Here is a 105,634-nt window from a genome sequence, read left to right on the forward strand (position 1 = left end):
TTCACTTTTAATTGTTATGTGGACATTGGACCTGTTTATGTGGAGGCCCAGACGCCTGCTAGAACATTTAAACTATAATTACATCCTCTTTTTTTTTTTTTTTTTTTCTGTGTCCAGTTGCCCTTCTTTCTAGGTCACCTATGCAGGTGGGAACCATAGGAGTGACCATTTAATTGTACATAATTAAATTGTAGTCAATAGATTAAGGTAATTTGCATATAGGTAAGCCATTTTAAGAATGTTCCTCTTGCCCTAGCCAGTATGGCTCAGTTGTTGGAGCATCTGCCCGTGGACTAAAGGGTTCTGGGTTTGATTCCAGTCAAGGGCATGTACCTTGGTTGCAGGCTCCATCCCTGATCCCCTGGCCTTGTCTGGGGGGCGTGTGCGGGAGGCAACCAGTCTGTGTGTCTCTCACATGTTTCTCTCTGTCTCTCTCCCTTCCCTTTCACTTTCTCTAAAAATCAATTGAAAAATAACCTTGGGTGAGGATTAACAAAAAAAAAGAACATTCCTCTTAAAAAGTTTCCTAATCTTACATTTAGATAACCCAAATCCTGTCTATATAAACCATAACTTAAATTTTACATACAAAGGCATATTCCTTGTTTAAAATGTTTTTCAATCACATGGGAAAAATGAAACAGTTGTTTATTGTCTCTTTAATATTAAATGATTTCTGTTTTGGTGGTGCCTGGTGAACCTGAAATTCTCCCCACTGCTGTCCCAGTATTTTGCAACCCCCCAAAATGTAAAATTAGATTTGACAACTGGCATTCTCAAAGTAGGCCTTCACGGCGTGGAGGGCTGTCCCTCTGCCTCGGCCCCAGCACTGAGCCCTGTTTATTTCCAAACAGCAAGGACTGCTTGTCTCCAAGTCCTTTTCAGGGCTGGAAGAGAGGGATGAGGTTTAGAATCTACCTGACCTGGGTTTCCCCCACCAGCCCTAACTAGACTGATGAGTCCAGGCAAATTACTAAAATCATTAGGAGCCTCATCTGCAAAATCAGGATAACTAAGCCTTATTCTACTAGTATAGGTTTTCATGGAGATTCAGTCAATAATGTATGTAAGTATATAGGAGGCAGTAGGCTCTCAGAAAATGTCATTCTTTAAAAAGCCTGCAATATCCATACTCTATGGGTAAATGAATTCAGTTTTGTTTGGTGATCTTTCAAAGTCAGATTTGTGTTTCTTTGGGGTTTTGGCTGACTTAGGAGAATAGCTTTCTGAAATCCATTAATATTTCATTAGACTATGGAGCAACAGCTGTAAAACTTGCTTGGTGGGTCCTAATTGCAATGAATAATGGACTCTTTTGATATGTAATTCTTCAAAATGGGCATTATAATTAAATTCCAACCAATCCAAAGGCACTTTAAAATATGTTTAGAAATTTCCCTAGCCAATTAGAAAACTGGTTGGTCCAACTGTCAAGTGTAGAGAAATATGATAATTTATGCAAAGACTACTGTTCCAGGAAGGCCTTGGCTGGCTGTGAAACACGTGAGAAAACACCTCAGTGATACTATGTGATACAAAATCACTGAATGTATTTGTAAGGAAAGTTTAAATACAGCACATACATTGTAAAGGACAGAATGGCAGTTACTAGAACAAGATATGGCTTGGTTTTGTTTTAAGATGTTCTGACTTGCATATGACAACATTGTATGCTAACCTTGACATTTAATTTGTACAAAATAGTATAGTTACAGTATCCTTATATAAGCAAGCAAGATGTGCTACCATTGCCTTTTTTAATGCTAAGGGAATAGAGAAACCAAACAATAATTTCATGTAAATAATTTAAATCTAGGGATAATTTTCTTTAGAACTCACTAAATATTTGGGGAACATGGCTTTGAACAGTCTGTTTATTGCAGGACCTCATTGCTGTATGTACAAAGTAATTTAAAATAATTTTGAAACATTTCTGGGGCTTATGTATTTTTAAAAATCTTAATCACATGCTTATGCAACTCATCCTTTATCCTTGATGTTTATTTAAACTAAAAGACAACAACAAACCCCCGACTGTATTTTCGTGGGAATTTACAGGAAAAATAAATGCAGTTAATCTAGACCACAAAGGCATCCTCCCCCAATCCACACTATCATAGTTAACACTAACTTAAATGCTCTCAGTGTGCTAGATGGTTTATGGGGACTCTCAACAACGAGATGCGAGATTTAAAATGGGCGTTAATTACACTCAAAAGGTTGGGGGATTATGTAATGAAAGTTCCACAAATGTGGTGATAAAGGATATCTACATATAAAGAGAAGGGAGTTGGATGTTTTGAGAGCGACTTAGTTCTACACCTTCATCTTGGCCACTCAAGTTTTGTTTTTTCTGTTTACTGTTGACACACAGGTTTCATAGACAAGGTTTTACAGCATTTCGGAATGGAAAGAGGATGTTGCAAAAGAAAGCTTAGTACATTTAAAAGTTAGGATGAATGGGTTATTTGCCAAATAACATAAAAGTGACGTTTTAGTTTTGTAAAAAAGCATATGCAAAAAAGTATTTATTGGGCTTGTTCTAATTGGAGTTCTAAACAAATATTTTTTTTTTGTTTTTACCCCACCCCCCCCCCCGCCAAGCTAAAACGAGTGAACGTGTGTGTGTGTGTGTGTGTGTGTGTGTGTGTGTGTGTGCAGGGCGCCTGCAGAGAATAGCACGTTATGTTGTAGATTTTAATTTTTTTAAAGGGCCAAATAAACCAGTACATTTCTGAAGTTAGCAAAAAAATCCCAAAGGAAACAGGAATTAACATCTTTGGAGCTCGATTAAAAATTTTTTTTAATTAAAAAAATCCTAATCTTCACATTTTTTTTTTTTTTTTTGCTAGGCGAGAACCGAAGTTTGGAGGTAGACGAGCAGGCGAGCGTTTGCCCGGGCGCAGAGCATGAAGGCCGGGCGGGCGCGGGGAGCGGGCGCCCGCCGCCCGGCGCGGGGGTGAGCGAGAGAGAGAGAGCGGAGCGCGTGTGGCCGGCGCCGCTCGGCCGGGAGCTCCCGCGCCCGCGCCCCGCGCCCCGCGCCCGCCGCCGCCGCCGCCGCCGCCGCCCCTGGTGCGATGGCGCAGAAACCCCGTTGACAAGGCACTGCTTTTTCATGACGGTGAGTTTCCCTTTGAGTGTATTATAATTTTGTGATAAAAATTTCAAGGAGAGAAAAAAAAAACCACACAACCTCCTTCCTCTGCCTCTTCCCTTCGGGGAGGGGACCGGCGCGGGAGGGGGGCCTGGGGATCGCTCTCCAGCAGACAGAAAAGAAAGAGGAGCAAATTAAACACCGAGTTGCCAAAACCAGGATATTAGGTTTCAGCCCAGAGAGCTATTGGCTAAGGCTGTGTTTTTTTTTTGGGGGGGGGTGGGTTTGTGGGTGGGTGATGGTGGTGGTGGGTGGATGTTTAATGGACACGGAGGACAGGGGAGCCGAGTGTTGATGCCTTTCCCAGCGCCGCCCGGGCCCGGGAAGACCAAGTTCAGTGTCTCGGGCGGGGGCGCGGGCCGGCGGCGGGGCCGGGCCGGGGGCGCCGCGGCGGAGTGGGGGGGCCCGGCGCCTTTTTTTTTTTTTTTTCCCCGCGGATGCAAATTTCTGGAGCGGGGAGAGGGAGAGCCCGGGAAGGGGGTGGCGTGGCGGTTGGCGGCGGGGCGCAGAGGGGAGGGAAGCCTTTAATGACTCATTGATTGAGCCGGTTTAAAATTAGTCGTGTGCGCGAGTGTGAGTGCTTTCCGCCCCCCGAGCCGCCGGGCGCGGGAAGGCGGGCGCGGCGGGCGCGGGAGGACGGCGCGGGGCCGGGCAGGGAGGGCTGGTGACGGCGGCGGGAAGGAAAATCGGCTCCCAATCTCCTCCCCTCGGCTCCCCCCGCGGCTCCCTTCTCTCTCGGAAGCGCTTGGGTGTGAACCGCATTTTCTTTCTTCTCCGCAAAATGGACCCCGCGCCTCGGCAGGGGGAGGGAGAGGGCGGCGGCGGGGAAGGGTCGTTTTCCACCGCGGCTTCCTCTCGCCGCCGGTGCGGGCGGCCGCGGCGCGGAGCCGGCCGGCGGCGCTGGGAGAGCTCGGGCCGCCCGCCCGGCCCCCGGCCCCCGGCCCGCTTCTCGGCCCGCGCCTGCCGCCGGCCCTTCCCCGCCGGCCCCGAGCACCGCCAGCACCGCGCCGGCCCCACCAGCCCGCGGCGGCTTGGACCCGCGGCCCGGCCGGGCGCCTCCTGCGGGGACCGCGGCGGCCGGAGCGGGGAGGCTGGCGGCGCTCTGCGGGCCGATGCGGTTCGGCCCCCCGAGTCGCCCCGAGCGCGGGGTCTGGCGCGGGGCGGCGGCGGCGGTTGGAGGTGCTAAGATGGCGCTGGGCCTGGCCGGTCGCCAGGGCTGGTGGCGCAGTTGCTCCGCGGGCGCCATCTTCCCCGGCGGCGCGGGCGGCGCCCTCGGTGGGCACCTCGCCGGCCCGGGGCCGAGGGTTCGGGGCGAGGGGCAGCCGCGCTCCGGGGGCTGGAAGCTGCCGCTGGGCCGGGCCTGCGTGGCTGCCCCTCCCCGGGCCCCCGGGTCCCCGGGCCCCAAGGCCGCCGGCTTCACCCCACCGTGTGCGAAGGGCTGCGCGCGGCCCGGCGGCCGCCGGGGTCCCTCCCCGAGCCCGCTCCCCGGGCCGACAGCGGGCGAGGGGCCCCGGCCTCCGTGCGGCCTGGACCGGACGCTCGGTCTCCGCGGCCTGGCTCGCCGGGCGGTGAGCCTGTCCCTCCGCGGCCGGTGAAGGCGGAGAGCGAGGCAGGCCCGGTTACGGCCGCAGAAAGCTGCCCAGGCCGTGGCCGCGGCCTCCCAGCGACCGGGTTCTCCGTAGCGACTCTGCGTTGGTTTCATTTTTTTAGTTGGTGGTATTTTACAATAAACCCGGAGAGACATTTATCTGCGTATCAGATTGTGGGTAGGCACTGGGTTCCAGGGATTTGAACTTCTTGTTGGCTTTTAAATGAGCTATTCACATCGGCAGCAAATTGAGCGTCTTAGAACAACCTTCCTCTCTCTCTCTCTCTCTAAAATCAATAGAAATATTAAAAACAAGAACAAGCAAACAAGACTCCCTGTGTTGTAGGGAGTCTCTTTCTCGCCAGTATGAGGCTTCTCAGGCCCCTGACTCGCTCCCTGAGCTGTTTGCTTCAAAGCATCCATTGCGAGTCCGTCCCGCGGTAGCCCCACGCCGAGAGGGACAGGACTGAGCTTCGTGTACATCGTTATGGAAAGGTGATTGGGGGGAGGAAGAAAGTCTGCCAAGCTGTGCTCTCTTTAGGAGTCCACAGAGATGGGACGTAGATAGTTAATTTCCAGTGGATAAAAGTAACATAGTGGCAGCCAGTGTGTCCCTATGTTTAAAAAAACATTCACTATACGGTATAGCATCCCGAGAGCTGGGCTTGGTGCTTTATTTAATTCCTGTTTATCCTATCAGCCCAGCAATAATGGTCTTATTCTCTATTTACCAGGTAAAAATGACATTGGGTTCAAAAAAGCCAATATTCTTGGCTCTGCACCTATGGTGTCCAAATCTGAGCAATAGAATCCACTGGTGTGTGTGTATGGGGGGGGGGAGGGAATAGAATCCACTGGGGAGATGTTTTTAAAGAGATTTGCAACATCACCTCTTCATTTGTTAGGGCCATTGGTTTCTTTCCCAAAGGTCCAAATGGGTTAAATAATCTGAGTTTTAAGCTGACTCTTCAATTTCCAACTTCTTGATACCCCTAACTCTCTCCAATTTTGGAATTCTGGCCCACCCAGGACCTCCTGCATCTGAATAGGTCAGGGTCAGTGTTAGGACAAAGCTCTCCAGTGACCAGTGTGTACCGCACTGCCCTGGCTGCTGGCTCTTTAGTTGGACCACGAGGCTTGGTCCATATCATTCTGAGTTTCAGCAGTTTATTGCATCATTCTCATTTTAATTTTTCTCCTGTAGCTGCCATTTATCAAAGTGTCAAAACTTTCCTTACAGAAAGGTGGCTTAGGTATCCTGTGATTTTAAAATCTCAGTACATTTTTAAAAGCCTGTCATTCTAGTGAGAAGTTAACAAACAGACTTCTAGGTCTAGATGGGGCAGCTAGCTTACTCAAGACAATTATGCAACAAAAATAGAGTTGAATGTGGGATTGATAAATTAGGAATAGGTTAGAAAAGATCCTAAAGTACTAGTAAAAGCCTAAAGATAAATCCTTGGAAGAAAGGGTGTGTTTTTTTCTGAATTTTGAATTTTGTCTTTTGGGTTTTGGTTGGGGAAGTAGGATGGGGAAGTTATTCTAAACAGGAGCCTGATAAGAAGAGTCCGCATCAGGTCACAGCAGGTCAGGAAGAACCACCAGCAATGACTGGCCAGCCTGACCAAAATGAGAACCAAGTCAGTGATGAAATCATGAACTTCTCTGGATTGAGGACCTCATACTTACTTTGTGCTTTCCTTTCTTTATTCTCAAATCACTGTTGTGTTTAGTAATTGCTAGGGGAAATGGTTGAGGACTTTGACTTCTTGATGTAAAAATTATATGCCCACATTTTAAAATGTGTGTAAGGAGCCGCTATTGAATACCTGTGTGCAGTCTAGACCAGTGGGTGGTGGAGCTCTGGTCTTTGCCTCTGTGGCTTTTCTCCCCTTGTTTTTCATGGTAAATGCCAAAGTAATTATATTCTTTGACTAAAATCCAAGTAAGCTTGAAAGGAAGGGAAATCTAAAATAAACCTGCTGAGAGGGACACAGTAGCTTCTTTATTCTAAAGTAGCCTTTAGTGGAATTCAAGACAGACAGGATCTCTGCCCTCAGGGAATTTACAGTACAGTGGGGAAAACAGGAAATAAGTAAACAAACAAGATAATCACAGATTAAGAAAAATTATTGGAAGTTAATAAGCTGGTGAATCTAAAGGAGTGCGTTATGGGAAATGACTGGCCAGTAGGAGTCAAGGAGCGTCCCTTTGAAGAGGTGACACTGAGTTGGGACTTGAAGTATGAGCTTGTGCTGGCCGCGTGGAAGCTGGGAAGACATTCCTGCCCGGGAACCAGTGCCAAGACTGGAAAGGCCCAATGGTCATGGGTGTTAGAGAGGAGCAGGAGGAGTAAGATGGTGGTGGAGAGATCCTACAGGGCCTTGTGTGAGGCAGAACAGGGGGTTGGGGATTTTATTTTAATGAGAATGAGCAGCTTTTGAAGGGCTTTCATTGGGGCAGTGATGTGTTTTCATTTTTAAACATCACTGGCTTCTGTGTGAAGCAAGAGAGGAAGCAGGGAGGCTACTGGAATAGCTCTTGGTTGATGGTATCTTAGTACTGGAGATGGAGCAGAGTAGATGTTGGGTTCAGATATTTTGGGGGTGGAATCAGAAGTATTTACTGGATGGGTTGGCTGTGGAGGGAGAGAGGAATCAAGGATGCCTTCATGATTCTGGCCTAAGCCTTGGGGGCTGATGGTGACATTTGCTGGTTGAAGACTGGAAGAGGAACAGGTTGGGTGGGAGTGGGGGAGACAAGAATTCTGTGCAGAACTTGTAATGTTTTTAAATATTTGTGAGACATCCAAGTGAAAAGTCAAGTAGGCAGTGCATACTCAAGTTGAGCTGAGAGGAGCAGACATAAATTTTGGGACTCACTAGCATACACATGGTACAGTATGTCATGGAACTGGTTGAGATTATTTGTGATCATAAAGGCCTTAAGGTCAAGCTATAAAACACTTGCAGTGGCTAAAGGAGACTGAAAAGGTTCGGCCATTAAAGTGGGAGAGTGAGTTACCCTTTTCAAGAAAGGGGCTGATCCCTCTGCCGAATGCTGCCGAGAAGTTAAACCATGAGGATAGAGAAATATCCGTTTGGATTTGGCCACGTGGAGGTGGCTGTTTTGACAAGTAGCTTCAGTGTCATATGGGGTTGGAAGCCGGATTGGATCACATCGAGAGTGGGAAGTGAATGAGGACCGCTTGTTGAGGAAGTTTTGTTGTAAAAGTGAAGCACAGCAGTGATTGGGGAGAGAAGTGAGGTCAAAGATCTTTAAAAACATTGATGGGAAATAGGAGAGTATATTCAAATAGGCTAATGAGAATAGCCAGGAGGGAGAGACTAAGACAGAAGAGAGATAAGACTACCAAAAGAGCAGACTTCTTTTTTCTTTTAATATATATTTTTATTGATTTCAGAGAGGAAGGGAGAGGGAGAGAGAAACATCAATGATGAGAGAACCACTGATTCGGCTGCCTCCTGCACGCCCCACACGGGATTGAGTCCGCAACCAGTGCATGGGCCCCGGGGGAATCAAACCTTGACCTCCTGGTTCATAGGTCGACATTCAACCACTGAGCAGAATTCTTGGGAAGGTGAGAAAGAATTCAAAACACAAGAGGAGGGTCTGCCTTTGGTGGGAGCAAGAAGACTTGCAGTATAGCAAGAGAGAAGGCAGAGAATGTGGACACAAATGCAGGGTTTATGAATTGCAAGTAGAATATATGGTTTCTGTTTTCTTAGTGAAGTCTGGGGCAAGGCTAGCAACTTAAAGGAAGAAGGGGTGGGATGGCTTGATGTGAGAAGGACACCTCACCTGGGACAGCAGGACACTGGAAACCGAGGTAGGATTGCTGGGCATTTTTGAATGCCTGGCTGTGGCTTGGGTCTGAATTTAAGGTGAAATCAGTCAACATGTTAGTGCATGGTTTTCTGCCAGCACCATTCAGCTGTAGGAAGGAAACAGAGGTGGCAGGACATCACTTCAACCAAGAGTGGAGTTTTGCCTCCCAGGTGTGACAGGAAGAGAGGAGACGGGAAGTGGAGGTTGGTTGCAATGGTGAACCCTGGAATGCTAGCCAGGAAGCAAAGCAAGAGGAGCTAATGGGGGTGGAGCCATGTATCTTCACCATGAAAATCATTCTTGGTTAAAAATGAGTTAATGGGCACAGAATTTCAGTTTGGGATGATGAAAAAGTTCTGGAGCTGGATAGTGGTAAGAGTCGCCCAGCCATGTGAATTTAATGCCACTGAACTGTACACTTAAAAATGGTAACTCTTGTCTGTATAGTTTACCACAGTAAAAAAATTAACATGTAAACATTGTGGCAGGTACATGTTCTTTCCATACTGCCTTAGGCTATTGCAAAGTACTGTATTTTCTATGGAAGAAAGTAGCCTTACAAATCAAATCTCAACATACTAAGACTAAAGAGGCACTAGTCCCTCATATCATGGTCCCACACTTGAGTGTGGGGTGGGGCCCAGGAATCTTACGTTATTTGTTTCTCTGTTCACTGATTTATTTTAGGCCTTTAGCATAGCATTTAAAACAAGCTGGGCACTCCGTAAACATTTGCTGACTAAATACTAGAGCACGCGGGCAGAGTAGAATGATGGGAACCAAAGGGAATCAGGTTCCAGAGACAGGTGGAGGTCAACCATGTCTTATCCCATTAGAGGGCTGTGTGAGAAAAAGAATAAGCAAGACCATTGATGTGATTGTTTTCAGCATTTGACATTCTGATCTCTGCAGGTGATGAGAAAAATCAAATTATTTGGGGAGTGGAGAGAGAAATAACTTTTTCCTTTTTTTAAATTGAATTTATTGGGGTGATAGTGGTTAATAAAATTATATAGGTTTCAGGGGTACAATGGGAATAAGTATTGGGAAATCATTTTTTAAAGATTCAAACAATACCAAGTGGAAGTGTGTAGCACTCTTAACCTCCCTTTCTCCATTCTTTCCTCTGCATCTGCTGTCATTTGTGAGGGTCCTCTGTTCGCCAATTGTCTACAGAATAAGTAATAGTAATGTGAAATTAGAGGACAGGAGAGTAGGGTAGATGAAAGGACTCAGAACAGATGTCTACAATCTTCACTGAGAAGATAGCAAGGACATATGGCAGGGCAAAGGCAAAAGTTTTGAGTTTAAGGAAAGAGGAGTAAATTTGCAGAATGTATCAGATGTGGGGGAAATGGATAAAAGAAATGGTACTTAGCTGGGATGAGGTAGTGTGAATTGGTAACACCAAATCCATCTATCTGCATGAAACTGTTCTCACGTGATGAATAACGTTCTGTATTAGAAGTGGTGAGTACAGTGGGTGAGGGGCTGGCAGAAAGTGGTTAAACAAGTGTGGTGAGTGGGAGGGCTCGCAGAAAAGGAATGCCTGTGGACTCTAAAGGCAGGCCCTACATTGGAACCTTGTAAGTAGTATCTCGATGAATGGGGATGGAGCCCAGGATGTGGCTCTGCTGGGGCGCCTTGCCCATTTGGAGCGCAGTTCAAGAGGTGGGAGGTTGTTGACATATGTTGTAAGGGAAGGTGGAAGAAAGAGTCTTGGGGAGAAGCAGTTGGGGGCTTTGCTCTATTTTTCCTTACCTCCTATGTACCTCAGTTCAGGAAAAGATCCTGAGACCTCCTGAGCCAGGTCCCCTTAATCCTAACCAACTTTAATTTATATAGTTGTGATGTTTAAATTACAAATTTCTTTTAAATAAAGTTGTAAAGTTGAACATTTTCTGTTTTTGTGGGTTCTTTGGCTATCTTGAAAACACAAACACGTATATTACCTGCATAAAAACCCTAAGTGTGTGGGAATGAGGTAAGAAAGGTATTGCCTTTCTAGAAAAGGCTTATTTCAGCTCAACAAAATCCAGGATGCTTCACTGTGTCATCAGCAATTAAACTTTGTGTCCTAACCTGTGGTTGAAACAATTTCACAGGGAAAACAAAATGGGGGAAAGAGAAATATTTGTCAGACCTTAATATTATTTCAAGCACTAATGGGTTCAATATTATTAAATTCTCACAACAACCTTGTAGATCGGTTTTGTCTTCGTTTTCTAGATAATAAAACAGGTTTAGAAAGGATAACTTGCTCAAAATTACATTATTGTGGGTCAGAGCTGGAATTTGAATATATACCTCAGACCCATGCATCATACATTTTGCCATTGGTGTTAATCCCATGTATAAATTTAATCTACAAATAACTGCCTACCAGGTAAACAAACACTTTGAGGTCTTAAAATTGGATAACCTTTGTTTCAATAGGAGGAACAGGGAAAAGTAGTCATTTAATGGCTAAATAAAAATTGTGACAAAAAAAAAATCTCTTAAGTGGATAGTCAAATTTTATGTCAAAGCAGTTGTTCTGCCCCTTCTAAAGATAATTCAGTTTTTATTTGCATAATATGGTGAGTCAAACTTGGGGACCATTGTAGCTCCATATTTGATAGCAATCATGGATTATGAATCATATCTTTCACTTAAAAATGTTAATTGGAAGATACTCTAAAATAAGACCTTTTAGATTGATACTGCATAGCTCATATTATCCTTTTGTTTGAAATATTGTCAATATAAGCACAGTAATTATAGTATAGATTTGGGAGGAAAGTATTTGAAATATACTGTGATTTGCTTTAAAGAAACGTTATTTTAAAGAGGCCATATTGTAGGTTGAATATAAGGCATATTTACTCAGTTGTAGCCAGTAAGAAGACAACATGTCAAAATGAATAATTTTTTTTCTTTTTACTCTACAAGAAAGCTTAGCCTTGATAGGCAACAGTAGTAAAAGGTCTAGAAACATTCTCACTGAGGATCCTTGAGTTCACTAGGGCTGACTTAGATCTTGAATATTATGGCACTCACTGTACAGTCTGAGCTAGTTCTTCATGCCAGGCTGCAAGAACGAACTTGAATTTTTCTCGCCCAGTGAAAACCAACCCTTTCACCACTTACTAGTTGTAAGCCTAATTTAGGGAGATAAAGAATTCCAAAATCTTGTGGGAAGTGTATTATGGGAGAAAATTTCAAAATTTGTTATGAAGACAAATATTTTGAATGTCAGTAAGGAGTTTTGGATCTGCTATTGTATGTATTGAAATAAACCATCTTTAGAAGTTGCAGTATATTTTATTTTTTAATCTTATGCCAATATTTATTATACAAAAGCAGAGGTAAATATTTTGATACAGAGAAGAAATCCACAATATGACCACTAGAGGAAAACAAAGGACATTCAGACCTTCAAGATTTAGACACAGACATGGTGGAATATAGATGCTGTTCCGGCAGGAACCAACATTCTTAAGTTCCCATGCTTGCAGTATATTTTAGATAGGACTTATTTTATTGTAATTTTTTTTAAAAAGACAAATTAATTTATCTGATTTCTTGGTTAAGTTTTTTTTTTTTATTCTAGAATTGATAGTACTCTTTAGAAAATATTTTATAGTGTTTGGGCCACCCTATCAGTGGATTTTTAGCAATAATGTTTTTTCCTTTTTATTGAATTTATTGGGGTGACACTGGTTCACAAAATTATACAGATTTCAGGTGCACAATTCCACAACACATCATCTGTACACTGTATTGTGTGTTCACCACCCCAAGTCAAGTCTCCTATCACCATTTATCCCCCCTATAAGCTCCTCCACCTCTCCCCAACCCCCTCCCTCCACAATCCTCACACTGTTGTCCATGAGTTTTTTCTCTCTTTTTTCTTTTTTTCTCAATCCCCTAGCCCCGTGGTCGGCAAACTGCGGCTCGCGAGCCACATGCAGCTCTTTGGCCCCTTGAGTGTGGCTCTTCTACAAATTACCACGGCCTGGGCGAGTCTATTTTGAAGAAGTGGCGTTAGAAGAAGTTTAAGTTTAAAAAATTTGGCTCTCAAAAGAAATTTCAATCGTTATACTGTTGATACTTGGCTCTGTTGACTAATGAGTTTGCTGACCACTGCCCTAGCCCTTAGCAATAATTTTTAAAGCCTTAAGTATTTCCCCTGAATTAAAAAGAAAAGCTATATTTGTTGAGTTTTAGTGCAATGTACATGAAAGTTTTATAAAATAACAGAGTAGTTTATAATTTACTCTTCAGAAATCATTTCTTTTTTAAAAATGTTTTTATTCATTTCAGAGAGAGGAAGGGAGAGGGAGAGAGAGGAACATCGATGTGAGAGAGACACATTGATTGGTTGCCTTCTGCACATGCCCCAACAAGGGCAGGGTATTGAGCCTGCAACTGAGGTACCTGCCCTTAACCAGAATCGAACCTGAGACCCTTCAGTCTGTGACTCTCTATCCACTGAGTCAAACCGCCTAGTGCCAGAAATCATTTCTTAATAAATAATAGAAATAGAGAAAGCTGGATGCCATTTTGAGAGATTAAATTTAAAATCTTTACATTTGTGTTTGGCAAACAAAGGTATTAATACAAAGTTAGACAACTAACAAGCATTTCAAGGGGCAATGCCCAGTCTTGGAAGGAAATACTTGGGAATGTAAAATGGACATTGTGCTGCACAAAATACCTACTGCACACCAGAGAAAATGCGTTTCCTTTTTTTATATTTTGTGAGTAGTAATATATCACTGTACATTCTTTTTGCATTTGCACTGTAATGTTAAAGTTTTAAGGTTAAATTAGACATATAATCAATTAAATTAGTGGAAGTCATGTAGGGGTCTTTTTACAGGTCTTCCCCTCCCGTCCTTACAGAGAATTGTGCGTGTGCTACAGCTGGATGCCTGAAAAGACCTTCATCTAATGTCAGCAAGTTGTCCGAACTGTTTTTCAAAAATACATTAGTTCTGTGAATACATGTGTAGTATGAATTTAGATAAATTGTTTCATAGCATACGTATTCTTCATTAGTTAGATGCTCCCAGCTAGAACTTTCTGCTATCATTAGATCAAAAAATGTGACATGAAACCTATTTGACATTAACTTTTTTTGTCACATACCACATAAATTCCCAACTGATAATTATTATTTAAAATACATTCTGTTTCAAATTACCTTACGATCAGAATGTTACCTTGGGCTTGACTCTTAAGAATGTCTTCATGCCCTAGTGGATAGAACCAAAGGGTCCTGGGTTCGATTTTGATCAAGGGCACGTACCTTGGTTGCAGGCTTCTCCCCAGCCCGGCCCTGGTCGGGGCTCATGTGGGAGGCAACCAATTGATGTGCTTCTCTCACATCCATATTTCTCTGTCTTTCCCTCTCTTTTCCACTCTCTCTAAAAATCAATGGAAAAATATCATTGGGTGAGGATTAAAAAAAAAAAAAAAGAATGTCTTCAGAAAGAAAAAGGAAAATGTCTTCAGGATATAAGATTCTATAAAAATCACAAAGCAAATATTTTCGTTTCAGAGCATGACATGGATTTGGTATAATGTGTATGCATTATATATACACACACCTTTAAAATATTTCCAACGTTTTAAGGTTAATTTAAAATTAAATATTTGAATTTTTTCTTATATCATACTGCTTTCCAGAATGTCTCTTTTCTAAATGGAATTTGAAAAATTATTACTGTAATTATCTACTATGAAAGAAAAAGCCACTGATATTTCATCATCAAATATTTTTTACTTAAAACCCTGATGTTTCATCATCAAATTTTTTTCCCCCAAAATATATTTTTATTGATTTCAGAGAGGAAAGGAGAGGGAGAGAGAGAGATAGAAACATCAATGATGAGAGAGAATCATTGATTGGCTGCTTCCTGCATGCTCCACACTGGGGATTGAGCCCGAAACCCGGGCATGTGCCCTGACCGGGAGTTGAACTGTGACCTCCTGGTTCATAGGTCGACGCTCAACCACTGAACCATGCCGGCAGGGCATCAAATATTTATTAAGTGCTAATTTTGTACAGGGCACTTGGAGAGTATAGGAACACATAATCTCACTAGGTGGATAATAGGTAACAGAACAATACAGGACAGTACATGGTAAGTGCCAAACGTGGTACAAGTGAAAGCAAAGGAGACACAGTCTTTGTATGAATGATGGATGGATGCTTGAGACCATGCATCCATCACTCATACAGCAAGTACTGTTGAGCACTGAATGTGTGCCAGGTGCCACTCTAGGCTCTAGGATGCCTCAGTGAACGAAAGACCAAGGCCCTATTTTCACGGGAAGACAGACAGTAAACCTAGGTAACTTTGTAGTAAGTTATAGGGGGAAATAAAGCAGGATAAGGAAGATGTGGGGTGCTGGGGGTGGGAAGGTGGTCATGGTAGGTCATGATCATCTGAGCAGAGACGTGAAGAAAGTAGGGGTGAGCTTGAGGATATCCAAAAGAACAGCATTCCAGGCAGAGAGCAGCCAGTGCAAAGGGCCTGAGACACGAGCATGCCTGGTGAGTTCAGGGCATGGCAAGTCAGCAAGGACTAGAGTTGAAGGACTAGAACCAGAGAGGTCAGAAAGGTGGGGGTAGGGCTTCACATAGAAAAGAGTTTTTAAAAATATTTTTATTGGTTTTTAAAAAGAGGAAAGGAGAGGGAGAAAGAAACATCGACGCAAGTGCAAAACATCGATCGCTGCCTCCTGCACGCTGCCTATCACTGCCCGCCAGGGATTGAGCCTGAAACCCAGGCATGTGCTCTGACCGGGAATCGAACCAGCAACCTTTCAGTGCATGGGATGGTGCTCAACCAATTGAGCCACACCGGCCAGAGCTAGAAAAGGATTTGGGTTTTTACCATGAGGGAAATGGGGATACACTGGAGGGTTTCGACGTGTTTTAAAGAGATTACTCTGGAAGCTGGGTTGAGAATAGATTGTAGAGAGTAAAAGAATGAGAGCAGAGGGACAAGATGGGAAATGATAGCTTGGAGTAGGAAGATGGTGGTGGTTGTATGTGGTTGAAATCTATCTATTTTGAAAGTATAGTCAATGGCATTTAAAAAAAAATGTAATCCTTACCCAAGGATATGCTTTATTGATTTTATAGAGGAAGGGGGACAGGGAGAGAGAGAGAAAGAAACATTGATGTGAGAGAGAAACATCAGTCAGTTGCCTCCTGTACATGCCCTGACCAGGAACCAAATCTAAAACCTTTTTGGTGTACGGGATGATGCTCCAACTAACCAAGCCTCAATGGCATTTCTTGATGGATGGGATATGGGGCATAAGAGAATGAGCAGTCAAGGGATACATCTAGGGAATGGAATTTGAATTGAAGCCCAAAAAAGTGTGTTGAAAAGGAGATGGCATAAGCGGAGGAATTTAGGTCGGAAAGAACTAAATTAGGTGAGGAGTGTATGAGAGGGCAAGAAAGACAGTGAGGAAACGTCTTTGGATGGAGTGAGAGGAAGGCTGGGAAGGGACATTGGGATCAGTTTGTGAAATGCTCTAAATGCAAAGGCAAAGTATTTGAAAATTTCCCTCACTTATTAACAAATAAAGGTTTTCAAGCAAGGCAGTGATTTGACTTAAGAAGAAAGAAGCATTGTAGTTAATAGCTTTGAAACCAGACTGATCTGAATTCCCATTCGTGTTCTTGCTGTGCCGCCTTGAGTAAGTTACAAAATCTCTCTGAGTCAGTGTGCCTCAGTTTCTTCGTCTGGATTGAGATTTACCTTTCAAAGGGAGTTTGTAAGAATTAAGTGAGATCATGCATATAAAATATAAACATAGCGCTTTACCTATTTGGGTCTTGACTAGCACTTAAAAATTATTACTGTTATAAAAAAGTAATATTAAAGCAGTGTTTAATTACACTTAGTCTGCTAACAGTGAATGAATGAATGGCCCCTTAGAAAACAAAATAAACTGCCCTAGCCAGTTTGTCTCAGTGGATAGAGCGTTGGCCTGCCGACTGAAGGGTCGCAGGTTCGATTCCTGTCAAAGGCACATGCCCAGGTTTTGAGTTTGATCCCAGTAGGGGGTGTGCAGGAGACAGCTGATCAATGATTCTCTCTCATCATTAATGCTTCTATCTCTCGCTCCCTCTCCCTTCCTGTCTGAAATCAATAAAAATATATTTTAAAAATAAAACAAACTATTTATTCTAAAGTGAACTATTCCTGCCCGGCCAGTCTGTCTCAGTGGTTGAACATCTGACCATGCACCAAGAGGTCACCAGTTCAATTCCTGGTCAGGGCACATACCTGGGTTGAGGGCTCAATCCTGCTGGGGACATGTAGGAGGCAGCCAGTTGATGTTTCTCATTGATGTTTCTCTCCCTCTCCCTTCCTCTCTCCCTAAAAAATCAACAGAAACATATAAAAAAAATTAAAGTGAACTCTTCTTATCAGCCAGTATTTCCTTTCAGGATTGGTCATTGCCCCTTGAAATTCCTGATAGTTGTCTAGTAGTAGTTTTATCAGAACAGCAGGAATGTAACACAGAGTTTTCCCCCAATAACATTTTAGAGATCAAATCTAACAGATTCCCCTCTTATATTCCCAGTTTAGTGCAGAAAAGGCTCTGAGAAATTTAGCAGTAGAAACCTGATGTCACTTTAAAACCCAGTTTCCAAAAATTAACCCAGTGTTTTTCCTGATAAACACTGTTCAGTAGAACACAGGTTTAGAAATTGCTGGGAAAGTGAAGAAAAATAGAGTGTGGGCTTTGGTTTCATTTAAATATAAAACAGACCTTAACAAATAAAAATATACTAAAGAAAAAGACTCAGAATGTTCCAAGGTATTAGTCTCTTCAAGCTGCTGTAACAAAATACCATAGACTCAGTGGCTTAAACAACAGAAATTTATTTTCTCACAGTTCTAGAGTCTGGGCAGTTCGGTTGCTGGGGAGGGCCCTCTTCCTGCTTTGCAGATAGCAGCCTTCGCACCCACCCCACATGGGCTCTGGTGTCCCTTCCTCTTCTTTATTTTAAAACTAGAGGCCTGGTGCATGAATTCGTGCACGGGTGGGGTCTGGCCAGCCCAGTCGGCGGGGGAGGGGGAGAGGGGAGAGGAGCCGTGGGTGGTTGGCTGGCTGCCCCCAGATGGGGTGAGGAGGCTGATCAGGGGCTGGGCCAGCCAGGGGAGAGGCTGAGGGTGGTTGGCCAGCCCCACCCCCATCGGGGTGTTGGGGGCCCGATAGGGGCCCGGATCAGGCTGGTTGGTTGTTGCAGTGTGCGCCATAGCCACCCCTCATTCCACCATTCTGGTCACTGGGCTTTTATATATGTAGATTTTTATTGATTTCAGAGAGAGGAAGGGAGAGGGAAAGAGAGACAGAAATATCAATGATGAGAGAGAATCATTGATTGGATGTCTCCTGCACGCCTCCACCTGGGATCAAGCCCATAACCCGGGCATGTAGCCCAACCAGGAATTGAACTGTGACCTCCTGGTTCATGGGTCAATGCTCAACCACCGAGCCACACCAGCTGGGCTCTCTTTCTCTTATAAGAGGACCAGCCCTATTGGATGAGGGCCCTGCCCTTGTGACTACATTTAACTTTAATAACCTCCTAAAGACCTGTCTCCAAATACAGCCACATTGAGAGTCAGCGTTTCAACATGAGTTTTGGAGGGGCACAATTTAGTCCATAGCAGTCACCTCTAGGCAGTGGAATCATAAGTAATCATTTTCTGCACATTTCTGTACTTTCCAAACTTTATGCAATTGAGGGTGTTGGGTGAAAAACACTTCTAGATTCCACTTATGTGAAGTACCAAAAGTAGTCAAATTCATAGTGACAGAAAAGGTAGAATGGTGGTTTTTAGGGGCTGGGGAGAGGGAAGGGAGGAGTTAGTGTTTAATAGGTATAAAGTTTCAGGTTTGCAAGATGAAAGGACTTATGGAGATGGATGGTGGTGATGGTCGCACAATAATGTGAATTACTTAATGCCACTGAAATGTGCACTTAAAAATGATTACGATGGTGAATTTTATCACACACACATAAAAATTCCCAGCCCCTCTTAAAAAAAAAAACACTCAAAAATACACAGCTTTTGGAGTTAAACCGGGTTTTAGTACCAGTTCTGTGTTGATCTAGTGGTTCTCAAACTCGAGTGTGCACCAGAATTACCAGAGGGCTTGTTTAACACTGAGCTCCTGATCCAGGAAGTCTGGGATGGGCCTGGGACTTGCATTTTCAACAAGCTCCCCGGTGGCTGGGGATCCCTGGCTTCCCTATTTAGTGAAATGGCCTGTGAGCTGCTGGGAGGCTCTGCGAGTGCCTGATCCAGAAGCTCGTAGCATCAGCTTCCTGTCCGTTAGCAAAGAGTTGCCTTGCTTTTACTTTCAAATACTTCACTTTTGGATTTTCCCCCCATGTAATTATGGTCATTTTATACAAACATGAAGAAATAACTTATTTTTGAAACATATATTAAAATCTTTAAATATATAAGAGGCATGTAACATTGACTTACTTTCTTAGAAAATTATGATTATTTTAGTCTAATGGCTAGACTAGGGATATCTTTGGAACTGATTTTTAATTTTTTTTCCTTTTCTAAATTAAATCTGTGGGGGTGAGGGGCTATATTCTGGTGAAAATAAGAGTTATGGCAACTCCCTTCCTTCCAACCCTCTCCCATAAAAAATCCCACACACAGAATCTCTGGGAAATCTTATATAAAAATTAGGGTAAATATTATTCATAACTCGTTAACTGTTCTTAAATCTTCTTTAAGGTTTCTACCTTGTGGCTCTCCATAAGGGCTAGCAAGGGGAAAACGAACCTCTAGTTGTGTTTTTCCTGAATTAAGTTCTATAAATCTGTCAAGTTGTACATATTATTTTCTTAGCATTAAAAAATCTCCTGCAGGCCTGACCCATGGGGCTCAGTTGGTTGGAGTTTCATCCCATACACCAAAAGGTGGCAGGTTCAATTCTCGGTCAAGGCACATACCCAGGTTTTGGGTCCAATCCTGGGGCCTGGCTCGTGCAGGAGGCAGCCGATATTTCTCTCCTCTCTCTCTCCTTCCCTCCCTCCCTCCCTCCCTCCCTTCCTCCCTCCCTCTCTTTAACATCAATTTAAAAACATCTCCTTCAGGTCCAGCTGGCATGGCTCAGTGGTTGAGTTCACAGTTCAATTCCTAGTCAGGGCACATGCCTGGTTGCGGGCTCAATCCCCAGTGTGGAGGCAGCCAATTAATGATTCTCTCTCATCATTGATTTCTCTCTCTCTCGCCCTGTCTTTCCTCTCTTAAATCAATAAAAACTATATTTAAAAAAAATTCTCCCACAAAATTCAGGGGGAAAAAAGTTCTCTAAGTCTGTAGACCTGAACTGTCCAATATGGTTGGACACGTGCGACTATTAGCACTTGAAATGTAGATTTAAAGGGCTTCGCCCTGGCGGTGTGCTAAGTGGTTAGAACCTTGGCCTCAGTACCAAAGGGTCACAGGTTCATTCCCAGTCTCGGGCACATACCTGGGTTCCAGGTTTGATCCCTGGCCCAGTCGGGGTGCGTGGGGGAGGCAACCAATCCATGTGTGTCTCTCACATTGATCTCTCTCTCTTTCTCCCACTCTCCCTCCCTCCCTTCCACTGTCTCTAAAAATCAATGGAAAAAATATCCTCAGGTGAGGACTAACAAAACATTAATTAATTAAATAATATGCTTCACTTTTCTCAGCAAACACGTCTTGTGATAAGTTGATCAGACTTTTAGAATTTTAACTGATGGAGGATTGAGGTTTTTTGCTCTGGGAGGAAGTGTTGTAAGATTCTCAGTTGCCATCTTTCGGCGTGGGAAACATTCACAGAATTACATTTACATGTTTTCACCCACAGAGATGAGAAGCAGCAGGGCTTGGGAATCAGAGACTTGAGATCAAACCTCTGTCTCACTACTCACAAACTCCGCAGTGTTGGGCAAGTGTCTTCCATTCTTTATAAAAACAGCGGTAATGATATACCCCTGGCAGGAAGGAGTGTGTTAGAAGGATTAGAACCATGTGAAGGGCCTGGCAGAGGGAAGACATTTAGGAAATGTTAGCTGCTGTTGCAGTTTTCATTGCCTCCTGTGCCTGGTATATCAGTTAATTGTAAAAGGTGGTTAATATGATTGTAAATATCCCTACTAGCATATGTTTATTTTTATGCACATTAATAATGCTTTCTTGCACATTGGAAATTATTTCAGATGTAGGTGTCTTGCCTTTTCAATAAGATAATCAGCTACTTGAGAGCTGGGACACGTTATTTACTTGTGTGGGTCTTTTGTGTTTCTTTAATCCTTTACACTTCCCCTCCAGCACAGGCTTATCTTACCTAATAATAGACAAACATGTAAATTGACCATACCTCCGCTATGCCCACCAGCCAATCAGGAGTGATATGCAAATTAACCCACCAAAGATGACGGTTGATTTGCATACACAGGTGCCGAGCAACTGGGGGCAGGTGGGATGCTTGCGTTGTCACCATGGTGACAACGCAGGCACCCCCCCCCCCCCCCCGGTCTCTCAGGGCCTCTGGGCAGCGTGGGAAAGTGGGTCCAGAGCAGAAAGAGGCAGCTCAGGGGCTGGAGTATAAAGGCAGTGCTGGCAGCCAGGGAAAGGAAGCACATTCTAGCACGAATCTTCGTGCATCGGGCTTCTAGTTTCAATAAATAATCATTGAATCGAGTCTTTGTTATCATTATGATAAATTATAACAATACTTCAGTGTGCTTTCTTAAAGAAAAATTATGATACTGTTAAGAGCAGCATCAACAGAAGTTACAAGCTATCATTAGAAATTTAAGAAAAAGTTAAATAATGACAAACCTCCATAGAAGATAATTTTACTGAGGCAAAATCTAAGAACTTAAGTCTTTAGAGAGGGAAATAGGTGTTCTTAAGGAAAGATTAAGACACTGTGAAGCAAGAAAATATTCTAAACACCAACAACAAACAAACAAACAAAGAAAATATTATTCTTATTTGTCCAAAAGGATGATACTGAATAATGGTGATAATGGAACTATGGATCTGTCCTAATTTATTTTATTTTTAAATATATTTTTATTGGTTCAGAGGGAGGAAGGGAGAGAGAAAGAGAAATATCAGTGATGAGAGAGAATCATTGATTGGCTGCCTCTTACACAACCCCTACTAAGGATGGAGCCCACAACTCGGGCATGTGCCCTGAGCAGGAATTGAAACGTGACCTAGTTCATGGATTGATGCTCAACCACTGAACCACACTGGCCGAGCTGGGTCTGTCCTATTTTAAATGACCCAGAAATGATATAAGATAGGGTCAACCATTAACTAAATGAAAAGTCTTTATCTCTTTCCCAAGGAAAAGGGCTGTGTTGTAGGCATGAATTTCTCAGAGATAGGACAGTTTTCTAAATCAGTTATACAGTTTACCCTAACACCATTCAATTCTGGCACATGGAACTACCACCTTCAAAATGACGTGGTTTTAAGTTAAAAAAAAATTTTTTTTTAAATCATACTGAGTTGGCCTTGAAAAGGAAATCTAGTATTTTTAGGCCACTGGAGGCTGTTTTAAGTTACTTGATTCTTATGAGGGTTCAGTAATCTATATATAGCAGGATAACACAGGAGTATAGAAAAAGGTGTTCATTTAGTTGTCTATTAAATTCCTAGCATTAATGTAAAGAGTGGAAAAGTACATGATTTGTGACTGTTTTCCACATGGGATATTTGGGAGAAGGAAGATATGAATTTTGACTAAGTTTTCCAGAAAATACTATTGCATGTTTATCAGATGAAATTTTCCTTTGTAGCTCAGCGAGAGTGGCTCAGTTGGTTGAGAGTCATCCTGTGCACTGAAAGGTTGCCTGTTCGATTTCTGGTCAGGGCACATACCTGGGTTTCAGGTTCCATCCCTGGTTGGGTGTGTGCGGAAGGCAACCAATCGATATTTCTCTCTCTCCCTCTCCCTTTCCTTTTTTCTTCCTCTCTCTAAGCATGTCCTTAGTGAGGATTAAAAAAAAAATGTGCCTACTCTGATCCAAGGTTGTATTTTTGTTGCTCTCTACTAAGCTTACAGAAAATTAGCATACTTGACCTTCCTCACTCAGGGAATTCTTTGATACCTGGTGATACTGAAGAGTGTCCTCTCTGCACTGTTAAAATCGGCAGATGTTGCCACCTACCTGTGCATGGCAGCACTTCAGTTCCTATGCATTGCAAAAAAGTGCATCAAAACAGTGCAGAGAAATGACCATTGTGTGCTTAGCTAGTATAAAAATATCTTGTGGATTATATTCAGATGTTTAGAATTCTGTTGTTTGTTACTGGATTGAGTTTATTCATTTCATGTGTTGAACAGCTGCCCTGGATCCCAACGGTGTAAGGGCTCCATGACAGACCCCTAAAGGATCTGCAGGTAGAATTGAGAGAGGAGTACCCATGAACTTGGGTATGAAAAAAATTGCATGTTACTTACACTAGACTCCAATTAAAATATTTCCTAAACATATGAATGAAGGCCACAAACCATAGTAGTATTAACAGTGCCTGGGGATTTGTTACCAGTGGAAATAATTTTTCTCACATTACATTTGCAGGTATCTTGAAAGATTACTATCTTCCAAATGATAGCAGTTACTAGACTCACCACTAAATCTTGTATATAATGCATTGATGAAGAACCACATATATAACTTTAAAAAAACGTTAAGTCCTACATGTATTATCCATCTTGAAGTATTCCTCCAAGACAGGTTCCATTGGCCTCACCAGAGAGCCAGAAGGCATCCAAAGGGTTAAGACCCTCCTCCTTCTTTGGGAATTTCTTTCTATAGCCTCATCTGATGCCTGTCAATGATTGTGGGGTATTCTGCCCCAACTTCTTTCACCCCCCTTTTTTTTCTATCCAATGTTGGGAGTCCGCAAGTACAAAGTGCCAACTGTACACATTGCTCTATGCTAGTTTATGTAAAGGATTTGAGCATCCATGAATTTCGGTATCCACGGTGGAGTCCTGGAACCAACCCCCTGTAAATATGGAGGAACAGCTTAAGTTTTGGGGGAGTCAGAAGGTATGTGTGGATTTTTGACTGCATGGAGAGTCAGAGCTCCAGCCCCTGCATTGTTCAATGTCAACTATAGTTATATTCAAACAAGCCCTTATGGTCTTATCTTTTTAGTAAGAATATTCATGGATGGTTTATTCTTTTTTATTGTGCTAAAATACATATAACATAATATTTACCATTCTAACCATTTTAAGTACAGTTTGTGGCATGAAGTACATTCACATTGTTGTGCAACCATCACCACCATTCTTTTCCAGAACTTTTTCATCTTCTCTCACTGAAACTCAGCATCTTAATGGTCTTTGATAGAAATAACTATAAATGTAAATTTCAGCCCACATGGTATTTCTTAGGGTTTGTAAAAGATTTCACACTAGATAGAAGTCTGTCTCTTAAATAGAGTTTAGAAAGGTGATATTAATTAATCTTTAAAGTTTTTGTAGAAACTGTGAAATCTTGCTTGGAGTAATATGCTACATATCTATTTGTCCATATTCTTTCTGTAATCATTTTTAAGCTTACAAAAAGTTCCTCTCATTTTCTCCTTCTTAAATAATTGATTTTGTCCACATATCTTTCTGTGCATATGCTTTTATAAAAGGGAATTCTCGGCTTTCTTCCTCGGAAACATTAACTTTGTAAAATGGAATTTTCTTTGTTAATATTGTTAGTTGTTTTTATACGGCTTGTTTTTCTTGGAACATGCTGTAAAACCAACATATTTTGAATGTTACTCATTGACAGAGAGCAATGAGAGTCAAGAGTTTGCATAATAACTCTAACCAGATTGCTATTACTGATGCTTAGTAAAAGAAAAAAAATTGTTTAGAATTACTGCCATTTCAAAATGTTTTTAAAATTGGTTTTAGAAAAGGAAAGAGGGAAGTAGAGAGGGGGAGGGAGAGAGAGAGAGAGAATTGCCTTCCGTACATGCCTGAACCAAACCTACAACCTAGGCATGTGCTCTGGCTGGTGCACGCAGCGATGCTCCAACCAACTGAGCCACACGGGCCAGGGCTCAAAGTATTTGTAAAAGCAGTTCCATATATAAGGATAATGACATACAAACTACACTAACGGAGAGCAATGGTGTCCTATCCTATTTGAGGAAATATAAAAAATTTCAGGCGGTTTTTATTTTATTAGCTTAATTATTACCATACTATATTTTAGTGAAATTTGGGAATGGTGATGCAAACAGCAGTTCTGTTTACTACTTATGACTGATGTTGTGCAACAATATCCATCATTTTTAAAAGTAAAGAAAAGTTACATTGGTAGGATTTTTGCTTTTACTTCATTTAAAATGTTTTCTAAAAGTAATCTCCTTTCTATTAGGAAAAACACAAGCAACAGATAAATCTCCATTTCATTTAATAAAAGATGTATTTTTCTGAATGAAACTAGAAATCAAAATAGTGTTAGAGCAGCTTCTATTTAATATTCAGATAGTCTGTCTGCTTTTATGGAGAGGATGCAAGTAAGACTTACTTTGGGCTCTTCTAGTTTTTGATTCTTACTCCTAAAATTTTTGCTTATGTGTTTGGTTGATACACAACCAGGTTTGTCTTTGGGTGGTTAGCTTTAATGTTGGCATTTCCTCCTTTTGCTGAGTCTGCTTGTCATGGACGATGATTCTCTAACTGACTGATTATTTTTAGTAAAAATAATAAATGTGTCAATCATGATTAAAGCAGAAATTCACCTTTTATTTTGAAATATAATACAAGAATTCTTTCATCAAAATTCAGTAGTGTAGCCCTAGCCTGGTAGCTCAGTTGGTTAAAGTATCATCCTGATACGGCAAGGTTGTGGGTTTGATCCCCGGTCAGGGCATATATAAGAAACAACCAATGAATGCATAAATAAGTGGAACAGCAAATTGATGTCTCTCTCAAAACAATAAAATAGATAGATAGATAGATAGATAGATAAATTTAGTAGTGTAACTGCAGAGAACTGACATTTTTTAATACATATTATCCTATGTACCGAAATAGTATGAATTATCACAAAGATAGTTTTAATTTTATTTTACTTAATATTTAATAGCAATCATAATAGCAGCACTTCATATCATTTCTCAATCATATCTTGTGTATTGTTTACCATAGTCATTAAAATTTTCAGTCTTTTATAAAACGATAAAAAATTATAAAGACATTTTGGCAGGGCATCTGTTTTTTTCTATCTTATAGAGTTGATTTTTCTTTTCTGTAAGGTCTAGTGTTGGTCCCCTCAAAACGCCATACATGGCTATGCCAGAGACTCTTTAACTTAGAGTCTTGCTTCTGAGTCTTTTAATGAACACAACTATTATTAATGTAATAAATGACTATGCTAAATATTTGGGGGCTCCAAGGAATTATATTTACATTCAGTTTGTAAAACCCCTGTTTTAAGGAAGTTTATTAAATATTAAATGGATTGTCATGGAAGAATACACAATCTTTGTCCAAAGGATCTTAAACCATGACATTTCCTTAGGCCTCAGAGAGTTGAGCCGTCTGATCTGGAGCAGAGACGGAGAATCAGTGGACTTTTCATAGCTTTTCTGCACAGCAGGAATGCGTGGCTAGATACATAAGGGCCCAACGTAAGCCAGCGGATCCTGGACGATGGACTACCAGCCCTGCATCCCAAGTCCTGTGCTTTATGGTTGAGAAAAAGTGCTCAAGTGTAGCCTAGCTGCATGTTCTTGGAAACTAAATGGTAAGGAGTTAACATCACTACTGGAAAAAGTTACTCTTATAAAACAAAATCTTATGAAAGTAATTCAATGGAGTAAAACTCAGTGATTAGGCATGTTTGTATCAGGCATTGTACTAAATGCTGGTAACACAAAGCTGGAAAGAAATTGATTCTGCTTTCATGGAATTTATAAGCTAACTAGGGAGTCAGAAAAAAACAATTTTGTCATACATGTGTCATGCTAATAACATGTCAAACATGCTCTATGAATACAAGTAAGTGAAAAAATAATTCTGCTTGGGAATTTAAAAAATAAAAAAGAGACCAGTTTGTGTTGCTCAGTGGTTGAGCATTAACCTATGAACCAGGAGGTCACAGTTCAATTCCTGGTCAGGGCACATGCCTGGGTTTCGGGCTCGATCCCCAGTAGGGGTGTGCAGGAGGCAGCTAATCAATGATTCTCTCTCATTGATATAAATATTTATTTAATATTTAATAAACTTACTTAAAACAGGAGTTTTACAAACTGAATGTAAATATAAATCCTTGGAGCCCCCAAATATTTAGCATAGTCATTTATTACATCTCTCTCTCTCTCCCTCTCCCTTCCTCTCTGAAATCAATAAAAATATATTTAAAAATATTTTTTAATAAAAAAGAAAGAAAGAAAGGCAATATCGCTTTACTCAAAGCCTGGAAAGATAAGTTAGGCACTGTCAGTTGAGTACTTGGAGGTGGGTAGAAAGTCTTCTGTGTCCTAAGTAGAAGGGCAAGTGCAGAGCCAAAGGATTGAATAAGTGGTCTGGTAAGGTTTGGGGACATCTAATGGTCAAGATAGCAAAGAGCCAAGGGTTCCTTACGAGGAGGGTGGGGTAGACAGAGGTACAAAAGGAGGCTGGAGCCTATTATAATGGGCCAGTATTTTCAGTTCGCTGGTGCCAAAAAACCATACAGTCTAAAAGCTGCTGCGATGGGAGGATTAATTGCTCTCTCATCAGTACTCATGGCACTCTATGCTGCTCTTACTTAAATTTGAGCTCTGCTTTAGTTGGGAACAGAAGATATAAGGTAACGAGATAATCGACAGAGCAGTGTCTGACTACTGTGAAAAGACACATTTTGTTGCTTTGAGAATTCTGGGTAAGAGAATCTTAAAGACCACGCAAGGCTGTCAGGGGAGGATTCACAGAGGTGGAGTCAAGCTAAGTTTTGAATAATAGATGGGATTTCAGTAGATACAGAAGAGGAAGAAAAGCGTTTTAGTTAAGAAAATTGTCACCTGGACAAGGACAGAGGCTGGGAAAGTGTGCATTGGTTTGGGGGCCAGGAGAGTGGCGGTTTGGCTAGAAGAGAGTATAGGGGAATAGTGGGGAATAACTGTAGTCCATTGTACATTCGAGTTTTAAATAGGATTCTTTATTTTTCACTTTAAATTGTTCTCCCGCAGGAATAACCTGGTCTCCAAAATGAGCATGCTTCCTTGGAAAACTGAAGTAGGTTTCAAGGAAAAGGGAATAAGCACGCTTTCCCGGGTGTGCCTGATCCTGTCATAGGTCTTGCCATCTTGTGGCCAACATATTGGAAAGGGCGATAGTTTCATTTCTTATTCTTATTTTTTAAAATATATTTTTTTATTGATTTTAGAAAGGAGAGGAAGGGAGATGGAGGGGCAGAGAGAGAAACATCATTTGGCTGCCTCCTGCACACCCCCTACTGGGGATCGAGCCCCAAACCAGGCATGTGCCCTGATCTGGAATCGTAGTTTGGCTTTTTTAAAGATTCATTGACCACAATGAGATATTTCCTCATACCTGAGATAGCAAGTGAAGATGAGGACAAAATGGAACTCTAGTGCACTGTTGGAGGGGATGCAAATTGGTACAGCCACTAAGGAAAATAGTCTGGAGATTCCTCAAAAAGTTAAGAATAAAGCTACCATATGATCCAGCAATCCCACTTCTAGATATCTATCAAAGGAAATGAAGTCATTATCTCATAGAGATATCTGCACCCCCATGGTCACTGCAGCATTATTCACAATAGCAAGATAGGGAAACAACTGAGTGTCTGTCGGGGATGAGGGATAAAGTAATTGTGACAGCCGGCTGGTGTGGCTCAATGGTTGAGCATCAGCCTATGAACCAGCATTTCTCTTCAGTTAGATTACTGAGAATCTGAACCCTTCCTCTGAGTTTGGAGAGTTGACAGCCTCAATTTGTATTTCTGAGCTTACCAGAGGCCATGTTTGCAGGTCCCACCTCACCGCAATTGGGACAGGTTCCCAGTTGGCCTGAAATTTGCCTGAGTGTGTACTATAGCATGGGAGAAAAGAGTGACCAACCTCAGGGGGTCAGAGAGAAAACCCTATAGGAGCCCCAGATTTTTAGTGAATCAGAATCTCTGGAGGGTGTGGGGGAGACGGGCTTCCATGTTTTTAATAACCAACTCCATGCCCAGCCAGTGTGGCTCAGTGGTTGAGCATCGACCCATGAACTAGGAGGTCACAGGTCAGGCTAGATCCCTGGTGGGGCATGCAGGAAGCAGCCGATCAATGATTCTCTCTTATCATTGATGTTTCTAACTCTTCCTCTCCCTTCCTCTCTCTAAAATCAATAAAAAAACATTTTTTTAAAGTAAAATTCTTCAGTTATTAAAAAATGTATAACCAACTCCAGTCTATATTATTTTGAAGCAAATCCCAGATATTATGTTAGTTCATTTATACCTGTTTCAGTATGGATCTCTAAAAGATAGAGTCCTTTTAAAAAATAAATCCCAATTTCATTATTACATCTAAAAAAGTTTTAACAGAATTTTTAGACATAAAAAAATTTAATATACTTATAAGTCATCAGAAATTGTAAAATTTCAATGGTGATGCTTGCCCAGCATGGCTCAGGGGTTGAGCATTGACCTATGAACCAGGAGGTCATGGTTCCATTCCAGGTCAGGGCACATGCCAATGTTGTGCGTTGCAGGCTCGATCCCCAGTGTGGGGCATACAGGAGCCAGCCGATCAATGATTTCCTCTCATCATTGATGTTTCTCTCTCTCTCTCTCTCTCTCTCTCTCTCTCTCTCTCTCTCCCTCCCCCTCTCCCTCTCCCTTCCTCTCTGAAATAAATATATATATGTACATATATATGTATACATATATATATTTTAAATCTTAATGATCATGGAGTTTAGGAAATTATAACCTTCTTTATCAGGATTAATCTAGAATTATGTGCATTTTTAATTATGCAAGGGCTTTAGGAACACAATCTTTGCATACAGTACAGTTGATATATATATTTATTTTTTATCCTCACCCAAGGATATTTTTTCCATTGATTTCTAAAGAGAGTGGAAGGGAGGGAGGAGTAGGGGAGAGAGAGAGAAGCATCAATATGAGAGAGATACATCGATTGGTTCCCTCCTACATGCGCCCCTACCAGGGCTGGGGAACCTTTGACGGGAATTGAACCTGAGACCCTTTGGTCTATAGGCCGACGCTGTAATTACTGTGCCAAATCTGCCAGGGAAGCTGCCCTATATTTAAATCCTGGAAAGTCATTCAGTATTTCTTACAACTGTTTATGTGCTATTTGCTGGAGATATGAAGATGAATGTGATAAGATTCCTGTTTTGAGGGTAGCACTATAATATTGTCTTATACTCTTAATTTCTAGATGATGGTCTATTTATATTTGAAGTCAGTCTTTTAGTCCACAATAACAGAGTTGAAATTAATACCCATAGCTCTTTCCCAGTACTGGCTGGGCGGTGTGAGTGAATGGGCACAGTTCAGTGCATCTGCCAATGCCCACAGGCCTTTGCTAATTTCAGAGTTTGGTATTTCATTGAACCACGGGTCTGAATCTAGATTCAGCAAAGACTTTTGGAACTCAGCAACAGTCTCTTTTGATGCCCTCCTGGTTTAGACCTGGGACCCACCCCTCCACCTAGCCTGGCGCACAACATTGGCAGTTGGATTAGAGGAGGAGGAAGCAGAGTGGCCTGGAAGTGTTTCCCCAGGGCCATCTTTGCCTTCGTCAGACACATGCACACACAGGTCTGTCCATAGATTCTTATGGGGTCTCGAGATTGTGAGAGGCCTTCAGCAATCAAGTTTAGCAGATTTTAATGAGCCCTGAAATTTTTCAGGATGATTTTAGAATCTTATTGTTTTCCAAACTTGAGAACTCAAACCACCCAAGCCTATTTCCTCAGACCCCAGTTGGAGAAACATTCAAACTGTATGGTTAATGGTTCTATAGTCAACAAACTTAAGATCATTAACACTGCTCTGGAATTTATCTTTTTTTAAATTTATCTTTATTGTTGAAAGTATTACAGATGTCCCCCCTTTATTCCCCATTGACTCCCTCCATCCTACAACCCCTGCACCCAGGCCTTCACTGCACTATTGTCTGTGTCCATGGGTTATGTATATCTATAATATAAAAGGCTAAGTGACTGACCGTACGTACGTCCCACCGACCGACTGACCGGCCGGTACATATGACACCCACTGGCAATTTAAAAATAAATGTTGACTCGCACATGCACGATACATATAAAGCTCTCACTAGTGCCAATCGCATGTGTGTGTTTTGATCTGTCATTGTCGATCGTGAATTTGGTTGACACTTCTATTATAGAGAAAGGGCGAATAGTGATATTAAAATATTTCTTCTAATTAATTTCCTTTCATTGTGCAAAAATCTGTGCACCAGGCCACTAGTATGCATATAAGCTTTTTTGTTAATCTCTTCCTACCCACCCCACACCCTGGAATTTATCTTAAAGTTTGATATATTCATCAGACAATATTTATCATTACAGTATCCCCCTCTTATCCAAGGGGGATATGTTCCAAGACCCTGAGTGGATGCCTAAAACCATGGATCATTCTGAACCCTAAATATACTTTTTTTTCCTATACACATACACATTATGGCTTTTCTTTGGCATATCTGAATTTGCAGCATCACTACTCTTGTGCTTTGGGGCCATTATTAAGTGAAGTAAGGGTTACTTGCATATAAGCACTGTAATACTACAAGTCAATCTGATAACCAAAAGGCTACTAAGTGACTGATGGGTAGATAGTGAATATAGTGTGGATACTTTAGACAAAGGGATGATTCATGTCATGGGCCAGAGGGAGCAGGACAGCACTAGACTTCATCATGATACTCAGAACTGTACATGGTTTAAAACTTGTGAATTGTTTATTTCTGGAATTTTCCATTTAATATTTTTGGGCTGAGGTTGACCATGGGTAACTGAAACCTTGGGAAGCAAAACCATGGGTAAGTGGGAATACTGTATTCTCTAGCTTGCTAAAATCATGAATGTCTTGACTTCTATGGATCCTTGTATTTCCATTTTCAGATTGACCACCATTGATAGTCATTCCTTCATAGCACACAACAAACCATTGAGTTCTGGGAGTTGGATAAATTAAATGGTTTTCAAACTTTTTCCTCCTAGTTGAATAAGAGTTGAGTCACTCAGTTAAAGGGGAGTAGTGGGAATGTCAGAGTGCCTCTACCAATAACTTTTAGGCCTTCAAGACATCTCTTGTACACCTTGGAGAATCTTGGGTCCCCAGGCAACAAAGCTTAAATAATCACTGCTGTGGCCCAGCCCATGTGGCTCAGTGGTTGAGCATTGACCCATGAACTAGGAAGTCACAGTTGGTCCTGAGATCAGGGCACATGCCCGGGTTGTGAGCTCCATCCCTACTAGGGGGCTTGCAGGAGGCTGCCAGTCAATGAGTCTCTCTCATCATTGATGTTTCTATTTCTCTCTCTCTCTCTTCAATCAATAAAAACATATTTTTTTAAAAATCACTAAAGTGGCAACTAACTTCATTTAGGAATAGGAGAATGAGCCCTGAGAGATTGGAGCTTGTCAAGAATCACAATGTCAGTATCCAAAACAAGCCCTTTGACTTTCAAATTGAGTGCTCTCCCCCACGTGTCCCTAGCCTCTGGAAAGCCTTGCCAGACTTCTCCCCACCCCTGAGGTTGGTCACTTTTCCAGTGTTTATCCAGCTGGATTGCTTAATGTATTAGGTTTATTTCTACTCCATCTCATTCTAAGTAGGATATAAAGCAGTGTAAAGGCCTTCAAATTCTGCATTTCATGAGTTGAACTAATGTCTGATATTGCCGACATTAATGCTCGTCTTTTCTGACTATGAGGAATTTTTTAATTCCTGAATTTTTCTCCTAATAATGTTTCTTAGTGTTTTCCACCTTCGCTTTCTTTCTGCTAGAAGGCTCTAGTTGGTAACAAAATGGATGAAGTTCTTGGTTGAATAATAACTAAAAAACGCAGAGCCCATCATGTTGAGTTTGACAACGTCTTTTATTGTAAATGGGTACAACTGTGAAAATATAGTTATGTTTCTTCTAGTAAAATGTCATTATTTCACAAAAATGCCCAGTTACTTCACCTGACGAATCTTGGGAACCCCTGCCAGAAACTAGCACTTCTCACATTGCATTGTAACCAATTTTACATGTCTCTCTTCCAAAGAAAGTGAGTTCCTTAAGATCAGGAACCATGCCAGAAGGCTTCACACAGTCTTAAAATTACAAAATTTACCAGCCCATAACAATTAGAATATGGTAAAAGGATTTAAAAAGAAAAGAATATAGTAAAAGGAGTAAATGAGAGATTTTATGTCCTAATTGACATAACAGTTACTTGCCCTGGGTAAGGAGCTATTTTACAGCATAATTTTTTGATCATGATAACTCATTGGAAAATTATTTGCTTAAACCAGTAATTCACTTTTCAGTCTTGCTTTTACAATTCTACAAAAATGTTAAGGGTATTACATTTATTATTACGTTTTAGGTCATACTCATTTGATATTCCCAGCCCTTATCACAGTACCTGGCACATTATAGGTGCTAAATGTTTGTTAAATGAATAATGAATATTCTTTCCACCCACTAAACAACTTTATTAAAGACTAGAGGCCCAGTGCACGGAATCGTGCACTGGTGGGGTGCCTCAGCCTGGCCTGCACCCTCTCGCAATCTGGGACTCCTTGGGGGATGTAGCAGTGCGCGAAGTGGCAGGTGGCTGGGGAGGAGCCTGAGCCGGGGCCCCTGTGCTGCGCCACTCCCGCTCATCCTGGCCCCACTGTGCCTGCCGCCACCATAGCGTGGTAGCTCTGCCGGGGAGGCGGGAGAGGCTCCCACTGCTGCCGCAGCTGCGTTCACCAGCCGTGAGTCTGGCTTTAGCTGAGTGGCACTCCCTCTGTGGGAGTGCACTGACCACCAGAGAGCAGCTCCTGCATTGAAGATCTGCCCCCTGGTGGTCAGTGCACATCATAGCAACCGGTCGACCGGTCATTCAGTCGATTGGCCATAATAGTTGCTTAGGTTTTTATACACTGAGTGGCCAGATTATTATGATCTCTGAACGCATAATAATCTGGCCACTCAGTGTATATCCTATATAATAAAAGGCTAATATGCAAATTGTCCCCTCTACCAGGAGTTCAACCAGCAGGCAGGCCAGCCAACCGCCCATGTCCCCTCCCCCTGGCCAGGCTGGCCGGACCCCACCCATGCACGATTCATGCACTGGGCCTCTAACATACACACACACACACACACACACACACACACACACACACACACTGAGTGGCCAGATTATTATGCGTTCAGAGAGCATAATAATCTGGCCACTCAGTCACTCAGTGTATATATAGATAGAAATTAAAGGAGCAGCTTTTGCATGGTTGTAGGCTCAATCCCTGGGGAGCATTGCAGGAGGCAACCAATCAATGTGTCTATCTCCCAGCCTCCTCTCTCCCCTCTACTCTTTCTTAAAAAATCAATGGGAAAAATATCCTCAGGTAAGGATAAAAAAAATTTAAAAAGCAGCTTTCCCCATTCCCTAAGCTATTCTTCAGGGTAGAAAACAAGAGGCATAGGACAGAACTGTCTTTCTTTTCTCCTTTCCTTCCTCTTTCAGGATACTTGATCCTTTAATCCATGCTAAAGAACTCATATAAACTCTTCTTACCTCCTAGAGTGATTTATTTTTAACCTTAAAAATGGAGTAAGATGGTCCAGCCGGGCGTGGCTCAGTGGTTGAGCATTGACCTATGAACCAGAAGGTCCCGGTTTGATTCCTGGTCAGGGCACATGCCCAGGTTGTGGGTTCGGTCCCCAGTGGGGGATGTGCAGGAGACAGCCGATCAATGATTCTCTCCCACCATTTATGTTTCTAACTCTCTCTCCCTTCCTTTCTGAAATCAATAAAAAATATTTTTTTAAAAATGGAGTAAGATATGGAGTAAGAGACACTGAATTTTACAAAATATATAAAACAATGGTGTTTAGACATTGGATATTAGGCAGCACTGGACTGTGACTCCTGAGAAATGGAAAACAAATGAGGTAATCCCTATAATTGCCCCAGTTTACTGTCTGGAGAGAGTTTCCAGCCACAGCAATGGGAAGGGGAATCCAGATGGAGTCTAGTAATCTTCCTGTGTTGAGCTGATGTAGCTGGGAGGTGAAAGAGGCTAAAACTCCCAGGACATTGTACTCATTTGATATTAGCCCTTAACATAGTACCTGGCACACAGTGGGTGCTAAATGTGTGCTAAATGAATAACGAATATTCTTTTTACCCACTAAAGATCAGAGAGAGCTATACAGAGAGAAGAACCTGGAGATTTCAGTGTCTCCCTCGAGTCTTCATCTGATAGCTGATGGGTGCATGTCTGCGGGGAAACTACCCAAGTCCTGGGAAAGAACCAGAGGATTAGAGAAAACAAAATTGGAGCTCACACAGGACAGGGAAGAGTGTAAAAATTAATAAAAGTAGTACTTCATTTCATGTGAACTACTCAAAAGGGTATTGCCTCAGTATAGGGCAAAAGTAGCCTAAAGATAGACAAAGTTTAAAAGCAAGCCTCAAGAGAATCAAACTGTTTATAAGTAACTTAACTGTGTCCTAGACAAAGTTCAAAAATATCTCGAGGGATACAAAAATATCTAGTAGTCAATAATGTAATATTAACAGTGTCTGTCATCCAATCAAAAATTACCAGACATGCAGTGAAACAGGAAAATACTACCCATAATGAAGAGGGAAAAATCAGTGAATAGAAACAAACCCAGAAAGGATACAAATGATGGAATTAGTAGAGAAGAACATTAAAATGTTATTACTATTTTGCATAAGTTTAAGAAGGTGGAGGAAAGATTTAATATATTAAGTAAGTTATGGAAGATATTTAGAAGACCCAACTTCTGCCCTGGCCAGTGTGCTCAGTGATTAGAGCATCAGCCTGTGCATCGATTCCCAGTCAAGGGCTTGTGCCTGGGTTGCAGGTTCAATCCCCAGCCCCAGTTGTGTGGAAGACAATCAATGTGTCTCTCTCATGTTTCTCTCTCTCTCTCTCTCTCTCTCTCTCTCTCTCTCTCTCTCTCTCTCTCTCTTCTCTCTCTCTCCCCCCTCCCTCCCTCCCTCCCTTCCACTTTCTCTGGAAATCAATAAAAAGGGAACCCTTGGGTGAGGATTAAAAAAACACACACCCAACTTCTAGAGATGAAAACTACAATGTTTGAAAATAAAAATACGTTGGATGGGATTAATAGCAAATTAGACACAACAGAAGAAAAGATTAGTGCATTTGAAGACACAGTGATGGAAACTTCTAAATGAAAGCCTAAGAGATAAAAGGACTGTGGGGCGGTGGTGGTGGTGGGGGGGGGGGGTTGGGAGGAGAAGCATCACTGAGCCATGGAACAAATTCAAGCACCTAATTATATACATGTAATTGGGGTCCCCAAAGGAGGACACAAGATATTTGAAGTAATGGCTGGATTTGTTCTAGTTGGAGAAAAACTATAAGCTTACAGATCCTGGAAGTTTAATGAATCCCAAGCACAAAAAGCATGAAGAAAACGATGCCAAGGCATATCATAATAAAATTGCTTAAAACTAGTGATAAAGAGAAAACTCTTTACAGCATCGAGGAGGGGAGAGACCTATTATGTACAAAGGGACAAATATAAGAATAACAGCATACTTCTCTTTGGAAATAATGCAAGCAAGAAACAGTGTGGCAATAGTTTTACGAACTGAAAGAAAAGAAAAAAACTCAATCTAGAACTGTATGCCCAAGGAAAATACATTTCAAAAATGAAGGCAGCCCTGCCCTCGCTAGTTTGGCTCAGTGAATAAAGTGTGTCAGCCCATGAACTGAAGGGTCCTGGGTTTGATTCTGATCAAGGGCATGAATCTGGTTGCAGGCTTGATTCCTGGACCTGGTTGGGACGCACAGACAGTAACCAAATGATCAATATTTCTCTCTTTCTGTCTCTCCCCCTCCCTTCCATTCTCTCTAAAATTAACGGAAAAATATCTTCCGTGAGGATTAACAACAACAAAATGAAGGCAGCCCTGACCAGGTGCTTCAGTTGATTGGAGTGGTGTCCCATACACCAAAAAGTTGTGGGTTCCATTATGGTCAGGGCACATACCTAGGTTGCAAGTTCCATCCCATTTGGGTGCAGATGGGAGGCAACTAGTCGATGTTTCTCTCTCACATCGATGTTTCCCTCTCTCTCTCCCTTCCTTTCTCTAAAAAAAATCAATGAAAACATATCCTTGGGTAAAGATTTGAAAAATGAAGGCAAAATAAACACTTTAGATATATAAAAGCAGAAAAAATTCATCGCCAGTACATCTGCAGTACAGAAATATTAAAGGAAATCCTTCATGAGAAGGAAAATGATACCAAATGAAAATCTGGATATACTCAAAGGAATGAGCAGCACTGGAAATGGTAATTATGTAGATAAAAATAAAAGTTATTACAGCTCATTATACCTTCAGTAACTCAGGCAGAGAGCACATGGTTCTGGAGAAGGCAGCCATTCCACAGCTCATGACTGCTTAAATAAAGTTTCTCAATGGTCCCTCTGTAACCTCAGCATCTTTTTTTTTTCAATTACAGTTGACATACAATATTATATTAGTTTCAGGTATACAATATAGTGATTTGTCATTTATATAACTTACGAAGTGATCACCCTATAAGTTTAGTAACCCTTCTTGTATAACCTTAATAACTTTTAAAGGTAAATTTGTAAATGTTTGGAAAATTTTGGCATGTACTGATGCTATACTAAATTAATACAAATACAGCAAATGTCAGTAGTTTTTTTTCTATGTTGATAAAATAGCCTATTGATTCTTGCTGGTATTTTTTTAAAATTTTGTTGTTGTTAATCCTCACCCGAGGATATTTTTTTCCATTGATTTTTTTAGAATGAAAGGGAGCGGGAGGTACAGAGAGAAAGAAACATCAATGCAAGACACATAAACTGGTTGCCTCTTGCATATGCCCTGACCAGTGTGGGGATCGAGGTACGTCACCTTGACTAAAATGGACCTGCAAACCTTCAGCCTGCAGGCCAACGCTCTAACCACTGAGTGAATTGGCTAAGTCTAAAGTTTTAACTTATTAATCATTTTCCCTAGGTTGTGTTTTTGGAAGAAAAAACAGAACAGAGAAGCGTATATAAAAGAGAACAAAAGCATTTGTTATGACAGTCTTACACCAAGGTTGAGCACTGGATAGTCTTATACACATCCACATGTGCAAGAGTATTTGTAGGACTAACACAGAAATAGCTTTGCCGAGTGAAACGATGTGTGCACCTAAAATTTTGAAAGATATTGCTAACTTGCTTCTCTGGAGTAATGGGTTTACACTCTCACTACCAAGTTATACTAATACCTGTTTCCCTACTTCCTGACCAGCATAGTTCTTAACCTAACTTCATCTTTGCTACCTGACAGGAAATGGCATCTCAGTATAATGTTAATTTACATATGTCCCCCGTTTATCCACAGGGGATACATCCCCAATCACCCCTCCCATGCCTGAATCCATGGATGGTTACTGAACCCTGTAGATACTGTGTTTTTTCCTATACATATACTAGAGGCCTGGTGCATGAAATTCGTGCATGGGGGGGGGGGTGTCTACTCAGCCCAGCCTGCATCCTCTCCAATCCAGGACATCCCTCTCACAATCCGGGACCTCTGGCTCCTAACTGCTCACCTGCCTGCCTGCCTGATTGCTCCTAACTGACCCCCTGCCAGCCTGATCACCCCTAACCGCCTCTGCCTGCTGGCCTGGTTGCCACCAGCTGCCCCCCCACCCCCCCCGCCGCCGGCCTGGTCGCCCCTAACTGCCCCCCCCCACCGGCCTGGTCACCCCTAACTGCCCCCCCGCCAGCCTGATCACCCCTAACCGCCTCTGCCTGCTGGCCTGATTGCCCCCAACTCCCCCCCGCCCCCCCCCGCGCTGCTGGCCTGGTCGCCCCCAACTTCCCCCCTGCCGACCTGGTCGCCACACGCAGCCTGCTGTTCAGTCATCCCTCACTAATCCCCCTGCCAGCCTTGTCACCCCTGCAGCCTCCTGTTCTGTTGTTACTGTTACTGTGTCGATGTCCCGGACAATTTGCATAGTCCTCTATTATTAGTATAGATAGACGTTATAACTTCTCTTTGGCATGCCCAGCATCACTACTCTTGTGCTTTGAGACCATTATTAAGTGGAAGAGGGTGACTTGAACACAAGCACTGCAATACTGTGACAGCCAATCTGATAACCAAGACAGCTACTAAGTGACTAACAGGCAGGAAATATATGCTTGGGGACGCTGGACAAAGGGATGATTCACATCCCTAGTGGGACTGAGCAGGACAGCGAGAGATTTCATCATGCTACAAAGAACAGCGTGCATTTCAAACTTACGAATTGTTTATTTTGGGGATTTTCCATTTAATATTTTTGGACTGAGGTTGACCTTGGGCAAGTGAAACAATGGATAAGGGGGGGACTACTACATACTTCCCTTATTCTAAGTGAAGTTGATTATTTTTATATATTTAGGGGCTACCTGTCTTTTTTTTTATGAATTAATTATTCATACTCCTTGATTTTCTGCAGGGTAGCTGATTTCTTTTTCTTTTTCTTTTTTTCTTATTTATAGCCACTCTATGTGTCAGGGAGAAGAGCCCTTTGTGATATGAGTTGGAGGTATACTTCCCATTTTTGGGTGTTTTAGTCTGGCTTTATTTATTTACTAGAGGCCCAATGCATGAAATTTGTGCAAGGGGCTCAGCCCTCGAAGCCCTGGGTTCATCTGGAAGGTTGTCTGGAAGGACATCCGGAAGGTCATTCGGCTGCCCAGTCTAATTAGCATATTATGCTTTTATTATTATAGATGTATTTATTTATCTGGTTTTATTTATGATTTTTCTTATATCATGCAAAATTTTAAAATTTTATGTCATCAAATTTGCTAAGTCTTTTCTTTTATGACTTCTTTGCCTTATGACATACTTAGACTTCCCCCACTCCAAGGTTATAAAAACCAATTTCTCCCATATGTTAGTCTGGTACTTAAAGGTTCTCTTCCCCCACTCGCACCACATTTAACTCTTAGATTCACCTGGAATTTACTTTTGTTAAGATAAGAGATACGGACCCACCTTCTTTTCTCTATATGGCTAACATTTTCCCCTGATTTGAAATGTCACTTTTACACTATTTTGTTTTGTGTTTGGTGTTTGGTGGGAAAGGCCAAGTGGTTACACTGTATTCTCTCTCTCTCTTTTTAAATATGTTTTTACTAGAGGCCTAGAGGACCAGTGCACGAAATTTGTGCATGGGTAGGGTCCCTAGACCTGGCCTGCGATCAGGGCTTATCAGGTTCCCCGCCTACCTGCCTCCTCCTTCCCTCGCCCCCTCAGCGCCCTGCCGTGGCTGCTAGTCACCCACCGTGTTCCATGCCGCCCCCTGGTGGTCAGCACACATCATAACAAGCGATCAAACTCCCGTTCTCCCGGTCAAACTCCCAAGGGGACACTTTGCATATTAGCCTTTTATATCTATATATATAGAGGGAGAGGGAGAGAGAGATTTCAGAGAGGGAGGGAGAGGGAGAGAGAGATAGAAACATCAATGATGAGAGAAAATCATGGATCGGTTGCCTCCTGCACACTCCCACACTGGGGATCGAGCCCACAACCCGGGCATGTGCCCTGACCAGGAATCAAACAGTGACCTCCTGGTTCATAGCTTGATACTCAATCACTGAGCCACACCGGCCAGGCTACACTGTGTTCTCTTGATTAAAGGTATTATTCAAAGTGTTGTTGACTCCATTCAGAACAATTTTAAATATAAGCTTTCATTTTTTAAGAGTAGTAGTCAGCTATCTGGGGCAGTGATCTCTGAACTCTTGGGGTGCCTGCTGTCAGGGAGCTACAGCCCCCTTCTGTCCATGACAGATTCTGTTGTTGTGCCCTGCTGTTACTGAGGGGAATGTGTCTCGGCCAAGAAGTGGTTTTAAACCACTGATCTAGGGATTTCCCTTTAGAGGGGACTTACATTTCATGCAGCCTTGTAAAATGCACCTGTTGCCAGAGGCCCATCTGGTGTTCCAGGGTTGTTACTTCAATGAGAAAAGAGCCTGCGAGTCCAGAAGTCAAGGGACAACCTTTCCAAGGAAAACTGAGCTCTTCACTTTTGAGTACGATTCTGATCCCCAGATTGTCTTCCCACTTCAGGATCATAGTCAGACTGTCCAACTCTCCTTTCCGGAGGGAAAGAACGACTGCGTTAAGCTTACTAGGGCTGTATTTTGTCACTATGTAGAGCTGGCGATAGGGAGTCAGGTTCACCTCTTTTAATTTGGAACTGTTTAAAGTCAGAAATGAGTGTGGCCCTTTAAAAAGTAGAATTCTCAGGGTGCCCCGAGTATAAAGGCTCATAGGGTTCCACCCGGGGGGCAAAAGGGGTAAGGTCTCTCTGGTAGGACCAATGCCACTGACTCGGGCGGATGCCCCTGGAAGTGTTCTGTCAAGTGTTTGAGCGCCTGTGCGGTTTGGTCGGGGAAGATGCACATGGCTTTTAATTGCATCCACTCTTGTAAAGTTGTTTCTGTTTGGGCTACTCACGGAGTAGCTTGTCACTTTGAACTCTGGGGTAGCAAGTGTTCTCTGTGTTTGAAAGTCCCAGTGGCGCTGGCTTCCTTTCTCAGTTCGTTAGCCTTGGGCACCTCGTCTTCTAGGGCAGTGGTCGGCAAACTCATTAGTCCACAGAGCCAAATATCAACAGGACAACGATTGAAATTTCTTTTGAGAGTCAAGTTTTTTAAACTTAAACTTCTTCTAATGCCACTTCTTCAAAAGAGACTCGCTCAGGCCGTGGTATTTTGTGGAAGAGCCACACTCAAGGGGCCAAAGAGCCGCATGTGGCTCATGAGCCGCAGTTTGCCGACCATGGTTCTAGAGGAACTAGGAACATGTGTAACGTAGTGAGAGAAGCTGGGATAGTTGTAAAAGTGTCGTGGGGTCTTTTTTTAGATTATCTTACATTTTTATTAATTAGTTTGTTCCAGAGACTGTTAAACACTTAAAAATAAATTTACAGCTCAGCCGGTGTGGCTCAGTGGTTGAGCATTGACCCATGAACCAAGAGGTCACTGGTTCGATTCCAGGTCAGGTAACGTGCCTGAGTTGCGGGCTCAATCCCCAGAAGGGGGCATGCCGGAGGCAGCTGATTGATGATGCCTCCCTCTCATCGAGGTCTCTATCTCGCTATCCCTCTCTCTCTAAAAATCAATACAAATATATTTAAAAATTTACAGAGTACAGTGAATCTCTCAGTAAATGGTCATGTTGCCCTGGCTGGTTTGGTTCAGTCATTAGAGTATCAGCCCCATGGACCCAAGGGTTTCGGGTTCGATTCCCAGCCCCTGTCTGGGCACGTGCGGGAGGCAACCAGTCCATGTTTCTCTCTCTTCTCTCCGCATCCTCCCTTCCCCTCTCTCTAAAAAATCAATGGAAAAGATATCCTCGGGTGAGGATTAAAGTAAACGGTTATGTTGAAGTAAAGAAGTAATATCCACTTTATAGGTTTAATTAATTCATGTGATTGTGATGTCTGGCCAATGCAATTCTACCATAATAAATATCAGATTAGGGGAAGCCCTTCACGAGGATTTCTACATAATCTATTTAACAACAGTTTTCCTGTTTTTCCTTCCTGGGCTATTTTCACTCCTCAAAAGTCACGTCATGTTAGAAAAGTCACTCTAGCATGCCCTGAGTACCTCATCGTAGTCCTAAGAGCAGATTTCACTTCCCAGCTGCCCCTGTTACAGTGTAAGCCATGGAGGTTACCTTCTGATAAACTCTTCCTCCTGTCTTACACATCATCTCCTCTCCCCTGAAGTTTCACTCAGATGGATTGTAATCTCCCGGATCACTCAGCAACTGAACAAATTCTTCCACCAAGGGGCAGTCCCACACCGGGGGTACTTACCCTTCCAGACCCTTCCTGAGGAGAGCAAGTGTCCTTCCGTGTGGCAGGAGTCGCTTTTCTATTTGTTTGGCCTGTGACTGATAGGATGGGCAGTTTGGGGGGAAACGGAGAGGAGATGGCAGTTTTAAGGGAGAAAAAAAAACATTAAGTAGAAATGATCCCTCTGCCTTCTTCGGGCGTGTCCCTTTTCTGGGCATCTCTTCAGGATTTCATTCCTCTGTCCAACTGCCGTTCACACACTGCCCTTTCCAACCGCTCCAGAACTCTTGGCCTTGGCATTCCGTGATGTAAGTTATTCCACGCATGGCTCGAAATGGGTGTGAAGCAGTGTTGCCAGGTGTCGGATCACTAGTGTAAGTTTCCCGCATCTCAGGATCTCGGGGGAGGGAGGAGAAAGGGGGAGAACTGCTCTCGGAATTTGTGGGTTGTTATTGTTTGAGCCAGAACACAGTCACTGTGCTGGCCGAGCAGATGCTGCCGACGGCCGGGAGGGAGGGAGTTCTGGGCCTGGAGCTGGGGGAATTGGGGTTGAGATTTTATAGTGTTGGGATATAGATTGTTTGGAATCGAACAGTTGGCAGTGTTGCTGCCGAGGGAGGAACCTGGGACCTTCGGGGCAAAGCCTGAGGCAGTGCTGCCTGGATGTGGTGTCTTTTCTGTCTCAAAAAGGAGGGAGAGCCGGCTTTTCTGTTTTCCTAAAGATAGCTCAAATGTGGCAAGAAATCCAGATTGCTCACCATGTTTGGAAACGTCCAGTCACAAAATTCAAAGACTTCTGTATCCATGAGATCTTTTTGTAAAACAAAAATATTCTTTCTCCCCTTGTTCATGATACATTTTGAGGAAGTTGCTGTTGATGGTTTACAGTTCCTTTGGGGAATCTGCGTGAGGGGTGGCTGCCAACTATCTTTGATTTGTCCAGATTCCTTTTTGACTTGTAAGTTAAGGATTTGTGTTCAATAAAAACTATTTAAATTGAATACTTTATCTCTTGAATGATCACACACACACACAAAAACAAAATCCCATTAGTAATCAGCAATTAGAGGAAGAACTCACTTGAAGTACAGTTATTTATCTAGGAAAGTATATAGTATATTTTTAGGTAGCATGGATGCTACTGGCTTTAATCCACTTCACTGAAACAGTGTTTTTTTTTATTCCTTTTCTTATAGTTGTCATGGATGATGATGATGACTCGTGTCTCCTTGATCTTATTGGGTAAGATGCTCGTTCCAAAATCAGAGTGAATCAATTGTGTGAGGTTTCCTCTACTAAAACAACCTAATAAGCATATTAAAACCAGATGGGTTTTTAAAGTAAAAATTAATCATCCACAGTATGGATTAACAAGTAAAGAGACTCGGGTTGATAGGGATCAAACTTAAGTAATGCTTTATTTATGTTTAGTAAATTTATTTTCTAACAAGTCCCAGGAATGGTAATAGGAACTAGAACAACATTAATAAATAAATAAATAAAAAAGTAAAACAAAAAACTACTAATGAACTTGAATTAAAATAGGGAGATGACTTTACTCAGGCTATTGTGTGATTTTTGTTTTGCCCTGGGAAAAAGAATCTTCAGTCTAGGTAACATATTTATGGTTGCTTTCCCCGTTTTCATTGTTTTCTAGAGACCCACAAGCATTGAACTATTTTCTGCATGGACCTAGTAATAAATCTGTAAGTAATACTTAGCACGTCGCAGATGTAACTTTTTTGTTTCTTCTCTGCAGTTAAAGTAATCTCTGTTGAATTTGTGCCTTTGCAGAGCAATGATGACTTGACTAATGCAGGATATTCTGCAGCCAATTCAAATTCAATTTTCGCCAACTCTAGTGTGAGTATGAGAGACTGAATGCGGTGATCAGTGTTTCTGTCTCATTGATGCTGTGAATTGAGGCTTTACTTGCCTTTGTATCATGATGAGAATGATTACCTTGTCTTTTGTAACTGATATAGAAAGGGAATCTATTGAATTATGCTGACATTTTCAACTTTTAACTTAGTCAAGACAAGCTATCTGAGATTTACTGTGCTATTTTCCTAAGCTTTCAACTTTCTTTTTAAACTGACTCAGAAATGTTATAATCTAAGAAAGTAGTATTGCAAAGTTTGAACCGTGTTATGTAGCTTTAATAAGTTATTCTTAATTGTAGTTACATGCTAAATATTTTCATCTCAAACAAGAAAAATAATAACTGGAGTTTATCTCTATGTTTTCGGCACTGACGATTTAACATAGTTAACTTTATTAATCTTCACGATAACTCTATGAAGTAGGTTCTGTTATTATCCTTATTCTACAGATGAGGAAACTGTGCACAGAGAGCTTAGTACTCCCCCAAATCACACAGCCAGGGGTTGCAGAGCTAGGCCTACTTCTCACGCAGACCCCCGGGTTCTGGAGCCCGTATTCTCAAGTTCCAGGAGCATCCACACAGAAGCCTGACCTGGAGGAAAGGGGTCCAGCCTGGAGACGATGCCCAAATCACTACATTGAAGCCTATGGTTCTCCAAGTCCTAAATGGTGTCAGCTGACCGAGACCACATTGGTCCCATTTCAGCTACTGATTGATTGGGGTCAGATGAACCAGTCTCAGCTTTTCTACGTAGTTCTTTGCATCATCTACCCCCCAACTCCTGTTAGCCTAGGGCTGAGAATCTCTACAGTTTTGCACATTGGACCACTCATTCTTAATTGATCTACTTTTAATTTTTTTCTTCACTTAAAAAAAATTTAATTGTATTTAATATATATATATATCATAAAATTTGCCATCTTCATTTTAAGTGTACAGTTCAGTAGCATTAAGTACATTTACATTGAATTCACCTTATTTTAAATAGCTATTGATTCCATTTCTTTTTTTTAACAAGAGAACAAATTCACTTTTATTTATTTACTTTTCAATACATTTAAATCCCTGAGGGTTACAGCATTACATGGATTCTGTGTCCAATGACCTTAGCAGGAAGGGTTACTTTGGGACTTGGCTCGAGCCATGCCACTGTTTGCATGAGCATGAGTTCCTGTCCCAGGCTGCTCTGGTTCTGTTCGGTTTGCCACCAGGAGTCACTGTGTTGTTCTCTGCCTTATCCACATGACCACATCTCGTGTCTAGGTAGAATTCAGTTTCATCTCCAGCATAAACACCTTCAGCTTTAAGAACTGTGTGTGCCCTGGCCCGGTGGCTCAGTTGATTGGACCATTATTTCATACATCAAAAAGGTTGTGGGTTCAGTTCCTAGGTTTCAATCCCTGGGTGGAGAGGGTTCAATCCCTGGGTAGAGAGGGTACCAAAGGCAACCAGTTGATGTCTCTCTCTCTCTCTCTCTCTCTCTCTCTCTCTCTCCCTCTCTCTCTTCCTCTCTCTCTCTCTCTCTCCCCCTCTCAGAATCAATAAAATAACATAGCCTCACCCGGCCAGTGTGGCTCAGTGGTTGAGCATTAACCCATGAACCAAGAGGTCCCTGATTTGATTCCCAGTAGGGGACGTGCAGGAGGCAGTCAATTGATTGTTTCTGTCTCATAGATGTTTCTCTTTATCTCTCTCCCTTCCTCTCTCTCTAAAAATCAATAAAAACATATTTTTTAAAATTAACCAATTAACTGCCACGATATTTTGAATTTAATTTAAAAAGGTCTGCCGGCCGAAACCGGTTTGGCTCAGTGGATAGAGCGTCGGCCTGCGGACTGAAAGGTCCCAGGTTCGATTCCGGTCAAGGGCATGTACCTTGGTTGCGGGCACATCCCCAGTAGGGGGTGTGCAAGAGGCAGCTGATCGATGTTTCTCTCTCATCGATGTTTCTAACTCTCTATCCCTCTCTCTTCCTCTCTGTAAAAAATCAATAAAATATATATATATTAAAAAAAAATTTTTTTAAATAAAAAGGTCTGCCGCTTGCGTCTATAGACGCTATGGAGTACAAACGGTTAAAAAAAAAAAAGCAAAAGATGGTGGATCAACAAATCATTGTGTGTTTTTTCCTCTCTCTCTCAAAATAATTCCAGAGACCCCACTTATAGCCAGCAAAAATGCCCTTGGCCCTGGCCGGTGTTTCTCAGTGGTTAGAGTGTTGGCCTATGCACTGAAGTGTTGTGGGTTTGATTCCCAATCAAGGGCACGTACCTGGGTTTCCAGTTTGATCCCAGCCCGGTTGGAGTGTGTGTGGGAGGCAAGCAATTAATGTGTCTCTCACATCGATGTTTCTCTCCCCCCTCCCCTCCCTGCTTCCGCTTCCTCCCTTCTACTCTGTCTTTTAAAAAAAATAATAAATAAATAGAATAAAATATCCTCTGGTGAGGATTAACAAAACAAAACAAATTTTTAATGGCGTTGGACCACAGCCTTCCACACCCGTTTGTCATTGTAGAAGTCCTGTTCCCAGCAGGCCTCCACAGGCTCCCAGATGAGGGATGGAGTCCGTATCTTTTACAAGTTTGACATGTCCCAGGAAAAACTGCTGGACTGTGAGAATGCATCTTATTTATGAGTGACCGTGTTCAGTTCCCTTCATATGCCTATATTGTTGTCTCTAGTTGGAATATTCCTTAAGGACAGAAACAAACACATAAGAGGGTGTTTGATAAATAAATGTTGATAGACTTCCTTTTGATTAGGATGCTGAAGCAGTTTCTAAAGCATTATAATAAGCTGGTTACTTCTAAGAAATCAGATGACCATTTACTCATTTTATGTAGGAAGCTAGTTTTTCCTGGACTGGTCTTGCCTGGGTGGGGAGGTTAGAACTGGAGGAGTTTTGAGAAGCCTTGAAAGATAGGGCTGAATCTAATACCTTCTGGGTCTCTCATAGAACAGCACTTTGAACTCCCAAAACTCACTTAGACTGCCATTGTACAAAGGACTAGACATGGCCATCTCCTCGATACACACCCACCCCAGCCTGAGTTGCGCTTAAGCCTTGGACTGGAAGCAATTCTGAAAATTAAAGTCTGTGCCAGTATCTCAAAAAAAATGAAGCTAGCCCTGGCCAGGTAGCTCAGTTGATTAGAGTGTCATCCCAATACACCAAGGTTGTGGGTTCAATCCCTGGTCAGGGCACATACAAGAATCAAGCAATGAATGCATGGGTGGGTGGAACAACAAATCATCATGTGTTTTTCTCTCTCTCATTCTCTAATTTTTTTTTTTAATGAAGCTAAACTCCAGATAGTTGTCAGTATGTTTCTGTTATTTATCTGTTTTCTATAAACTGATTTACCAGAGCAATGAATGTATATAATTGCAAAAGTAATGTTCAACATCATGAGTAAGGAAATGCAGTATGAGAATAATGTGAGCAGTTTGGAGAGTATGGTTCAAACTGCCATGTTTATTTGTATTCAGAAGTGAGATTAATTTTTTTTTATAAGAATCTCTTTCAAAGGTTGGATATGCCATGTAACATATTGCTTTCTTTTTTTTTTTTTTTAGAATGCTGATCCTAAGTCATCCCTCAAAGCTGTGAGCAACCAGCTTGGAGAAGGGCCCAGTGATGGACTGCCACTTTCCAGTAGCCTTCAGTTTCTTGAAGATGAACTTGAGTCTTCTCCTCTTCCTGATCTCACTGAGGACCAACCTTTCGACATCCTTCAGAAATCCTTGCAGGAGGCCAATATCACTGAGCAGACGTTGGCAGAAGAGGCATATTTGGATGCCAGTATAGGTTCAAGCCAACAGTTTGCACAAGCTCAGCTTCATCCTTCTTCATCAGCATCCTTTACTCAGGCTTCTAATGTTTCTAATTACTCAGGTCAGACGCTGCAGCCTATAGGGGTGACTCACGTGCCTGTTGGAGCATCGTTTGCAAGCAATACAGTGGGTGTGCAACATGGCTTTATGCAACACGTGGGGATCAGCGTGCCCAGCCAGCATTTGTCTAATAGCAGTCAGCTGAGTGGTTCTGGTCAGATACAGTTAATTGGGTCATTTGGTAATCAACCTTCCATGATGACTATTAATAACCTAGATGGATCTCAAATCATATTAAAGGGCAGCGGGCAGCAAGCGCCATCCAATGTGAGTGGAGGACTTCTGGTACATAGACAGACTCCTAATGGCAACTCCTTGTTTGGGAACTCGAGTTCCAGTCCAGTAGCACAGCCTGTTACCGTTCCGTTTAACAGCACAAATTTTCAAACATCTTTGCCTGTGCATAACATCATCATACAAAGGGGTCTTGCACCAAATTCAAATAAAGTTCCAATAAACATCCAGCCAAAGCCTATCCAGATGGGCCAGCAAAATACGTACAATGTGAACAATTTGGGAATACAGCAGCATCACGTGCAGCAAGGGATCTCTTTTGCCTCTGCAAGCTCACCCCAGGGTTCAGTAGTTGGTCCGCACATGTCTGTGAACATCGTAAACCAACAGAACACAAGAAAACCAGGCACCTCACAGCCAGTGAGCAGCGCTGCGGGGAGTATCGTCATTCACTCTCCCATGGGCCAGTCTCACACCCCCCAAAGTCAGTTCCTCGTACCTACAAGCCTTTCCGTCAGTTCCAACTCGGTACATCACGTCCAGACCATAAATGGGCAACTTGTTCAGACTCAATCTTCTCAGCTCATTTCTGGCCAAGCGGCCTCAGAGCATGTAATGTTGAACAGAAACTCTTCCAACATGCTCAGGACCAACCAGCCGTATTCCGGACAGATGCTGAACAGCCAGAACACCGTCCAGCTGGTGTCTGGGCAGACGTTTGCCGCCTCCGGAAGTCCAGTGATAGTCAATCACGCCTCCCCTCAGATTGTTGGTGGACAGATGCCCTTGCAACAGGCATCACCAACAGTCCTACACCTGTCGCCTGGGCAGAGCAGCGTCTCCCAGGGAAGACCTGGCTTCACCACCATGCCCTCCGTGACAAGCATGTCAGCACCTAGTCGGTTCCCTGTTAGCTCATCCAGCACTGTCCATCCTAGTCTTGGGTCTGCGGTTCAGTCGGGTGCATCAGGATCAAACTTTACAGGAGATCAGCTGACCCAGCCAAACAGGACTCCAGTACCGGTCAGTGTGTCTCATCGTCTTCCAGTTTCTTCTTCCAAACCTACCAGCACCTTCAGTAACGCCCCTGGAGCAGGAACCCAGCAGCAATTCTTCTGTCAGGTATGTCCCTTTATCAAATGAGTGCCTGGATGATTACAAAAGGGAAAAGTGGAGTTTGTATTTTAATAGAATATAATGTTCATCCTAATTTCCTGATTTATGATTTATTGTCTTTTTTCTCCTCAATGAAAATTTTTTTATCCAGCATAGCATTGTGGTTTTGAGTGAAGACTCTAGAGTCAGGTTCATGGATTTAAATTTAAGCTTTGTGACATGGAGCATGTCTTACCTTAACTTACTTCTCTAGACTTAATTTTCCTCATCAGTAAAATGGACATAATGCTACTACCACCCCATGGAGTTATTTGGAGGATTAAATGATAGAACTCACATGAAGCACTTAGTCCCTGGCAAATAGCAATTATTCAATAAGAAGCAAATTAATATACAGCAGGTCCTTGAATAATATCGTTTTGTTCAACATTGTTTTATTACAACGATGAGATGTTGTAGGAACTTAACTATTGTTTACATCAGTTAGCCTGTGGAAAAACGGGTTTCATTATATGTCGTTTCACTTAAAGTCACAGAACCTATTGACAACTTTAAGTGAGGACTTACTATATGTACTTGGTTGAATGTATTATGGGCATTTTAAATGCATTCTTACTTTAGATGATTAATTAACACATCATATAGCAAGCCATTAGTTCATATGACTATGTGCTTGGTGGAGAAGTTGTGGTTGGCTCTTGGGTGCCAACCAGAAAGGCTCAGGGACCCAGTGTGACTCAGTGGTGAATAACTGGCTTGCACTGGGGGGATACATATAGAGGGAGGGATGCAGGACACTGTCATTTGACCAATACCGGAGTCTGCTCTTACCATGCCATTGTGTAGGTAAATTACAGTGGGCCATCAGCTAAACCACATGATGGTTTCTCTCTTCCTTCCTTCCTTCCTTCCTTCCTTCCTTCCTTCCTTCCTTCCTTCCTTCCTTCCTTCTTTCCTTTCTTCCTTTCTTTCTCTTTTTTTGAGGGTTATGTTTCTGAGGAGTCTCATGTCATCAGCTTTGATCCCTCACCCCCATCTGCTACCCTAACTTTTGGTTCCCATTCATTCTGAGTGCATTCCTTAGTTCCAGTTACACACCTGCTTTCACCCCTCCGTTTCCACTGCCTTGCTCCTCCACAGTTAGAGGTATGCAAAAACTCTGTACCACACACATCGATATTGCTTAAACTGTATGCCTTTGATTTAGTAATTCCACTCAGAATCCTAAGGAAGCAAAGATTATTTATGATCAAGGATGTTCAGTGTATTGCTTTTGGTATCAAAGGGATGTATGTTTGTGTGTGTATGTGTGTGTGTGTTTTAAAATAATGTCAGACTTAGAAAAGTTGCAAGAATAGTATAAAGTATTTTTACAAACCCGTTACCACAATCTTTTAGAGTTAATTGCAGGCATGATGTCCTTGACCCCTAAATACTTTGGACTTCAGTGTTTATTTTATAAAAACCGAGATATTTCCCTACATAACCTTACTATAGTTATCAAAATCAAGAAATCAGCTTTGAGGAAGAAAAAAAGAAATCAGCTTTGTACAATATTATTATCTGATCTACAGACCTTATTCAGATTTAGTCAATTTTCACAGTAATATTCCTTTTAGCAAAAAAGAAAAAAATTATTTTGTGTTGTTTTTATGGTCCAGGATCCAATCCAGGATTACTGTCTAGTTTTCTTGTCATATCTTTGTCTGGAATAGTTTCTCTGTCTTTCTTTGGCTTTCCTGCCCTTTATATTTTTGAAGAGTACCAACTAATTATTTTATGGAATGCCCCTGAATTTGGGTTTCTCTGATATTTCCTCGTGATTAGATGTCGGGCATACAGTTTTGGTAGGATTGCCACAGAAAGTATGTGTCCTCACAGCGTGGACTTGTCCCGTTACCAGTGATTTTACCTTTGAACACTTGCTTAAGATGGTGTCTGATGCATCTTAATAAGTCTCTTCTGAGAAATACTATGAAACTGGATATCCAGTTGCTCATCAGATTTGCATACACTCATTTAAGTTCCCATTGATAATTCCTCATTGAATCCGTTATTATTATGATTGTCACCAAATACAGATTTTCTGATTCCATCATTTGTTCTGTGTTAATTGTGGGCATTGTAATCTAAGAAAAAGCTTTTCCTCCTCCCCCTTTTACTTAAATGTTTGTTTATATTAGTATGGACTCATAGATTCTTATTTTATTCAATGGGTTATAAATTGTTAGTCATTTATTTTAATGCTCAGTTTATTTTATTTATTACTTTAAATATATTTTTATTGATTTTTAGAGAGAGGAAGAAGAGGGAGTGAGAGAGAGAAATATGGATGTGAGAGCGAAATATTGATCGATCGGCTGCCTCCTCTACCAGGGATTGGGCCCACAACCTGGGCATGTGTCCTGACCAGCAATGGACCCCGCAACCCTTCCGTGCACCAGACGACGCCCAACCAACTGAGCCACACTGGCCAGGGCTTGATGCTCAGTTTAATTTGATAGCCAGTGGGCACCCCTCCAAATTGGCTGCTGGTCTTTGTGACATGTTTCCATCATGTTTTGAGCACGTTCTTTAATTTCTGGCAGAACAAAATGTTCCTTGTTCATCTTTTACTGTGCCTGCCTCTGCCCTAGAATCAACCATTTCTTAAAGGAGCCAATTTCTTTTTTCTTTTTTAAATATATTTTTATTGATTTCAGAGAGGAAGGGAGAGGGAGAGAGAGATAGAAGCATCAATGATGAGAGAAAATCATTGATTGGCTGCCTCTCACACACCCCCTCCCCCCCCCCCGCCCCCGCACTGGGGATCAAGCCCACAACCTGGGCATGTGCCCTGACTGGGAATCGAACCCGACCTCCTGATTCACAGATCAACACTCAACCACTGAGCCACACCAGCTGGGCTAGTTTCTAGTTTATTTATCCTATGCTATTTTTGTACAGCTAAGCAGATACATATATATTTTCTTGGTTCCTCTCCTTTCTTACTCGAAATAGAGCATACTATAGGTACTTGGCAAAAAAATATTTTCTAAAAACCCAAATGTCTAATAATAGGAGAATGATTGGGTATGATGAAGAACTATGTAGCCATTTAAAATGTTTTCAAAAAAATGAAGATTTGAGGAAAGGCTTACAAAATAATTTTAAGTGCACATTTAAGTATAAAATAATTAAAGTACATGTTAAAATGTAAAATTTTTAATAAAAAATTTGTTTTCACTTTTAGAAAAATGATGGGGAGAGACAATGTGGCAAATTAGAAAACAGAAAACCCTTTTGCTTACAAAACACCCAGAAACTTGATGAGAAGGAAATGTACTAGAACATTAGCAATTATCTGGGTGGTGGAATTATAGATTATTCTTTTTTTCTAGTTTTAAAAACTCACCCCTCATAGAGCAAGTGATACCTGGACAGCATTTATCAAACCATTTTTGTGCATTAAAAAAAATAAGTAAAGCATGCAATTGGTAAAAATTAAAAACCGTTCCAGAATAGTGTAAAGTGAAAGTCCGTCTTCCTTCCCCCAGTTTCCCTCCCAGGGGCCACACTGTTTCCAGGCTCTCTGTATTTTCCCAGAGAACACAAGCACATACAAGCACCACTTGAGGATAATTTTATATCAGGGTGCATTGATCCGCTTTAAGTTTGTTACTATAATTACTTACATAGCATAGTCATTTCTTTTCCTTCCTCTAAACAAATAACGCTTCAGTGGGGAAAGAAATATCTCTGCCTCCCCAAAGTTGCAATTATCCAACGGTAACAAGAAGCCTACATGGGCAGCTCCAAAGTGACCTGTGATTTTTATGCCAAGAAAGTGTTGGGCACTGGGTCAGTTGCATGATGTCAGGTGTGCTCGTGCTGTGGGCTTTGCGGAGCGGCTGGAGCAGCAGGTGTGTTGGAGTGAGGTCGCAGCTTTGGGTGCAGCATGGATTGGGAAGGACTGTTGAGGTGTCCACTGGCATTCTAACTCCAGGATAGCCAGAGACACTAACAGCAACTCTTCTACTTTATAATTTCAGTATTACTTTCTTTATAGAACATATAATGAAAAAAATACCATAATCAGGGACCTTAGTGTTTGTCTATTAGGGAAAATTTAATTCAGCAAGCTTTGATACTATAAAGGGTTCATATTACAGAGGAGTAAGTTTTTAAATACAAACTTTATTTTGGTATAGATAATACAGAATCCTTTGTTGGATTCAAAATTCAGCTTAACAATAACCCACAACCTTCAGACCAACTTGGATTCAAAATTCAAAAAGCACAGAAAGGTGTATACTACAGTGAAAATTTTGCCTCCTTCTCCTGACCTCCAGCTACCCAATCGCTTGCAGGCAACCAATGTAACCAGCTTCTTATAGAGTAAACTTAAGTCTCCACCCCATCTTTTGCATCATGAAAACTTCCAGACCCAGAAAAGCTGGAAGAATACAGTGAACCCATCCACTCACCTGCATCCACCAGGTGTTCAGGTTTTGCACCATTTGCTTGATCTGTGGGTGTCTGTGTCACTGTACACCCGGACACACACGCACATATACTTTTTTCTCTGAATCATTTGAAAGTAATTGCAAATATGAAAGTAAATCAGCCTCTCACCCATGAACCCTTAGCCCTAAATACTTCAGCAGGTATCCCCTAAGAACAAGGACCTTCTTCAACACACCCATGATATCTCTATCACACCCAAGAAATGTAACATTACTCTAATAAAAGTACCAGATTTCTCCCATGTGGGCCAATAATATCCTTTATAATAATGCTTCTCTCTAGAAACCAGTCAGAGAGCACTGATTTCATTTACTGTCATGTCTCTTTAGCCTACAGCAGCCCAGGTCAATGGTGGAGTAGATTGGCCCTTGGTATAGAGTTATCTGATTGTTTCCTTGGGACTAGATTCAGGCTAAATGGTTTTGGCATGACACAATGTGGTTTGTCCCATTATCAGTGATTCTGAGTGTGATCACTTGGTCAGTTGGCCTCCACCAGGTTTCTCCTCAAGGTACGCGATGTACCTTGTTTCCTTTGTGAGGAAAGGACCACCTGCCTGTCCTGTTCCCAGCCTCTCACCCAGTGGTGTGAGTGAGACTCCTTTGATGATCCTCACCCAAACATTACATTAGTGGTTGCAAAACGGTTTTCTCATCATGGTATCCTCGCTATAGTTACTGGATGAGGTATTTTTCCATAAAACAGAACTTTTTCTTTCCCTCCAGTTTTTTGTTTTTGTTTTTGTTTTTAGTAACACAGGGGATTTTTTCCCCATCATTTAAAAACTTTCTATTACGGGGAATTTTAAACATGAATAAAAGTAGACAAAATAGTGTGATGAGCCCCACGCTCAGTCAGCTTCAGTGCTACCAACTACTCTTGTGTTGTCCATACATACCCCAGCACGTTCCCATGCCCAGTGTTGTGTTGAACCTAACCCAGACCTGTAAGTTTGTCTGTAATACTTATTGAATATCTCTAAAAAAGATCATGTGTTCTTTTGTACTTAATGTGTTGTGCTCTATTGCTTTCACTATCCTTTTGATGTTTAAGTTGTGCCAGATGTGATCAGTGGGGCCTGCATAAGCCAGCTGCTGTACTTTTCACATGTTCCCATCTCCTGTGAGCACTTGGTGACGCAAGATGTAGGCCTATCTTGTGATTGCTTTGCCTCAGCATTTCTCCAGGGAGCCCTTCGAACTTAAATCTCTTAATGCAGAGAGTAATTTCCAGGATTTAAACTTTCTTGTAAATGGATTAATATGGGAAAGTCAGTGATTAAAGGAGGAGATTTACAAAGTAAACGAATTATTTTAAGTCCAAATCTCCTTGGATCACAAAAAGATTTAGTAGCTTTTAAATTCCTTGTGAGTAGTACCTGCCATGTTTTGGGTACTAATTGCTGGGAGTGATCACAACTGAAGTCTGCAGCCCGCCTGCCCCTCCCTAGCTCCCTTCCTCCCACCCCCTGCTCCGCCCGCCCAGCCTGCTGTGGGACCAGTCTTCAGACACCCAGACTTCGAAATCTAGGTGTCTGCTTCCCCTCCCCATCTCAATCTTTAATAAGTTTCCAAACCCTACAAGTTTTTCTTTGACTGTCTCATATCCATCCTTTCCAGTAATAATGAAAGTCATGATCATATTATTTTGTGTGTGAACATAGGTTTTATCTCTTTTTTTTGGTTTGTAACAATTGCTTTTACTTTTTTAAATTTATCTTCATTGTTGAAAGTATTACAGATATCCCCCTTTTCCCCTCAATGACCCTCTCCACCCCGCCTTTCTACCCCACCCCCAGGCCTTTACTGCACTATTGTCTGTGTCCATGGGTTATGCACATATGCATATAAATTCTTTGGTTAATCTCACGTTATTAACAACAGGTAGTGTCAGGGCTACACATATTTCTAATCCTTATCTTGGGGTTACAAGTAGCAATGCTGTTTCCATTTCACAGTCAAGGAGATGGAGGTTCAGAGCATGGGTTATAAACTAACTACTACAATTCTGCAGCACACCAAAAGATATATTTTTTGCTATTTTGACAAAAAATAGGTATAATTTTGATTCATTCACACTGATGGCTATTGTTGTGTTAGCTGTTGTCATTTTTTTTATTTTTTATTTGACGGCTATTGTTGCGTGGGGAGCCGGCACGGCCATGGCATACTCAGCCCCAGGCGCAGCTCAGCCAGGTTCAGTGAACCCGAGTGGGGGCGGCTGAAAGGCTTAGAAAAGACAGACAAGAGAAGGAAAGCTGGGACTCGGTGGGACGCTGCTTCCCTGATGGGGACCCAGCAGCGCCACGGACTACAAGCCGCGTCTTTATTTTATAGCCGATGCCACGAGGCAAAGTGAGGGCGTGGTCAAGATGTTTACAGCATTCTGGTGCCTACTCAATTACATGCACCTGATCAAGCTTTGTTTACTTGCAGCCTATATCACTCAGGCCCGTGGGGCCACGTGTTCGGACCATAGGTTCACACTCACAACTACAGCTGTTGGCTATAATTGTGCTGGGAGGGCTCTGCCCTCCAAGCTGGGACTTGCCCGTGGCCACGAGAGGACTGTGCCCTCTCATCAGTCCAAGGCTTGAACCTGTCCAAACACTGTAGCTGTGCCCCACATTGTTGTGTTAGCTGTTGTCATTTTTTTATTTGACAATCTAAGGGGAAAGAGGTCAGTGCCCCTTACTAAATAGATGTTTAGTGTGGCAGAGGCATACCAGTTGAAAATGGATGCTCTATACTGTACTGCTTTCCATTTATCTTCTTTTCTACATTCAAACCCTGAGCTAGACTTTAATAGCCCTGGCCGGTGTGGCTCAGTGCATTGGGCATTGTCCTGTGCACTGAAAGGTTGCTGATTTGATTCCCAGTCAGGGCACATGCCCGGGTTGCAGGCCTGATCCCCGATAGGGGATGTATGGGAGGCAGCCGATCGATGTTCAGCTCTCGCATCAATGTTTCTCTCTCTCTCCCTCTCCCTAAAAATAATAATAATAATAATTTTAAAAATTAAAAAAAAGAGAGAGAAGGGACTGCAATATATTGGAAGAAACAAGAATTGGATTAGGAGTCAGCACTCACTTGAAGGTCCTGCTTTGCCACTGACTGGTTTGTGGTCTAAGTTCTTACTTAATTCTCTGAGCCCTAGATTTCTGTCCTTGGAAATGAGGAACCCTAGCTGTGCAACAGAATCACCCAGGGAGCTTTTTAAATATACGGCTTCCTGAGCCTCGCCGCCATAAATTCTGATTTAAACGGTCTGGAGAAAGGGCTCTAGGCGTCAGCATTTTTCAAAAGCTCCCAAGTGATTCTCAAGTGCCACCGGGAGAGAGCTCCTGGGCTCCACGCATTCCAAGGCCCATTCATAACCCAGTCAGACAGCTGTGACAATTGTCCGGGTGATTAATCTGCCTGCGCTCTCGTTGGAAGGCCGGATTTCCACCACATTAATCTTCCTAAAACATTGGTTTGGTGACCTGAACCAAATCATCTGGGAGCTTCCTGTTGCCACAGGAGAGAGCACAAACCTCTGCCCACCTGGCGGGTAAGGTTCTGCAGTCGGAAACCCTCCAGGTTAGGCAGGCTGACCCCATTATGCCTGAATAGCCCAGACTCATTGTGAGCCTCTGGCCTTTGCTGATGGGTATTCATGGAATGTCCTTTCCCATCAGGTCTAAGTGCTTCCCCTCCTTCAGGGCCCCACCCAAAGCCCCTGGGAGAATACAGCCTTTTCCCATCTTCCCTTGATTTCTTCTCCGTACTTTTTGTTTGTCCTGCCCACGAGGTGCCTAATTGCTTGCTGTGCTAAATGTGTCCATTGACTCAGCCAGTCAGTGCCTGCCATGCCAGCTCTGAGCCAGTCCCAGGGACACTGATCTGCTGCAGGGCGGGAAGCAGACAGATAACCCGCAGCCAGCCAGGATCGCAGCCTCTGCTAGAAGTGGTCCGGAGCGCCAGGCCCTGGAAAGGAGCCTCTAGAAGTGAGATGCTTGGGAAAGGTTCCCTCGAGACTGGTTTTTGCCCGAGACCTCTTAAGGGAGAAGGAAGACTTACCCAGCCAGAGAAGGCCTGAGTGAAGTGCAAAGCCTGGAGAGGAGCCCATGGTCCTGCAGAGCGGGAAGGAGAACGTGTTCCGCTGAGGTGCCCGTCACCCAGGACCCGTCTGCCACCTGGAGGAGCCAGTGTCATAATCAGCATGGAGTCATGAAGACCTGGTCTAGCCTAGTGGCAGGAGAGGTGGTGAGGAGTGAATGGATTTGAGCTGGGTCAGACAGAACTTCCACTTGATTGGCTGTAGTGGAGGAATAAGGATGGCACACAGGGTCCTGGCGGGGGCACCAGGTTCACTGAGATAGAGCGTATGTATGGTCTGAAGGGAACTTGGGAGTTTAGGATGTTTGTCAAGCCCAAGGTACCTGTAAGACAAAGTTTTATGGTTAAAGGCCTTGTATACCAAAGCATCCAACCAAGATAGGAGCTGACATGGGATCCATCAGCATGTAAGTTGTCATCAGAGCAGCGGAGGTGAATGAAACGATCAGGGAAAGTGTGGAAGCAGAGAAGAAAAAGCGCTGGGAACGAACCCAAAGCACCTCGACATTTCGGGGATGGACACAGACAGAGGAGTCCACAGTGAGACGCAGGCGGTTCCAGAAGGAGGAGGAAAACCAACAGGGGCAGCACTTTGGAAGCTGAGGAAGGAGAATGTTGCAGGTAGGAGGAAAGAGGTCCACGGAGTGAAGTGTCTCTGAGAAGTACGTGGAGGTCAGGATCGAGACGTTGCTGACGGGTTTAGCAATAAGGAGGCAGTAGCTGACCTTGGTGAGGCTTGCCTCATGGAGTGCTAGGTGCAGAAGCTCATTGCAATAGACCGGGAGAGAGCGGGAGGTGTGGTAATGAGTACAGACAACTTTCAGAAAATGAAGGTAACAGACAGCGGTGGCTACACGGATGTGTGGGGATCACCGAATTATTTTTTTAAGAAACGGGAAAGGCTTGAGTTTTCTTCATAGCCAACGGAGAAGGACATGAATTCGAGAGCACTGGTGGGATTCTTTGTAGAAAAAGGGGATGCCTCTTCCATTGTAACTAGAGAAGGGAAGGATGACAGCCAGTGCAGGTAAGGGTGTATCTTTGAAAGTTAAAGAGTTCTCGCCTGGCTTACAGGTTTGAAAATAATGGAATAGCATTCAGTGGAAAATGAGTGAAGGAGCTAGCTAGGGGAAAGAAAGGATTGCTGGACAGGAGAGAGGGCCCAGTTGAGGTTGGACACCATAATTACAGGGCACTGATCGGATGCGTTCTGTGGGCCTGGGTGTTTTCTGGAGGGTAAACTTATTTTATTTAAAAAAAAATCTTTATTGTTGTATTACATATGTCCCCTCCCCCCTCCCCAATCAACCCCCTACCCCCTTGCCCCAGGCCCTCACCATCCCACTGTCTGCGTCCATGGGTTATGCATATATGCATACAAGGTCTTTGGTTGATTACCTCCCACCTACCCACCCTCCCCTGCCTTCCCGCTGAGATTCCACACTCTGTTCCATGCTTCCATGTCTCTAGATCCACTCCGAATGAATCTCAGTTTACTTTGTTACTTATTTTCCACATATGAGTGCAATCATGTGATACTTGTCTTTCTCTGACTGATTTATTTCACTTAGCATGATACTCTCCAGGTCCCTCCACGCTGTCTCAAAGGGTAAGAGATTCTTCTTTTTTACTTCTGCATAGTATTCCATGGTATAAATGTACCACAGCCTTTTTATTCACTCATCTACTGAGGGGCACTTGGGTTGTTTCCAGATCTTAGCTATTGTAAATTGTGCTGCTATAAACATAGGGGTGCATACCTTCTTTCTGATTGGTGTTTCAGGTTTCTTAGGATATATTCTATAAGTGGGGTCACTGGGTCAAATGGCAGTTCCATATTTAGTTTTTTGAGGAAACTCCATACTGTTTTCCATAATGGCTGCACCATTGGCATTCCCACCAGCAGTGTACTAGGGTTCCCTTTTCTCCACATCCTTGCCAGCACTTGCCATTTGTTGATGGTAGCCATTCTGGCAGGTGTGAGGTGATCCTTCATTGTCATTTTAATTTGGATCTATCAGATGATCAGTGACTTTGAGCATTTTTTCATATGCCTCTTCGCCATCTGTATGTCCACTTTGGATAAGTGTCTATTTAGGTCCTTTGCCCATTTTTTTTTTTTATTGCATTGTTTGTCTTCCTTCTGTTAAGTTATGAGTTCCTTATATATTTTGGATATTAACCCTTTATCAGATATATCATTGCCAAATATGTTCTCATACCGTGAACTCCCTTTTCGTTTTGTTGATAGTTTCTTTTACTGTGTATAAGTTATTTATTTATTGTATTATTAATTGATTTCAGAGAGGAAGAGAGAGGGAGAAAGAGATAGAAACATCAATGATGAGAGAGAATCATTGATTGGCTGCCTCCTGCATGCCCTACACTGGGGATCAAGCCGTAACCTGGGTATGTGCCCTTGACCAGAATAGAACCTGGAACTTCAGTCCTCAGGCCAACACTCTATCCACTGAGCCAAACCAGCTAGGGCAGAAGCTTTTTATCTTTATACTAGAGACCCGATGCATGAAAATTCGTCCAAGAGTAGGCCTTTCTTCCTCCAGCTGCCGGCACCGGCTTCCCTCTGGTACCCGGGACCCAGTCTTCCCTCTTCCGGCTGCTGGCAAGCACCCGGGACCCAGGCTGCTTCCCTTCTCCAGCAGTTCGCAGGAACCCAGAACCCAGGCTGCTTCCCTCCTCAGGCCGCCTACAGGCATCCAGGACCAGGGCTGGCTTCCCTCCGGCCCTGGCTTCATCAGGAAGGACTTCCGGTCTAATTAGCATATTACCTTTTTATTATTATAGACTAGAGGCCCAGTGCATGAAATTCATGCACTTGGGGGGGGGGCGTCCTTCAGCCCGGACTGCACCCTCTCACAGTCCGGGAGCCCTCAGGGGATGTCCGACTGATGGCTTAGGCATGCTTGGGAGCGGGCCTAAGCCATCAGTCAGACATCCTTAGCACTGCCACAGAGGCGGGAGAGGCTCCCACCACTGCTGCTGCACTAGCCAGCCATGAGCCCGGCTTCTGACTGAGCGGCACTCCCCCTGTGGGAGCGCACTGACCACCAGGGGACAGCTCCTGCATTGAGTATCTGCCCTCCTGGTGGTCAGTGCGTGTCATAGCAACCGGTCGTTCTGCTGTTAGGTCGATTTGCATATTAGCCTTTTATTATATAAGATAGTCCCATTTGTTTATTTTTCTTAGTTTCCTTTGCCCTAGGACAGTGGTCGGCAAACTCAGTCACCAGAGCGGCAAACCGCGGCTCGCGAGCCACAGTTTGCTGACCACTGCCCTAGGAGATGTATCCTAAACACATTACTTCAAGACATATCTGAGATTTTGCTGCCTATAGTTTCTTCTAGGATTTTTGTGGTTTCCTGACTTACATTTAAGTCTTTTATCCATTTTGAGTTTATTTTTGTGTATGGTGTAAGTTGGTGGTCTAGTTTCTTTCTTTCTTTCTTTTTTTTTTTAGCATGTATCTGTCCAATTATTGAGGAGACTGTCTTGACTCCATTGTATGTTCTTGCCTCCTTTGTCAAATATTTAGTGTAATGGCTTGGGTCGATTTCTGGGGTCTCTGTTCTGTTCCATTGAGCTAAATGTCTGTTCCTGTGCCAGTACCAGGCTGTTTTGATTATAGTGGCTTTGTAGTATAACTTGATATTTGGCATTGTGATTCCTCCAACTTTGTTCTTCTTTCTCTAGATTGCTGCAGCTATTCGGGGTCTTTTTTGGTTCCAAATAAATTTTTGGAGTATTTGTTCTAGATCTGTGAAATATGCTGTTGGTATTTTAATAGGGATTGCATTGAATTTGTAGATTGCCTTGGGTAGTATGGACATTTTAATGATGTTGATTCTACCAATCCATGAACACGGGATATTCTTTCACTTGTTTATATCTTCTGTGGATGGTAAACTTTGAGAGGACAGAGTCTGAGTTTGGTATTCTTCAGCCACCTTCTCTGTGGTTACCGCAGCACTGTATATACAGTTGATACCCAGATGTCTCAGTCATGGTACTTTGGGTTGCAACTATCAGAAACTCACCCCCCAAAAAACAATAAAATAGACTGTCAAACTACAGCGGGAAGGCTGAGGAGTGTTGGGGGGGGGGGGGCGGTAAGAGATCAACCAAAGGACTTGTATGCATGCATATAAGCATAACCAATAGACGCAAGACGTGGGGGGGGGGGGTGAGAGCATGTGAGGGGAGGGGGAGGGGAGGCCGGGGAAGGTCAGTGGGGGAAAAAATGAGACATATGTACTACTATTTGTAATACTTTAAACAATAAAATAAAATAGAAATATAAAATAATAAATAAAATAAAATAAAATAAAATAAAAAGAAACTCACCCTAACACATTTCACAAAATAAGGGGAATGTCCAGAAAATACTAGTAGAATGCAGCTCCTTCTAAGGGTCGGAAACCAGTCTCATGCCGCTCCCTCGGCCTCTTGGAGATAGTGTGGCCACTTACCTGTCCTTCTCTGCTCTCTCCCACTCTTCAGCTGGACCAACATGGCCACCAGGCCAGCTTTACGTTATTACCCAGCATGTAACAGAGACTACAAGTGCAGTGGTTTCAGAACTTAGCAATGCATTCAGATCACCTGGAGAGATTTTTAAACTTCTAAAAGCCTAAGCACCACATTGGACTTCTGAATCAATCTTTGTGATCAGAACCCAGAAATTTTGTCTTTCAGAAGCGCCTCAGGTGATCTTGATGCAATCAGACTATAAACTTGCATTAAAGTTGCAAGTTTTTTATTTACCTATCCTCCCCGCCCCCCTCTAAATTCCCAGGAGAGAATCTGATTGGCCCCTCGTGGTCAGAGGATAGGGCTGTGGGTGACATGAGTAGGTGACCATGCAGGGCCTCTGCTGCTCTGTACCAGGTGCGAAAATAAAAAAGACGCCCCTCTGCTCCCCTGGCAGGCTTGGCACTTTTAGATGGACCAAAAGGTACTCCTTTCCTGGATTTTAGCTCTTCACTCCTCTGGCAGGTATCCTGTCTTTGTGTGTCCTCTAATCTGCTGGCTCTGACACAGCTGTGACAATGGGACGTTTCCCAGAGGAGAGTGTGGTTGGGCAGATCCCAAATGGTTTCTCTCATTCAGCAAATGCCTATTGTTGGATAAATATCCTCTTTCTAATTTGTTGTTTATTTGTTTTTAATTTTTACAAGAGTTTGAGTCAAACTGAGGACATATGCCAGGAGCAAGATCTCAGATGCTCCCAAAAAATGACAGCTTTGCAGCTTTTTTATGCATCTGAAATTAAGGGGGAATATAAGAAAGATTACATGAGGATGGGAAAAAGCAAGGTGGGGATTGGATTACAGGATGTTAACAAGACTGTGTGCTCTCTTGAGGGTGGTTATGGCTTATATCAAATGTGTGTTAACCTAGATGTATAAAAACAAAAATAAAAACTTAAAGCAAAGATAAACCTTTTACTAAAACTTTAAGTCTGGGGTGTGGCTACCCACCATTACCTGCCCACTTAGGAATTTATGATCAGATCACCTTGCAAGGATACTTTCCAGTACCCCTTTTTGTTCACAGTTCCCCATTTTGGTCATAAATCAGTCTAAGAATGACCAAACTTTTAGTTGGATCATCTAATTTGTAATTGGCTTCTTTCAAAGTGTACCACAGAGGTTGAAATTAACATATTAAGTATTCTGATTCATGGTATCATGATAATTCATGGGGTCTAAAAAGTTAAAATTGTACATTGATATTAGCAGAGTTCTTGGAGCCAAGTACTCAACCAAATATCCTTAAGTAGCTTCTCTATTTGTGAAGAAAATACATTCCAAGAGCAGGTCTTCCCTTAGAGTTCAGTAAAAACTACAGAATGATAAATGTTATTTCTGGAAGATTTTCATCTGTGGGCATAGGAATAGGAGAAAGTTGATGGCTCCTGGGGAGAGGAGAGCTGGACTGGGAGGAGGGACAGGCCCTGTGACTTCTGCTGCAGTGGAATTCATTCACTCTTTTTTTCCCCAGTTATAAGATAAAGTTTATTTAGAAAGTCACAAAGAGATCAATCGAAGGACTTGTATGCAAGCATATAAGCATAACCAAATGGACACAAAACTCTGGGGGATGAGGGCATTTATGGGAATGGGGGGGGGGGCAATGGTAAGATATGTACACATATAATACCTTAATAAAAAAATGGGGGGAAAAAAGAAAGTCACAGACATGGAAAAGGTGAGCCAGCAGGGCTGTGTGGGCTCAGGAAATAAGTTACAGAGGCACAAGAAGGACCTTTGGAGCTGTGAGGTGCCTGGGGGGAAGATGAGGGAAAGGGAAGGTACAGGCACACTCCAGAGGGAGTGGGCCTCATTCACTCTTTTTGTTTTTTTTTTATTTTTATGAGTGTTTGTTTGTTTGTTTTTAATATATTTTCATTGATTTCAGAGAGAGATGAGAGGGAGAGAGAGAGAGAGAAACATCAATGATGAGAATCATTGATCAGCTGCCTCCTGCACGCCCCCTACTAGGGGTTGAGCCCGCAACCAGGGCATGCGCCCTGATCTGGAATTGAACCGTGACCTCCTGGTTTATAGGTTAATGCTCAAGCATCGAGTCACACGGGCTGAGCATGGATAAGAGTTTTTATAAGAGTTTATTTGAGCCAATCTGATGGCATATGCCGAGAGCAAGATCTCGAATGCTCCTCGCTCATTTTCATTTAACAGCTGTTTTCTGTGTGCTCACTGTGGTGCAGGCCGGTTCTGGTGCTGGGACACAGCAGTGAACCAGACAGCAAAAGTCCTGCCCTGGGAATGAGTGGACTGGGAGCAGCCAGTGCACTTCTGGAGACAGAGCGGATCTTTCCAAACATGCAGACCTGGTGAATCAGGGACTCCAGTGCAGGGGCCAGACCAAGTTCCACCTGGCCTACCCACCCACCCCCCAACCTCCCCCACCCCCCACAGCGTAGCAATTAGATTGACTGTCCTAGTCCCAAGGGAAGGGATGCAGCGAGGAGCACGGGCAGCAGAGGCTGAGAACTCACAGGTGCCGATGCTCAGCACCCACAGGGCCCACAGGGGGCTGTACACACTGGCCCAAACGCGCGGAGAGGAGACGTGCCCTCTGCAGATCCAGCCATGTTTTCAGACACGACCGTGTTCTATACCCTCAAATGATGGCAAATTTTCCAGTGTTGACATTAGATTAGATTGTTTTTGCTTTTGCTTTTTACTCTTCTGTATTGTGAAATAGAACACATTTAGAAAAAAATGCATAAAACATAAATGTACAGTTAAATAATTATAGAGCAAATACCCATCCATTTAACCGCTCAAGAAATAAAATATCACCACAACCCCCAGAAACACCCTCTTCCATGTGCCTCTCCAATTTCAACCCCTCTCCTGACTTTTATGGAGATCTCTTCCTTGCCTTTTTTTCCCCCCTTGCTTTTCTTTATAGTTTTACTACTTAATGTATGCATGGATTTTGTTTTATTGATCTGTTTAGTAGCTAAGAGTCATTCCAGGTCATGTCCGATAACTAAGATGGAGAGCATTTTCCCAAAACAAAAGGTGTGTGCTCTGAAGCAGTCAGGACGGTGTCCTTCTGTGTCATGTGAACGGTGAACGAGGCGTATTGCACGAAATTCCAAACATTGTGTCCTGGCCACACTGCCGTCCCTGTAAATTCTGGTTTCTCTATTTCCTGTTGATCTCGTTATCCCTAATGCATAGCCTTGCCCTGTCAAATTGCATTACCCCAGCTTTCATCTGTTTTGTTTCTTCTTGGGAGTGGCCTGAGTGGTCCCCCTGGAGCCATCTGTGAGGAAGGCCTGCACGCGTCGCTAGTCCCGGCCTCCCTCCGCCCGGTGTCCTCTGGGGAAGAGGTTCCCTGCAGTGGGAGAGTGTGGAGTTACATTCTGGGGCAAATACATGAAAACTGGAGAATTCTCCCCTCAGGGTTTTCATACTCAGAACTTATTGTCTGTCTACCTGGAGTGGTGTAAGATCTGGCCTGCCCTGCTAAAGGCAGGATGAACAAGGGGACCGTTTCTGACTTTGTAAGGACCAGAACTAACATGAGTTTCGTTGGTCAGGCGTTGCCAGGGTCACAGTTTAAGGTGCCTGTGGAGATGGTTAGACTGAACCCTAAATCCACTATACAAAATAGAAAACTGAAGAAAAAACTCTGAAAACCTAAGGCATGATGAAGTAGTACAGCATAACATAGAGGATTAAAAATGGAAAGTAATTTAAATGCCCTTTATTGTCTTACCTTAAATGCTTTATAGAGGTAACAGCTGTTTTTAGTGAAAAAGAACTTGAAAGTCCTTAAACATCATTCAGCCCTAGCTGCTTTGGCTCAGTGGATAGAGCGTCGGCCTGCAGACTGAAGGGTCCCGGGTTCGATTCTAGTCAAGGGCACATGCCCAGGTTGCGGGCTCCATCCCCAGTAGGGGGCATACAGGAGGAGCTGATCAATGATTCTCTCGCATCATTGATGTTTCTATCTCTCTCTTCCTCTCTAAAATCAATAAAAATATATATTTTTAAAAATAACAATAAATAATAAGTTTTTTTTAAAAAATCATCCAAGCACACAACAGTTTAAATATCAGATTAATGTTTCTAATAATATTTGCTTAGGCCAATATTCGATTGAGTTTACATTTCCCAGTTACATGCCACCTGATGTTGACATGAGGCAAACTAGAGACAGACCGGACAGCAGGTGAAATGTCCTCTAGACCCTCTGCACAGAAGAAAGCGAGTGTTGGCAGTACATCTGGGGTTAGCACATGGGCCCTGACCAGGTGCTCGGAGCCAGTGCAGACACCACGTCAGGACTGACCGTCGGGGTCATAATCCTTGCAGGTGGCATATAAAACTGCCGGGGATGGAACCAGTTCCGGCTCAGCTTGTGTCTGAGCTCCACAAGCGTGGCTCCCTGAGCAGAGGGCGGTCTGTGTCAGCCCGGCTCCCGGCTAACACGTCTAAAAGGCCATTGTGCCTACAGGTTTAAGGTCCTCCTCATTCTCCAGTGTGTAGGAGAGCGTGTTAGGACTTCTGTTTGGGTTTGTAAGCTAAGCTGAAGGTAACGCCAGGTAGGCATTAAGTAATCTATTAAAGCTTTTCCTCATGAAATTAATGTTTCCATCTTGGTAATGTTTTTGACAGGCTCAGAAGAAATGTTTGAATCAGACTTGCCCCATTTCTGCTTCCAAGACCCCCGATGGCCTGAGGCAAGCACAGATTCCTGGCCTCCTGAGCACCGCACTGCCAGGTCAGGAGCCTTCGTCGCAAGCTCCCCTTAGCTGGTCCCTGTCTCCCGACCCCCAAGGACACTTCTCGCATCCCTCCTGCATGCAGTCTTTCTGCCTCGCTTGCACCTCTACTCTGATCATTCCTTCCTTCTATATCCTTTTCACGTTGCACCTGTAGCATCATTTTATATATCACTAAGCAAGAAAAAAGCGCTTCTAATTAAATTATGTGGAAAAATGTGCTGCTTAGAAACAACACAGTCTAGTATTCTATGGCACAGGTGGCTTTGTAATTACCCTTGTGCTGCTTCCTGTATGAAGATTTAGAATCCCACTGAGACTAAACATATTGTGCCAGTGTCTCCGCTTTTTCTAAAGCTTCAAACACCTGCATTGCTCAGTAAGTACCAGGAAGACAAAAGCAGGAGCGCTCCCAGTCAGTCCCCTACGTGGGCCTCCCTTTCCTTCAGTTGGGAGTGTTTTGGTAATGCTGACAGATGACTAGCTTGAGGCCAATCCTCAGACCATAGGTAATTTGAAACTGTAGCATTGACAGCTTTTATTTATTTACATATGTATTTATTTCTACTTACTATCTAACGGGGCTTCACTAATCCCCGCCTCTGCCTCCAGAGGTTTTGTCGATAAATGTACTTCTGCTCCCCTTCCTCACATCAAGCATCCGTGATAAAGAAGCCCTTTCGGAATGTTCCGTAACCTGTGCACACTGTGTCCAGGGTCGTACGACGGGCCTGCTTTACTGTTTCTGTTGAACATTGTCTGTCTTGTGTGTTAATTCTAATAGGGCAGGATTCTGGAAGCAAAGTTATATCCGCGTCCTTAGGAACCGCACAACCTCAGCAGGAAAAAGTAGGATCATCTCCGGGCCAGCCAGCTGTGCAGGTAGAACACAGTTTATGTCGCTTCTTTAACATTCAGTGTAATTGAAAGAAAATGTGTTGTCACCTGCTTGTTACTGCTGCCGGCACTGTCCACAGTCGGCCCGTTGCCTGTCTGACCACAGACGTGCTCACTGAAGACCTGCCCCGCGGTCCAGGCCTTGCTGTGTTGGTGTTTATGGGATGAATGTGTCTGTTCTGTTTCTCACATGTTTACGGTGCTATCACCTTTTCACTAATTAATAATATACCAGCAGCCAACACAGACTAGGCACTCACAATATGTAGTTTACTATTGAACTAGAGGCCCAGCGCACGAAATCGTGCAGGTAGGGTCCCTAGGCCTCGCCTGCGATCAGGCCCATCTTCTGCCTGCTCACCAGTCCCCGGTCCCGCCCCGCCGCCCCCACCAGCCAGCCGGTTCCCCTTGCTGGTCCCCCACCTCATAGTGACTGGTCGAGTGGTCGTCCCGGTCGTTACACTTATAGTTGCTGGCCTTTTATTACATAGGATGATATCACTTACTATCATATCTAAGTGGGTTATTCCTCTTAGTTATACTGAGATTTTTTTTTTCTGCAGTAACAACCAGGAATGTATGAAGTAGTCCCTGTGGTCTTTTAACTCAACCACTGATCTGAAAAGGAAGGGAAAAGTTGTTTTCAGCTTACTAAGGCCTTCGTTTCTTCTCCATCAAACCTAGCAGTCCGTGATAGTTTAGTGAAACCTGTTGTAGTCCGGGCCTGCCTGGCCCCCTCAGGGAAGGATCTGGTTCATTCTCAGGTTCTGACGTAGGTGTATTTGCTTCCTTAACATTATAGAAACGCCTAGTAGATTACACTCCTAACTATGAAGCAGGAGCTCAAAGTGTTTGCTCCCTTATTTACCACTGAGAAGATGAATTCAGTAATGTCTACTGAATTTTCGGATGTTCATGGAGTTGGTACCCACAAATATACTTCCTCAAAAATACAAGGATGCACTCGCAGAGGGAGGTGGGGATTCGGGCGTTAAGGTCCAGGCTGAGTCCTCCCAGGAGCTATAGCACAGCTTTCGTGATCGCGACACAGTGCGACTCCGCCACACGCGTCTACGGGCTTGCTGGTTTTATTCCTTAGCAGAGCAATTCTACATCCTTAGAATATGCTCTCGATAGCGAGTTGAAGCACTCAAAACGTAGTGATCTTTATGTGTAACTGCATCCTGCTTGTTTTCAAGAAAAGGGAATGAAAGTTGTGTTTTGTCCGTAGGTGGATGGTCATTCGGGAGGACAGAAGAGGCCTGCCACAAAACAGCTGACTAAAGGGGCTTTGTGAGTGACCTTGGCTACAACTCACTTTAACATTCCTCTAGGCTCCTAGCCTTCAGTACATACACCACAGAAGTCAGGTTACAATCATGCAGACAGTATTTTTAAAAAGATACTTTGAAAATCCATTCCTATAAGTTGTTTCCATTAGGACCTATAAATATCTCATACTACTGTCTGCTTTTTTGTTCTTTTTTAAAATATATATATATTTTTTATTGATTTCAAAGAGGAAGGGAGAGAGAGAGAGAGAGAAACATCAATGATTCAGGAGAATCATTGATCAGCTGCCTCCTGCACACCTCCTACTGGGGGTTGAGCCTGCAACCCAGGCATGTGCCCTTGACTGGAATCAAACCCGGGACCCTTCAGTCCACAGGCCAACACTCTATCCACTGAGCCAAACTGGCTAGCGTTGCTTTTTTATTCTTAAGGGGAAGAACTGCCTTTGCCGTCTTAGCATACCACGTGCCCTGTGGCTGGCAGGCGTCTCTGAGGGGAGCTTGGTTTGATAAACTCCTATGTTCCGAACAGAAATGTTCGCAGAAGCGTAGTTGGCCAGTGCTCAGGCGTTGCCGGGTCTGTGTGAGCCCTACACGTGCGTGGTTGGTAGGAACACTGAGCTTCTGAGGTCAGGGCCAGAGTTTGCCTTCCCTGTGGGGTGGTTAGACCAAACTCTGAACCACCCTGGTGTACAAAGTATGAAACTGAAGGAAAACCAGAAGTGCTATACTTTGAACAATAACATTCCTGTATGTCTTACTCTCTTTGCATGCAAAGGATCCCGTTTCTTCTTTCTGAGGGAGAGGGGGGGTTTGGTTTCTTCCCGTGACTCTGCATCGACATGCAGTTTCTCTCTTACAGCATCCTCCAGCAGCTGCAGAGGGACCAAGCCCACGCCGTGACACCCGATAAAAGTCAGTTCCGGTCTCTCAGTGACGCGGTGCAGAGGCTGCTCTCCTACCACGTGTGCCAGGGCTCCATGCCCACCGAGGAGGACCTGAGGAAAGGTAACCCACTGTGACCCCTCAGCGCCCTCTGTGGATGCCCCACAGAAGGGCCAGAGCCCTGAGCCCCCAGATGGTAGCCAAGCTATTTTTCTTAATCAGTTTATTTACTCTGTTTCCCAGTCTGTGTTTAGGGTCGTGGCTTATTCTTCTCAGTATTCTGGGAAGGGATACCCAAGTGCCAGGGTCTTTTATGGACACATCTTGGGGGCAGTGAAGGCACAGCATTGTCTGGGCTGCTGGCTGCAGACGGGACGGCTCTGCCCAGGGCCTCAGGCGGAGTCCTCCTGTTTAGGCGAGTACACACTCTTAGCTCCTACTGCCAGTTCTATGAGTTGCATCGATCCTTCAGCCCCAAACATTCTTACAGGTTCCAAAGTGAGTCCAGGGCATTGCTGTATGTCAAGAAACTGGCAAAAAGGGGTTAAGGATAAGTTCCTTATCCCAACCCAGCACTCAGCCCGGTCTCATTCCTGACCCTCTGCCTCTCCCAGCTGTGCAGCTTACCTAGTTCTACCCTCCCTCCCACCACCATTCCCAGGCTCGACTCCGGAGTTCCCCCACTGCTTGCATCCTTCTTCAGCTGCCAGTCTCACTCCCACAGGAAAGGTGAACCGGCCGTAACCCCACAGGCCACTGTGACACCAGGGGCTCTGAGCTGAGTGTCGTGGTCTCGGTCAGCCCGCTGTGAGCTTCCTGGGGAGGCCCAGATCCAGCATTGAGCAGGGCGTGAAGACTCTAAGAGTGAGGTAGAAACGTGAGACCTTGGAGACCAACAGACAAGGACAGAGCCACAGCACCATGGCCTGCAAGGGACCATGAGCTAGTTTGTGTCTGTAGATAACACAGTCTGCCCAGTCCAGACAGGAGGACTTCATTGTTCCAGCTGTTTCCCTTTTTATACGATTGGCAGGGAGGGAGGCATGATATTTGTTGCTGGTCTGTGCGATATGGTTTTCTTTAATAGGTGATGTTAAAAATACTATGTTTTTGGATTCTTTTTTTTTTTAAATCCTCACCTGAGGATATTTTTCCAAAGAGAGTGGAAGAGAAAGGGAAAGACAGAGAGAATTATTGATGTCAGAGAAGCACATCGATTGGCTGCCTCCTGCACATGCCCTGACCTGGGCCCAGGCTGGGAGGAGCCTGCAACCGAGGTACATGCCCTTGACCGGAATCGAACCTGGGACCTTTTGGTCCGCAGGCCGACTCTCTCTCTACTGAGCCAAACTGACTAGGGCTGTTTTTGGATTCTTAAAGTTAATAGAAGCTAGTATTGAACTCAGTTTCCACAATCACATTCCGGTGTAGCGTGAGGGAAGGCAGCGCAGAAGCCCGACGCTCAATCATGGAAAAGCTGCCCTGAAAAGAGGAAATGCCACAGACAGGACCTGTGTGGACAGTGGAAGAGAATGCATTTCAGTCCTGAGAAGTGGAAGGCCTGTGGGTGATTGGCACTCTCTTACTATTTCTCTCTCTTCTTACAGTCGACAATGAATTCGAAACAGTTGCCACTCAGCTCCTAAAAAGGACCCAAGCGATGCTTAACAAGTACAGATGCCTGCTTCTGGAGGACGCCATGGTAAACGCTGCTGCCGAGCACATTTGGTTCTTAAATCCGCAGTCACAGCTACTGATTCAGAGAGAAAAGCGTCGGGAATCACATTCCCCAGCATAGTTTAAAAGGCACCGATATTTGAGTTTGCAGAAAACCTTACACTTGACTGTTACCACTACCACAGCAGGTGCTATCTATTGTGCGGTGCGGTACGTGGCTGTTCACCGTCGGTGCTGCTGTGATTGTTCCAAATGAGGAACCTAGGCTCTGGTCAAGTAATTGGCCCAGGAGCATAGCTAGTGAGTCTGTAGGGCAATTCGCAGAGCCAGGATGCAGCCAGCCCCCGGACGCCCGGTCCACACTGTGATGCTGTGTACTGCCCCTCCTCAGCCCAGAGGGGGCAGGCAGGGGGGCACCGCCAGTGAAGGTTCACAGCAGCATCCGGACAGACTAGGTGATGACAGGTGTTACAATTAGTTTTGTCTTGTTTTTGATTATTAGCCTGCCATAAAATTCACGCTTAATTTTAAAATGTACAACCTGATGGTTTTTAGCATATTCACAAGATTGTGCAACCATCGCCACCGTCTAATTCCAGAACATTCCATCACCTCAAACAGGAGCTAGCATTGCTTTTAAAGCACCAGTTAATCAGAGAAAGGAGTAAGATCTCAGGGAATGGTGGGAAGACCAATCCTAGTCTGAGATTTTAGAAGCAATTCTAAAAACATATGGGCGTTAACCTATAAATTGGTCTCTTTCAGTGGTTTTCAGTTTGAGATCAACTTTGGAAATGTTCTGTGGAGAATTAATTGAACTACATTATACATGTACACAATATTGTGTACCGTATTTTCTGGCGTATAAGACGACTGGGCATATAGAAGATTTTCCTGGGTTATAAAGTCGTCTTATACGCCGGAAAATACAGTAAATATGTAGATGTTTGTGCTTTTAGATACATACATACATACATACATACATACACACACACTAGAGGCCTGGTACATGAAATTTGTGCACGGGGGGTGGGGAGGAGTCCCTCAGCCCAGCCTGTGTCCTCTCGTAGTCTGGGACCCCTCGCTCCTTACCGCCTTCCTGCTCACTGCTGCTTACCGCTCAGCTCACTGCTCCTTAGCACTACGGTGGAGGCAGGAGAGGCTCCCGGCACCACTGCTGCACTCGCCAGCCATGAGCCTGGCTTCTGGCTGAGCAGCGCTCCCTCTTTGGGAGCGCACTGACCACCAGGGGGCAGGTCCTGCATTGAGCATCTGCCCCCTGGTGGTCAGTGAACATCATAGCGACCAGTCGTTCTGGTCGTTCTGCCATAACAGTTGCTTAGGCTTGTGTGTGTGTGTGTGTATGTGTGTGTGTGTGCGCATTTCTAATATATTTTTACTTAAAAGTATGCCTCCAAAATCTGAAATAGTTTTTCTTTTTGTTGTTGCTGTTGTTAATCCTCACCTAAGGATATTTTTCCATTGATTTTTAGAGAGTGGGAGAGACAGAGAGAAACATTGATGTGAGAGAAATGCATCAATTGGTTGCCTCCTGCACACACCCTGACCTGGGCCCAGGCCAGGGCAGAGCCTGCAACTGAGGTACATGCCTTGATTGGAATTGAACCCAGGACCACTTTGGTCCACAGGCCAGTGCTCTATCCACTGAGCCAAACCGGCTAGGGCTGAAATAGTTGTTCTTATATTGATAACCATTTCTAAAACAATTGTGAGATGTCAAAAAGACTATCATTTTTGAGGAAAGGACCACTTGTTTGGTCAAATTGTATCTGCCATGAGTTTTCATGTTAAATAAGACCCAGAAATGTAACTTAAGATTTGATTCTGTATGGCACAAACTAGTTTTAAGGAAAGACATAATAAAAAACATGAATTTAAGCATAGCAGAATGTAAAGTAAAAGGTCATTCTAATGAAAAGATTTCCAACATGTTAGCAGAAGGGGAAATAAGAAAGGTACAAAACAGTATGTATTGTTGCTACCATTTGTGTGCAAAATCCTACCTAATAATAGACAAATATGCAAATTGACCATACCTCCGCTACACCCAAGCCATGCCCACCAGCCCAAGCCATGCCCACCAGCCAATCAGGGCAAGTATGCAAATAAACTGAACCAAGATGGCTACAGCCACCGAGAGCAAGGTTTCCCAGGCAACAGAGGGAAACAAGCTTTCCGCCTGCCCTTGACAGGCCTAAGCCTCCACTCAAACTACAAAGTTTCAATTATAGAAGGTAAACAAATTCAAACAGAATGGCAGCAGCCATGGAGCTGGAGAGACCAGGCCAGGGTTGCCCGTGGTAACGGAGAAAGCAAAGCTTTCCGCACACCCTGGCCGGGCTCAGGCCTCTGCTTAAGGCTAAAAAGTTTCAATTATAGAAGGTGAATTAACTCAAACAGAAATGGCTGCCGGTGGAGCATGCAGGAGGCTTGGCTCCGCTCCAGGCTACAAAGTTTCAATTGTAGAAGGTAAATAAATTCCAGATACCAGTGCCTCCACTTGGGTCGCCAGGGGGCGTGGCTGGCCTGCAAACCACCACAGGCCCCTTGCTCAGGCTTCCCCATTCCCCAAGGGAACCCCCACCCTTATCTGGGACACCCTTCAGGGCAAACCAGCTGGCCCCCACTCCTGCACCAGGCCTCTATCCTATCTAATAAAAGAGTAATATGCAGATTGACCACCACTCCAACACACAATATGTCTGCCCCCATGTGGTCAAAGATCCTGCCCCCATGTGGACACAAGATGGCCACCACAAGATGGCCAGCAGAGGAGGGCAGTTGGGAGGCACCTGGCCTGCAAGGGAGGGAAGTTGGAGGCGATCAACCCTGCAGGGGAGGGCAGTTAGGGGTGACCGGGCTGGCAGAGGAGGGAAGTTGGGGGAAAACAGGCTGGCAGGGGAGCAATTAGGCATCAATCAGGCTGGCAGGGGAGCAATTAGGCATCAATCAGGCTGGCAGCGGAGTGGTTAGGGGGTGATCAGGCTGGCAGTGTAGATTACCTTTCCCCAAAAAAATACAATTTTATTTATTCATTTTTTATTTTATTTTCAAACTTGTATGACTTTATTAATTGGTGTCTCCCCAATTCAATGAGAGAGAGAAACAGAGATAAAAAGATAAGATGATCCATCCATCATTGTCCCAGAAGTACTCACCTCATTTAGATAAAAATACAATTTTTAAAAAATGCATCCTAGCCTGGCCAGTGTTGCTCAGTGGTTGAGCATTGACCTATGAACCAGAAGTCACGGTTCGATTCACAGTCAGGGCTCTTGCCCAGGTTGTGGCTCAATTCCCAGTGTGGGGCATCCAGGAGGCAGTCGATCAATGATTATATCTCATCATTGAAGTTTCTCTCTCTCCCTCTCTCTTCCTCGCTGAAATCAATTAAAAAATAAAAACAAAAACTTTTTTAATATATATTTTTATTGATTTCAGAGAGGAAGGAAGAGGGTGAGAGAGATAGAAACATCACTGATGAGAGAGAATCATTGATTGGCTGCCTTTTGCACGCCCCCCATTGGGGATTGAGCCCGTAACCCGGGCATGTGCCCTTGACCAGAATTGAAACCAGGACCCCTCAGTCCACAGGCCTACGCTCTATCCACCAAGCCAAACCGGCCAGAGCCAAAAACTTTTTTAAAAAATGCATCCTATGTAGCAAGGAAAATTTGACTGAATGGGACACCTGGAACTTAGACATTAAACTCTCATTTCTGACTGCTTCAGTTGTCCCAACGATGCAAGGAGATGTTTGCGCTTGTTAAAGGGATGACTGGACTCTCTCCTTTTCAGCGGATTAATCCCTCGGCTGAGATGGTGATGATCGACAGAATGTTCAACCAGGAGGAGAGAGCGTCTCTGTCCCGGGACAAGCGGCTGGCACTTGTGGACCCTGGTAAGTCACGTGGGGTTGAAGGTGGAAGAGCCTCCCACTATGGCTCGGGGGCCGGGGGCCTGTGGGGACTAGGTCTGAACCCACCTTTGGTATGGAACCTGAAGGCAGAACATGAATTCTGGGGAGAACAAGCCAGGAGTTGAGAGCAGGATATGAATAATTGAGAAGGTCTCTATTCTGCAAGATGGAATTTTACATTCAGTTAAGTGATTATTTTTCCCCATTGTGAACTTAAACTTCTCAGATGTTCTCTAATTTTTGAGAACTAAATTAAACCAGAAGCCTTCCAAGAAGCAGTTAAAACTCAGTAAATTACTGGGTTATCTCACTATGTACATGGTACTATTAGGGGAAAAGTCAGTAAAACACAGTCTCTGTCCACAGTTAGGAAATTGCAATGCTCCATTTATTTAAGTACTTTTCTCTTCCCCCACCAGTTTCCTGCTAAGTGTATGCATGTTAGATTTGACCTACATTCTGCCTATATTTTTAAAAATTATTTTTTTATTGAATTCAGAGAGGAAGGGAGAGGGGGAGAGAGATAGAAACATCAATGATGAGAGAGAATCATTGATAGGCTGCTTCTTGAATGCCCCACACTGGGGATCGAGCCCGCAACTTGGGCATGTGTCCTGACTGGGAATCAAACCATGACCTCCTGGTTCATAGGTCAGTGCTCAACCACTGAGCCACGCCAGCCAGGCACATTCTGCCTATTAAAAATGAATTCTCTTTACTTTTTTCTAGCGTCTAATGTTGTTTAAATCAAATAACATTACAGCAATTCATGGCATGGGTTTTGCCCATACTTTCACCTTCCTATAAGAGAAATGTTTTTATTCTCCAAGTTTTCTTCTACTGCTGTTCTGGTTTCCATGTACATGCATCATTTACATATAGTTATAATCATGTGTCATATGCTAGATATAATTTTATTATTCTAACTTTCTTCCATTTAACCAGCTGAGGTGTTTTTTTTAATATATTTTTATTGCTATCGGAGAGGGAGAGGGAGAGAGAGATAGATAGAAAGAAAGAAAGAAAGAAAGAAAGAAAGAAAGAAAGAAAGAAAGAAAGAAAGAAATATCAATGATGAGAATCACTGATTGGCTGCCTCCTGCACGCTCTACACTGGGGATCAAGCCCACAACCTGGACATGTACCCTGATGGGGAATTGAGACCTCCTAGTTCATAGGTCTGCTCAACCACTGAGCCACACCGGCCAAGCCAAACCAGTGAAGTTTTTATCATGTTGCTCAGGTCTTTCAAAATAATATTTAATAAATGTTAATATGTTCATTTGAAACTTAGCTAATCCATTCTCCTATATTGGACTATTACAGTAAGTTCTCAATGTCATCTACAGTTTCTTAGAAACTGCAGTTTCATGCAAAACAACTCTAAAGAAACCAATTTTACCATAGGCTAATTGAGATAAACAAGAGTTATGTTCCTACGGCATATTTCTGGTCACAGAAACATCAACAAACTTCTAAATAAAGATCCAAAACATTTATAATATTAAACACTGAAATAAATGTGAACACATACATTTAAGAAAGATTAATAAAAACATGCCCTAGCTAGTTTTGCTCAGTGGATAGAGCATCAGCCTGCAGACTGAAGGGTCCCAGGTTGAATTCTGGTCAAGTGCACAGTCCAGGGTTGTGGACTTGATCCCCAGGTGGGGGCAGGCAGGAGGCCTCGGGTCTCAGGGTTCTCTCCTGCGAGTTTTCCGTTGATTATTCAGGAAGTTTTTCTGTATTTTAGTTGTAATTCCAGTTTGTTCCTGGGAGCATGTCCATGCAGCATCCACTTACTCTGCCGCCATTTTTAATCCTCGAGATATGGATTCTATATTTTATGAGGTTACGAGGCATTGGGGGGCGGGGGAGGGTAAAGGTATCAGTTACCCACAACTGTATCTGCCCTAAGGGACTACAGCGGGTCCGGGCCGCAGCTCGGTCCCGCCTCCACCTGCTCGGGCCTGACCGGGCCTGGTCTTTGTGGCTCGGTCTCAGGGGCTGCACTGTGGGCACCGCGCTGACAGGACACCTGCCTCAGCGCCCATCAAATCTCACCCCAGAGACGCTTCTGCAACCTCAGAGGCAGCCTGGCGTCAGCTCACAGGGGACGCCAGTCACCCACGGGCTCATAGTTAGAATTTTCCTAAGAAGCTACTGTCCATGTTCACACTGGGTTTTGGTCATGCCTATTTCGATTTTTCTGTTACACAAGTCTCTGCGCCACAAATGCCTGTCATCGGCTGCTGCCTGCCTGACACCAACACCTCCCACGCACACCGTTCTCCAGGGAGCAGGCAAAGCTGGTGCTTGGCACAGCAGTCCTATATTACCTTCAAATTATGTTTCTTTCCATCCTCATCACATTGGTTTTTCCATTAGTAAGATGGCAGATTTTTTGTTTGTTTTGTTAATTCTCACCTGAGGATATTTTTCCATTTACTTTTTTAGAGAGAGTGGAATGGAGGGGGAGAGACAGACAAAAACATCGAGGTGAGAGAGACACATAGATTGGTTGTCTCCCGAACACCCCAACCAGGGCAGGGAATTGAACCCATGACTCTTCAGTCTGCAGGCTTATGCTCTATCCACTGAGCCAAACCAGCTAGGGCAGTAAGATGGCAATTTCGTCACAGCATTTGAAAATACTAGTAAAATCATATAATGCCGGTGCTGGACCAGTGATAGCTTGTGCTAACCAGTTTTAACTAGAATGTATAAACACCAATAAAAGGATAATATAAAAGGCTGCATGGGAAAAAAAAAAGATTACTGAAAACAATAAGATAATTCTTTTGGACAGGACGCCCTTCCATGGCAGGACACATCACACCCTCCCACACCACTCAGCCTGGGACAATGTAGATACTCAGATCAGCTCCCTGCACGCCTTTGGGGTTTGGGAGGAAACCCACAGAGATGTGGGCAGACAGTTCAAACTCCACACAGACTAACCCCCACAGGGACTCGGGCTTGTGGCTTTCTTTTCTCATCAAGGATATAAAACAACATGAACAAAACAGCATCATCTGAGGACTGCTGTATTTTCCTCTGGCTTACTTCCATCCGACTGATGTCTTTCTGATACTTAAAGATTAGGTTCTGCCTGGTGTTTGACATGGCTCAAGAAATTTCCAAAGAGAATACATAACCCTTACACTCAGTGTAAAGGGAGAGGCCAGAAGAATTGCTGTGTGATTAGGCGAATCCTCAAATCTTTCCAAAAGGAAGAGAATGATGTCGGCAGATTCCTGACCTTTTCCCTAGACCCTGAACTCTGCTGCTCTTGGTGCATTGGGTTTGGAGAAACCCTCCTACTTGGTCTCGGCCCCAGTGCCTGAGTGTGACTGGGCAGGAACTGCTTCCTTCCCTCCACATTCGCAGCCAGTATTTTGATGAATGGAATCAGCTTTTTTTTTTGAAGTCTTTTTATTTTATTTTATTGATTTCAGAGAGAAAGGGAGAGGGAGCGAGAGATAGAAACATCAAGGATGAGAGAATCGCCGAAACCAGTTCGGCTCAGTGGATAGAGCGTCGGCCTGCGGACTCAGGGGTCCCAGGTTCGATTCCGGTCAAGGGCATGTACCTTGGTTGCGGGCACATCCCCAGTAGGGGAGTGTGCAGGAGGCAGCTGATCGATGTTTCTCTCTCATCGATGTTTCTAACTCTCTATCCCTCTCTCTTCCTCTCTGTAAAAAAATCAATAAAATATATTTTTTTAAAAAAAAGGATGAGAGAATCACTGATCACTGCCTCCTGCATGCCCCACACAGGGGGTCGAGCCCGAAACCCGGGCATGTGCCCTTATGGGAATCGAACCCAGGACCCTTCAGTCCGCAGGCTCTATCCACTGAGCAAAACTGGCTAGGGCAGATGGAATCAGCTTTTAGATTTCAAGGCTGTATCCCCTAGATCTCTTATTTGGGATTTGGTGAACAAGTCGGTGTTTGTGGTTTTACAGATATCATCAGAGCCCTGTTTCACTCTCAGAGCTAACACTCTCCGTGCTTGCATAACAGCTACCGTCTGTCTTCCTTCCTCTGTACCCCCAGCCCCTGAATCCTTACTACCATCTCTCTTGCCCTGGTCCTTGGCCCTTCAGGCCTGGCCCACTTCAGTGCTGGCTCCCAGACACAGCTCCTCTGTGCCCCGCTGTCCTCCAAGCAGACATCACCTGGATGCATGTTGACCTGGCCAAGTGCAGCTGGTTGTTCCAGGTCCCCACGTGCGTCTTAGGGGCTGACGTACCATCACCCAAAGATACTTGGTTGTGTCCCTCACACCCACCCCTGCCCGAGCCTCATTCTGGAGCGCTCTGCTCCATCTGTTTCGGACTTTCAGAGCCGTCCTTTAACAAACTGTGAACTAACAGGAGAGCGCGGCGCAGCGGGGCTCGGCGCCTCCGGCTGCCCCGCTGTCCTCCAGCAGCTCCCTCTGCAGAGGTCCCGCTCCTGGGAGGCAGCCCGGTCGCCCTGGGCGGGCGGGCGGGCTGGGCGGGCCGGCTCCGCGCTGACCCCACCAGGGCCTGTGGTGTTGCCCTTACTCCCTGCGTTCATTCATGTTCTCTGCTCCCCTTTCCAGAGGGCTTTCAAGCTGATTTCTGCTGCTCCTTCCAACTTGACAACGCTGCTCGCGAGCCGCCGTGTGGCCGGAGTGACCAGCACGGCAGCAAAAGCACCAGCTCGCTCCCTCCGCCCGCCAAGGCCGCGAGCAGGGACCGAGCCAGAGCCGGCCCGGCGGAGCCCGTGAACCATGACCCGTTTCATCCAGTGCCTAACCACATCGTGGTCTCCGCGGAGGGGACCGTCTCCAGGAAAACGGAAAGCCTGGGCCGGGCGCTGCCGGGCGACCCGCCGGGCTCGGGGCAGCCGCGGGCGCCGGAAGGCCCTGCCGGCCGCCGGGACCCCGCCCAGGGCAGCGAGGGCGCCCCCGGCCCCGAGGGGCCCCGGAGAACCTCGGCCCGACCCGACCACGGCCCCGAGAGCAAGCTCTCGAGTCTCCTCGTCGACTCCCGCCTGGAGATGACGTGCAGCAATTCCTTCCCGGACAAAACGCGCAGGGCTTCTCCGAAGAACGAGGTCTTACACACGGACATCATGAAGGGGTCGGGCGAGCCCCAGCCGGACCTCCAGCTCACCAGGAGCCTGGAGACCACGTTCAAGAACATCCTGGAGCTCAAAAAGGCGGCGCGCCCGGCGCCCGGCGACCCCGCCCGCGGCGGCGCCCTGGAGCTGGACTTCCCCAGCTTTTCCCCCATGGCCTCGCAGGACAACTGCCTGGAGAAGCTGGGCCCGGACCACAGCGAGGGCGTCGTGGAGACGGACTCCATTTTAGAAGCAGCTGTAAATAGTATCCTAGAGTGTTAATAGCGCCTCCCGCCCCCGCCGGCTCCCTCTTTCCTGCAAACGCAACGGAGCCCGCCTCCAGCCTGCTTGGTGTTCAGCCGTCACGCCTGCTCTCCTGTTCTTCGTCCAGAGCAATACTCGTCGTGGGTCCGGGGAGATCCGCCAGCAAGATCAGTCCTTGTTAGAAAGCAGTCTGATAGGCCCGACACATTGCAAGTGTTCTGAAAGCGCTTTTAGTCCTTTTTTTGTTTACTTGTTTTATTTTCTTAAAAATACTGTGTAACTCAATGAGATCATAGTACACTTGGCCCTGGGTAAAAAATATTCTGACAATCATAAGTCATTTGAAAAGAACAGACTTATTAAAGAAAATCAAACAGGACTGATAGAAGCTACTTTTTAAAGAATATCCCACTGTGTCTCCAAATTTTGGCTTTTTGGTTTTGTTGCTGTTGCTGGAGGGGAGACCACATGCCCTCGCGCCCCTCGCCGCCTCGGCAGTAGTTGCTGGCCGCTGCGGGGGACCCCTCGGCCCTGGGGTGGCCCTGGGTGGCCGCCGGTGGCGAGGGAGCAGGCGTGTGCAGGGCGCCCCTGTTCACGGCCGCGTGCTTTGCCGATGCCCCGGAGCGCAGCCTCGTGCCTTTGCAGCACCTCCGCGGTGGCCCCCCCAGGCCAGGCCCCTCTTAGTGCCACAGCTGACTGAGAGCCCTCTCCGGGCTGAGCAAAGGGAGCGGGAACCAGTGAAGCGGCACCGTGTGCGGGGTGGGGCCGGGGTGCAGCCTGAGGAATAAAATCTGTAGATATGTAAAAGCATATATATGTTAACTGTTGAGAAAAAACAAGCGTTTTGCATTTTATGATTGGATATAGTCAACATATGATGTACCTTTTTGTTTGTTGCTGGGTTTTGTTTCCTTTAACCTCTCTTTGCACCCTCTCCCACAACAAACAGCCGAGCGTCAAAAGCACTTTCATTTGAAAACTATGTTGTAATTTTTCTGTTTAAATCTTAAGGGGACTTTGGCCTTGTTTATGCTGCTTGTTGTCTGAGAACAGTAGTCACCCCTGGCAGCAGTCATTACCAAAACACAGACAAACCAAAGGTAGCCAGCCAGCCCACCACGGAACGAAGAGATCTGGGACGCGGCAGTCCCACGCAAGAGCCAAAGGACATGCCCTGTCATGGCTTGTGTTTGGCCTATGTTCATGTTAGTGAACATGACATTGCTTTATTTATTTATATTTCTTTTCAGGGAGCTTTCCCCACTTCCTTTTTTTTGTACCTGCCCAGGTCACCCCATTTCTGTTGTTACTGTCACTCCAGTGTCATTGTAACATCAGCTATGTCCTGTCCTTGGGAAAGCTACATCATGGTGTTTGCTATGTACTATCACACATGTGTGAATGTGCCTGAGTGTTCAGGTCCCGAGGTCGCTGTGCTGAGTGTGCACACACGCTCCCTCTTACGTGTATGCACTCTCTCGTGTACTCTGTTGGTCTCCATGGCTTCAGGGGCGTGCCCACTGCTGTCCACTCTGACCCGTTGCCAGGGCCTGCTTCTGGCTGTCCGCAGAATGCGGGTGGCTCCCACTGTCATCATGTTGGACATTTCTTTCCAGATTGGCCTGTGATGGAAAGGAAGGCTTCTGATTGCTAGAAAACACAGCAACAGAAGACTGATACCTCCCTGCCCCTTTGTCCCACCAAACAGAGACCCTGCCAGACAGCCAGTCTTCACAAAAGCAGAGCACCTCTCCCCACGCCCACCCCGCCAATAGAAACCGGAAAATGTGGGCCATCTGAGGGTTACCGTGTTTTCCTTACTTGTGCCAATGTCCACGTTGCAGATTCCCCCTTTTTCCTTTATTGTAACATATTAGAAAGATAAGTTGGTGTTGCCAGTTGGAACTTTCTGTTTGGGCAGCCCTGGGGTGGCACCCTGCCCTGAACCCCAAGATTTCACAGGCTCTTCTTCCTTTACGGCTCATGCTCCCCTAATTCCTAGCAAGAATTAAAGATGGTTCCTCCTGATCAAATTCTCCTCATTGTGGAACTTTATACCTGGAAGCCTTTTTGAAGGCTGCTAAGGAGTTACATTAATTACTGCGAATCAGTGGAATTCTTAAAGAGACAAGATAAGCTTTGTGTACATTTGTCGCACCTCTTCCCCATCCTGTCCTGCTGCCCCAACCCCAGCTTTTCTATATACCATCTTCCAGGGTTTTTAAGCCCTAACACTTGTCTAGCAAATGGAGAGCCTAATCTACCAAAATGAAACTTGTAAATTTCTGTGTCCCTGTATGTAAGTTTACTTTTTATGGAGGAAAGATTCTAGATAATGACAAATGAAGATTACGAGATGTGTTTTACTCCTGTGATTAGGTTATGCGCACATAGGTCATAACCCGCATGCCGAGCCCTCTGGTGAAGGGTAAGAGAGCTCAGCCTCAGATGGCCAACCTTCAGTTGTTCAGGTTCATAGTCAAAGTTAAGTTTTAGAACTACTTGTACTCAGTAACAAAAATCATTTCTTTCTCTTTTTTTTCTGTTGTTGTGGAAAGGTGTGAATTTGTTATTAAGCATTTGATTTTCTGTGTCCTTAAGTACTGCCTAAAGGTAAAGCAAATTTTAAACTGGCAATTACGAAAAAAGAACTATTTTAGCTCTGAAGAATTTAGTAGACTTTGTTAGATTAGGGAGGCCTTACAGACTGACTTGACTTAAAGAGGACGCGTCACTCACTGTCAGTGTGGTGTGGGCTTTATTTGCTTAAATACCTTCATTTGTATAGTATGTCTCACTTGAAATTGCTTTGTATACATTTTGTAAAAATATTTATAAAATGTTTTGTAAAAAAGTATAACAAATTGCAGTTTATTTTGTTATGTTGGATAAATACTGTTAAAAGAAACCAGTCAGTAACTATATTGTTAACCCATGGTTAGGAAATGTTTAGTTGGAGATTACAAAATGAAACAACCATTGCAATACAGCCAAAGATTTGGGAAAATGTGCAACTGTGATTGTCTTGATTTGCAAGTAGGAATGGCTGCTTTTCCCAGAAGAAGGTAAGTAAGTGTTCAGTGGGAGTTCTATTGAAATAAACTTACCATTGCCAAAACTAGCCTAGGCAGGGAGAAGGAAGGATTATAATGGATCGGCCTTTCCAAACAGTTACAAATTAAACCAAGTTGGCCGGGGAGAAAGTTTAGTCATGGACATCTCTGGCCTCCATCCCTACTCCTGTCACGTGGATCCTTCCTTAACTAGCGAAGGAAAAATGGGGTCATTTGAAAAGTTAGATAAGTGAGCCTCAATCTGTAGGTAGTTTTCTTCCGTATATTCTTATATTTATTTTGTTACCTCAAGGACAAGAAAGTAAGGGGATAAAGAACAAAAGAAGAGCCCTGGCCAGTGTGGCTCGGCTGGGCATCATCCCGTGCATTGAGAGGCTGCTGGTTTGATTCCTGGTCAGGGCACCTGCCCAGGTTGTGGGCTCAATCCCCAGTAGGCAGCCAATTGATGTTACACTCTCACATTGATGTTTCTCTTTTCTCCCTTCCTCTCTCTCTAAAAGTCAACAAACTTTTTTTATTTTTTATTCTTTTTTATTATTTTTATTGATCTCAGAGAGGAAGGGAGGAGAGATAGAAACATCAATGATAAGATAGAATCGTTGATCAGCTGCCACCTGCACACTCCCCACTGGGGACTGAGCCCGAAATCCAGGCATGTGTCCTGACCGTAAAGAAAACTATTTCACATAAGACTTGTTCCAGCACTGCCTGGGTAGCTCAGAGCATTGTCCCGATACACCAGATTGTGTTTTCAATCCCCAGTCAGGGCACATGTAAGAATCAACCAGTGAATGCATGATAAGTGGAACAACAAATCTCTCTCTTTCTAAAACCAATAAATAAAAATTTAGCCCTTGCCAGGGTGGCTCAGTTGGTTGGAGCATCATACCATATACGAAAGGTTTCGGGTTCAATTCCCAATCAGGGCACATACCCAAGTTGTGGGCTCTATCTCTGATTGGTCAGGGCGCATGTGTGGGAGGCAACCCATGTTTCTCACATCTCTCTCTCTCTTTCTCTCTCTCTCATCATTTTTTTTTAAATTAAAGTATAAATAAGTAAATAAATTTTTTAAATTTATTCCAGAATTAACATGTTTCTCTTTGGAGTCACACCTTTGACCAAAATGGTAAGAAATACCCATGTAACCTTAAAATTAGCCCCATGAGGCCCTTCTGAGTTCCTGTCCGACCCAAATTGTTAGGGTGAAATATATTTCTAGGGGTGAGAGTATAGGACTCCTTAAATTTTTCTGTGGGACCTAGAATTTATACGTACACCCTTATTTATGGTTTCATTGCTTCCCCTGCCCTTAAAGCAGTAGCAGTCGTGAACACAACATTCAGCAACAACCAATATGTAAACAGAAAGTTGTCCTCATATAACTAACAGAAATTAGGATAATTACTGCTTGCCTCGTCACATCAGTGGATGGATTCACTAATTATTTTTATTTTTGCAGTGTTGCCCTGATGTCGAGCTTCTCTAAGGACAAATGTGTGTCCATCCTGACGCTCTTGTCTCTCTTGGACCCTTTGCAATGGGGGATGCCCCCTGGGTGACGAGTTTGAAGGAGGGACCATCTGGCTGCTTAGGTAGAATCAGTCTCTGTCCCCAGAGGCAGGCCCAGAGGAAAGAACCAGGCATCTTCTCTGAGGAGGGGGGAAGCCCTCAGCCCTGGCGGTGGGCGGTGGGAGGCCTTGTTTCAGGAGGGATCCTAGTATTCCCTGATGTGGAGGAAGTAGCCAGTGGATTCTAGGGGACAAAGGTAAGGGAAAAGACACAACACCCCCACCCCACCCACCCCACCCCCCCCCCCGCATCTGGGGAATCACTGAAATAGCATCGCTCAAGCAGGACTAGCTATGATGTCATCCTCAGGACTAACTCCGGAGACAGGGCTCCTGGGGACCCAGCTGAAGGAGGAGAGCCGTACCCGCCAAACCTTGGAGCAGTTTACAGGTACGGGGCTAGACACCGGGACGTGTGTGACGGAGGGTGATTTCTGTTCTCTAGGAGCTCCAAATCTAGAGAGAAAACAAGCAAATAACTAGGTACATTTGGGAACCGACCAATGGAGTTCCAGAGAAAAGAAACTGGAGCTGAAACTCTCCAGATCTGCCACTTGGTAGAGAGCGACAAACTGGATTTCCATGCCCTGGTTGTTAATGCAGTTTCCTGAGTGATGTTTGAGAAAAAATATAGACTCTTTGCAGAAATGAAGTTAAGGACATTTGTAATTACAGTGTGAATATGGAGAAATCTGTCCCAGTATGCACACAAATGCTGGAGGCGCATTTGTCGTGTAAAGTAGATTCTGTTACGTGAACAGCCTGCATCTGCATTGCTACGGGGGAAAGGCCTTTATGAGAAATCCTCTATTCCTCACACACACGTGCTGTAGCCTGGCCTTCGACAACCAACACCTGCAAAGGCAGGAAGATCCTTCTGGGAAATCAATTTCTGTGAAGGTCAAGGAAAGCAGTGCGAGGGGGTGGGCAGCGGGATCTGGAAGCAGGTGCCAGTGCTGCGTCTAACACGGACTCAGATGCCTTCCTGCGAGTCCCTCTCAGCCCCAGCTGCCTCCACAGTAAACTAGGAAGCCTCGTCCTGAAATGAAGCTGCCCCATTTCTTGGTGTAAAACGATGTTATTGAAGACGTATGGAAGGCAGAAAAAGCTAACGTTCCATTACCCCTGAAATAATTGAGAAGAGGTTTGGGTTTCCGGGTTTGGGTTTGGTCTTACCTTCTGCACACTGTCTCCTTCCTACCCTAGCTCTCCTGTGTCTATCCTTAACCCTCCAAAAGCTGCTGCCCCTCACCTGATCGCTCCTTTTCCCTTCCCACTTTTGCTCCCTTATGTTTGTTTTTCAAGATCAAAAGCTGTTGTCCATGTTGTCTTCCCCAACTCCAGGCTCATCTGGCTGCTCTCACACTACAGTAAGTTCTCACTTAAGGTCATTAATAGGTTCTCGGAACCGAAACAGCGACAAGGAAACCAATTTTAACAAGTTCCGATGGCATCTCATCAATGTTGTCAGGTAACGATGTTATTCCAGGACCTGCTGTGATCTCTTTCCCACCTGCTTCCTGGTAACCCACGTCCCTCTGAGGAAGCAAACAGGAAAGCTTGCAATGAAGGAAGTGGGCTGCTAGAAGGGTCATAATCCAGGAAGGAGGTGTGGGGCAGATAGGAAACTGCAGATGGACCCCCTTTCAGGTGTGTGTGGCGGGGTGAGGATGGGGGTTGCCTTACGGAGAAGGCGCTGCTTAATTATCTAAGTGAAAAGAGTAGGACTACAAATAACCCCAAAATGCAGAGAATACTGACATAACTTATTGTGGGATTTGTTAGCAAAGGGATCCTGGGGTTAATTCCGGGAACCACAAAATGTTGGTCCTGAAAGGAGTCTTAAAAAGCATATAGTCGAGGAATTTCTAAAACAGACAAATCACAAGAGGCTAATGACCTAGAGAGCTTTCATTAAACTAATAAATATGTGATAAACAAAAGGCATACCACTAAATGTAAGCCTTGCTCCCATTCCAGGCCCCACTCCCATTTTCCAAAAATAATACCCGCCTACACTTTTTTGTATGTCCTTCCAAAATTGTTACAAATACATCTATAGCCAAGAAACAAAAACAACTAAGACCATTCCCTTACATCCTATTCTGTATCTTGCTTTTTCAAATACAATACAATACAATACAGACATTTTCCAAATGTCTTGGAATTTTATAGTCAGGACTCTTTGATTGCAAGCAACAGAAACCAATCTGGTTAACTAGCATAAGGGGTTTTATAGGAAGGGTAAGGATTGAAGGGAAGTTTGAAAAAAACACCAGGCTTGAGAAGCACGGGAACGAGGAAATTCCAGGTTTCACTCAGCAGGTGGAAATCCTTAAAGGGCTTGCCCCAAACCTACATTTCTTCCATCGCCACTGCTCAAGATTCAAAACCAAAGTAGATAAGTTTACGGCCCCATGCCCTTCCCACTGGGCAGGCGAGAGGACTGGAACAGATCTCCCAGAAACCCTTTCAAGTTATGCGTGGAGGACAAGCTTGTGGTACTCCACTCGCACAGATGTACACGATGAGGGAGAGGCAGTTAATTCACTAGAGAAATGGGATACTGTTGGGAAATGGGATTGGATGTCAGCAGGCCAAAAAGTGAAAAACACCTTTACCGTTGAAGTTTTGGGGACCTACATCACTACATATAATTGCATAGTCTTCCATAATTTTTTTATTTTATTTTAGAGAGATGAAGGTAGAGAAAGAGAAACATTGACTTGTTGTTCCCCTTATTTATGAATTCATTGGTTGATTCTTGTATGTGCCTTGACTGGGTATTGAACCGGCAACTTTGGTGTATCAGGATGACCTTCTAACCAACGGAGCTACCTGGCCAGGGCCTCCCATAATATATTTAGTCATTCCCTAATGATGGACGATTGAAGTGGTGAAGGAAAAAGAGATCAGCCTCTGAGGACAAGCTACAGAGAATAAGATTCTCGAGGCTGTGAATGGCCATACCAGGTTCTCATTCAGTAACCGCCCTTTGAAAAAAACCCACGATCATCTCGCCCAGTGTGAGAGCGCATGCTCAGAGCCCAGTACACGTGTTCAGTTAGTGAAGGATTTTTGGTTGAAGACTCTGTCCCTTTTCTCTGATCAGCCTGGTGGGAGGATGGCTTTGGCACTGAGAATAAGGACTCTCTTAGCACCACCTGCTGGCACTGGAAAGCCTTCCTGAATCCTGGCCTCCAGTCTTTTCGGCCAGTGTTGCTGATGCCCCTGGAAGTCCCTCCTCTTCCGAATGTGTCCGTTCCACAGAACCTGCCTTTTGTCTCGGGGAAGTTACAACATATTGACTGGCTTTTGTTCTTTGTTCAGTATCTAATGGGTGTGCTGCACTTCGGTGATGCTTCTGTGTTCGGCTCCTCACAAAGGAAGACACGTGGGGAGGCGATGAGTGAGACGGAGCCTCCCGCCAAGTCTGTGACCCTGACGACTGCACCGTCCTTTGATATCTGTTCATCAGGGAGCGAGCTCTGTGCACGGCCCCTTCTTTCTGGCTGGACCGGTTACATAACACATACCAATGTGATGCCTTGAACTTGGTCAACAAGCCCCTGCAGGTGTCCACTGTGGTGACAGGTGCTGTAGACCAGAGACGTCTGAGACAAGTTCCCTGCCTTCTGAGCACCTGGTCTAATTAGGGAAACAGTAAGCCAAATGGTACAGGACAAAGTCTGTGGTGGTCCCTAGGGGGGCTGACCATCAAATAACCCCATTGCTCTGTCCTTAGGGTACTTGGCAATGCCTGGAGACTTTTTTTTTTTGCCACAACTGGCGTGGGGATGCTACTGGCTTATAGTGGGTGGAAGTTTGGGATGCTGCTAAACGCCCTTACAGCGCACAAGGCAGCCCCCCATAACAAATAATTATCTGGGGCCCCAAATGGCAATAGTGCCGAGATGAAGAAACCCGTGCTGAAATGGGAGAAAAGAAAGAGAAACCTTTGCTAGACCTCTAGGATCAGGGATGAGCAAGGCAGGCGTGGTCCCTGCCCTCCTAGTGTCATGGGGAAGAAATGTGTGAAGGAATTCTGAGAAAGGGGAAGAGACTCCTGTAGAGCCTGGCTAGTTAAAATGTATTCCCTAGACCCGAAGCATCCCTTTGAAATGTTAAAATGCCGCTACCGACCTGACTCCCCCACCCCCCGACCCCGAATAAGTATCTGCCTTTTCACAAGGTCCTCAGGTGGCGTCTGTGCACATTAATGCTTGAGACGCGATGCTCTGAAAAGACAGGACTTGAGTTCCGTCCCATTGTTTATTAAGACCAGGCGAGAAGGAAGCGCATTCCAGGTGGCAAGAGGGAATGTGCTGAGAGGACGAGGAGGAATTCCTGGTTTTCGGTCCGGCACTGGCGACTACCAGCGCTGGCGGCTTGCTGTCAGTGTGTGCGCTAGGCGCTTCCCAGGGAGTAGCTCACACGCCCTCCGGAGGCTATTAGGTTGGGTCCATTATTATACTCGTTCTGTGGGTAAAAGAAACTAAGACATAGACCAAGGGCCCACTGCAGGAGCTGGGCAGACGGAAGCAGAGCTGCCTTTTCCCAGCCTACGTCGTCCACAAGACCTCCGCCACCCGTGAGAGCCTCAGCCGCCGCCGCCGCGCTCCCTCCTTGCGGAGCGAAGAAGCGGTCCCGGAACTGCCCGTCTTCCCTTTCGCGCAGCCCAGCGGAAGCCGGTGAAGCGGCGCCCACCCCCTACCGGAAGTCGTTGATGCATTGTGGGAAGCGTCTCATTGTTTATAGCCCGGCCACCGCTTATGAGAATGTAGCTTGAGTGAAAAGGCTTCTGAGTATCACAGGGCTCTAAGCCCCCTGGGGGCAGTGTAAGGAAAGCCTTGTGCACCTTCTGGCAGGAATCGGGGCTAGCATGACCTCAGCGGTGGCTGCTGCTAACGGGAGGCTCGCTCTCCGGGTCGTGAGGATAGGAGACGTCTCTATGGTCAAGTAAACATAGAGCGGCGCCTCGTTTTCCCACGCGGAAGGACTGCGCATGCGCTGGGGCTGCAGCTTCGGAAAGATGGCGGAGGAAGAGTGAGTATTTGGGACTTTGAATCTCTGGCGTGGGTCCTAGAACATCCGGTGCCATCCACGGGTTGGCGGGAAATAAGGATACTTATGGACTGAAGGAAGAGAGTGGAAAAGGCTCCAGATTACAGAGGATGGGGGTGTAGAGTGGGGATCGTAGGGCTCGGGCGGGCCGGCGGGCAGAGGGGGCCGTCCAGTTCGGGTTGCATGGAGGGTCGAGGATTGACTTCCAGGCCGCGGGGCAGGAGTTCGGTTCACCGAGCCTGACGTAGGATTCCCGCTGCGAATGGGTCTGCACCCGCCCCAACACCAGGGTTTTACAAGGATGTTCTCGCTGCTAGTGTCTATAAAAGGCTGTCAGTAAAAGCTACGTTGACATTAGGAGGAACAGTGGCTCAAGGGTTCATGATTTTTTGTATGTTTTTGATTTTAGATAGAGAGAAATATCCATCGATTGCCTCGCGTAGGCACCTCAATCTGGGCATGTGCCCTGACTGGTGCCCGGGATGGCGTTCAACCGGCTTAACTGCACGGGCCAGGGCGAAAGGGTTCATGACCTGTTAAGGCTTCCAAGCGGGGGAATGGTGCGGGTCCATTGGAGGACTGGAGTCAGAAGCCACAGGTTTCAGGGGAGTCTCGGTTCTTAGGAATTTGAAGACAGGAATGTGTTCCGAAGCCTAGGAAATGGCTTGGAAGGCCATTGAAGATGCGTTTCCCAGATATTGTCGCTGACCTCAGTTTTCTGTATCAGGCAAAGAAAAAAGATCCCTTTGGTTCCAGAAAATCTCCTGAAAAAGAGGAAGGCTTATCAGGCCCTCAAAGCGACCCAGGCAAAGCGGGCACTTTTGGAAAAGAAGGAGGTAATTGTGGGGACCCAGGAGGATGGAATCAGAATTTACATTGGTTGATTTTTATCCGGCATGGGTTGAACTGGATTTGTTACCTCACCCCCATCAGTTCGATTGTACCAGATAAATGGTTCATGTCTTCACTTAGCAAATATTTATCAAACACTTACTGTGGGCAAAATACTGCAGTAGTTTGTTGAGGAAAACGTGGGATGGAAGCTTGTACCATCTGGTTCATACCAAGTGATTTGAGAGACCAGACGTGTCACTGGGGGAGAAAATGTTAGCATCTTTTTTTTTAATGTGCTATTTGCTCAGTGTTTTGAAGTAAATATATATCTTGGAGGCGGGAACAAAACTCGTGCTTGTTTTGTACTCTATGATGCTTAAATGTTAGATTCCAAAAAACGCCTGTAGGTAAACATTGGTTAACAGCACGTGAGTGAGCTTATCAAGGACTTTTCTCAGCAGTTCCCAGGTTTTCTCAACTCCATCTTTACTTGGTATCTCATTTTTTCTTTGCATAAGAATGAAGGAGTTTGCAGAACTTAAGGGGAAATAAGCTGTATTGATAGTGATTAGTGCATTGCTGTCGTGGAAGTAAAGGTGACCAGAGACAAAGTGGTGATGGTGGTCTGCCTCTCTGCAGCACAGGAAAGGAAAAGATATCAGGTTTAAGCGACTGGAATGGTTCCTACACGATGCGTGGAGGCAACAACGTGACAAGGTGCGCCTCAGACGGCTAGAAGTGAAACCTCACGGTTTGGAAGTGCCCGATGAACATTCCTTGGCCTTTGTTGTACGCATCCAAAGGTAGGTCACTTGCTAAATGATGCGAGGCTGGGGGCAAACTAGTGATTCGGCTTCAGACCCCTTTCTAATAATAGGCCTGAAGCCACTAAGGTCAGTTGTGCCGAGAATTCAGGGTTGAACACAACATAGGTTTTGTCTTTGAGGTTAAGGAAACTGATCTTAGGCAAATAGACGTGAAAATACACTATGTGCTGTGAGGATTAAGTTCTGCATTGGTGGGGGGCGGGGGGCAGTGTGTATACAGGTTGAAGACGCTCTTCTAAAGCAGGAGCTTGAAGCTGAGGCCTGCAAACACGTCAGGAGTTCACCATGTTAGGGAAAGGCTTTCCACAGGAGCTGCAGAAAGTCCTGAAGTGGGAGAATCAGGGCATCTTTCTAGGAACAACCAAGGTCATGTGGATGGAGCATAATCAGTGCTAGGGAGAGTGACATGAAAATTGTTTTTTGCATTTTTTAATTGATTTCAGAGAGAGAGAGAGAGAAACATTAATGATGCGAGAGAATCATTGGCTGGTTACCTCCTGCACTGCTCCACACTGAGGATCAAGCCTGCAACCTGGGCATGTGACCTGGTTAACCCTTTGCACTCGCTTGCTTTTTTCTCGATTCCTTTATTCTAATGCAAACCGTGTCGAGTCACACTCGACATCCGAGTGCAAATTAATAGGTCGATGTTCAACCACTGAGCCACACTGGCCAGGCATTTTCCTTACTCGTTCCTGCTTGCACATACAACTCTGCCTCTTCCTGTTTCCCCTGCCCAATCACCCAAACCAGAAACCTGTGTATTTTAAGTATTTATGAGCCTAGCTTACCAGCCCTCCTGCACTGTCAATAGTCTATTTCCTGGGCTATTACTTTAGTTTTCTAACTTTCCCTGCTTCTGGTGTCACATTCTCAGATCTATCCTCTACCCAAAAAGAAATCTGATCCTGTCTTCTTTACTTAATATTTTCCATTGCTTTTACTGTTCACAGAAGCAAGTCCAGCTTCTTAGCTTGATATACATAGGCCTACACCTCCCCACACACACATCACACATTCTGGGACCACCTCTGTTCCCATAGCACCTTGGGCATTGCTGCACATTGTGTGGAAATGATCCACTTCCATAACTGCCTTCTACTCTACTGAACTCTGTAAGGCCCAGTCTGAGTCTTGCTCTCAGCATGTCTTGTAGTGGCGTACATCTCATAGGTGTGGGCTGTGCTGACATAAATGAAATAGAGCCTGACTTTCTCTGCTCTTCATTTCAGGATCAGAGGGGTGAGCGTAATGGTACAGAAAACCATTGCAAGGCTTCGCCTGAAGAAGATTTTCAGTGGTGTCTTTGTCAGAGTGACCCCCCAGACCATAAAAACGCTGCGTATAGTGGAACCTTATGTGACCTGGGGGTGAGTAAGGCTTTTGTGTGTGTGGATTCACATTAGGTTGTATTTGAGCATGCTGAGAACATTAGGATGCACAGGGTACTGTTCTCCAAGGCTCCCGTTGCTGTGTTGAAAGAACATTTTGCTGTGACCACAGTCACCAGAAATCAGTGGCCAGCCATAAGAACCTTGGAATAGGGGGCAGGTAGAGCAGGGGATACCCGTGCTGCTGGTAGTGTGCGTGGATAGTTCCATGGCAGGGCTTGTTCCTCTAGGCCACAGCTGAGTACAGTGGGTAGAACAGAAACTAATTACTGGAGTCTTGCAGCAGAACTAGGAGCAGTACTTGTGTAAGAGTAATGTTCCTTCAAACATTAAAACCCAGCAAAGGCTTGAATTTAGTTTCAAACTCTTGCACCGTCTTGAGTAGAGGGTCACCTTAGGCCAAAGTCCTAGACTATAAGCCAGGAATTATTTTATTTTTGTCCGGGAAATAAACTTTTGCCTGGTAACATTTACGTCCATAAATTGTGATTTCTAATTGGATAGTCAGGCAGCTCTGGTTTTTTTACCCCCTTCTTCACTGGGTATGCGCTCGCATCCCAGCTGCGGTGTGATTGCAGGACGCTTCGTGGTGAGGGGAAGGGGTGGTTGGGAGAATCTCTCCTCAGCCAGGCTGCGGGACTTGAGTGGCAGTGGAATGCAGTGTGCCAGGGGACAGTTAAGGCTGTACTTTATTCTGCCTCACTTAGATTTCCAAATCTGAAGTCTGTCCGGGAGCTCATCTTGAAACGTGGACAAGCCAAGGTCAAGAATAAAGTCATCCCTTTGACAGACAACACAGTGATTGAGGAGCATCTGGGTGAGTACTGCATCTTAGGGATAAGTTTTGGCAAAAAGCAAGGCTCTTTGGTGGTCCTCTGTGGGATCCAGATTATTTTCTTGAGATCCCAGGAACCCGCCCGAGGGCCCAATTCTGGCGTATGAGAGCCGCTCAGTATGTGCTGGGAAATGTCGAATAACCTGCCCTTGTGTTTCTTAGGGAAGTTTGGTGTCATTTGCTTGGAAGACCTCATTCATGAAATCGCCTTCCCGGGGAAGAATTTCCAGGCAATCTCCGGGTTCCTGTGCCCTTTCCATCTCTCAGTGGCCCGTCACGCTCCCAAGAATAGAGTGGGCTTCCTCAAGGAGGTGGGCCTCCCTGGTTATCGAGGTGAACGCATCAACCAGCTCATCCGGCAGCTGAACTAGACCCAGGTGAGGCGGGGCTGCAAACTGCCCTTTGGCTGGCTTTCTGGGCTAAGCTTTGCCACTTAAAAATTCCGTTTGCATTTGCCAGTATTTGAGAGGAACTTTGGCATTGGGGGCGCGAGGAGGCTGGTATTTACAGGTCTAGTGGATGGAGACCTGCTTGGAAGGGTGAATGCCTGGTTAGGACATGAGACTGTGTATTCCATGAAAATTGTTTTTTGCATTTTTTAATTGATTTCAGAGAGGAAGGGAGAGAGAGAGAGAGAGAAAAACATTAATGATGAGAGAGAATCATTGGCTGGTTACCTCCTGCACTGCTCCACACTGGGGATCAAGCCTGCAACCTGGGCATGTGACCTGGTTCATAGGTCTATGTTCAACCACTGAGCCACACTGGCCAGGCATTTTTCCTTACTCATTCCTGCTTGCACATACAACTCTGCCTCTTCCTGTTTCCCCTGCCCAATCACCCAAACCAGAAGCCTGTGTATTTTAAGTATTTGGTTTGACATGGATGAAACTGGCACTATTTGGTCTTTTAGGCCCTTGGCAAACCTTAATGTATTTAAGTCATTCTGAGGCCATTTTCTAGTTACAGGCTAGAAAATGTTGAGCAGTGAAAAAAACCTCTGTATTGGTGTGGTTATTTAGCTGAAAGTGGGGAGAGATGAATACTAAAAACTAAATAGAAAGGATTTGAAGATCTGAACAATCCATTTTGTTGAAGGAATCTTAACTCTGAAAGTGCTCTTTATTGTGGTTACAGTACTCTTAGGTGCCAGGTCACAGTTCATTTGTATTAACAAAATTGTGTTTTCCTTCTTCCAGAATACCTGAAAGCACACTGCATTGGAAGCATGTGTTTTTGTATTTTGGAATTATCCAGTATCTTCAGAGAAGATGATTTTCTGCTATAGCTTCAGAAACCGGAGGGGAAGGGTCAGGGAAAAGATGGTGATGGTGTCCCACTTCCAAAGGAAAAGTCCAGTGTGTTTCCCACGTTGGCCACTGCTACCGCCTCTGAAATCAGCCAAGGACTCATGCCATGGAGGAGAGGGGCCTGCGTCACAGATAGGAGATGTCCTTCGTCACATCTTCTGTACCCAAGCATGAACACAAGGCGGCAGTGGACCCAGCCCAGAGCATTCCTGAACTTGGGGTTCCTAATGCCTTGTTTTGGAAAGAACTTGAAATACATTTAGAAGAGCACAAAAACGGGGCTCAATTGTCTCTGCTGTGTGTCTGTGGTCCAGCTTTTCAGTGACAGCTTTGAAAGCTCTCAGGCTTAGCTGGCTCTAAATGTATCTGGTGGCTTCCTGTCCTAGCTCAGGATTTTCACCTATTCTTGGATTTGTGAGAAGGGGAGGACCATTTCCCCAGAAAAACTTGCATACACTCCAGTTTTTGCTTGAGGGTTTAGGGTGTTCATAGACTCTTCTCAGGGACCCATGCACCTTACAGGAGAAAGTCCTGCACTATCAGGATTGGTTGCCCAGGCCTGGCCTTACTAATCTGGTTCCCTGTCCTGTGGAAGACCAAAGCTTACAACTCACCTTTTCCCTTCAAGTTAATGGGTGTTTCCTGTTAGGAACACAGTGGTAGAGAGTGAGCCCCTATACCATCTTTAACTTGGGGTATTGTCCCCCATTTATTTCTGCTGGGGCTTTATGATCAATTTTCTGGTTTCCCTGATCAGTCCTCTGCTTTAAGAACCCACAATCAGGAAAAAATGAACCATTTTCTTGGTTTGGCATGGATGAAATTGGCCCTGTTTGGTCTTTTAGGCCCTGGGCAAGCTTAGTTATACCCTTTTGCATATTCTAGGCTGTAGGCCCCTCCGGAAGTATTGCTCTCTCCTGCTTGTAATGCTGTAATAGACCAACATTAGGACACGTGCTCCTGGGATGTTACACTTGAGAAGGGTCTGGTCCTGCCTATGTTGTCGTAAGTGAGCCTCTGTCATTCATTTGCCTCAACCTGTCATCTAAGCAGTCGGTGAAGGTGTGCCAGGGCCAGGTTAAGACTTGAAAATATGCTTAGCCAAGTCGCCTGGTCCCTTAAGATCAGCTTTGCTGCAGTTTTGGCTCATTGGGCCCTCAAACAACTGAGTCAGTGTAACAATGCCTCAAAGTGTGCCAGGTTATGAGGTAATTAATTAGGTTGGTTGGCTCAGGAGTTACCCTGCCAGGAATAGATGTTACTCTTGCACTAGAGAGCATTGTGAAATCAGATTACAGTGATGTATCAAAACTCATGGGAAGAGAGCATTGTGGAAGCCCAGAGTTTGTATCCCAGATATGCCTTACACTAAATATGGGAATAAGATTTTCACTCTTGCCTGTAAAATGGGGCTAATGTAGTCTAGTCTGTCTGCCTCACATGGTTGTTAAAAGGATTAAGCAAAATAAATTTTTAATTTAGAATTCTGTATCCTATATAATAAAGAGGTAATGTGCAAATTGACCATCACTAACACACAAGATGGCTGCCCCCATGTGGTCAAAGATGGCTGGCAGGGGAGGGCAGTTGGGACCCAGGCCTGAAGCGGGGAGGGCAGTTGGGCGTGACCAGGCCAGCAGAGGAAGGCAGTTGGGGGCAACTGGGACTGCAGGGGAGGACAGTTAGGGGCAACCAGGCTGGCAAGGGAGGAAAGTTAGGGGTGACCAGGCCAGCAGGGGAGGGCAGTTGGGGGCGACCAGGTCTGCAGGGGAGGAGAGTTAGGGGTAACCAGGCTGGCAAGGGAGGGAAGTTAGGGGTGATCAGGCTGGCAGGCAGAAGCAGTTAGCGGCAATCAGGCAGGCGAGCAGTTGGGAGTCAGCAGTCCTGGATTGTGAGAGGGATGTCCAACTGCCCATTTAGTCGGACATCCCTCGAGTGGTCCCAGACTGGAGAGGGTGCAGGCTGCGCTGAGGGACACACACACACCCTCCCCCTGTGCATGAATTTTATGCACCTGGCCTCTAGTACTATATATAAAAGCCTAAGCAATCAGAACTACTGGTTGACCAGTTGCTATGACGTGCACTGACCACTAGGGGGCAGATGCTCTAAGCAGGAGCTGCTCCCTGGTGGTCAGTCCCTTCCCCCGCCCCCCCCCCCCCCCCAATAGGCCTGGATCTCTGGCCAGGCTGAGGGACCTCACCCTGCGTGCACTGGGCCTCTAGTAAATGGGGTCATAAAAATTATGCATGTCTGTATGGTGTACCATGGTCTACCATTCCCCAAACAAGTGGGACTGTCCTTATACCTGGGAAAAGCAGGAAGAGAAGGTGCAGGGAGTTAGAGCCAAGGGTTCTGGGTTTTGATTGGCTGTTCTTCAATGCTTTGGGATTTCACTTGCTTAAGGTATTTAAGTCATTCTGAGGCCAGATTTGACCATCACACCTTTTATTAACTATCTGGAGAGTGGCTGTCCAAAGTCAAAATGCCCCTTGAATCCTAAATTCACTTCCACAACCATCAGAATAAGCAGAAGCAGTACGTAAACAGACGTTATCAACATTTCTAAGTTCTCAGTGTGTCCTAAGTTGCATTTTAAAAATGAAAACACATTGATGCACAGCAAATAGTATGAGATTTGTTTCCATTACATTTAAGGGCTTTTTAAAATTTTTTGTGAGTACGTGGTACAGAAATACGGACACGAAACAACCCCATGATGCTCCCAGGACGCTTAAGTCCAGTTGAGACAGGTCAGGGCGGAAGCACAAAAGACGAGTAACTGGTCAGTACCCAGTTTCCAGTCCGAGTTTACGCGGGGCAGCCCTCCAGATCTCACAGCTGCAACGGATCTCGAGCCTCGGGAACCCCCTCGGGCCCCGTAGGAAGACGTAGTCCTTGGTCCGCCGAGCCGGGCTCCTCCAGGTGTTCCCTCCTTCCCCACCCGCGGGTCCGCGTGCCTGCGGCCCGGGCCTAGGGCGGCGGCGCCGGGGCCTCGGCCGAGCCGGTGGCCTCCCAGGGCTTGGGCCTCCGCGGGAGCCGGGACGCCGTGGGTTCGCCATGGGTCGCCGCGATCTGGCGCTTTTCCAGGCCCGGGAGCTCCCGGCCCTGCTGCACCAGCTGCAGGAGCTGCGCCAGGGTCACCGAGGCCGGGGCTGACTCCGCGGGCGCGGGCGCTCGGCCTGACCAGCTCGGACCGCCTGGCGAGTCCATGTCCGAGAGCGCAGTGGCCCGGCGTGTTCCCACACATTTCCGGGAAGTATGGGTGCAACCACCTCGCAGGGGCCACGGACCATACCAAGCCGGCCCAGACTCGCAGGGGGAGCACTTGAGAACCATGACCAGCTCTGCTCAGAAACGTGACACACACAGATACAGCTAACCCACCCAGAGCCTCCACAGTGGAAGGCTTTGGGGGAAACCGGAAGGCTCGCAATAACGGAACGTGCATGCAGATGGGCTGATGCAGGCCAGAAGACCCACGTTTGTGCATGTACCTCCTTTCATGCACACGCAGCAGTGCCCCATGTACCAGTACCAGGACACCTGCCCAGTCACAAGGCGGGGCTCATCAACGTCCTGGACTCCGCAGCACCGGAAGAAAGTAGCCGTGGAGCTGTCTCCAGGCGCCTCCAGAGAACTGGGGATCAGTGACAGCACTGCGGAGCCTGGCCCCTCGCTTCCATCAAGACTCCCTGGTGATCCCAAAGCGGGTGAGAAAAGAGGAAGCCAGGCCAGATGTGCTATCCCTCCGGCTGCTTGGAAAGCCAGGCCAATGGTTCTCAGGTTTCTAAGTTTATCGGAAGCCAGCCTGATCTGGCAACACCACCTTAATAATGGAATCGAAGTTCATTACATTAACAGGACACACTAGCACTGCGTGTCTCCCGATGCGATGCTCTGAGGACACTGCGGATGTAGGAATACCACATCTCCTCTGTCGTACTCCTCCCAGAAATGTTCCCTCTGAACCTCGTTTTGAGGGAATGAACAGACACACCAAAGGGAGTCATCCCGCAAAAGGACTGTTAATCTCACGGGAGGTCATTCTGGACCCTGTGGGCGGGCCCAATACCGAGCATCACCACGGTCCCTAGAAGAAGGAGGGAGTGTTTGAGTCAGAGAAGGAGATGCGATGATGGAAACTGAGTCGGGCAGATTGAAGGTATATGCTGCCAGCTTTGGAGACGGAGGAAGGAGCCACAAACCGGGGAATAAAGAGGCTCCTGGAAACTGCAAAAGGCAAGGAAATAAGGAATGCAGCCCTGCCACAACTGGATTTTACCCCAGTGAAACCCGTCTCAGACTTCTGACCTCCATATTGTGAGATTACAAATTTGTGTTGTTCTGCCCTAGCCAATGTGGCTCAGTGGATAGAGCATCGGCCTGCAGACCAAAGGGTCCTGGGTTCAATTCTGGTCAAGGGCACAGACACGTACCTCAGTTGCAGTCTCCTCCCTGTCCCGGGCCCTGGTCAGGGCACGTGCAAGAGGCAACCAATCAATGTGTTTCTCTCACATCAGTGTTTCTCTCTGTCTTTCCCTGTCTCTTCTACTCTCTCTAAAAATCAATGGAAAAATATCCTCGGGTGAGGATTAACACACACACACACACACACACACACACACACACACAACAAATTTGTGTTGTTTTTAAACTTTTTGAATGTCATAAAAAAGAAAGAAAGGAAGGAAAAGAAAAGATTGAGGAAGTGTGTCAAATTAAAGGAGATATGAAAACTGCAAAGTGTGATCCTGGATTGGATCCAAGTTGGATGGGAAATCAGTCATTATGTTTTAAATATATTTTTTATTGTTGATAATATTATAGATATTTCCCCCGCTTCTGCCCAGCCCCTAACCCCCGCCCCCCCTCCCAGGTCTTCACTACCCTATTGCCATGCCCATGGGCTATGCATATAAGTTCTTTGGGAAAATCAGTTATAAAGGTCATTTTACCCTTGGGAAAATTTGAGTATGATCTGCATATTAGATGATAGTGTTCCAATGCCACCCCCTCCCCGCATCTGCCGGGATACATTCCAAGACCTCTGGTGGATGCCTGAAACCATGGATAGTACTGAACACTAAAGCTGCTATGTTTTACCCCATATATATGCACATATCTATGATAAAGTTTAATTGATAAATTAGTCTCAGTAAGAGATTAGCAATTTAACTAATAAAATAGAACAATTATGACAATATACTGTAGTAAAAGTTATGTTAATGTGGCCTCTCTATCTGATAACTGAGATGGCTACTAAGTGACTAACAGGCAGGCAGCGTATTGTGTGGACACGCTGGACAAAGGGATGATTCGTATCCTGGGTGGGACGGTGCAAGACAGCTCCAGATTTTATCACAGGTTAAGGCTGGTGCTTTAAAACATGAATTGTTGTCTGGACAGTGTGGCTCAGTGGTTGAGTGTCGACCCATGAACCAGGAAGTCAGGATTCCACTCCTGGTCAGGGCACATTCCCCAGGTTGTGGGCTCAATCCCCAGTAGGGGGAGTGCAAGAGGCAGCAGATCAATGATTCTCTCTCATCATTGATATTCTAGCCCTCTCTCCCTCTCCCTACCTCTCTCTGAAATCAGTAAAAACATATTTTTTAAAAAGCCAACAACTTGTGAATTTTTATTTCTGAAATTTTCCATTAATATTTTCAGACCATGGTCAACCTCCAATAACTAAAACCACAGGAAAGGAAGAAGGGGAAATTACTGGGACATTAATTTACTGAGAGCACAAATTGTGGTAAAATTGCTAAGAATTGTTTCATCTAAATGGTTTGAAACTTGTCAGAATAAAAAGCTGGACTTGAGAAGCTAGTCTGGTGGAAACGGGCCACACTGAGTGCTGTATAATAAAGAATTTGACTGGCTTTCATCCCTCATTCCTGGGAAAGAGACTAAGTCCTTGGACTTTCTCAAGTATTAGGAGTGATATTCATGGTAGGCCCTGATTTATACCAATGCGGTGATTCATGGTGGCCCTTAAGAAGTTTCAGGATTGAGGCTGGCCATGCCAGAAAAACCAACCGTGTGATGAAAGGGTTGGGGTTTTGAGCCGTGTGAGGTCTAGGGAATAGAGAGAGCCTGGAGATTGAGTTCAATTGCCAGCCAATGATTTAATCAACTGTGCCTGTGTCAGGAAGCCCCAGTAAAAACTCTGGACACAGAACTCAGTGGAGCCCCCTAATTGGCGAACACATTGAGGTGTCAGCGAGGTGACGTGTCCGGATTCCATGAGGAGAGGGCACAGAAGCTGTGCATTCAGGACCCTCCCGGACCTTGCCCTATGCGCCTCTTCCTATGGCTGGTCCTGCTGACTCATGCCCTCATAAAATTATTCATAAGAATGGCACTTTCCTGAGTTCTGTGAGTTGTTCTAGTGAATTATTGAACCTAAAGGGGTTTGTGGGAATCCCCAATTTTTACCCCGTCACTCAAAAGTGCCTGTGGCCTGGGAACCCTTCTGAACGTGCAGCTGGCATCTGAAGCAAGAGCAGTCTTGTTGGGGACCGGGCCCTGTAACTTGTGGGGTCTGTGTTTTGTTTTGTTTTGTTTTGTTTTTTCTTTTCTTTTTTTTAATTGATTTTTTACAGAAAGGAAGGGAGAGGGATAGAGAGTGAGAAACATAGAGAGAGAAACATTGATTGCCTCCTGCACACCCCCTACTGGGGATGTGCCTGCAACCAAGGTCATGCCCTTGACCGGAATCAAACCTGGGACCCTTGAGCCCGCAGGCCGATGCTCCATCACTGAGCCAAACCAGCTGGGGTTTTTAACAGAACTCTGAATGAAGGGCGAGCAATCGGGACATCTTGATGGCGCCTTGAAGACATCCCTCATCCCTATAGGCAGAGAGGGCACATAAGGCTGAGGACTGGCCCCAGGATGTCATTGGGTTGCCAAGTTGCAATGCTAATTCAATGCCCAACCCTCTAGTCTCTTAGGCTAAGATAAGGGCATTGATGGGAAATGGGTGGGACACTGAGATGGGATGGGGACATTTGGGCAGACATGGATTCCATGGCTGAATCCCCAAATTCTCCTGAAATAGTCTTGTCTGTGGAGACAACATCCTCTGTAGGTCTCCTGTCTCCCAGGACATCAGCCCCAGAGCCCTCCCGCCTCCATCCCTCCTTGGCTCCAGGCCCTTTGTGAGTTAGATCCCAGCACAGCCTGCACAGGCCCACGCTAAGAGGAGAATGCCCAGACAGACAGAGTTACAGGCCTTGCCAACTGGCCTTGGCAGGAGCCACGGGAACATGTGTGGGAAACAGACCCAGGAGGGTGGAATGTAAGGCTCAGCGTGGCCAAACTCATGGCCATGGATGCTCATCAGGACTTGGGATTTAATGTATTGGCTTGAGCACCTGGGAGAGGCATTAATAGTCTGCTGGTTTGGTTAATTAAAGCCTGAACTTCATGGTAGCCTGTAGTTAAGAAACTTGAAATACCAGAATTTCCCTGGCATACTATAGAGGAAGGAGTCTGAAATCTCAGAGAGATGGGAGCGATGGATTGGATTTATTCTGTGCAATCTGTTTAGCCACCTCTAGCCACATAGTTGAAGGGGGTCAGGAAAACACTCCTTTACCAAAGGATGTCGAAGTGCATTGGTGAGCGGCATCAGCATTCTAGATTTGCTCAGATGGCTGTCCTCTGTAGGCTGGTAATGCTATGGGGGGGGCGGCGCAGGAGGACCATTGGAACTGGATTCTCTGATCTCAGTGAGAATAATGGTATCCTGCTGATGTAAAGGCCAGGTGGTGATATTTTTTGGTTGTTTTTTTTTTTTAAATATATATTTTTATCGATTTTAGAGAGGAAGGGAGAGAGAGATAGAAACATCAAGGATGAGAGGGAATCATGAATCGACTGCCTCCTGCATGCCCCATACAGGGGATCAAGCCTGCAATCTGGGCATGTGCCCTGACTGGGAATCAAACCGTGACCTCCTGGTTCATAGGTCAACGCTCAACCACTGAGCCACACCAGCAGGGCCAGGTGGTGATGTTTAACAGCCAAAGGCAAGGTAACTACAAAGACCCACAATAAAGCGTGGGAAAGATTGGTCATCAGGTGGACACCGTGGCAGCTCTGTTGACCATGATCAGCCTCTTTCCCCAGGCACTCCAGGGCTTGTTCTGTCAACTATGGTGGCAGGGATGGAAGTTATGCTTTGTCTCAGTAGCATAGTCTTCCCCTCTCTGGGGCTAACCTGCTGTGGCCAGTGCTGAGTGTCCTTCCTACTCACAGCCCAATGCTGAGTCCCCCGTTGGGCACCATTCTCACCTGGTTGTAGATTGATTTGACTTGGCCTTGCTTGCATGGAAGGGCTGTGATTTATCTTTGCAAGAATAGACACATTCCAGGTATGCATTCACTTCTGCCTACTTTGCTTTTGTCAGCACCACCGTTCATGGACTTACAGAGTATCTTATCCATCCATCGCCACGGCAGGCCACACAACACCTCCTCCAACCATGGCATGCATTTTATAGCCAAGGAATCTGTCAAATGAGCTCATGCCCAAAGAATTTACTGGTCTTACCATGTGCCCCATGGTAAGCGCCTGGCTAAACAGAAGACTGGATTTCAGCAGAAGGCTCAGGGAGAGCAGAGCCGAGAAGCTACCCGTGCAAGGTGAAGGTGTCTTCCTTCAGGATGCAGGGTGTTCTTTCAACCAAAACCAGAGTCAAACTCATATACAACTGCCCACCCGGTGTGGCTCAGAGGTTGAGCGTTGACCTATGAACCAGGAGATCATGGTTTGATTCCCGGTCAGGGCACATGCCAGAGTTGAGGGCTCGATTCCCAGTGAATTTCTCTCATCACTGATGTTTCAATCTCTCCCTCTCTCTTCCTTCTTCTCTGAAATCAATAAAAATATATTTTTAAAAATCATATACAACCAAGA

At 44.7% G+C, this 105,634-nt stretch overlaps 2 protein-coding genes across 2 annotated transcripts; both read left to right on the forward strand.

Moving 5' to 3' along the window:
• The first annotated feature begins 2,929 nt into the window (after nt 1-2,929).
• Nucleotides 2,930-84,824, forward strand: BICRAL (BICRA like chromatin remodeling complex associated protein). The gene is made up of 12 exons (XM_054721803.1): nt 2,930-3,121; nt 43,932-43,977; nt 44,393-44,441; nt 44,530-44,598; nt 48,197-49,870; nt 67,648-67,753; nt 68,539-68,636; nt 69,883-69,944; nt 70,806-70,951; nt 72,436-72,530; nt 76,325-76,427; nt 81,033-84,824. The coding sequence occupies exons 2-12, from the start codon at nt 43,937-43,939 to the stop codon at nt 81,815-81,817; spliced, it is 3,228 nt and encodes a 1,075-aa protein (XP_054577778.1). The 5' UTR covers nt 2,930-3,121; nt 43,932-43,936; the 3' UTR covers nt 81,818-84,824.
• A 6,609-nt stretch (nt 84,825-91,433) lies between these two features.
• RPL7L1 (ribosomal protein L7 like 1) lies at nt 91,434-98,189 on the forward strand. Its single transcript, XM_008158897.3, has 7 exons — nt 91,434-91,490; nt 92,236-92,344; nt 92,982-93,145; nt 94,402-94,539; nt 95,268-95,377; nt 95,558-95,772; nt 96,595-98,189. The coding sequence occupies exons 1-6, from the start codon at nt 91,450-91,452 to the stop codon at nt 95,764-95,766; spliced, it is 771 nt and encodes a 256-aa protein (XP_008157119.2). The 5' UTR covers nt 91,434-91,449; the 3' UTR covers nt 95,767-95,772; nt 96,595-98,189.
• The last annotated feature ends 7,445 nt before the right edge of the window (nt 98,190-105,634 follow it).

The sequence above is a fragment of the Eptesicus fuscus genome, chromosome 10, assembly GCF_027574615.1.
Source record: "Eptesicus fuscus isolate TK198812 chromosome 10, DD_ASM_mEF_20220401, whole genome shotgun sequence".
Classification (NCBI taxonomy): Eukaryota; Metazoa; Chordata; class Mammalia; order Chiroptera; family Vespertilionidae; genus Eptesicus; species Eptesicus fuscus.

What these genes read in the sequence shown, in the direction of transcription:
- BICRAL (XM_054721803.1), top strand. Translation starts at nt 43,937, where the DNA reads ATGGATGATGATGATGACTCGTGTCTCCTTGATCTTATTGG. An exon ending in AGCAGCAATTCTTCTGTCAG is followed by an intron (nt 49,871 to 67,647) that starts GTATGTCCCTTT and finishes TGTTTTTGACAG; the next exon opens with GCTCAGAAGAAATGTTTGAA. An exon ending in CGGGCCAGCCAGCTGTGCAG is followed by an intron (nt 68,637 to 69,882) that starts GTAGAACACAGT and finishes TTTTGTCCGTAG; the next exon opens with GTGGATGGTCATTCGGGAGG.
- RPL7L1 (XM_008158897.3), top strand. Translation starts at nt 91,450, where the DNA reads ATGCGCTGGGGCTGCAGCTTCGGAAAGATGGCGGAGGAAGA. An exon ending in CACTTTTGGAAAAGAAGGAG is followed by an intron (nt 92,345 to 92,981) that starts GTAATTGTGGGG and finishes GCCTCTCTGCAG; the next exon opens with CACAGGAAAGGAAAAGATAT. An exon ending in GAACCTTATGTGACCTGGGG is followed by an intron (nt 94,540 to 95,267) that starts GTGAGTAAGGCT and finishes TGCCTCACTTAG; the next exon opens with ATTTCCAAATCTGAAGTCTG.